General features: G+C 41.7%; 6 protein-coding genes, 1 long non-coding RNA gene and 1 pseudogene across 10 annotated transcripts; 5 read left to right on the top strand and 3 right to left on the bottom strand.

The window, feature by feature from the left end:
- Positions 1-6,823: 6,823 nt before the first annotated feature.
- Positions 6,824-29,261, bottom strand: SLC30A4 (solute carrier family 30 member 4). 2 transcript variants are annotated; one of them, XM_081964569.1, is made up of 9 exons: positions 29,151-29,261; positions 26,617-26,833; positions 24,950-25,499; positions 21,067-21,213; positions 17,513-17,666; positions 14,880-15,093; positions 12,119-12,224; positions 10,506-10,640; positions 6,824-7,908 (listed from the first exon to the last, which is right to left on the bottom strand). In XM_081964569.1, exons 3-9 carry the CDS (start codon positions 25,329-25,331, stop codon positions 7,760-7,762), a joined length of 1,287 nt encoding a protein of 428 aa, XP_081820695.1. In that variant the 5' UTR covers positions 25,332-25,499; positions 26,617-26,833; positions 29,151-29,261; the 3' UTR covers positions 6,824-7,759. The 2 variants fall into 2 exon arrangements, with proteins under 2 accessions (XP_081820695.1, XP_081820696.1); XM_081964570.1 differs by lacking the exons at positions 26,617-26,833; positions 29,151-29,261 and adding an exon at positions 26,874-27,267.
- Positions 29,262-33,577: 4,316 nt separating this feature from the next.
- Positions 33,578-38,704, top strand: BLOC1S6 (biogenesis of lysosomal organelles complex 1 subunit 6). Its single transcript, XM_081964581.1, has 5 exons — positions 33,578-33,941; positions 35,450-35,594; positions 36,509-36,596; positions 37,919-38,005; positions 38,347-38,704. The coding sequence occupies exons 1-5, from the start codon at positions 33,872-33,874 to the stop codon at positions 38,464-38,466; spliced, it is 510 nt and encodes a 169-aa protein (XP_081820707.1). The 5' UTR covers positions 33,578-33,871; the 3' UTR covers positions 38,467-38,704.
- A 3,621-nt stretch (positions 38,705-42,325) lies between these two features.
- Positions 42,326-61,406, top strand: SQOR (sulfide quinone oxidoreductase). Its single transcript, XM_081964592.1, has 10 exons — positions 42,326-42,504; positions 49,875-50,135; positions 53,431-53,601; positions 54,942-54,995; positions 56,535-56,729; positions 57,321-57,530; positions 58,848-59,031; positions 59,405-59,472; positions 59,923-60,101; positions 60,660-61,406. The coding sequence occupies exons 2-10, from the start codon at positions 49,902-49,904 to the stop codon at positions 60,715-60,717; spliced, it is 1,353 nt and encodes a 450-aa protein (XP_081820718.1). The 5' UTR covers positions 42,326-42,504; positions 49,875-49,901; the 3' UTR covers positions 60,718-61,406.
- A 150-nt stretch (positions 61,407-61,556) lies between these two features.
- On the bottom strand, positions 61,557-67,133 carry LOC309398077 (nicotinamide riboside kinase 2-like). Its single transcript, XM_081964593.1, has 8 exons — positions 66,884-67,133; positions 65,801-65,891; positions 64,658-64,703; positions 64,303-64,477; positions 63,347-63,418; positions 63,131-63,237; positions 62,652-62,743; positions 61,557-61,717 (listed from the first exon to the last, which is right to left on the bottom strand). Exons 1-8 carry the CDS (start codon positions 66,907-66,909, stop codon positions 61,712-61,714), a joined length of 615 nt encoding a protein of 204 aa, XP_081820719.1. The 5' UTR covers positions 66,910-67,133; the 3' UTR covers positions 61,557-61,711.
- Positions 67,134-69,278: 2,145 nt separating this feature from the next.
- Positions 69,279-70,690, top strand: LOC309397959. Its single transcript, XR_014176339.1, has 3 exons — positions 69,279-69,365; positions 69,968-70,057; positions 70,642-70,690. It is a non-coding gene; the product is annotated as an uncharacterized lncRNA (long non-coding RNA).
- A 2,524-nt stretch (positions 70,691-73,214) lies between these two features.
- Positions 73,215-97,084, top strand: SPPL2A (signal peptide peptidase like 2A). Of its 2 annotated transcripts, XM_081964795.1 has the most exons (16): positions 73,218-73,633; positions 76,741-76,860; positions 77,714-77,893; positions 78,590-78,673; positions 80,358-80,491; positions 81,436-81,584; positions 82,915-83,011; positions 84,400-84,501; positions 86,313-86,394; positions 87,277-87,351; positions 88,566-88,622; positions 89,037-89,090; positions 89,566-89,665; positions 90,859-90,936; positions 92,403-92,563; positions 96,786-97,084. In XM_081964795.1, exons 1-16 carry the CDS (start codon positions 73,580-73,582, stop codon positions 96,843-96,845), a joined length of 1,587 nt encoding a protein of 528 aa, XP_081820921.1. In that variant the 5' UTR covers positions 73,218-73,579; the 3' UTR covers positions 96,846-97,084. The 2 variants fall into 2 exon arrangements, with proteins under 2 accessions (XP_081820922.1, XP_081820921.1); XM_081964796.1 differs by lacking the exon at positions 89,037-89,090 and having other exon boundaries at positions 73,215-73,633.
- A 6,678-nt stretch (positions 97,085-103,762) lies between these two features.
- LOC309398063 (transient receptor potential cation channel subfamily M member 7-like) lies at positions 103,763-130,503 on the top strand (the record flags this gene model as incomplete). The annotated part of the gene is made up of 8 exons (XM_081964571.1): positions 103,763-103,899; positions 123,923-124,002; positions 124,798-124,836; positions 125,282-125,480; positions 127,469-127,682; positions 128,456-128,580; positions 128,834-129,005; positions 130,325-130,503. The coding sequence occupies exons 1-8, from the start codon at positions 103,897-103,899 to the stop codon at positions 130,501-130,503; spliced, it is 1,011 nt and encodes a 336-aa protein (XP_081820697.1). The 5' UTR covers positions 103,763-103,896.
- Positions 114,750-115,142, bottom strand: LOC309398013 (cx9C motif-containing protein 4-like; annotated as a pseudogene). The gene is made up of 2 exons: positions 114,959-115,142; positions 114,750-114,794 (listed from the first exon to the last, which is right to left on the bottom strand). The product of its transcript is annotated as a cx9C motif-containing protein 4-like (transcript).
- Positions 130,504-142,555: the final 12,052 nt, after the last annotated feature.

Raw genomic sequence — 142,555 nt, 5'->3', positions numbered from 1 at the left:
CCGTTAAACCAAACTGGCTCCTCCTTTTATCTTTTAAGCCATTTTTAATCATTATCCCTTTATCTTTTTAATATTTCTCTAGGCATTGTGTTGCCTGTAATGCTTTCTTTTACATTTTTGGATCGAAATAAAAGTATCTATTAATGCGGTAATGATCACCAAGGAATGAGGCCAGCCACACTTGGAAATGTTTTGGATTGGCACTTAATTTGGACATCCTTTCATGGCTAGAAGCAACTTAGAACTGAGAAATTTCCTGACAGTTAGAACAATTAATCAGTGGAACAGAAGTTGCCTCCAGAAGTTGTGAATGCCCCAACACTGGAAGTCTTTAAGAAGATGTTGGATAGCCATTTGTCTGAAATGGTATAGGGTTTCCTGCCTAGGCAGGGGGTTGGACTAGAAGACCTCCAAGGTCCCTTCCAACTCTACTATTGTATTATTGTATTGTATTGTATTGTATGCCTGAATCAAGATATAAAAGTGGATCAAATTGGCTGCCAAGTAGGGTGTGGATCCAACTCGAGCCAGGCTTAGAATAAACCTAATGAAAGGCATGGCTAAGACTACTGGATCAAGCCTTTTTAAGATTCTGAATTTTGAATCCTCTTTCCTGTGCATATTTTTTTGTCATACATCCTACATCAGTGCAGTATTTCCCCCCCCTCCCCAATTGCTCATTTGTGGGGGGGTTTTGTCCATTGCTCAAAAACCAGAAGTAGGTAGGAAAATGCATAATTCAGAAACACCTCTTGCTTAAATGATTAGTTCTCTTGCCTAGATTAAAAAGTATTGATCCAGTTGATCACGTCAAATGCTAAAATATACTTCGGAGCAGAGCAATTGCCCGTGAAGTCTCTCTCTTTTAAAAAGATTGTGCATTAGGTTTATTTTGAGAAAATACGGGTCATGCATAGATTTCCTGAACTAGCAGGGGACCAGCAACAAATCTTTTGCAGTTGGGGAAATACTGGAGGGAGGAAGCGAAGGGAAACCTCAAGCATGCTGTCAAACATCCGTTTCAAGAAAGAAGTGCAAATTGTGACTCTGGAACCATCCAAATAATTTTCCCAGTTTAGAAACCTGTCTAGAACTACTGACTGGCTTAGAAGACGACTTCTTGCCTCAGTGTATTATTTGCCATCTTATTTCTTGCAAAGAGAAATAGAAAAAGAAAGGGGGAAAAGATAACAAAACAATTATACCTACAAAAGCTTTATGTATACTGTATAACACTTCACACAAAGTTTTAATAAAGAATGCCCTATTTCCATTATCCATAAATAATCTTTATTGCATGCAAGGCAGGGTTGATAAGCTTTCTCAGGATGGGAAATTATTCAACCTGAATTGAACTTTTATCAACTTGAACTGAAAATGAAAGAGCAAGAATATTTGATTGGAAGAGGGTATTGTTTTAATACCAATGGTTAGTGGGACCTCTAGCGACCAACACTGGAAACATTTCTGGTTTTTGTTTTTGTTTAAACATCAATCATTTGACATTATTATGCCAACTCCTGCACAAATGTAAATAAATTTCAGGGCCACAAAATACATCTTTTGTTTTTATTAGTACAATATATGAACCCAGACAGTTCAGCTCGCGGTTACTTATACACCTAGCCACTATAGTTTAATAAATTATAGTTTAAACAAATCCTGGCTTAGCATAACAAACCCAGTTAATGAGTTAAATCTCCTACAGAAGACTAAATTGGAATAGATTCACTAGAGATCTCCCAATCAGCTCTCAAAGGGCAGGCTGAAGGTAAAAGAGTCATCTTTATTGTACGTATACAACAGTGGTGGGTTTCGGATGTGTGCGGCGCGCGCATGCGTTGTAGCTGCCAGCGACGCTTCCACAAGCCTCAGAGATGCTCCAGCTGTACCGCCACTGGTATACAAACCTGCAATAATCATTGCCTTTGGTATAATCTGTTCCTCCATCTACCACTACTTTACTAAAATTGCAAGTGCCTGAGGACATGCTCTATGAGAGGGGTGTCAAACTCAAGGCCCATGGGCCGGATCCACCCTACGGGGTGCTTAGATCTGGTCCACCCTGGAAACAGTGAAGGTCCGGCCCCAAGTGCCTCTGCCAGCAAAACCAGACTCCCAATCTCGGTTTTCAGCTGGGACAGCCTCCTGCAACCCTCTACAAATGAAAACAGAGTTCGGGAGGGCCGCAAGCTCCATTTTCATTGGCAGAGGATTGCAGAAGGTTGTCCCAGCCAAAAACGGAGATTGGAAGCCTGGTTTCGCCAGCAGAGCACTTGGGCCGCCACAGGCACCTCCGATACATGTGACGTCAAGCTGGCCATGCCTCCCCCAGCCCCCCCCCCCCTGAGGCCAAACTCAACCCTGATGCAGGCCTCAATGAAATCAAGTTTGACACCCCTGCTCTATGAAGATAGGCAGAAGTAATGTAGGGTATTCAGTTCAAAGAAAAGAGAGAGGATCATGTTCAGATACATAAAAGGAAGCTACAGGGACCTGAAGTTGCTACTAAGGATGTTGGATGGCCAAAGGTCGAAGTCATCTCTCTTCCTTCCTATATCCTACATTCACCCTTGTCGAAGCATTAAACTATAATGTGGCCGGTTTGGTTTTGATCTAGAACAGTGATTCTCAACCTTGAGAACTTTAAGCTGTGTGGACGTCAACTCCCAGAATCCCCCACCCAGCATCAATTACAGCTTCAGCTGTCATTCAGCTTCAGGGTGAAAGCCCCTTGGTCAACTGTTGGAGAACATCTTTCAGTGTTCTGACATTCACCTTGCAATAAACTCAACACACAACGCAGATTATGCCTGAACACCCTGCCTGAACCCCACTCATTGTGGCTTGTTCAGAAAAGTGTGGCTGTGCACAGAATCCGCATGCAATTCTACATTTCAGGTAAGCTAGTATGCACGTTGTCTACCTTTAGGCCTTGCAAAGGTTTAAGGTTCAATGCTGCACCTTGGAAACACGCAAGAATAAAACAAAAGCTCGGGCGATGGTTTTTGTTCGCCTGCCCATGCAGAAACTCCAATCGTATCGAGAAGCTGCTGCTAATTTATTGCTGTTGCTCAAACAAAAGCAATCACCTGTATTTGCATGCGTACACCTGGCCAGCCACCCATCTGTCACAGAGAAAACAGCTTCCTGGAACAATAAGGATTAACTTGAAAACAAGTCTGCTTGGCTGCCCTCAGCAGTTCCATTAAATAAGCTCCTACTGCAACAACCACAGATAGAGAAGTCGGTCTTTTATCCCTCTGCTATTGCAGCTTCATTATTATTACGCTCTTTTCTACGACAATGCAGATCGTCCTCGACTTACAGCCATAAAGGTAAAGGTAAAAGTTCCCTTCGCAAATATGTGCTAGTCGTTCCCGACTCTAGGGGGCGGTGCTCATCTCCATTTCTAAGCCAAAGAGCCAGCGCTGTCCGAAGACGTTCTCCGGGGTCATGTGGCCAGCATGATTAAACACCGAAGGCGCATGGAGCACTGTTACCTTCCCACCAAAGGTGGCTCCTATTTTTCTACTTGCATTTTTTATGTGCTTTCGAACTGCTAGGTTGGCAGAAGCTGGGACAAATAACGGGAGCTCACTCCGTTACGCGGCGCTAGGGATTCGAACCGCTGAACTGCCAAACTTTCTGATCGACAAGCTCAGTATCTTAGCCACTGAGCCACCACGTCCCTACAACTATAACTGAGCCCCAAATTTTCATTGCTAAGCGAGTCAGTCGTTCAATGAGTTTTGCATATACGAATGAAAATATAGCTCACTGCTTTTATCTGAGCAACATTTTGTTACTTTTCTTGCCACTGTCATTAAATGAACCACTGCAGTTTTTCAGTTAGTAACATGATCGTTCAGTGAATCTGGCTTCTCCGTCGGCTTTGCTTGTCAGAAGCTCACATAACCCTGGGAAAGGGCAACTGTTATAAATACGAGACAGTTGCCAATTTTGATCAGGTGACCCTGGGGATGCTGCAATAGTCGTAAGTATGAAAAACAGCTGCAAGTCATTTTTTTACCTATATGCACTCACAGCATTCAGATATTAACCTTTATTAAATCTGTCTATATAAAAGCCAAATACACTCACTCATAACAAACTTTCCAGAACCATAAAGCCTACAAACTTGAAATTTGGCACATACTGAATGTTCCTCTTGGCTTCTAGGTGCCCGTTAAGAAAGGATTTTTCGAAATGACTATCAGATCATTAGTAGTTCTTATACAGCAATTAACACAGTCTTGATTCTAAGGAGTTCTACTCCCCCTCCCCACCTGAAAAGAACTCTGTTCCAGCTGCCAGTTGCCTCACATTCCGTTACTTCTGTTCAAACTGGAAGACATTCCACTCCTTCACTCAGGAGCAGCCTGGGGCTTCTTACAGTACTAAACATCAGTACTATGCCTTCCACCTATGGAACTGCTTCCGGACAGGCTCAAGGCAGCGGGAGTGATATTTCCTTATGTGTTCCAATCACCGACCATCACTGAGCCAACGGATTGAACCGGAGTGAATCAGATTTCTCCTGCATTGCCCATAGTTTCGTCGCGAAACACGGGTATCCAGCTGGTTAAGCAGAATTACCTGTGTTCCCATCCCACAGCCTACCAAACCAACCACACTGCACCTTAACCATGTTAAGTTAAAACGATTCCCTCTCATGTCTCAAAAACCATCAGCTGAGATAACAGACTAGAATAAATGGCGATTCTGAACGTAGCATATCCCCTTCCTTTAAAACTATGCACGGGAGAGAAATTGGCTGAACTTGGTTACTTGCGTTTCGGTAATTACACAGAGATGGCACCGGATTGCTTACTTTTTTGCTTATCTCTGAAATGTGGTACATGCTGACATAAGCTTGGCTAAGCAGATTATATACACCACACAGTACTTATCTCTATTCAGTTAAAGTCCACAGCAAGCTCAGATGAAAGTCAAAAATCCAAATGTCACAAAAGAATAGTAGGAGTTGATGTATGTGGACAGTTTAATAACCCATGTAATAAAATAATCCACAGGAACGTTAACAGATTGGCATCATTTAAACAAATGTCTATTATATCATTACAGCTTTTTAAAAATACTCTAAATTACAATACAGATCTAACAAAACCCCAGTTCCTAACAAATTGGCACCGTGAAACCAAAACTTAATGGAAAGATGCCACTATAAATATTTTGGGTGTGCAGAAAGATCTGACTTTCGGAAAGGTCTTATAGAACAGGTATACTTTAAAAGGAAAGTGTGATATGGCTTTGTGTTACATCACAATGTAGCAACCCAGGATTCTACCATTGGTCTCTGAGTTAAGAGATAATGTTTGCTACTGCGGGATTTTTATTTTGTTTCTACATGTCTGTATCTATGTATGATTTGTATGTACCGTAGATACGTAATTTTCATTCACACAAAGTTTGCCTTGGGGTGGGTAGACATATTGAAAGTTCCAATTTCATGCAACGTCAGAAAACAAAAAAGAGAGAACTTTAAGATAGTTTAATCAAGTACATCAACTTTGTGTAGGTAATTCATTAGCCAGAAGATCTTAAAATTATTATACTCTTTTCCTGAAAAATATGATTTATTCTCCGTAGTTATATATTCTAAAGCATTATCCAATTGTATGAAACTGGCACCTAAAAAGTAACTTTCTCCATCAGAAGATAAATATTATTCCTAAAAACTACTAGGTCATTTAACAATTGATTTTCCACTATGCCACATTTCAATTAACCCATTCAAGTTTGCTGGCAGATTCTTATTTCAATCATGCTCAAAACCGACCCTCTTTTTCCATTTTTATTTTGCAGCAAACTATAAAAATGCATATTTTTATGGGTGGTTGCCTCAGATTTCAAAGCCAAAATCCAAAGCATCCCCTCTCAGCCATAGACTTTGCTATGTAACATCAAAATACTGATTTTAGTTTCTAGTTTTTTAGAAGAAATAAAGAGATACGAAGGCAAAGAAATTGTGACTTAGATCTAGTTTCCAATATCTTTTGCGATGACATATACCCACATCAAAGATAAGTGCCTTCCAGATGTTTTCAGTTTCATATTCTATCAGTCCCAATTGCCATTGAAAAGAAATGTATGAATGAAGGGAAATGTACAGGTTCCAGGTTAATCTTCCAGGATCCAATCTGGGTCGGTCGGTCACCGGGACTAGAGGTTTTGTCTTCTGAATTTTTGGACTCATGCTGGAGCCCATTCTCAAGGAACTTCTAACCAAAATGAAGATGGGCTCCAGCAAGAGTCCAAAACCTCAGAAGTCTAGACCTCTCGTCCTGGTGATTGAACCATATTAGATCCTGCAGAAATTTATAACGTGTTCCAACATTGGGGAAACAAGTATCTGCCCTCCATTTAATCCAGGTTTTATATGCCTAGGAACTGACAACAAGATCTCACGCATTGTTAGTTTCCCCTTATCCTAGTTTTCCTTTCTTCATGCTCATTATTCAGGACATCTCATCACCCACAAGTTTTGTACCTATGATGCAGCAGAGATGACAAAGGCTGGTTTTATACCAATAGTAAAACTCCCCCGTTGGATTGTACGTTGGGTTGTATCTTCCACAAGCACAAATGGGACATTATGAAAAAGCCACATATTTATCAGAAAGATACATCAAGGTGAAACGGAAACCAGATCCATATCATTTTAAACCTCTGGGAATTGCAAATCTTTGATTTCTTTTTCTCATCCATATCTACTCCTTATGTCTACTGATTTGATTTTCGGGTTTTTTGGAGTTTTCTATGAGCCCTTTCTCTTCCAGCAAAGCAAATCAGTCACAAAGAAGGTTCTACAGCACATTTATTTAGTAGAATTAAGATTCGGGTTAATCCAATAGCCTTTTGAAACAGGCGACACATTACTTGAGATACTCAGGACGACCGGTAGGAAGGCTTTCAAAATCAGTCACCTAAACTCGAAGGAATTAAATATACACTTCTACAATACAGGACCGATATCAAAGCATATGAAAGTTGAACAATTTTTTGTCCAAACACAGGTGGGTCCTGCCCCAAAGTCTTCAGTTAAACAAATGGTGGATCATCCTGGATAAAATCCTTCTACCACGGAAAGTACTACTTAAAGCTAAATGTCCAAAAACTGGTTACATGTAAAAGCCAATACCAATTCAAGTTTGTATTAAGAGACAACTTTTTGAGGGGGAAAAAATCTGTTATCCCTGCAGCATTTTTTTTAAAAGATAAGGAATTAAAACCTGGAAAAGGGGAAAAAATACATAAGGTAACCAATTCAGGGATCATTAACTTTACAAATTGTGAACATGATCGGGTTGTTGTTGTTGTTTTTTAAATTCTATTAAAAAATCAAGTAGATCAATTTCCTGAGGCTCCTTCTGGAGCGTCGGTCAGGACAGTGAAGAAAACGGCAATGCGGAAACTGCGTCCAGCGAGGAACCCCTCCCAACCATCAACGGATGCGTAAACAACTTCTTGGAAATATTATATTGGCGAGAAAAAAAAACCCGAGCAGAAATGAATGGTGGACAGAAGGATCAGAAGTTTGTCTTCGTGAAAATAGACGTGCCGAAGCGGACCCCGACAGCTCCCCTCGCTGACACTGCACCAAATGCAGATGTTACGGGTCGGAGCGCAAACCGCTCCGTCTCCCTTTTGTATCTTACGCTTATTGCTTTGTGGCCCTTTGGCTGCAAGATTAAAAAGGATAAGGCAGCGCGTCTTCCCGGAGGTTGGAAAAAAATTAGGCACTCTGACAATTCGCACAGGTTTTGTTCTCCTCTCGCCTGTAGCTTTGGAGCTGGATGGAGCATTGATAGACGCCAAAGGTAGTCATCAGCAATTTTCTAGCCTTGGATTGGACCTCCTCCCACTTGGGTGAGCTACCAGGAACTGAAAGACAAGAAAGCCACAAAACAAAAACAAAAATAACAACCGTTTGTCCATTTCTTCTTGACGCCTCTATGGAAGGTAGCTCTCCCGATAAACCACCAAAACTATCATATATATATATTTTAAAGATAGATTTTGACTTTAATCACCAATACGAGGACTATTTGAACATCACATCATCTCTTTCCCCAAGGATGACCAAGAAGAATTACTTCTTCTCCAAGCTGATCCAAGACCCCCAAATAAAGCATCTGTTGAAGGCAGTAAATCAGAAACTCCCAGCCCTAGAAGCAATGTATTGTGAGTTAGTCTGGATGCAGTCCTGATTCTATTTGGAGATCTAATTAGTAGATCATCACCCCGGGGGGTGTTAGGGGTGTCTTACCATCACAGTATTTGTTTCCAGAGAGTAAGTCATCTGTGTGCCCAGTTTGGTTGAAATTGCTCAGGGCGTTCCAGAGTTATGCTGGAACTTACACGTACACACAGCCATATAGGTAGGTAGGTAGGTAGGTAGGTAGGTAGGTAGGTAGGTAGGTAGATAAGATAGATAGATAGATAGGTAGGTAGGTAGGTAGGTAGGTAGGTAGGTAGGTAGATAAGATAGATAGATGATAGAGATATACAGTAGATATAGATATATAGATATAGATATGTATGCATGCCTTATATGCCTTAATAGCTCTGCCATTATCTTGACAAATGCTTGAGACTGAGGGAAGCAGCTTAAATGAGAATTGATTGTTGTTATAAGCAAACCTAAGGAGTCCCTGGTGGGCTGGTCTGTTGGGACTACACAAGCAAATTTCCAACAGTTTATTGATTTGTCCGGTAGGATTGTCTCGGCAGTTGATTTTAGGGTTTCTACCTTGAATTTCCTCTATTTAATGAACCCGTTGAAAAGCTTTTCATATACAGAATTAATGCTCTCCTATTGCTCTCTCTCCTGTTTTGAGAACAATGGGAAAAATGGAAATATTCTTGAAACATTTCTCCTGTATATGCCTTCTCTATGGGGCTGGTTGTGATATACTAGCAACTGGTAGCTTGAAGAACTTTCACAAAGCCAAAGATGGAAGGATCGTTTACAAAGAAGCTCCTTTTAGCTCTGCATTCTTACTAGAAGAGGACTTCCTTTCAACCTGTCAGTTCCATCAAGCGACCGAGAACTTGGGCAGGACCCAATCACTGTCAAGCCATCAATCACTGCCAATCAATGATCAATTGACAGGCCAACCTCCTACACAAGCAAACATCATCTTGTCCATGGATGTCACTCTGACCCATGATGGATTGATAAATCTTCATCTCAAAAACCTAGTGAGGGGCAAAAAATACAATTCAATCTAAATGTTTCTTTAAAAATTAATTTTTGACCTGGGATGATCAATTAATTTATCTCTTCCCATCTTTTGCCTGTTTTGTGATTTTTGATGGCGAGCTTTCGATTAAAGCAGTTTTCTCTTATTTTACTTTACAAATAGTATCTCATAACTAGGTACCGCCTGAAGCAAGTATTTTAGAAGCAATGAATCAACATATCTATATATATATAAAAGCAAAATACCATTCACGCATCATCACGAAATCTCCAGAACCTTAAAGCCTACAAACTTGAAATTTGGCATGTATTTTTCGAAATGACCATCAGATCATTATTATATTATTATATTATTGGAACTCTGTTCCAACTGCCACTTGGGTGTGGGCATGGCCAGCAAGTGACTCATCTGGCCTGCGGGCTGGGAGTTTAGACATTCTACTCCCCCTCCCCACCTGAAAAATGCTCTGATGCTAAGGAGTTAGATTGAGGGAGAGAAAGGGAAATGATAGGAGAGGCTTCTGTGGGGCAAGCCTGAGGGAGAGGAGAGGATGAGGAGAGGAGAGGAGAGGAGAGGAGAGGAGAGGAGAGGAGAGGAGAGGAGAGGAGAGGAGAGGCATCTGTGAGTGAGCCTGAGGGAAAGAAGAGGAGAGGAGAGGCTTCTGTGGGGCAAGCCTGAGAGAGAGAAAGGAAGAGGAGAGGATCAATGGGGCCAGCCTGAGGAAGAGAAGGGGGAGAGGAGAGGAGAGGCATCTGTGAGTGAGCCTGAGGGAAAGAAGAGGAGAGGAGAGGCTTCTGTGGGGCAAGCCTGAGGGAGAGAAGGGGATAGGAAAGGATCAATGGGGCCAGCGTGAGAGAGAGAAGGGGATAAGATAGGCGAGGGCTCTGTGGGGCCAGCCTGAGGGAGAGAAAGGAAGAGGAGAGGATCAATGGGGCCAGCCTGAGGGAGAGAAGGGGGAGAGGAGAGGAGAGGCATCTGTGAGTGAGCCTGAGGGAAAGAAGAGGAGAGGAGAGGCTTCTGTGGGGCAAGCCTGAGGGAGAGAAGGGGATAGGAAAGGATCAATGGGGCCAGCGTGAGAGAGAGGATAAGATAGGCGAGGGCTCTGTGGGGCCAGCCTGAGGGAGAGAAAGGGGATAGGAGAGGAGAGGCGTCTGTGGGTGAGCCTGAGGGAAAGAAGGGGAGAGGAGAGGCCGATTGTAACTACTCATTAATTTTCAAGTTGTAAGTGTCGATTTATGAAGCCCAATCACATAGTTTCATAGCAGCTAGTTTTACCTAATTGTAGATGGACAATAGCAATTGTTTTTCCTGATGTTAGAGACCAGACGTACAGCTTTTCCACTGAAAACACGTCTTCCATTTTCATCAACTCTTCTTTAATAAGGTCCACATTTAAATGTCTTGGAACTCCTGCAAACGAAACAAAGAACCAGGAACAGATTTTTTTGCATTCAGATTGAAAAAATATATGCCACACGTGAACAATCTGTAAAAACGCTAAAAATAATACAACAGTTGTTTTTGAGTATTTGCTCAAAACAGCGGAGTTTTGGAGTACTTGTCCTCGTAAACACTTGTTTCAGCCTTGCTTAATCCTGGAAAGTAATCATGGAAATTACGGTCTCAATTGTGATCGTACATCAAGGACTGCCGGTGTATTGTATGAAACAAATCAATCTATCTTTTCTATGTTGATAGTTCAACATAAAAATAAAAAAACAACAACTGCAACAGAGGGCAAGACGAGAAACAATGAATGAAAATTAATCAAGGAGAGAAGCAACCTGGAATTAAGGAGAACCTTCCTAACAGTGAGGACAATTAATCAATAGAAGGGGTTGCCTCCAGAAGCTGTAGGTACTGCATCACTGGAGGTTTTTAAGAAAAGCCTGGACAGCCATCAATCTGAAATGGTATAGGGTCTCCTGCTTGAGCAGAGGGTTAGACTAGAAGACCTTCAAGGTCCCTTCCAGCTCTATTCTGATTCTGATTCTAAGCTGAAATATTTGTATTAAATGTCACAACGCAACGGTATGATCAGGTCATTCACATGATGACATCATAAGATGTGCATTTTTTTTTTGCCAAAACCTTTTTTATTTATTTTTAATTTTCAAAACAAACATAAAAACCCTCCTTCTTTACATCCTGTAGAAAGTGTGTCAGTTGGTTACAAACGGCTTTTGTGCATCTCTCCTACCGTCATCCAGTATAATTCATAATTAACTCTAGTATCTTAACTCAAATACATATTACCATCATCGTACCTCCACTTTTATTTGACTATAATTGTTTAAACGTCCTTCATCATGAAATATAGCAAAATTTAATACATAACCACATACTGGCATTTCATTTACTTATTCATAAAATCCTCCATTAACATTAAATCCTTATATCCTATTCTAGCTAAAGATGTGCATTGTTATTCTGACACCATCGAGGCTTGTTCTGGAAGCTGCTGATGCCAAATAAAGTTAGGTTGAGAGTCAGCCATGATCACAGTCCTTTCAGGCGCAGAGTATTACGTTCTCACAGCCCTTTTTAAACCACTTGATAAGAGGTCGTCCTCGAATTATAGCAGTCCGTTTAGTGATCGTTCAAAGTTACAATGGCCCTGAAAAAACCTGACTCAAAAAACCTGAACAACCGTGGCAAGAAAAGTCGTAAAATGGGGCGAAACTCGCTTAGCAAGTGTCTCACTTAGTGACAGAAATGTGGGTCTCAATTGTGGTCATTAAATCCCTATACTCAGTTGGTAGCAAGTGTCCTTCTAATCTAAGCCATCAAGTTAAGGAGGAAAATTACTAAGCGTGCGTGTATCATTTTTTAAAAGCCCTCTGAATTCTCTCTCTTCCCGGTCGCCGGCTGTTTTTAACAGCTCTTACCTTCAAGTACAATTATTCCGGTGTCCCGTATAATCCGAAAGGTTGTAAAAGCCACAAGAACTGAAAATACGTAGGTACATATAGGATCAGCAATCTTGTATTCTGGCTGAAACGAAAAAGATTGAAACCTTATAACAAAAAGTCCCTGGCTATAAATATTTTGAAGGCTTAGAAATGGGTGTGTGGAAGAATTCCATCAGTCAATATTTTAAGAATGTAAGAATCGGGGCCAAATCAATACAACTGCCATAATTATTCGATTCCTATCCCGTCCATTCAATTTTTCACTAAATCGAGTGACTTTGTTGTTGTTGTTTTTACAACAGTTGAAAACACCCAGAGTTATTTTGGGGTAAATTTGGGGGATATATGTCAGAGTATTCATAAACTGGCAGGACATGGTAACAAGGTCAGCCAATGTACAGGCATGGCAACTGGGTCAGCCAATGGAAATCATTTGGTGACTGAGAGCCATGCCAGATGGCCCGGAGCCTGGGCGTGGCTTACCTATGTAGCTCTGAGTCTGTGCAAGAGAACTAATGTATTAAGCTCTGAACTCTGAACCGAAACCATTCTCTCTTCTTCCAATGAACCAGCTGTTGGTATTGTATGTTTACTTATGCATTATATTACATATAAAGAGAAGTTAATGAATCCTGCTGAATCAGTTACCTCTGTGTGCTTTCTGGATTTGATTTTTACAACCAACTCTGACAATATACAATATGTGTTTGCAAACTGCGGTTTTTCCACACAGCTTAGGTCAATAAGCTATACTTACAAGAACCAGCCTTGCGGAAGAGGGCTAATTCGTATGTGCTTTTTCTCACAGATAAGTAACACTTTCCTTGTTAAGAAGATACTGGCCAACTACATTTATTTACAACTGAACAACAGGGCCGAGTCTTCCCAAACTTTCCCATGAATAATATTCTTTAACGCAACTTCTTTGCAACTACAATTTGGACCACGAGCGATAAGAAAAAGAACATACAACTGTAGAACAAAGGCTGTTTTGTATGCAGGATATTAAACGCCTTGGGGGGTGGGTGGGGGCGTGGAATCAGCGACAGATGATCACTGAACTTTTCAGATTTTTTTAAAAAAATACTGATGTATTTAACTACCTGAATGAATCATGCTTGACTGCAGTGCTTGGATTGATAGGCGGTTTGAAACACAGTTAACCTTTGTGCTGTACTGAATGTTTTTGCAAACGGGGCGGAGTAAGCACAGTACGTCCTGGCAATACAGAAACACCCACATGGTAGAATGTGCAGAAATGAAGAGATTGACACTGGCTATCAAGGAGAAAGAACAAACTGATTATTATGGGAATTTGGGAATCATTTTACCGACGGTTAGAGAATAGACATAAGAATTAATAGTAAAAGAAGTGAAGTAAAATATAGAAAATGTATGTATTTATTTAGTTTGTCACTCATGTACAAGATAATAGGAAAGTTTAAACATGACTAAGAACACAGGAAATGGGTACAAATAAATGGGGACAGTAGGACAGGGACGGTAGACACACTGGTGTGCTTATGCACGCCCCCTTACAGACCTTTTAGGAATGGGGTGAGGTCAACTGTAGACAGTATAAAGTTGAAGTTGTGGGGGTTTGAGGATGTAACAACAGAGTTAGGTAGTGCATTCCAGGCATTCACCACTCTGTCGCTGAAGTAATATTTTCTGCAAATGAGTTTGGAGCAGTTTACTTTGAGTTTGTATCTCTTGTGTACTCGTGATATTATTGCGATTGATATACAATAGTTGATTATATTAATATAATTAATAGAGTTAAGTAAATCATGATGAGGATTGTTATAGTATCAGACATTTAAGGTATTGGAAAGTAAGCTAAGGATAGATTAAATCATGAATATGATTGCAAATTTTAATTGTTGGCACAAAATATTTGTACCCAGATGACATACTGTTATGCGGCGCTAGGAATTCGAACCACGTAATTGCCGGCCTTTCTGATCGACAAGCTCAGTGCCTTAGCCAAGGAGCCACCGTGTCCCTTCTAAGAAACCACTGGTTGCCCTCTAATACCACAGGATGAGATCGCCAGGTCTCGCTGCTTTAGCAGAGTAAGGAAGACACTCAGAGATGATTCACACCCTGGTCATTGTCTCTTTGCACTTCTACCATCGGGTAGAAGACATTGAAGTGTAGACAGCCGAACAAATAGATTTAAAAACAGTTTTTATCCTTGGGCTGTCAGATTTTTAAGCACAACCACAATCACTCCAAGCACACGCGGAAGCACACGACTAATTTTACTTGCATAGAGATTATTCTTTATACTATTTATGTTGTTTGTATTTTTTTGTCATGGATTGCACCAGGGAGGCTAAAACCAATTTCATTGTATACATGATGTACAATGACAATAAAGCACAGGGTGAAACCTAGCAGGTTCTGACAAGTTCTGGAGAACCGGTAGCGGAAATTTTGAGTAGTTCGGAGAACCAGCAAATACCATCTCTGGCTGGCCCCAGAGTGGGGAGGGAATGGGGATTTTGCAGTATCCTTCCCCTGCCACGCCCACCAAGCCACGCCCACAGAACCAGTAGTAAAAAAGAATGAATTTCACCACTGCAATAAAGGCTATACTATACTATTTCAATCCTGAGTCATTCTTCTCTATGGGTTGGACATTTTTACGTGAATAAACCCGTGTCAACATCCCAAGGCCGAACGACCCTAGATCAGAGAGACCCCCAGGTCTAAGCGAAGAAACCCTGCCCACCTTAAACCGAATGATGTACGCAGCGACAAGCACGCCAATACTCTGGACCAAGTCTCCCAGGGCATGGACGAAGGCCGCTCTCACAGCCAAGCTGCCGTGGCCGTGACTGTGAGAATGCCCAGGGCCTCCAGCGGAAGAGCCGGAGGGAGGAACTGATGAAGGCGCGTGCGAATGGGAGTGGAGGTGACCCGACTGGCTCAGCAAAAAGCCCATTCTGAAATGACAAGGAGAGAAGAGGAGAAAGTCCTTTAAAACAGGGAAAGGGCAGCTTTACTTTGGAAATGCCAATGAAATAAAATAAGTTATAGAATTTTGATGGCTTTTTTTTTTTTTAGTAAGGCTATACAGCGCATCACAATCAAAGCCAAAGTGGTATTTTGGTACCTAAAAGGTAACTTAACTAGTTCATAAGGTAACTATCCAGTTGTGTGTGATTCACCAACTGGTGGTCTGTGGACCACTGGTAGTCCCTGAGAAAATGTTGGTGGTCTGCGGAGAAATATTAGCATTTTTTATATTGCACTCAATCAGGGATCCTCAAACTACGGCCCCTGGGCCAGTTTTGATCGCCGAAGCAATTACTCCCGCTCGCTGAAAGGATGGGGTCCTTCAGGCATTTAGCTTGGCTACCTGTTTAATACCTCCGGCGGCCCTTCCCTCCCTCTCTCCCTGGGAGTCCAACTGCTTCAGTGAGCAGGGCATGAATCTTTGGCCGAGTTCCTTGAGAGAAGGAGCTTGCAGGGGGGCGATCTGGGATCCAGGCTGGCTACAAGACAAACATTCATTCTTGGCCGTATTTGAGATTCCTAGCTGCAATGGACAGCAAACCTGGGGTTAACTCCAGGCGCTTCCCTCCACTGACAGGAGGCCAAGCTAAGTGCCTGAAATCATTAGTTCATATTAGTGGTCTGCGGGATTTAAAATTATGAATTTAGTGGTTCCTGAGGTCCGAAAGGTTGGTGACTCATTTTCGTTTATTATCTGAGAAGCCAGAGTTGTCCAAAAATGCTTCTGTGGTCATGTGGCCAGAATGGCTATATACACCAACGTTGCACGGAACGCTGTTACTTTCCCACCAGAGTGGTACCTATTTATTTACTCGCATTTGCATGCTTTCAAACTGCTAGGTTGCCAGGAGTTCAGGCTAGAAGGGGAGCTCACCCCGTCACGCAGTACTTGGGTGTTGAACTGCCAACCTTTAGCTCAACGACTCCGGCTTCTTAATCACACAGCACAATTCTTCCTACAGTGGCTCTTTGAACCCCAGGAGAGTCACTGGATTTGTCGACAGGTGTGAGATTTGTGCCCCTACAAGGCTCTGACGCGGTGGCTCTGTGGCTAAGACGCTGAGCTTGTCGATCAGAAAGGTCGGCATTTTGGCGGTTCGAATCCCTAGCACCGCGTAATGGAGTGAGCTCCATTGACTTGTCCCAGCTTCTGCCAACCTACCAGTTTGAAAACATGTAAAAATGCAAGTAGAAAAATAGGGACCACCTTTGGTGGGAAGATAACAGCATTCAGTGCGCCTTCGGCATTTAGTCATGCCGACCACATGACCATGGAGATGTCTTCGAACAGCGCTGGCTCTTCGGCTTTGAAAAGGAGATAGCACCGCCCCCTAGAGTCGGGAACGACTAGCACATATGTGCGAGGGGAACCTTTACCTTAAGGCTCTGAAGCAATTTTTTAAAAATACAAAATAGATCCTAGTTTTCAGCCCAGAAGCCTGAAAAATAATCAGTTAATTGTTCGCGGGAACTAATGGGAATCAGCGGTGCTTTCTAATGTCGTTCTGCAAAGCCACTGTAAATATATATATATATATATATATATATGCTTACAGGTCAGCTGCTTGGCCAGACAGCCTATCTGAACATCGTTTCTCCAGAGTTCCTTTTGCTCTATTATATTTCACTCTTCCTGCTTATCTGCTCGGCCTGGCCTGCTGCCCATGTTCAAGGAGAAAAATAACTCCAGCCCTATGCTCGCCAAGAAGAATAGCGGGACAGAATTCCCCTCATCCTCCTTATGCCCCATTATTCAAGTATGCTTTGATCTAAACGAAGCAGCAAGAAAAAACAAAACAAAACTTTGTCCTATCCTTGGTAAAGCCTTCTGCTTTCCAAATCCTTTCTTTCTGCCTGGGCAGGAGGTTGGACTAGATGACCTACAAATTCCCTGTAAATTCAAGTAACTGAGTTTATTTAAATATTTTTATAACTTTGTATGACCGAGTTCTGTTATTCAATAAAGGAAATTAATCAATGGAAGGTCTTGTATCTTTTTTGAGGAATTCTTGGCTCGATCCATTTTGCTACTCAGATCCAATTGATTAGCCAGGCAAAATGCCTTGTTTAGGGTCTTCCTGCTTGGGCAGGGGGGTTGGACTAGATGACCTACAAGATCCCTTCCAACTATGTTAATCTGTAATCAGAATTTAGGATACAAAATCTTAGCCAACCCTACGGCTACGAGACGCCATCACGATCAACAGGCTTCCCTTTATTAAACACAATCCTGTCATCCCTTAATTCAGGTTAGATTCGCGGGCGACTGGATGGATCTGAGCGTTTACTGGCCAGATCAAGGTCAATAGACTCTCAATCTTAAATGGAAGGAAAACGATAACTTACATGAGGTTTACTGCGACTCCAACAGCTGCGGTGATGAGCATTACATCTCCATTAATCTCGTAGTCCATGTGGATTGTTCGCTGAACAGCCTCGTATAAGAGGAAAACCATCAGGATGTAAATCAACAGAACACTGAAGATGGCAGATAAAACCTCTGGGAGAAAAGAAGCAAAACACCAACGATTGAAAAAGGAAGCCCAAGTGCATCCTCCCAACCTACCGTATTTTTCAGAGTATAAGACGCACCGGAGTATAAGACGCACCAAGGTTTTGAAGAGGCAAATTGTTTTTTGCGAAAACAGGCCTGTTTTTTTTTTAAAAAGGGGGGGGGGGCATGAATAGCCCTTAGGAGGCTTGTAGGGTGTTTTTGCTCATTTCTGCCCTCCCCAGCCCCCAGGAGCATTCTGTAAGGCTCCTAAAGGCTCTGCACGGCCATTTCGGTGAAAGGGGGGCGGGGTTTCAGGAGGCAAAATATGCTGTATTCGGTGTATAAGACACACCCAGATTTTCAGCCTCTTTTTTGAGGGAAAAAGATGCGTCTTATACTCCGAAAAATATCGTAACTGTCAACTCTGAAGCTGGCCAGACTGAGGCCACCTTTGAAGCTTCAGTGTTGCCACAATGGAGATGAGGGTTACGGAGGCCGGGGAGTAGAGATAGCCTTGGGGGGGGGGGGCTTTAGCTCTGGGAACCAAGGACATTTGAACAGGTGGCTGGAGAGAGGAGGAGTGAAGTTACCAAGCAACCAGACAGCACTTTGATTGGACCACGTGACTGTTTGGAAAGAGGGGGGAAACTTTGACTTTTAATTAGGTGGAAAACCGCAGGAACTGTTAGAGTCGGTTTTCACCAGTCCGTGCCAACATGATGTATCCAAATAAAACTGTTCTTTAAGGCATCTACCTGACTCGGAGTTCTGTTTGCTGTGGGGATGTTATTAATCAGCATAACACACCTACTCTGGTGTGTGTCCCATTGTAACCACACTAGAACTCTGCCACATTGGTTACCCCGGACGGATTGAATAATCAACAAGTGTCATTATCGTAGCTTTTTGGATCGTTTCAAAGAATCAGGTCTGGGAGAGTTATTTAGAACTGTATACAACAGGAAACCCTCTGTAAAAACAAAATAGCATAATTCCAATTTTCACAGCGAGAAAAGGCATTGGAACGAAGGTAAGAGAAGAGGTACAAAGTCTGTTTTTAGCAGCGTCGCATTTCACAAACTCGGTCTGCCAAGTTTTCAACTCTACCATCGAGAGGTTTCCCTCCCCTACGATAACGTCCCCATCAATTCACGTATTAAAAGCCGTACTGTACTTTACTGTAGAACAGGAGGCCATCCTGGATCTCAGACAACACACAGCTTTGGCAGCGGGGCAACTTTTCTTTCAAGAGTTCTTAATTTTCTTGAATGAACATCCTTATGACTGAAACCCAAGCCCACCCGGAGCTAAAAGCTGTTTGCAAAAGCATGCGGATGTACACACCAGCACTTGACTTTCGTTACGCAGCTCCTACAGAGAGGGAGGATGCTGGAAAAAAAAATCTAATGACAGCTTTAGAAAACAGGATCCTTATAAACCAGTGATGGCGAACCTTTTCGGTGCAAAGTGCCCAACATGTATGTTCCTGTATGTGTACGCCTGAGCGTCAGAAACCTGAAGCCCAGCTAGCCGGTGTGCATGCACCCAAAGACCATTCGGGCTGTTTTCCGGCCGTTTTCGGACACTCTGAAAAACAGCCTGAAAAACGCCCGGAAAAACAGCTTGTTTTGGGGGACAATTTTGGCTGGTTTTTTTTTTCAGGCCATTTTCAGGCCATTTTCTGGCACTCCGGCACCTGCCAAGGCCAGCTGGCCGTTGCGTTATGTGCGTGCCCGAAACCAGAAGAGCAGCTGGCGATGGCACATGTGCACACAGAGAGGGCTCTGCGTGGCACTTCTGGCACGCATGCCATCATGGCTGCAAACAGTGGATTGAATCATGTGAGCGGAAACTCACCTAAGCAGAGGCCTGAAGGAGCAAAATCAAACCAGCACATCTAATTGAAAACATATCTCTCTTCTTTCTCTTTGGGGCAACGACTTCTCCTTCTAAGAGCTAGTGTGACTATATTTTTAGAAATGTCTTGTAAAGACCGGTGAGGTTTTTTTTCATAGGCGAACCGTAATCAAAGAACATCCCATCCGTTCATTCATCCCCTGGGACAAGGACGAAGAGATAGGGAGCGGGCATCCCAACACCGACAGCGCAGCAAGAGACGAGATCTTTTCCTTTCATGAGCTTCTGTTTCGTCGTTGGCAGGGAAACAGAAGCTCACGGAAGAAACGCCATGGAGATCTGACCTGGGGCGACGGCGCGCATCAGTGGTGGGTTTCAAAATTTTTTAGAACTTCTTCCGTAGGTGTGGCCTCCTTTGTGGGAGTGGCTTGCCGGCCATGTGACTGGGTGGGAGGGGTTTGCCAGCCATGTGGCCAGGTGGGAGTGGCTTGGCAGCCATGTGACTGGGTGGGCGTGGCCAACTTGTAAAATTTCAAACGTAAGGCTAGTTTTCCTTTCAATCAGATGCAATTTGGATCGGAATTGGAAGACCAATCAAAAATAAACAACAGAAACTCTCTGTATCTAAAATCATATTCTCCGAATTGGGAGGGAGGGACGGACTTTCAAATGAGACATACATATGATCCACAACATGAGACCTAAGGCACCATTAAACATTATGAGGATCTACATGTACTACATATCTCCAACATTTCAACATCACTTCTCTTGGTTCCTGGAAGGCTGATTCTTGGGTAAACGAATACCAAACTGCAGTAGCTACCAGCACTGAATCGTATCTCATGGTGAAAGATCTGCCTACAGAAACTGATGTCACAATAAATCTCTCTGGGCTGCAAACAGATACACCCAAGATGTTTACTTATGCTGAAGAGTTACCAGGAAGTACACAGAACAGGCATAAACGTACCAGAATCAGCGAATATGGTTACTTTTCCCCCCAGCCTGTACCGAATCCTTAAGTCAACAGCTCAAAAGGGATCTCGCAAATTACCATTTTTTAATAGAGATACAATATTGTATCTCGGTAGAGATACAATATTGTTAGCCTCGGTGACGCAGTGGTTAGAGTGCAGTACTGCAGGCTACTTCTGCCTGCAATTTGGCAGTTCGAATCTCGCCAGGCTTAAGGTTGACTCAGCTGTCCATCTTTCCGAAGTGGGTAAAATAGGACCCAGATTGTTGGAGGCAAGAGACTGACTCTGTAAAACCGCTTAGAGAGGGTTGTAAAGCACTGTAAAGGAGTATATAAGTCTAAGTGCTATTGCTATCCATCTACCCCTTTCTTACCAAAGTAAGCAGATGTCTTACCCTGGCACCTTGTTAGATCACTTTTTTTTGTCAACTCTGGAACAGCCACAGGGCAATTGGGAATTGAAGCTTGATACGGATGGAGGGCAACCCAGTCGGAGAAAATACACCGAAGAAACCCTCACTGCCAACTGGCTCAGGCAGAGGCAGCGGGATAATTGAAAAAGCCTCCTACCTAATCGATGGAATCCAAAGGTGAATTTTTTTGTGGGCGCTTTTGCAGAGAGCCACAAAGCGAGAAGGGTCAAAATAATGCTGCTGAGATCTGTTAACATGTGAAGCGCATCCGTCATGACAGCGAGACTGTTGGCAACGTATCCACCTTTAATGCAGAAGTTTAAAAGGAGGAAAGAAACGTTAGATATATTGACGTATTAATCCCCCCCCAAAAAAAAACCCAACAACCCATATATATTCAAGCAAGGAGTTGCATCAGCTTCCGTGCTTGAAGTGGAAAAGAATGAAACTTCGATTTTGGGTTTTACCGAGTAGATTGTATTTTACAATGTTTTCTAACTCAATAAAATGGTAAACTGGGGGGGGGAGGAATCACAGCTTCCCAAAACATCTGATGGTGATGATTGTTCTGACTTAGGCCTCCCGAGAGCATGAAGCAAACTCCTTGTCCCGACAAAAACCCCTTTTATTAATTGACTGCGAATTCTGCTCATTCACATCCAGCAAAGTCTTTCGAGGGAGGATTTATGGCCACAGACCTTATCTGGCTTGGAGAGCTGCCAGGCTGATATTTGCAAAACTTGGCGAGGAGTCTCGGAGATTCAGGAACCAATTAGGAGAACTAATTGTCTCCTGCAAACCCCACTCCCCTTTTCGCTCCTCTTTTATTTCCTCTGGGAGGGGCCATTCATTGTCCACCTGTGGCCTTACTCCCAAGTCGACCCCTGTTCTTTAGCTGTTCCCTTCTCCTGTCAACTCCGCGCATACGCACACTGGGAACAGGCTCCAGCTGTTCTTCTGCCTCACTGATGTACGATTCCAAAGGCAGCTGATAACTGGCATACGGCTCTGGCCCCCTCTGCCTCCGACACAGAGCCCTCATCAGAGCTTTTCCCCGACTACAGAACTGGCCCATGTCCCTCCCCAACCTCCTCACTATCCAAATCTGCTGCCAGTTTTGCTGATCCCTGGTGGGCCACAACAATGATGTTTTCCACTCAGTTGTATTCACATCTGGGCGATTCTATGGGTCAGGTCTCTCCACATATTCCAATCTTCCAACACATTACAGTTTATCGTACAGATTATATTATAACATACACATTGGAGAGTGAGGAATGGACAACGATCACAATAGCTCCAGTCAAATATATTTTGGGCTGTTATAAACCACATTTTAATATCCTCAGCAGGAAATCACCCTAGGTAGCAATCACCGTACGCTCAGTATATTTCATAACTTATTTCTGAAAAAGCACCAATGTCCCTCAAAGGACTCGATTCTTTAAACATTGAGAATTCAGAACCGGTCTTTAAAACTAGCAATTTCCAGAAGATTTATATCCTGTAATTAAATGGCTCTAGCTACAGGTTTTAATTCCTGGGCTCATTTCATTCGCAGGAAGGATTTTAAAAGAAACTTAGTCCCCCCCACCCACCTTTTTTTTTTCTTTTCAGTTTCAACTTACAAAAATATTTTTTTTTTAAAAAAAATAGTACTTTTAAGACACCGCCTCCACTTGGCAGACACGGGGGTCAGGAGACAGGGCCTCTTAACATTTTAGGAATTGCTCTAAAGTAAGCAAAGCGGTTCAGCCTGATCCACGAAGGGTGGAACTTCAGAGAACCTTTGATAAACTCAATGATTTATTTTCCTCAAAGCTCAACCTCTCACACCAGCCACGCAAGATGATGTGGTGTGTAGGATTGTTTAATAGGCAGGTCCTCTTTCTGTGATTAAAGGAGGCCTGAAACCAGGAAAGGTGAAGCAGAAGTTAACTGGGCATTTGCATTCTTGGGGCACAAGAGGAACACACCGATCTGCAGCGGTACAGATTCTGAAAACAACAACTCATAACCATCTGGCAGGTCTGAGATTCCGGTTTGTAGAAAGGCCTGCCTCACTGCTGCCTCTCTTAAAGAGCTCAAAAGAGGCTGGTGAATCTGTCCGTCTTGTCGCCGTCCCCCCTCAATAACAGGTTTGATGCCTCACAGCTGCCTTCAATGAACCATGAAGGACAAGAGTCCACTGTCATGGAAAGCAGACCTTCCGAAGAATCCGTGAGGAGGTTGGGGAGGAACCTGGGCCAGTCCTGGAGTCTGGGGAAGGCTCTGATGAGGGCTCTGTGTCGGAGGCAGAGATGGGACCAGGGCCGTATGCCAGTTATCAGCTGCCTTCGGAGTCAGACATCAGTGGGGCAGACGAACAGCTGGAACCTGTTCCCAGTGTGAGAATGTGCACAGTTGCCAGACAAGGGAACAGCTAAAGAACAGGGAACGACTTAGGAGTAAGGCCACAGGTAGATGATGAACGGCCCCTCCCAGAGGGAATAAAAGAGGAGCGAAAGGGGAGTGGCGTTTGCAGGAGACAATTAGTTTGCTTAATTGGTTTGTGACTCTCCCAGACTCCTTGCCAAGTTTTGCAGATGTCGACCTGGCAGCTCTCCAAGCCAGATAAGGCCTGTGACTGTAAATCCTCCCTTGAAAGACTTTGCTGAATGAGCAGAATTCACAGTATTCACAATAATGTTTGTCGGGACAAGGAGTTTGCTTCAGGCTCTTGGGAAGCCTCGGTCAGAACAAGAGAAAACGAACAGGGATTGGGAGGGGGGGGAGAAGCAAGGGGAGACACAGTTGTGGAGGTGAAGCAGCCCGAAATGGTTCTCAGAAAGTTCATCAAGTTAATCCAGGGGTGTCCAAACTTGAAGACTTGTGGACTTCAATTCCCAGAATTCCCCAGCCAGCCTGTCAATTCTGGGAGTTGAATGAAGTCCACAAGTCTTAAAGTTCTCAAGTTTGGACACCCCTGAGTTAATCCATCCTTGATTCCTTGCACTGGACCATTTTTACTGCACCGAACATACAAGAAGGCTTAAGTCTATTTTAGCTAACCTGGTTGCTGGACAACTTTCTTGACTGGAGGGATACGGTCAAATAAGGACATACTGCTCATGATAACCAGGGTGCAAGCTCCAGAAGCAATTTTTAATAGCAAGTGGAAAGTATCTGTCTGAAAGTCTATTTATTAATGATTTCTAATTTTTAAAAATGGATGGAATGAAATCAAATCCGGTCTATCCAGGTCTCGACCATCCCTTTTGGCCCTTTGTGAGGAGAACAGCTGTTAGCTTACAGTAGCAACAATCAGTATGAGCCGATAGCATCTTCTTCAACCAACAAGTTTTATTAAAGCCACAAGCTTCTCTTTTTTCTAAGGCTTTTTTTTTTATTAAGTGCTAATCAGAAAAGGCACCACAAAATTCCTCCTCTTTTTGGGCTGTAATTCCATCCACTGAAAGGCTAGATGCCAGAAACCTGGATCCTGGATTAGGTTCTCTCCTGTAGACTATATAATATTAGAAACTGCCTTTCTATTGTACTGAAACTAAATAATAAATGTGGCTTACTTGGCTCAACGTTTTTTTTTTTTTATGAGCCTCTGTTTTGTAACTCCAGCTGATTGCGGGGTTAGTTAGTAAATGAAAAACCAATCAGGAGTTAAGGTAAGATAGGAACACAACCTTGGGGCATCTAAGTTTGGAAACCGTCAAGACCAAGCTACGTACTGGGACTATACTGGATAGATCTGTGAACGTGGGTAGTCAAAGGCCACATTATTCAGCTGAACTACTCCACACAATGGCAGATCAAAAAAATTGGCACAGCTGCTCCTCTCTTTTGCTGCGGGCAGTTTTTGCTTACTTAAGACATTCTCTAAATCTACTGTCCTGTTGCAACGCCAGCTTGCCAATTTCACAGTGGCCCTTATCCTTCTGCCTGAGAAAATAATTAAACGGCTTTTCCGCGGAACCCCCCACCTTACAAAACAACCTCCTTCCACCCCCCCCCCACCCTGTCCCGTGCCTGCAGGGCACTCTTACCTACGAGCTCCCCCATCATAAAGAGAAGGTACAGAATGGCCGCTAAAGCCAGCCGCCTCTTGACCTTCTTCTGCTTTGACAGTTCCCTTCGCTGGGTGCAACGGTTGCAAGGGTCCGCCGGGGGTCCAACCGCAGCATTTCGCAATGCTATGTCCCTGTCCAGCAAGGACTCATCATCGGAGTGAGGCCCCACGTAGGCCCCGTTGGCAGCCGTGTCGGCGGCATCGTCCGAAACCACCACTTGAAGTTTCTTGAAGCGGGGAAAGTCTTCCTCCCCAATCTCGTCCGAAAAATCAAAGGCATTGCAGTCGTTCAGAAACAAGGAATCATTGTTCTTCCTCAGGACCGACTTGAGGCTGTTCCAGATGCTGAGGCCAGCCATTGCAGGCTGTCGGGTTCTGGAAACACAGCTGGATGCCCCTGGTACCGAGGGACGGGCTGTCTGCCTCGGGGCAACTATATCTCTGGCATGCCTTGGCTGTGTTCGCCCACCATTCGTCTCTTCTAGGCGGAAGCCTCCAACCAGGGCACTTTCATTGAGGAATTAAAACTGGGAAAGGCAAGGAGAGGCAAGTTAGGAAGTCAATGGGAAGTTTTGGCCCTCCACCCAAGCCCCAGCCACGCCAAGATGAGGATGGATGTCCCTTCCCAATCCGACACATCACAAAATCTAGAAAGGTACGTCAATACCCATGTGGGTGATAGATTAGCAATAGTCCTTAGACTTATATACCGCTTGACACTGCTTTACAGTGCCAAGCGGTCTCTAAGCGGTTTACAGAGTCAGCCTATTGGCCGCCGACAATCTGGGGCCTATTGCTGCCTGGCTCAGCAATAGCGATAGGCTTATATACCGCTTCCCAGCGCCCCCTCTAAGCCCTTCACAAAGGCAGCCCATCGCCCCCAACAACCTGGCTCCTCGGAAGGATGGAAGGCTTGAGCGATGCCCAGCAATGAACTTGCCCCAGCGCGTTTGACCCAAATGTTCCCCCGAGGGAGTTGTGGGGGGATAAAGCCGGCGGTCTCTCTGCTGCCGCTGGAAGGCAGGCAGCAGTAGATGTGGGGCAACCTGGACGAGTATCACACCTTGATTTTTCAACTCCAGGCATCCTAACCAGGCAGGTTGAACGACTCCCACCATCAAGCTCTCCAAGAATAACTCACCCAGGCGCGGAGCTCCAGAAAACGCCCCTCGACGAGCTCCCGTGGCTTGGAGAGAATCAAGTGGAAGTGGGAGTGGGAGCCCCTGGACATGCTACCAGGCAATCGGGTGGAAGTGTGAGTGGGAGTCCCTGGATGTGCTGGGGGGGGGGGGCTAGGGGACAATCGGGTAGAAGTGGGAGTCCCTCAACGAGCTCTGGGGGCTTGGGAAGAATCGTGTGGGAGTGGGAGTCCCTGGATGTGCTGAGGGGGGGGACTAGGGGACAATCGGGTGGGGGTGGGAGCCTATGGACGTGCTGGGGCGGGTGTTGGAGAGAATCGGGTGGGAGTGGGAGTCCCGACGTGCTGGGGAGGGCTAGGGGACAATCGGGTGGAAGTGGGAGACCCTCAACGAGCTCCCGGGGCTTGGAGAGAACCGGGTGGGAGCCCCTCGATGGGCTCCCAGGGTTTGGGAAGAGCCGGGAAGTGGGGGCGGGGAGGGGGGGAGCCCGCCGACCTTGCTCTACCTGCAAGCGGGGAAGGAGGCGCCCGCCGCGGGGAAGAGCTCCGTGCCTCCGGGGCCATCTCCTCCTCCTCCTCCTCCTCCTCCTCCTGCTGGAGCCGGCGGCGGGGAAGCGCAGGGCCAGGAATTCCTGCGCTTTCCTCCAGCGACGAGAAGCGACGAGTGGCGCTGGGGCAGTGCCAGGCTGCTGCCCGGAGATTAGCCAGAGAGGGTGTGGGCTGCTGGCGAAGAAGAGGCATGCCTGAATAGTCATTCACTCACGCGGTCCTTGTCCGCCGAGGGCTGCGGGGTCGCTCCATCCTAAGCCAGCCCCTGGGTGCAAGGCAAGACGCCCAAGGCTTCACGCTTGCTCGCCCACAAGCACGCGTGGATCGCTGCGCACCCCCCCTCCCCCCGAGAGACACAACCAGGCGAGGCCCGGGTGGAAGAGGTGGAGGGGGAAATATAAGGAATGAATCCTGCTTCTTCTGGCTGCTTCCTTTTAATGCCAGCCTGGCAGCCTCGCCTTCATTTTTTTTTGGGGGGGGGGGAGAGAAATGCCTCTCCGCCTCTTCCTTGGTTCCTTTGCAAAGGCGAAGCCTCTTCCTCCCCACCCGAAAAGATCCGCCCGGCCGTGCCCCCGCCGGCTCCGGGATGGGCCAGCTAGAGAGGAGGCAGCCCTCCCGTCCGCCGTTTTTTCAAGGGGGGGTGGAGGAGGAGGAGGAAGAGGGCCGCCCCTTCCCTCCCCCGCCTCTTCCCACGTGCGCCGATCCTCTGACATCGCGCCAGCCTCCCCCCCCCTCGGGAAGGAGCTGCAGGCAAGGGCGCCGAAAGGGTTAACCGTATATATATATATATATCCCTAAAAGGGAGGTTGGGTTATCTGCTCGCATTGAATGTTTGGATGCGTTGCGTTTTTTATAAATGGGAACGGCACATTGCTGGTGGTAGCCTGATACCAGGTTGTGCCATGCAAGTGGGGTTGGACTAGATGACCTAATAAGACCCCTTCCAACTCTGTTAAATCTGTTATAAGGGTAGTCCTCGTCTTACAATCTGTCACTTAGTGACTGTTTGGAGTTGCGACATCGTTCGGAATGGCATCTTGCTGGTGGTAACCTGATATCAGATTGTACCAGGCAAGTGGGGTTGGACTAGATGACCTAACAAGGCCTCTTCCAACTTTGTTAATCTGTTATACCGGTAGTCCTCGGTTTACAACTATTCGTTTAGTGGCTGTAGTAGTTACAACAGCAGTGGGAAAAAAGGGAATTACGACTGGCCTTCACACTTCTGAAAGTCACCAGTACTCTCTCACACACACCCATAGACACATGAACAAAATCTGGGCTCTTGGCAACTGGTCTATATTTACAACAGTGGCAGCATCCCAAGGTCATGTGATCCCCATCACAACCTTATCAGTTGGCTCCCAACAAGTGCTGTCTGGATCGAGCAATTGTGGTCTGTAACCATAACTTAAGAAGTGGGGGCGGGGAGTTGTGCAAATCCAATAGTTAGGAGTTGCAGGCAGGGTTTGAGGAGTGTCTGCTGGTCTTCCCCCCCCCCTCCCAAAAAAAATGTGATAGAAATGAGTCTCCCTTAGAAATTAAGGTTTGATTAACTCCCTGGTTAGCTGCGAAATGTTTGCAAAGGAAGGAGGATTGTGGGACCTGTGGAAATGTTTTAAATGTTAGATTTAACAAAACACCCAATACAGAAATTGCTCAAGAAAAGCAAAGTCAATAACCCTCTTGCAAATGCTGTAGCAACTTTCCCTTAGGTTTGTAACACTAGATAACCACGTTCTCTGAACACTTTTGCCTCTGTGTTCTCTTGCAGTTAGAAAAAAAAAGAACTTCCATGTGGTTTCTTTAAGCCATCAATGAAAGTGCAAATTTTGCAACCTTTTAGAGACAATTGGAAAACCGCAGCTCAAAAAGCAGATTAACCATTTATTTTGTTCCCTTATTGGTTTTTTAGTTTTTCTCTCCCCCCCCCCCTCTTCCTTTGATATGAAAGCAATGAAATAACTCCCTCAAACCTCTGTTGATGCAGCCTAAAACTGTGTTGGCTTTTTTGGCAGCTGCTGCATACAACTGGGCTCCTATTTAAAAGGTTGTCTACTAGGACTCCAAGATCCCTCTCACCGTTACTACTATTGAACAAGGTACCCACTATACTGTACATGTGCATTTTGGTTTTTCTTGCCTAAATGTAGAACCTTATTGCGGGTAAAATACCGTAGGTCACATTTCATCATGGGCTGATGGTCTGAGCTTGGCAGTTTGGCAGTCCGAGTTCAGCCTAACTAACTGCCCAACTACTTACATTCAAATACATTTCAACATTTCCACTCCCACCTGGTTGGTAAGACTCTGGATTTTTCAATGATTGCCTACAGGTCCCTTGGCTATCTGCTAAGTACAATACATCAAGAGCTTCCTGGTGACTACAGCTGCCCACTGTTATGGGAAAGAGAAAGATCCTTTTAACTTGCCTTCCCTGCCTTTTAAATATCTCAGCTTTAGTAACAATATTAATCAAAACTGCAAAAACCTGTTTGCCGTGTGCACTCCCGGTTCCTTTGAGCAGTGATTGGCATCTTCAACCTGCCATTGGCATTTCTGCTTTCATCTTGCCAGGAGGATCTTTAGATCCTGATCCAAGCTTCTGTCCAAGAAAAGAAGTGTCAGGAGAAAAGTATGAGAAGCAATGTGGCTTATTGCATAAATCACTGTTGGAAGAAACCACAGCTTGTATGAACCTGGTCTAACCTTGTACTAAAAGCCACCACTATCTTTCTTTTCACCTTGATCCTTTCTAGAGGAGACTGCAATCCTGAGTCCATTTTTTCAGTCGAAATGTATGTTTACTTTCAAGTTATCCAGCTAAGCTATTAAGCTTAGAGGTGTAGAAACATATAAGCCTACTGTATCATAAGACTACTTAAATTCTGTTCAATGCACAGGAATGTACTTCGGACTAAGCGTGCATAAGATTGGCCTTTTAATCCAGCAGATAACTGTCCATATCATGCTGTTAAGTCACCAGCGGTTTATAAATATTTTGAAAATGCTTTGTTTGTTTGCCACTTTTGATGAAATGTTTATTTCATCTGGATATTTATTTTGGCTGAACGGACATTGTAATCTCTCTTTCTCCTCCAGGTTTTGAACATTTGGTTTCTTGTATCAATGAATGCAAGGACACTCTCATCCTTTTTTTAAAAAAAGCCTTTTGAAATAGTCCATAGTTCACTGCAATCTATTCAGAGCATATATCATATATTTTAAAAGTTGTAGATCAAGTTATTGCAGATGAACTTGGGACTGGCTGCTATAGTTAAAGTAAAGGTTCCCCTTGCACGTATGTGCTAGTCCTTCCCAACTCTAGGGGGCGGTGCTCATCTCCGTTTCAAAGCTGAAGAGCCAGCGCTGTCCAAAGACGTCTCCGTGGTCATGTGGCCGGCATGACTAAACACCGAAGGCGCACGGAACGCTGTTACCTTCCCACCAAAGGTGGTTCCTATTTTTTCTACTTGCATTTTTTATGTGCTTTCGAACTGCTAGGTTGGCAGAAGCTGGGACAAGTAACGGGAGCTCGCTTCGTTACGCGGCGCTAGGGATTCAAACCGCTGAACTGCCGAACTTTCTGATCGACAAGCTCAGTGTCTCAGACACTGAACACTGAGTCTATTCGGAGGCATGTATCATATATTATAAAAGTGGTAGAAGAACTTCCTGCAGATAAACTTGAGACTGGCCGCTATGAATGGTCTCATTTTAGAACGGCAATTGCCTCTTGTTTTCTCATGCAAGGAAACGCTCATTTTCGGAGACATATTTTTTAAAAAGTGACTAATGAATTGGTCCTCACAATTATGTCCATTTCTCAAATTATTGGCCACCCATATTAGCACATCCCCACGGTTATGTGATCAACAGTCAGTCACTTGGCCAGTGGCATGTACAGGTAGTCCTCGACTTATGACCACAGCTGACCCCAACATTTATGTTGCTAAGTGAAACATTTGTTAAGTGAGTTTTGCCCCCATTGTACGACTTTTCTTGCCACCTTTGTTAAGCGAATCACGGCAATTGTTAAATTAGTAATATGGTTGAGTGAATCTGGTTTCCCCATTGATTTTGCTTGTCAGAAGGTCGCAAAAGGGGATCACATGACAACCCCCACGCAGCAATCTGTCATAAATATGAGCCAAGTGCCATGTATTCAAATGTAAATCACGTGGCCATGGGGATACTGCAATGGTCATAAGTGTGAAAAATGTCATAAATCACTTTATTCAGTGCCCTTGTAACGTCAAATGGTCACTGGGTGAATTGTTGTAAATTGAGGACTACCTGTATTTACAATGGCAGTAGGGTTGTGTGATAGCCATTTGTGACCGACCTTACCTGGTGGCTTACAATAAGCAAACTCACACGATTGCACGATCCACTTAACAAAGGCAGTGATTTGCTAAAAAGATTGCAAAATCAGATGTGATTCATTTAACAACTGCCTTGATTAGCAATCGAAATTCTGGTCTCAATTACGGTGGTGAGTCAAAAACTATCTATATGCAAATTATGTCAGTAATGATTTGTGTCATTTGTGTATGATGTCATTATCTATCTATCTATCTATATAAAAACAGCTGTGGGCATGTATGTTCTAGCATAACTCTGGAATGCCACGAGCAATTTCAACCAAACTTGGTACACGGATGACTTAATCTCTGGAAACAAATACTGTGGGGGTAAGACACCCCTAAAGCCCCTGTGTGTTCTGTTAAGATGCAGCCTGTTGTGCCTTTAAATGACTTCTACTGTACTGCCATAAAATGGCTTCTACTATGCAGTGCAGTGGAATGGCTTCACAGTACTCCACAAGGGGTCTTCCTCTGGCAAGAGGGAAAATCCAACATCACAAATTACGTTTGGCCAGACATTTTCCCTCTGCATTTTCCCCTTTGCACCTTTGCAAATTAGAATATATATATATTTTTTACCACTGCAGTTTCTCTTTCCCCAGACTGACAAAGCAGCATTCCCATTCTAACCACGGCTTTGTTTATATAAGACTGCAAGCCATGATTTGCTTAATTATGTTTTATTCAATAAGCCTCAAGTAACTAGACTCACACAACATGCTGATGCACAAGCCAAGGTTGACTAACCACAGTTGTTAGTTTTGCACTGTACACTAAGTCATAAGCAAACCACAGTATGGTTTTGCATCTTGTGTTAATCAGCCTACGCGACCCAGGGAGGTCTGTATCTAGAACAGTTGTTCTTGGAGGACAAAGCTGGATATAGAAAGTTTGAAGGCCCTCTTATTATTTTAAGCAGCTCCATTCAAGCTTGTAGTCCCTGTATTAAGGATAAATCTTTGTTCTGGTAGCTAAAGCAAACGTCTCCATCATCTACAATCACGCACAGGCAGTTTTTATTCTCTCTCACTTGTTAAATAATCACATACCTGGATACATTTGCCCTTGATCCAGTACGCAAATGCAGTTCCTGGGTATAAAGCATTTTCAAAGTGTTTTAAGTCCAAGTCCCCTGCAAACATGTTTTTTTAAGGATTTTGAGCTGAGCCAAGATTTATCCACTGCCAGAAAACAGGGAGTTGTAATATTCCATTGTAATTCTTAGGGTGGTGAAAAGCAAATTAACACACAAAGGTTGATCAAGCTGTAACACACAACTTGATGTTTTGATGGTGCTCAAAAATGGACAGAGACCAATAATGCAACATGGTTACTACTACACTCAAACATTGATATCCCCTAGATATTCACAAACTTAAGCCAGAAAGTTGCTGTACAATGCTGCCTAATTTAATAATTATATACATAATTATATATCTGAGGGGGAAATGGGCAACTATATCTTGTTCCTGCTAGCTGCTTTTCGCTGACCTCAATATATGAGCATCCTTCAAAACTTAAAAGGGTGGTGCACTGCATAGGATAATCTAACAGACGCCTCTTATCAGCCATGCAATTCTAAAAAATCAAATTCCAAACAAACTACCATAACTCAACCCTGGGAATTATTTTGAAAAACCTATTAACCACCCGCTGGGCACCCAGAATTAAGAGGGAGGCATAAGCAGCCCTTCAGATACTAACAGAGGGGCTGGAACTGACAAGAGCATCCCCCAAGGGCCTGGGAAGGGCCCAGGACTTTCTCTGAACAGCTGGTGTTGCTACGGCAACCCACCCACTCTGCCTAGCAACCAGGTACTTGCCCTCCCCCCCCAGCATTAAGGTTCTATTTAGAGATAGTGATAGGAAGTGGGGGGGAGAGTAGAGCAGCCAGCTGCAAAAATCTTGGGGTAAAAATAAAAGCACCTAAGGGAGACCTAATTTGCTTTTTGGGATGTGTGTGTATATTTGCACACTTATGTCACAGAAATCAGAAAGGTAGGTTTATATATTTACACAGCCAATGGATACAATTATGTAGATGTATGTCAAATGTTTGTTTCAAATTATCATATATTTGTGTGTGTTTGTGTAATATCTTTAACATTGTTCTCTCTCTATTACATATATGTATGTACGTAAAAATAGCAATGTTAAAACTATTAGATATTGATATATTAGATATAATAGCTTTAACATTGTTCTATGTATGTATGTATATATGTATGTATGTATGCGTAAAAATAGCAATTTTAAAGCTATTAGATATTGATATATTTTTCATGGGGAAACTATATTGTTAACAAATGGAAAAATAACGAGAAGAGCAAGTGTTTTAAAGTTTGGCGAACGGCTTTAATAGCTGACAAATAATCCCCCAGTTTTTTAAAGAAAGATGATCTAAAGGCACAATGTGATCCCTCTTTCCTCTAATCCGAATTCCCTTCGTCTCACTGATTTCCAAAGAGCAACTCACTTAAAAAAATCATTTAGAAATTATTTGGGGGGGGGGGGGGGATACAATTTGCATAATGAACCCGGAAGTCTCCTCTGTAGGTCGGGCGTCGTGGCTACTCTTCAATTTCGTATCTCTGCCTTCCCCCGGAAGGCCTACTGTCCTGCGAGGTTGAGGCCTGCCCCTCCCGTACTTTACAACCACCCACGTCCCCAGAGGGGGGGATCCCGGTGACTCGGGGGTCCGGAGAAGCCGCCTCGCGGGGCCTTTCCTTGACTCCGCCGCCTGGAAGAGCTTCGGCCGGGCTCGCTACGCCTCGCTCAGGCCGGGAGTGTTAAAGCGGCGGCTTTCCTGCGGGGTCAGTCCAGCCGCGGTCCTCGAGAGTGGGCGATGAGCTTGGCGGAGGCGCCGGAGGTGGAGGCGGGATGGCCGCCCGGAGCCTTGAACGATCCCGCCTTAGGTAGGTGGACTTGGAGCGCCAGGGAGGCCGAAGCCCGCTGGGAGTGATGGGACTTGAAGTCCAAGGAGGTCTCTCTCTCTCTCTCTCTCTCTCTCTCTCTCTCTCTCTCTCTCTCTCTCTCTCTCTCTCTCTCTCTCTCTCTCTCTCTCTCTCTCTCCCTCCCTCCCTCTCTCCCTCTCTCCCTCTCCCTCTCTCCCTCTCCCTCTCCCTCTCTCCCTCTCCCTCTCTCTCTCTGTAAAACTTTCCTGCTCTTACTTTCCTCCTTTATATATATTACATTACATAATAGAGGAAAGTAGAGGAGGAAGATTGTGTGTGTGTGTGTGTATCTATAGAGCGAGATAGCAGATATCTTCATACATGCTATACACACACACACACACACGTGTTCAGGTTAAAAAACAACTGTGCTAATATGTCCTCACCAAACGTAATTTGTAATGTTGGATTTTCCCTCTATATGTATATAGAGACACACAGACGCTGTCACACCCATACGCTTACTTATTTAGCCACCCGTCATGGAATGGGAATGGGAATTCTGGGAATGGCCAAGTGTGATTGGACACACAAGGAATTTGTCTTTGGTGCATAAGGTCTCAGTGTACATAAAAAGACAAGATACATTTCGTCAAGGTGCAACACTTAATGATAGTCGTAAGGTACAAATAAGCAATCAGGAAACAATCAAAGATCAATATAAATTGTAAGGATACAAGCAGCAAAGTTACAGTCCTGCAGTCATAAGTGGGAGGAGATGGGTGATAGGAATGATGAGAAGACTAATAGTAAGAGTAATGCAGCCTTAGTGAATAGTTTGACAGTGTTGAGGGAATTATCTGTTTAGCAAAGTGATGGTATTCAGGAAAAAAACTGTTTGGCAAAGCCAAAGAGCCAGCACTATCCGAAGACGTCTCCGTGGTCATGTGGCCAGCATGACTAAATGCCAAAGGCGCACGGAATGCAGTTACCTTCCCACCAAAGGTGGTTCCTATTTTTCTACTTGCAATTTTTACGTGCTTTCAAACTGCTAGGTTGGCAGAAGCTGAAACAAGAAACAGGAGCTCACTCCGTTACACAGCGCTAGGGATTCGAACTGCTGACCTTTCTGATTGACAAGCTCAGCATCTTAGTCTGTGAGCCACTGTGTCCCTTAAATAATTATACATTGACAATTAATCAAACATTAGGCACCATGCAGTTTTAGAGCTTTCATTTTTTAAGTCATTTTATCACTATGGTCAAGAAAAATGGCATTAGTTCAGTTCTTTTTACTAGCCTCAGTTATATATGTGGAACATTTAAAAGTTTCTTGTAACAGAGTTCTCCAAGTTTCTTTTTATCTAATCATTGTTTTCCATTTAAAGATATCACATTTTTAAGAGGCACTAATAGTATCAGGATCTCAGTAGGATGACTGAAGATTAAAAATGATGCAATAATTCTGAGAATTCTTGATTCAGAAATTTTCCATGACAGTTTTTTTTTAATCAACCCCTTTGTTTCAGATCTTAATGATAATTCCCCTGATGAAGCCCTGGTAGATGACTTTCCTATCATAGATAAGAAAGCAGTGGAACAGTTAACCGAAGGGCTGATCTCACACTACGTACCTGACCTACAACGATCAAAACTAGCCTTAAAAGAACTCACGTACGTAACCTAAAAAAAAATAGTCATTTAACTTTTTATGTATGGTACAAACCTAAAACCGATAGCTGCGTATTAGAATGAATGCTTCCACTTAACTGAGTTTCCTGTTGAAAGATCAAAATGATTTCTGTATTTATTACAGGGATATGTAGCACTGTTCGTGCTTCCCTGTCTACCATATTGGAGCTGAAGGTTTATAGAAATGGGTGCCATAATACATTTGGAAAGCTATTGGATCTTGAGGGGCAGATAGGAATCAGAATTTCTAAAATAGATTTTTTCATATCAGCGTATGGGGGTGTTCAGGGAGGGAGTAGCACCTCTGGTGTATGTGGTGTCCTTTTAGGGAAGCTCGTTTTAGGGCAGCTTTTGGGGCAGCTCGTCCACCTTTGATCCTCACCTGTCAGTCAGCTCTCACCTGTGGCTCTAGGAACTGCAGCGGCCACACCTTGGATAACAGTTTCGACAGGTTGGCCAAACCAGGTTGAGAGTAGCCGTTGGGTCGTTGACCTTCGGTGAGATAGGGTCTTGTCTATCCCGAGCATGTGAAGACAGATTCCGGGGGATTGAGCGGATAAAACCTACTAGAATAGGACGACGGTCATGAAGGCGGTCTCTGCAAGGGATGTGGGATGCTAAGAGCACGGCAAGACACGGAAGACGCCCTGGTCAACCCCTGCGCCCAGCCCATCTCCAACTGTCTCGACTCTTGTCCTGCTACTGGAGCAAGATGGAATCTGGGAAGAGAGAGTGAGGCTGACTCTGCGCACCTCTCCCTCACTCGAGTCCAATTCATGCGCAAGTCTCGATATCCCTGATGTCAAGGTCCTATTCGAATATAGTGGACAAACATCACTTTATTTTCGTAGCACTGATTTCAAAATGCATTTTCAATTACTCTATTTTTCTTTCAGACAGAACCAAGAAGTACTATTAGAAACTGTACAACAAGAAATTTCAAAGTTTAAAGAATGTAACTCAGTTCTTGATATCAACATGCTGGTAAGTGTGTTTTTATTAGTTTTGTCTTCATTGGAAGATATTTGCTGTTGAACTTTCCCTTTCTTGCAGAAAAACATGAAATGTTTTGTACATACAATGGTGTCTTGTACTAATTGTGTCCTCATCCAACAATGAGTGTATATGTTTTCATGTACTAAAACGGAAACCGTTCGATCACAAACTGATTTAGGCATGTGCAAGCAGTCTGATTGTGCATATGGTTCAGGAGATAATAGACTTTGCTTCTAACGATGGAAATTATCATTAATGGCAGGAGCTGAGTTCAGTAAGTGGTTGAAAAGTAAAAGACAGTTATGTGTACTGCTATTCTATAGCCTTTCAGAGTTTATAAAAGGATTCTGTATTTTATTTTTAGTGAACAATACCCCCGCTATAGTGACTTTAAATACTAGTATATTTTTCATGGGGATCTCACTATCCAAGTGACTCTGAGCAGTTTACAGATAGTAACTGTGAAAGGGATTTTGGAGTCCTAGTGGACAACCATTTAAATATGAGCCAGCTGTGTGCAGCAGCTGCCCAAAAAGCCAACACAGTTCTAGGCTGCATAAACAGAGGGATAGAATCAAGATCACGTGAAGTGTTAATACCAATTTATAATGCCTTGGTAAGGCCACACTTGGAATACTGCATCCAGTTTTGGTCGCCATGATGTAAAAAAGATGTTGAGGCTCTAGAAAGAGTGCAGAGAAGAGCAACAAAGCTGATTAGGGGACTGGAGGCTAAATCATACGAAGAACGGTTGCAAGAACTGGGTATGTCTAGTTTAATGAAAAGAAGGACTTTGGGTGACATGATAGCAATGCTCTGATATCTCAGGGGCTGCCACAAAGAAGAGGGAGTCAAGCTATTCTCCTAAGCATCTGAGGGTAGAACAAGAAGCAATGGATGGAAACTAATCAAGGAGAGAAGCAACTTAGAACTAAGGAGAAATTTCCTGACAGTGAGAACAATTAATCAGTGGAACAACTTGCCTCCAGAAGTTGTAAATGCTCCAACACTGGATGTTTTTAAGTAGATGTTGGACAACCATTTGTCTGAAGTGGTGTAGGGTTTCCTGCCTAAGTAGGGGGTTGGACTAGAAGACCTTCAAGGTCCCTTCCAACTCTGCTATTCTATTCTATTCTATTCTATTCAACCTCTTACTGCGATGTTGGGCTTCCTTGAAGGAATTAGAATATCTTTTTATGCATACTTTGATATCTTCAAGAAACAAGTCACTTGTTTTTTTAAAGTTATACAGATTTGTTTTAAGCACACTATAAGTTTCTCTCTCCAGTAAATGTTTTCTCCTTTTTAAGTTTTCAGAAGCGAAATACTATCACAATAAGTTGGTAAACATTAGGAAAGAGATGCTGTTACTGCATGAGAAAACGTCAAAGTTGAAAGTGAGTTTTATTTCACTCTTATAAATTCTTAGACTGTTTTAAAAGACTTTTTAAATCTGCTTCACGGTGCTTTGCAGCACTCTCTAAGCAGTTTTATTGCCCCCAACAAACATTATCGAAGGAATTGAACTCTTGGCAGTTGGCAGAGTGGAACAACTTGCCTCCAGAAGTTGTAAATGCTCCAACACTGGATGTTTTTAAGTAGATGTTGGATAACCATTTGTCTGAAGTGGTGTAGGGTTTCCTGCCTAAGTAGGGGGTTGGACTAATAGCAGAATAACAAGGCTGTGATACCCTTAGATATAATCCTTTGTTTTTTTTCTGACGCTTCCTCCTTTCAGAGAAGAGCGCTCAAACTCCAGCAAAAGCGACAGAAAGAAGAACTAGAACGAGAACAGCAACGGGAGAAGGAACTGGAAAGAGAAAAACAATTAACTGCCAAACCAGCAAAAAGGACATGAAAGCCCAAAGTGTTTTGGCTTGTTGTGCTAATTATAATAACCTTTGGACTTTTCTGGGGATATGACGATCCCCTTGCACTCTCCTGTTCTATTTTGCCAAGGAAAGTATTAGCACAGTCTTTATATTTCTACCTTGCTGTAAGCAAGGAGCTAAGGAACGGAAAGTGTACCACATTAGCTTACTCCTAATCACTTTTTGATTAATGCTTCTCTAATATTGCTGGGACAGATTTTTTTTTAAGAAATAGGACACACTTTATGGTAGGGTGTCTAACCTAGGCAACTTTAAGACCTGTGGACTTCAGAGAGCATGGCTGGCTGGGGAATTCTGGGAGTTGAAATCTTAAAAGTCGCCAAGGTTGGAAACCCCTGCTCTATGGCATTAATTCCAACATCTTACAAGGCCTCTCTTGGTGTGTGCATGTGTCCCAAACCCAGATATGTTCCTTAATGGTTAACTCTACCTCATTAAATTTACTCTACACCACACTTCAGGGTAGTTATCACCCATCTGTCCATATCCTTTTGCTGAGGGAGGGACCTTTGCAATTGCAGGAAGCATGGGCAGAAGTCCTTGTGGCAACTTTTCTAGTTCAGGTTCTCCAGAGACAGACTGGTGGAATAGAATTGTCAGGATCTCACTGCTTCTACAGGATTTTGCTGGGTTAGGAATTGACGGGACAACAGAAGAAACATCCATGGGAAAATATTGGTGCAACATACAGGCTTGACTTGCCCCAACACCTACTTTCAGGAAATGAACACATGCTTGCGAAACACCGGGAAAGTTTTTACAGCTTGCGCCCTCAGATCGATTTCGGCTTTGAAGGAGACAATTGGTTAACAAGAGTTCTAGAGGTACAGCCTCGGTATCAAACACACAGGTAAGTACCACAAGGAAAGAACGGTGTCAACACGGACTGCCCAGTTGAATGCTCTTGTGTTCTCAGCAGTTGTTGCTCCTAAGTCAATCACCACAAATATTTCTCTGTTTCAAGTCCAGGCTGATTTAATTACTGTAATTTTTTTTTTGGGGGGGGTGTTTCATCAAGCACGATCTGTAATAGTCATGCAGCCAGGTCTGCTTGCCTGGGGGGGGGGGGCGATGTGTGATTGTATCATTCTCAGCCAGCAAACAGAACTGAGGTGAGTGAAGATGTATGTATGTATTGTGTCACAACCCCTGGTATGCCCAAATATGGGAGGGAACACACTGCTTCCCCTTTCTGTCCTTCGGCTCACTCCAGGAGACCATCCAGGCAGAAAAGGTAAGGGTATGGCTAGCTGATGAGAGCTAAATAGCTTGAAATAGATCTATACTAATCTCCCTTTATTTATTTATCAGCACAAATACAACACATATATATATGTGTGTGTGTGTGTGTGTGTGTGCGCGCGCGCACACACACACAAAATATCTCTCACACATTATCACGAAATCTCCAGAATTGTAAAGCCTACAAACTTAAAATTCGACAAGTATGTTCCTCTTGGCTTTTAGGTGCTCAGTAAGAAAGAACTTTTCAAAATGACCATCTGTATTCCATATATTTGTGTGTGTGTGTATATGAATGTATATATATGTGTGTATGTATGTATATATACATACACACACATACTGTACATACATACAGTATTATATTAACACACATCGATGCTAAGGAGTTAGATGTTCTACTCCCCCTCCCTGTCCAAAAGGAACTCTGTTCCAACTGCCAGTTGCCTTATATGGGCGTGGCCAGCGCCTGACTCATCTGACTCATCACAACAAGGATCTTTAAATATCTTTCCTGCTTATAAGGACATTACTGCTCAAGGGTGATATATTATCAGTCTGTAACATGCGCTCATCAGTCGCTTTCTATGAGCGTCAGGAGTTTCCTCAAGCTTATCTCCGTGTCTCCGGAATCAACAAACCTCCTTTCGGAGTCAGACCTACAAATAGCAGCTACGTTTGATGCTGGGTGCAGATACCGCAAGGAGAAAAATTTACAAATGGCTTCCTTCCTGCCAGCAAGAACGTTGAGTAAACCTGAAAGGTTTCTGAGGCAGCTTTGTCAGGAATCCAAGTTGAGTTGTGGAGTGCCATAGTTTTCATCATGGTAATGTTTGCTATTGTGCAGTAGTTGGGAAGATGTTGGAACAGCACAAAGGAAGCCTTGGTTGAGGTCCACCTTCCACCATGAAAGGTCCTAGGGTGACTTTAGGTCAGACACTTTTTCAGCACAAAGAATGGCCATTGTGCAGAAAGAGGGCAAGAAGAGTCTTAAGTACACCACCTTGAGCTCCTGGAACACATCTTAGAGCTTCCAAGGTTGACCTCTGTGTCCTCAAGGAAAGGCAGATATCTCTAAGCAATTTGAGGAAAACCCCACCGAGATATGTGAGATTAGACCAATATCCTTTTTTGTCTCGGCAATCAGCCAGAATTTCTCCATAAATCCAAGTTCTTGGATCTCTTCCTAGCAAGGTGTAGCTAGAAAAAAAAAATCATGACAGCTAGCCCCAGGGATATGATCCAAACACTGCACAGGGTTTGTTTTTGTTTTTTTGCATGTCACTCTTCCAAAAAGGCAGAGGTTTAACTGCATCCTTGACTGATTTATTGACCTCTTGACCCTAAGAAGCACAGTTTAGTTCCTTCCATCAAATTAAGCAAAGCTAGGCTCCCTTACCTATTTAATTCAATTTGTCACCTTTCTGAAAGCCAAGCGCTATCCCAAATAATTTAAATTCTAAACCCAGGCTGCCATTGCTAAAGAGAAGTTGTATTCCAAACAGACAAGAGCTGTACCAATGAAGCACTGATGACATTACTAGTCTGGGTAATGAAACGTCTGCAAGAAAACAAGCTCAGAGAGCCCCCCCCCCCAAGGACCCCCTCAGACCAGGGCTGTGGATGATGGCCAATGCATCTGGAAGGCTCTGAATTGGGGGAAGAACCTACCAGGAACAGACATTCCCGAACCCCCTTTACCCCAGGCTCTGGGTGGACTACAATCCCCTCCCCCCCCCCATCCCTAGCCAATGCTACTCCTAAAAACGCCAAGCGCTCCAGACTGAGCAGCCGCCCTGGATTACGGCATAGCCCTTGGTGAGAAAAACTTGGCAAGGCGAAAGCACTTAACCAGGTATGTCTATGGAGATTCTCAGTCATCCAGGTTCATGGTTGTCCCACAGGTGCCTTTTGCAAGAGGCAACTGGACTTTCTGGTTTTTCTTTGAAGACCTTTCGCTTCTCATCCAAGAAGCTTCACAGAATACAATACAATAGTAGAGTTGGAAGGGACCTTGGAGGCCTTCTAGTCCAACCCCCTGCCTAGGCAGGAAACCCTATACCGTTTCAGACAAATGGCTATCCAACATCTTCTTAAAGACTTCCAGTGTTGGGGCATTCACAACTTCTGGAGGCAAGTCGTTCCACTGATTGATTGTTCTCACTGTCAGGAAATTTCTCCTTCGTTCTAAGTTACTTCTCTCCTTGATTAGTTTCCACCCATTGCTTCTTGCTCTTGGATGAGAACGAAACGTCTTGAAAGAAAACAAAACCCAGAAAGTCCAGTTTCGTCTTCAAAAAAGGACCTTTGGGATTTAATAAAGTAAGCCGTCTGCCCTCACCGCCGCGCCGCGGCTTTGCGGGGCAATGCGAATCCGAGTCGGACAGGTAAGAAACAAAGGTGCCGGGGGTTCAAACAGCTGATTCCCCCCCCCCCCCCCGACAGCTGCGCGGTGCGATTGCAACCGAGGCCGCCGCCTTTGCAAAACAGAACTGAGCTCTGCACAAGCTCAGGAACCCACGGCTTGTGCGCTCCGAGCCTGACCTCCGGATTGCTCCCTTCCCGCTCCGCGGCTCCTCCCTGTCCGGAGGCAGCTGCTGAAAAGAGCGGCTTTTATTTGTCTCTAGCGGCGGCCTCTCCCCGGGCGGGTCTGACGGGGCGTAGCGGGTTCTTGCGCAACGGACCGCGGCTTGGGCGCAGAGCAACAGGCGGGCGCAGAGGTTTCGGAAAAGCGAGCGGCGCTGGGCGGCTCTTCCTGGCAGGTGGGTTGAGAGTGGCCTTGGTTGAGGGGGAGGAAGAGGAGGATGGGGAGGAGGAGGAAGTTCAGGCGCAGAGGCCTTTCCCCGCACCCCGAACTGCCTTAGACTGGGTTCCCATCATCCTGGGCAGATGGAGCAGTCTCAGGAACTCCATCAAAACTTCTGCGAGTTCCGCCTTCATTGCAAAAAAAAGGGGGGAAAGGCGACTTGAAGCCGATTAGACTTTTAAACACTGATAAGGTGGCTCAGTGGCTAGGCCTGTCTTTCAGAAAGGTCGGCAGTTCGAATCCCTAGTACAGGTCTCCTGTTAGACTAGATGACCTCCAAGGCCCCTTCCAACTCTGCTACTGTTACCAGACTCGAATCGGAGCTAGGGATCCGAGTTTGGTTTCTGCTGTCAGAGGCAAGCTTCGTTTCCTGCCCCTGAAGCCTGTGGGAACTACTAACCTATGGATTACAGGGATCTGGGATTACTTCCTAAGAAAAATTATGGGAAGACAAAGATACTGTTTTATACAATACAAGTAGTTCAATGGGACATTTATTTGAGGGATGAGATTGTATCTTTTCTGAGACTAACTTTTCACCTTTCTGATGACTGTATCTCATCCCCCTTTGTGAAGTGTAACATTGATTTGATTAATTGGTATAAGAAACTCCTCGGATTCAGTTTAAAGGCCTGCTTAATCCAGCAATTAGTTACTATCAGGTGCTCCTGAAAGGTCCGTGAGTTGAGTAAGGTAGTTGGGGTACATGCTTCCAATTGTGATATTTGATGGTAGACTGCTCCTGAGCATAAAGGCTTCATGGATCCGAGGGGCACAAATCACATGTTGCTTATTGAAACCTTCCACCCTAAACATACAGGTAATCCTCAAGTTATGATCACAGTTGGGACTGGAATTTCCACCCCTAAGCAAAGTCATCATTCATTGAGTCATCTCCAGTTTTAGGACCCTCTTTGCCTCCGTTGTTAAATCCTTGTTAATTAAATCCAGCTTCCCCACTGACTTTGCTCGTCAGAAGTCGGCATGGAAGATGGCAAATGGTGATCATGTGACCTTGGGACGCCGCAACCTTCGTTTATTTGCCAGATTCGTTTTTAAGTGGAGATTTTAAAATCTCATACCCGATAGGAAAGGATTGAGGAAGAACAGAAAGCACAATCTGCATAGGCAAGGGGAAAAAAGGAACAAGAAGATAAATGGTCTCCTCTCCAAAACTTGCAAAGAGAAGGCGCTGAAGACCACTTCTTTGATTTGAATTTAGCAGCCAAATATTTGAATCCAGGGGCCACATGGTTCTGAGTTCTGGATTACAGGCTGTCTGCAAGAAATTAGCATTTAGAATGTGTGTGTTTGTGTGAGAGAAAGATGCAAGCAGAGAGAAAGGGGTAGTCGCCTTGTTCTGCATTGGCTTTTGGTCATTTTACTGCTTAACTTTGGTTTGGATAAAGTCTTTTGTGATGAACGAAGCTTTGGGGCCGTTTAATATTCCTTGAGCAAACACCCTTGCTACAAAGATGAGTTCAATTTGCTTTCCAAGCCATGTTTAGCTGAAGTTTGGCATCTCACAGTCATCATTTTTCTAACCTAAACAAATTACAGCCACCCCGGGAGAGGAAATCTCTCTCTGGGAATTTTCCAAATTTCATAACTCGCTTGGCAACATTAACTGTCTGTTCTTACAGTTACATTTATGGCTGGTTGCATCACAAACCTCCGGAGCCTGCCTGAACTTTTTATGCCTGTTTCAGGAGGGAGAAATCTTCACCTAGTAGGTAGGGCCACCAACTGGGCAAATAAATAAATCCCTGAAAAAAATGTGATCAGCAAAAGCAGATAATGTGCATAGGTTAAGTCAAATGAAAATATAATTGTAGGCAAAATGACATGATTGAAGTTTCAGGAAGCTGCCAAAACCGAGGAGATCCAAATGGTTATTTACTCTGGAACCTTATGCCTAGAGAATGCCCCTCCTCCCCAGTTTTACTTTACTTTACTTTTATTCATATTTATAGACCGCCCCCTCTCCCAAAAGGGACTCGGGGCGGTGTACAGTCAATACATAAAAGATACATAGATAGATCAATACTTAGATATTTAAATACATAAATAGTTAGATACTTAGACGGAGGAGGTTAAAAGAACTGTACATTAAAGTAAAGTATTTAAAATACAATCTTTAAAAAACCCCTAAAAAATACCCCAAAGAGTTAAATCAGTCAATGCCTTTGGTATTACTATTTTGGAGGACGCCTGGCTGTTTAGGAGGGCCCATGGTGAAGGAATGGAGGTTTAACTATTCTTCTGAACATCCGCTGTCATGGGAGTGAGGCTTCTTCTGAAATTATGGTATGATTTTAATTACTGAATTCAGGTTTAGTAAGCCACTTGGTTACAGATTGGAGCAGCATGAAGGTTAAGATAAGTAAACCTCTTGTAAGATTTCAGTGTCTTTGGAGAGAGACCCAGAAGAAAATAAGTTCCTGTACTATCCAGATTGTCTGATGGTGTTTGTAGTCTGAAAAAGCAATTGACACTGGTGGGGACAATCTGCAGATTAAAACCAGGAAGTTACTTAGAGACCAAGTTAAACCAGAACTGCCATTTTGGGCATCTATGGAAAGACAGGCTATCTTGAAATTCCTTACTCTGTTGACCCATTGTGTACCGTAGACTGTGAGTAGAAGTTAGATCTTTGTTCGGTGCTATTTTTTTCATTGGAAGGAAATGGCTGTTTAATCATTAAGCCATAATCCTTTGTCAAGTGGGAAGGTGATGGTTTCCAATGCAATTTTGATAACGGAAAAGCTATTTACAAGGCAGTAGTGATGATCTGAACAGGGATGGCATACAAATATCAGTGGCCTTTGTTCAGTTGGCAAACAGGTTGTCCTTCATTGTCTTTAAGATTAAGACAAGGTTGCATGAAACCCACCCTTGGTCTTCAAGCAACATATGGAGTCGTAAGGAGGATAGCATCAAATGCTGTTCATTTACTCTGCAAAAGGTAGACCTTTGCCATTATAAATAAAGGAGTGAATGTTTGCTTTCTGGGTTGAAAGCCACAGCAAGAAAACCTATTTATTCTACCTTAAATTAGTAGGTCAAAATGTACTTCCCCAAGTGCAGTGTGTAAAAAGTGGAAGATGGTTCACTTTGATATCTTGAACATACATAATTGTGCATTATGAAATATAAGTACACAGAGAGAGAGAGAGAGAGAACATCAGTCCAAGGAACATTGGACTGCCTTGTATTACTTATAAAGTAATAAAGGTGGGATAGAAATCTAATATAGAAGGAAAATAAATGTACATTAAGGTAAAAGATAAAGGTTCCCCTCGCACATATGTGCTAGTGATTCCTAACTCTAGGGGGCGGTGCTCATCTCTGTTTAAAAGCCGAAGAGCCAGCGCTGTCCAAAGACATCTCCGTGGTCATGTGGCCAGCATGACTAAATGCTGAAGACGCACGGAACGCTGTTACCTTCCCACCAAAGGTGGACCCTATTTTTCTACTTGCATTTTTTACATGCTTTTGAACTGCTAGGTTGGCAGAAGCTGGGACAAGAAACAGGAGCTCACTCTGTATACGGCACTAGGGATTCGAACCGCCGAACTGCCAACCTTTCTAATCGACAAGCTCAGCCCACTGACCAACCATATCCCTTAAATGTACATTACATTTGTATTTATATTTACTTACATTTATATCCCACCTTTCCTATACGGGAGTCCCATTTCACTTCATACCAATAATCCTGTATAGTAACTTGAGCAGAATATATTTTTTAAAAAACCTGACACCAAGACTTCCCATAGGCGATCCCAGACTTGAACTTTTGACTTCCCTATAAATTGTCCTACATCTGCTAATTCTAGCCTCTAACTCTCTGGATTAACCTCCTTCTACTCCTTGTCCGTTCATTATTTTTATCAGCAACAAGGAGGTGATTTTCTCTTGGAATGTGTGTGTATGCTTAATCTTCAGCCTACAGCTTTGTAGGTGTAAAGAATTATCCCAGAGCTATAATTGCACTCAACAATTAACTAAAGGTCCACCATCAGTGAGCATGATCTGTATGTGGATGCTTGGGTGGTCTGGGGGCGGGGAATTTCTAGTGATGGTGGGTGTTTGGGGATTGTCATGTGCGTTGGGCCTGGTCTCTGGGTGTTATGTGAATTTCGCTGTATGGGTTTACTGTGTATATACGTACAATGACAATAAATTATGATGATGATGATGATGTTAATCTTTGGTGAGATTCACAGCCTTTGGGGCTGGTTGGTAGCTCAACAGCTCGAGTCCTAACCGAGGACCTAGGAACTGTTAAGGTAACATTGGAGGATATAAGTTGTTCCAAGTAGGATGGTTTTTTTGTAGAGTCAGAATGTTCAAGTCAGGTAAATTTAGAATTTCCATTAAGTATTGCTCCAAGGGCTCCAATTACAATCGGGACCACACACTATTTCCACAGTCGCTCAACTTCAATTTGCAAGTCCCGGTACTTTGTGATTTTTTCTTGTTGCTTATCTTCAATTCGTGCATCACCAGGTATTGCAATGTCAATGAACCAAACTTTTTTCTTTTCAACTATTGTTATGTCAGGTGTGTTGTAGGCCAAGTGCCTGTCAGTTTGAATTCTGAAGTCCCACAAGATCTTGACTTTTTCATTCTCTGGAACCTTCTCAACCTGATGTTCCCAGTGGTTTTTGCTGTACTCAAATCCAAACTTCTGGCACAGTTTCCAGTGAATAATCTTAGCAACGCGGTCATGGCGTTGCAGGTAGTCAGTTTGTGAAATGTTGCTGCACCCGCTGATCAAGTGGTTTCATTCTCTAGAACCTTCTCAACCTGATGTTCCCAGTGGTTTTTATTGTTGTTGTTATTATTATTGTAGGTGTAAAGTGTCAAGTATTTATCTCCCATTCAAGTCCTGCTTTGCTTCCAATCAAAGACTTTCCTCACCAAACTTTGGACCTCAGGGATCACTAAATTCATAATTTTAAATCCCACGGACCACTGATATGAATTTTCTAAAAAGATAAATAGTATTTAGTGCAATATAAAAATGCAAATAATTTTTCTGCAGACAACCAAAATTTTCTCATGGACCACTGGTTGGTGACCACTGCTCCAGGCCCTCTTACCAAATGAGATTTTTTAGGTATGTTAAACTCTAGATGTACTGTACCAAAGCTGATTGCCAGGATTTTATTCTTGCCCTCAAAAGGCAAAGATTTTTCAGAAGGTGTCCTCGCCCAGGAAGGGAAATAGCTCAATCTTCCTTAAGCTGGAACTCCTCAGTCCAGTTCTTAAATTAATTGTATCCTACAAACTCCACCCTTGCCAACATATAGGAGTTGCTTTCCACTTCTCCTAAACCAATTCCCCAAAAGGAATGACCGGTAGCTTCCCTTCCCACTTCTTTGGCCAGTTGTTCAGGAGCTAAAATAAATTAAGCTGAATGTGTGGGAGGAAGAATATTTCTCAACCTCCTTTCTCAAAGTCTGGGTTGGGAAACGGGCACCACAAATCTTGTAGAAGAAAAGTGTCATAATATTGTTGCTGTTAGTTGCGAAGTCGTGTCCGACCCATTGCGATCCGATGGACAAGGTTCCTCCAGGCCTTCCTGTCCTCTACCATCCTCTGGAGTCCATTTAAGCTCACGCTTAGTGCTTCAGTGACTCCATCCAGCCACCTCATTCTCTGCTGTCCCCTTCATATTTTGCCCTCAATCGTTCCCAGCATTAGGCTCTTCTCCAGGGAGTCCTTCCTTTTCATTAGGTGGCCAAAGTATTTGAGTTTTCTCTTCAAAAGAGTGGCCTTCTAAAGAGCAGTCAGGGTTGATCTCCTCTAGGACTGACCGGTTTCATCGCCTTGCAGTCCAAGGGACTCACAGGAGTCTTCTCCAGCACCAGAGTTCAAAGGCCTCAATTCTTTGGCACTCAAGAGTTTCTTATGGTCCAATTTTCACAGCCACCCATTGCAACTGGGAAAACCATAGCCTTGACTATACGCACTTTTGTTGGCAGGGTGATGTCTCTGCAGTTTAGGATGCTGTCTAGATTTGCCATAGCTTTCCTCCCTGGGAACAAGCGTCTTTTAATTTCTTGGCTACAGTCCCCATCTGTGTCATAATATATTTGGTTGCATACCATCTGCATCTTCTGCATTGGGAGACGGAACAGCCTGACAAAATTTGAATTTCCGCCTTATAATTGCTCTGCCTACGCTTCAGCCTTTATTGGAGGGTAATATAGCAAACTGTTGTTTCTTTTTTAAAAAATTGCGACACGGATCAGATCTGCAAAACAAACATGCTTCAGTACTTGTGGTCAGAATTAGCACTTCACTCCCAAGCTTGACCTCATGAGGATTTTCTCAAGGGTCATGTGATTGTCAAGCCAGTGTCCATTTTAAAAACCTTGCTAGCTGTTTAAATGCCAGTATGAGTAATATGAATATTTTTTTATTATTATTCGTTCTGCACACCTCCACAGTCACATTTTGGGGACGGATAAATCCATTTTAAAGAGCAGCTCGTTTATAATGCAATCCTGCAAACATTTTCACTGGGAACGTGTGAACATCTATGATTCTTTAATAGAAAGCCCGGTTATCAGTTGATGTCTTTAGTTTTTCAATGTTAAAAAAAATCCATTTGTGTCAGTTAAAATTAGCATAAGTTTCAAGTAGGGAAAAAAAAGCGGGAAGGTTAAAACTCAATTGCTGGAGAGTAGAATTAAAAAAAATTAAAGCATCTTTCATGGGACAAAACACGGTGGAATTTGACATAGTGCAGAATCTGCATGAGCTTAATAAACAATACCCTGAGAGACAATCTTATTACCCTTTAAAAAAAAAAAGTAGGAACATTTGTAGTTTGCCAAAAGCAGCAAACATACCCACATTCTTTTACAGCTGCTGAAAACATTAAAAGCTGCATTCCCCGACCAGATTAATGTTGTTTGTCAGCAACGAAATGCAGATGGAACAAAAATAATTTCTTTAGAATGAGTGTCAAAGCATAGTTTTTAAATCATTTTAATAACATATCTGGTATTGGAATAACACAGTAAAATTTCTGATTGCTGCCTGTCAACATAAAAACGGCCTTTTCCATCTAAATTTAAACTACTATGATTATCAGAGGAAGAATGATGAAAAGAAAATAACAACAAATGACTGAGTCACAGTTTGAAACCAAAATATTGCTGTCACATATTGAACGTTAAAACCGTATCTTTGGGGATCTTCTTTCAGCTTCTTTATTCAGCTCTTTAGTAGAATAAGATAAAGAATGAAAATGACATTTGGAGGGGGGGGGGGGAAATCACCTTTTTGATGTTCCACCTCTTTCTCTAGAACTTTGCAAGTTGATGCTCTCCAAAGATGGCCACTGTTGGGTTGATGTCCTCCTGCGCATGTGCTCGTTCCCTGGTACCTTTACTTAGGTTGGGGATCCCCAAAACATGTTCGTCCCAGTTACACACAACAGCCACGTCCGCTTCAAAAGATTACTACGAGGTGCTGGTGCTTGGTGGAGGCTCCGGGGGTATCACGATGAGTGCCCGGATGAAACGGAAAGTAGGAGCTGAAAATGTGGCCGTGGTGGAACCCCAGGAGGTAAATCCTGAATTCTAGAATTCTGAAATGTTGGGATTTTGGAGGCATTATGCAAAAGATATAAAGTATAGTATTATAAATTGTTAAAGTAGAATGGTCATGTCCCACATGTGAAGAAAGGGCACCTTTTCTGATTCCTTTTTTTAAATCTGGACTTTTTGAAGGACCTTCTCTCAATTTAAAAAATTAACAATGAATTTGTGTCTGTTCTCTTATGAATTCTGATACAGAGGGGGGGGGAAATCAAACTTATTAATGAGCAAGTACTAAGTGTGACTCGTGTCACAGTTGTGATCAAAGCTACAGGCACTGACGTTTCACTTGGAACAAAAAATCCTGAAGTTTTGGCATCTACTGTTAAAGAGTGGGATTGTACAGTTGTTCTCCCACACGTGGAAGTAGTCCACATTATTCTTTGTTCTGTTCTATTATACATCTTTCACCTTAATCTGTACTTCAAAAGATCTGGAAAAGAATCCAGATTGAGTAAAGCAGCACTAGACCAAATAGAGACATTGAGAAGGAAATTCCCACTACAAGAGATGAAGAGGAAACGAAAGGACACACCTGAAAGGACCATTTCTTCATGGAATGAAACGATGTAATTTGTATGTAGCAGTTAGCAAGAAAAAAAAAATAGTGGTTGGTTGTATCTCAGAAGGAATATGGACATCCTGCCAAGTGCATTATAATCTAGAACCACTCCACTGAGATCCCTTTGTCATAAAAATAAGAAAGAGTTGTAAGGTCTAGAACAGCGGCCCCCAATCTTTTGGGTACCAGGGACAGTTCCGTGGAGAAAGGTTTTCCTGCAGACCAGAGTGAGTGTGGTTTTGTGAGTTGCCCACATCCCATAGATGGGGCTTCACCTATTCGTGCATCCCAGTTGCTGGCATGGCCTGGACCAGTGCCGGTCTACAGACCAAGGGTTGGGAACCCAATGATCTAGAACAGTGTTCTCGAACCTCAACAATTTTAACATGCATGGCCTTCAACTCCCAGAATTCGATTGAATTGTCTTTGCAAAATCTTTAGGATAGATCTTAAGATGCTTTCTGCATTTCTTCCTTGACAACCGTGTGTGTCAAATTCTTCCCCACAAGGGAAAAAAATATTATATATTCATTGCACAACACCATTCCACAATCTATCAGTTTTTGGAGGCTTCATATTTTTTGTGGTTCATGCAATATGCTTAGACATTTGTCATAGTTTATAAAGTATAGCTTGATTTGCACATTGTGCTTAACTTAAATTGAGGAGCCACATTATATCTTAGCGTGGCATTTTAATCTATCGGTTCTTCCTCTAGGTCAGCTTTCTCTAATCTGTGCCTTCCAGATGTGCTGAAATTACAACTCTTCAAATTTCTAGTCAAGGCAGAAAGATAATTTGAACATTTGTGGGACGCTAGCCAGTTTAATTATACGGTTGCAAATATATCTATCTATCTATCTATCTATCTATCTATCTATCTATCTATCTATCTATCTATCTATCATCTATCTATCTATCTATCTATCTATCTATCTATCTATCTATCTATCTATATTCGCTAAATAATTCACACACACACACACACACACACTGAGCTTGTCAGTCAAAAAGGTCAGCAGTTCAGCAGTTCAAATCCCTAGTGCCGCATAACGGAGTGAGCTCCCGTTACTTGTCCCAGCTTCTGCCAACCTAGTAGTTCAAAAGCATGTAAAAATGCAAGTAGAAAAAAAAATAAGAACCACCTTTGGTGGGAAGGTTCATGCACTTTCAGCATTTAGTCATGCCAGCCACATGACCACGGAGACGTCTTTGGACAGTGCTGGCTCTACGGCTTTGAAACAGGAGATGAGCATTGCCCCCTAGAGTCGGGAACAACTAGCACATATGTGCAAGAGGAAACTTTACCTTTCACTATATATTGTTTTGAGCTCTGGAAACTAGTTATTTTCTAATGTGTTAAAACTAAAAGGTGAAATATAAGTTTGTTTAACTAAAACCAGCTAACAAGAGATAAATTATTTAATTAAATTAATGAAAACTTTCCCCCATATCTATACATGTAACTTAAGGGTAAACCTTTTCCCAGATCTGTGCAACTAAAATGGACTTAGAACTTTATTTGTCAATCAACAATAAAACACACCTTTTTTTAAAGGAAGGAACATGTAAAAAGCAGTTTGTGAGACTTGTTATTTTCACGTACAAGGGTAATGACCCACTGGAAATATGAAAAGTAATAAACATGGGCGTGAGTACCATATGGAGATATCAAAGTACTTTTAGAGCATATGTGCGGCTTCTCCATTCAGGATTCATGATTGCATAATTGTAGACTACAATTTTTACCACTGATGATCAGAATGCTAATGAGGATAATGGTGGAAGGAAGGATTTATACTTTATTTATTCTCCGCTATCCTATCAGAGCTGAAGAAGCTTCTTGGATGAGAAGCGAAATGTTTTTTTAAAAAAACAACAAGTAAATCCAAGTTGCCTCCTGAAAAAAAGCAACTTTGGGAAAACTATGACCTGGATGACTGAGAATCTCTACAGACTTTTAACAGTTTGATATCTTGGGCAAAACCAAGCGCTCTAAAAAAAATAACCACAGAATTCGTTTGTAAAACCCATTGCTAGAAAAATCAGGTGAAGGCCACTCAAGTTATATAAGGAAGTAGGCAATATTCTAAAGCAATAATTCTCAATCTTTTCTTTACCATGAACCCCCTTTAAGTATCTTCTGTGGCCATGAACCATGGCCACGCACCGCCAAGACTTAACACCAAGACTTAGGCGTTCCGTGTAAGGTGTACGGAACGCTGTTACCTTCCCACCAAAGGTGGTCCCTATTTTTCTACTTGCATTTTTTACGTGCTTTCGAACTGCTAGGTTGGCAGAAGCTGGGCAAGTAACGGGAGCTCACTCTGCTACGCGGCGCTAGGGATTCGTACCACTGAACAGCCAACCTTTCTGATCGACAAGCTCAGCGTCTTAGCCATGGAGCCACCACGTCCCTAAATCATAACATTCCCTCAAATCTTCTTACGTGCTGTCAGGGGTCTGTGGATCACAGGTTATGAAGCACTGTTCTTTGGCAGATTTTTCCCAGCATAGAAATGGTCCAGATATATTGAATATATGTCTTTCAAAAATCTCATTTAATATAATCAAGGGAAGTTCTTGTATCTGATTGGCCAAATCTCTCTAGAAAAGTGTCAGCTGTCTGATTTCGCATGTTCATTTCTCTTCTTCTTATGCTTTGCTGGCAGTTTTTATTCCCCCCAATTATTTCTTTCAGAAACACTATTATCAACCTATTTGGACTTTAGTTGGAGCTGGGGCGAAACAGTTAGCCACTTCAGGACGTGCAACAGCAAGTGTTATTCCTTCAGGGGTAAAGTGGATCCAGTCCAAGGTGGAAAAGTTGGATCCAGACAACAACTGTGTCTATTTGGGGAATAATCAAAAGGTAGGTCGCCCATTGGAACTTGCTGATTTATCTGCTTGATTAAATCTTACTTGCATTGACAATTGATAAGAGCTTGAATACATGAGATTTAGTCTTTCGTTTGAATGGGTTGCTCATCTATATGAGAAATATTTAATACATAAATTGAATAGTTCTGTCATCTCTTCTCATGTTTTTTTGAACTTCTAAAAAAACCTACATGATGCTATTTATTTACTTTGGCATTATTCTTGCCTGCAATATTCCATGAGGATAGGAGAGACTGATAGAAACAGCATTTTGAGACCAACTGTCTGTTTGAATAAACCTTGGATCCTGTTTACGATAATTGTTGTTAGTTGCGAAGTCATGTCCGACCCATTGCGACGCCATGGACAACATTCCTCCAGGCCTTCCTATCCCCTACCATGCCCCGGAGTCCATTTAAGCTCACGCCTACTGCTTCGGTGACTCCATCCAGTCATCTCATTCTCTGTCGTCCCCTTCATCTTTTGCCCTCAATCCTTCCCAGCATTAGACTCTTCTCCAGGGAGTCCTTCCTTCTCATTAGGTGGCCAAAGTATTTGAGTTTCCTCTTCAGGATGTGGCCTTCTAAAGAGCAGTCAGGGTTGATCTCCTCTAGGACTGACCGGTTGGATCACCTTGCAGTCCAAGGGACTTGCAGGAGTCTTCTCCAGCACCAGAGTACAAAGGCCTCCATTCTTTGGCGCTCAGCCTTCCTCATGGTCCAACTTTCACAGCCATCCATTGCAACTGGGAAAACCATCACCTTGACTATACACACTTTTGTTGGCAGGGTGATGTCTCTGCTGTTTAGTATGCTGTCTATTATTTCCCATAGCTTTCCTCCCCAGGAGCAAGCGTCTTTTGTTTTTGTTTGTTTTGTTTTTATTGGATTTATATGCTGCCCTTCTCCCAAATGACTCAGGGCGGCGTACAACATTAAAAAACACACATCCCGAAAAGTTAAAAAGAAATTAAATATATATCCAAAAAAACAAATTGAATTTATAGAACAATACATTTAAAAAATAAGTTAAAATTAACTTTTAATTTCTTGGCTGCAGTCCCCATCTGCGGTGATCTTGGAGCCCAGGAAAATAAAATCTGTCACTACCTTCATATCTTCCCCATCTATTTGCCAGGAATTGAGAGGGTCAGATGCCGTAATCTTAGTTTTCTTAATGTTGAGTTTCAAGCCAACTTTTGCACCCTCCTCCTTCACCTGCATCAAGAGGCTCTTTAGTTCCTCTTCACTTTCTGCCATTAGAGTGGTATCATCTGCATGTCTGAGGCTGTTGATAACGTTTAAGATAATAGTTTTCTTCTTTCTTTTACAGGTATCTTACAAGTATTTGATTGTTGCTCTCGGGCTGCAGCTAAATTATGAAAAGGTATTTTATTTAAGATCTGATTGCCTGAACAGCTCTGTTAGCGTTTTCTTAGACGTTTTCTCTACCAATAGGAAGCAAGGTCCAGGGACTTGCATGTTCCTTGCATGAAAGGCCCCAAATTCTGAGCACAAATGTGAGAAATAGCATTGCGTCTTTCCAACAAGGAAGCACTCTGTGGATATTGTGCAACGGAGATTGTGCAACAGTAGAAGAAATCCTTTAGAGACCTCTAGTGCTTTATCAGGAAACTGAATGCATCCAGGGACACGTACCATGTTGTTTTGAAATGAGCTTGTTTTAATGGTGGACACACAAAGTAAACACAAAGATAATCACTACTTGGTAAATTTGGGAGGCTGTGTTTGTATACCCCGTTTCCCCAAAAATAAGCCCTCCTCGGATAATAAGTCCAATTGGGTTTTTGAGTGCATGTGCTAAAATAAGCCCTCCCTTAAAATATTTAAATGCATGCACAGCCAGTCCCCGCCATTTCCTGGAGGAAGGAGGGGGGAACATGCCCCAGCACCCCACACGCACCTGCCATCCACGCAGAATGGCCTCGCGGAGGCCACTCCCGCAAATCCTACCTACAGCGCCCCTTCTATTAGTGGCGGCCGCAAAAAGACCTGCAGGCCCAGTGACGCTATGGCTGGCAAGAGTGTGCCAGAAACAGAGACAGAAGCTCCAGCTCTGGATCAACTGATCCGCGGGCCGAGGTTAAGGGGGCCTCCTGCACCTCAAAAATAATAAGACCACCCCGAAAATAAGGCCAAGTGCTTATTTCGGGGGTGGAAAGAAAATAAGACCTTGTCCTATTTTCGGGGAAACACGATATCAAGATTATTTTTCTTCTTTAAGGATGCTAGGTTATAATTCAGCGCTGGAAAAGAGTTTATTGATCTTTATTCTGGGTTCATCTACTAAAATAAAAAAGATAGAGAGAAGATGGATGAAGAAGATGAAACCCAAAGCCAAACTTTTTAAATTCATGTATTTATCCAAATCATGCTTCCTTCTAAATTGGAATACATGATAACTAGGTGAACTTCTTAATCTTAGTCATACATCTCTCCTATTAATTCAGCCAACCGTTTTACACTAAATGTAAGCCAATGCCAGTTTTACCCTTTATCTAATAAGAGATGTGATGATTTCATCTGAGTATTTTGCAAATATTTACACATCAAGATAATATCCACAAATCAAATTCAGTGTGAATGGAGTATCTCTGGGATATGATTTTGTCTATAGGGGAGTCAGAGCAGATATATGACATCACAATATGCTAAACTTCAATTTAAGCTTACTCAGGATGTAGTATGTTGTGTGAACTCTGCTGTTGTGGTTTGTAGATGTTGTGCGTGTTGCGTGAACTGAACCCACAGGTGGCTTACTCAACAAAGCACTGCTAAAGGAACTATGGCTAAGATGATTAGTGAGGACAGGATGGTATGCTTGGAATTAAATAGATTCCTGAATGTAACAGCCAGCATGTTTAATCCAGTGAAATATTATCCTGCTAATTTTGTCTTATTACAGATCAAAGGCTTGCCTGAGGGTTTTAAGTTTCCTAAAATTGGTTCCAATTATTCCATTCACACAGTGGAGAAAACATGGAAAGCTCTGCAGGATTTCCAGGAAGGAAATGCCATTTTCACCTTTCCAAACACTCCGGTGAAATGTGCAGGGGCGCCACAAAAAATCATGTATCTGACAGAGGCGTACTTGAGAAAGGTACGTGTCAACCACTGCACAACTAGCGTGGCAACAAAAAGTTATTGAAAGTGCTAATTTAAACTGCAGCTAGAATATAAGCTTAAAGTATGGGTAGTTTTAAAATGCTCCTCCAATTGAAGACATACAAGCAATTTTGTTAAATCGACAGGACCAACTAGTTAAATTGACATAAATTTGCACATATAATTAAAATTATAGCATTAAGCATATCCAATGTATTGATACAGACATCAAAAGTCTTTGGATTCAGTTTAGTTATGTATGTATCATGAATCCTGTTACTGCAAGTGTAAACTGTGTTTTATTAGGTGCTAATCACCTAAAAAGTTGGGTGCATCATTTACTGTATGTTTCTTCAAAAGCTGTTAGCTTAAATCTTTTGGGGCAAGCTATATAAACCCAGTTATGGTTAATCAACAATAGATAAGGATTCTTCCTTTGGGCAGCGGGTTGGTCTAGGCTAGGGGTCCCCCAAGGTCCCTTCTAGCCCTATGATTCTATGATTACAGTACAAACAAGAACAAGAAATTGTGTTGTTTTTTCCAAGTATTTCAAGAATACTTCACTTTTTCTTCTCATTTTCCCTAGACTGGAAAACGGTCCAAAGCCAAGATCATATTCAATACATCTCTTGGAGCGATATTTGGTGTTAAGAAGTATGCTGATGCTCTGCTAAAGATTATCAAAGAAAGAGATATTACAGTGAACTACAAATGGAACCTTGTGGAAGTCCGAGCAGATAAGCAGGAAGCCGTATTTGAGAACTTGGACAAAGCTGGGGAAACGCAAGTTTATCGGGTGAGCAAATGGAATTTTTCAGTGAATTTTCCAACTATTAATTTCCCGTTCATGGTTTAGGATGCTTGTCTGTTTAGAACTGGCAGGGGGAGTGTGTATGGAGAATAGAATGAGCCTTTTTAAAGCATACCCACGCAGCACTATCCATCCTTACGCGATAAAGAATTTAAAGAGGCAGGAAGTTTACCGATAGTTCTTGGTGAATGGTTTTAATTCAAGGCAGCCATTCGATGAAACATCACACAACTTCATCACTTAGCAATAGCAGTTTCTGCAATCCCTTTGCAGCGTTCAGGACAACACTCTCCTGTCCTCTCTCACCTTTTAACTTCCACCACCTACCTGTCTTCTCATTTTTGCCCAACCTGCTGCTTTGCTGCCCCCAACTGACCTCTGCCATTATTTTTCCTTCCATTGCTAACCACTCATGCTCGGTCTGGCCCTATACAAGGCAGCTGCTGGCTGCTTATGGCCTTCTCTCTGCAGTTAGGATGCCAAGAGCTCTAACTGATCACTTCAAGGAGCCAATGGCAAGGACCCAGATTGTTGGAGGCAATGTGCTAACTCTGTAAACCGCTTAGAGAGGGCTGTAAAGCACTGTGAAGCGGCATATAGGTCTAAGTGCTATTGCTATACAATGGTAAATATCATTCATTCAGTGCTGCTTTTAAGTTCAAATAATTGCTGAACAAATGGCTGTTAAGCAACAAGCACCTGTAAGCTAGTGTAGAAGAAAGGACCAAATCTGGAAGAGACAGTTCCACAGTTGTTTAATTAAGGAATCTCAGTTGGGAAATGTGGCTGCATCCGATCTGAGATTGCAGATCAAGCTCATTGGTTCCTTATTGCTCCCCAGGTTTGGTGGTTTTCTTGCAGACGTTTCATTACCAAACTAGGTAATATCAGGCACTTGTGACTTTTTATTATTATTATTATTATTATTATTATTATTATTATTATTATTATTATTATTATTATTATTATTATTATTAATTAGACTTGTTAGCCGCTCCCTCTCCACGAAGGGACTTGGGGCGGCGTACAATAAATAAATCACATATTACACAATTAGACATTACACGGAGGAGGTATAAAAATCACTACAACAATTGTTACAATACATACAACAATAATAATAATAAGATTAAAAATTAAAATACCCCAATTTAAAATTTAAAGTTTAAAATTGCCAGGTAATTACTTGGTAATGAGACGTCTGCAAGAAAACCTTGGAGAGCACCAAGGCCTCTTCAGTTCAGCCCCGAGCTTCAAATATTGTCTTCTAACTGAATCTCGTTTTTTTTCTCTGCTCTCCAGTATGAAATGCTTCATGTCACTCCACCCATGGGTCCCCCTGACGTCCTGTTAAACAGTCCAGTTTCTGATGTCGCTGGATGGGTGGATGTAAACAAGGAGACACTGCAACATGTGAAATACCCAAATGTTTTTGGGATTGGAGACTGCACCAACCTCCCTACGTCCAAGACTGCTGCAGCTGTAGGTGAGATTAATTTTTAGGTACCGTACTTGCATTTTGGTCTCCTTGTTGCAAGACCAAAAGCCAGTTTTAAATGTTGGATCGCATCTCCTTATGCCTGAAAATATTTGATTGATATGGTCATCATAGAGATCCCAATTAGGATTCAATACAAGGTATTTTTCTATGGAATAGTGGGGAAAGAGAGGGCCTCAAAGCCCACTTACCAATGTCAGCAGCTCATGTAAATGTCTGTTATTAGTGGTTATCCACAATTTGAATACTCTTGGGAACATTCTCAACATGCCCCAACCTCAAAGAGTTAAGCCACCTTAAAAAATTATAACTTTTTCAGCAGAAAAACGAGACAAAATAAAACATTTTATCTCTTCCACAGCTGGCCAGTGTGGTGTACTTGATAAAACAATTTCATGTATCATGAAAGGCAAAACTCCCACTAAGAAGGTAACTTTTCCTGAAAAGGAACAATGTATTTTCTTTTCATTGAGAAATGGGTTTATTATTATGTTGTGGAAATATTTGTATTTGCAATGCAACACACTAAAATTTTTAACTCATTTATATGGCTCCGAGGACTGAAGTTTTATATACATCTCCAACCAGCATTATAAAGCTGACAGCAAAATAATATCAGAAATTTCTTTCCGGGGCTTCTAATTTTGGAAACTGGGTTCACCCAATGACAATGAATTATGAGATTAAAAAGAGAAAAATAATTTCTTCAGACAGTACATTAAACTCTGTGATCCCTTAAATTTAAGAAGGGTTACCAGTTTGAATGACTTTTAAAAGGGGGTTAGACAAATTCACGGAGCATGAAGCTCCTTAAAGCATAATATGTAATATCCTGAATGTTTTTCCTCTCCTAAAAGGCATATTTTTAATGTTTTATAGTATGATGGATATACTTCCTGTCCTCTGATAACCAACTATAACCGAGCAATCCTGGCTGAGTTTGATTACAATGCTCAGCCTTTAGAAACATTTCCATTCGACCAGAGCAAAGAGAGGCTGATAAGTTTTCATATGAAGGCTAATATGATGCCCTATCTGTATTGGTATGGACTTCTGAAGTAAGTATCCTACATTCATACTATGTAGGGGCTAAGGGGAACCGGCTCCCAGAAAAGTACATTGAATTCTGCATTTATTAATTGCATCGATAGGTAGGCTTAATTTGAGCAGTGCCATTCATTTAAAAAAAATATGCATAAGAGTAAAGAAAATATTAATGCTACGAGATAGATTGAACCATAGTCAGTCAGTCTTATATGTCTATCCATCCAGTGCAAGCTTTAACTGTTAATGTCCTATCTCTTCCTGTGCCTATTTTAACTTTGGCCACTTCCTGCAAGAATAAACAACGGTCCCCTAATTTTTCATACGTAAACATCAACTGAATTTCCAGAAGTTATTGTCTTTGTTCCACCAAAATAGTTTGCAGCATTTCCTTATTTCAGTGTGGGAAATCTTATTGTAATGTTTAATTTCCATGCTTCCTTTGATTCTATTGTAATGAGCAGCAATGTTTATTCTTGACATAGTGCTACATTTTAATTTCAGGAAATATTTCACAAGTCTAAATTCCCTGTGAAGGTATAAATCTTTTTTCCCCCCTTCCTTTCCCACAGGGGATATTGGGGTGGCCCAGGTCCATTGAGGAAAATATTTCATCTTGGGTTGAAGTAATCGTTGAAATCATCTTCTGCCAGCTACAAACCATGTAACACTTTTAATAATAATAAAAAAGCAGTCAGAGATCCTCCACAGAAATTAATAAAATAACTTCTCTGTAGGAATGCAGCCTTCAGAGTCCTCTGAACCTTAAAACACAGGTACAGTTTTTCCTTATTTCTGCACTTACAAGTAGCAAATATTGCCCAATAAGCACACAGCCAGCTGCTATATTTTTAGCAATGCCAAGTTGACAGAATTAGCTTCTGTAAGCTTCAGTATCTGCTGCTGTGGATGTGTAACCTAAAATGACCTTAATTAACTTATCTTGCCTTGTTCATGAACTTTACATGGTTTTTAAAAAAAAATAATCTGTTGACTGAGTGTTTTAAGTACAAAATATGTTGCTAACCGACACATCAAGAGCCCCTTGCTTTGTTTTAAACAGAAGGCACGCGAAACACTCTGACCGTCCCCAATTGAATACCACAATGGTTATTCTGTTGTGAGAATGAATGGAAGGATTTGCATTACTAAATTAGCTTTTCACATTGTTTTAGTCAAGGTTTCCTATGCAAGACCTTTTTCGACTATGATGTCTCTGCTCAATTTATAGCACTGTTTCTCAATGGTTGGTGAAGTGTCATAGATAAGAACTTTGCAAAGAGAAGGGACTGCTGCTTCAGTATCCAACAGAATAGCTTTGAAAAAGTCAGGCAGCTGGAGACTTCAGAAAATTCTCTTTTCCTGACTTGGTAGGGGGTCCTATCCAGATGAATTAAAGGATGCCTCTCTTGTTATAATGCAGCTTTCTGAAAACTGCATTAAGCAAAAAAGCACAATTCCCACAAAGATACAATAAAAAAGTAATAGTTGTGTTTTAATCAAGGCCAGATTTTAGATCTTTACAATCAGGATTGATACAAAATCATCTTTTAAGTCAGCATACACATACGTTAAAACACGGTTACTGAAGAAATATCTTCTCAGGAGTGTCCTACCCATTTGTTTATTGCTGTCAGAAGGGGGGAAAAAAGAGTACGGTGAATGGGCATTGCACATTTTTGTAAATACAGCAAAACCATCATCCTAGTCTCATAGATCCAGAAGTTCCATTGAAGTCAATAGCACTGTGTTCCAGTAAAGTTTAGGAATTCATGGTAAAGAGAACATTATTAGAAGTGTAACTTCAAATGGTCCCTAAATGACGGTTTGGTAAACGAGGACTACCTTCATCATAACTTTTTCATAATGTCTTTTTAAGGAGTACGTACAAACCAGAAAATATATTTTCAAAATCTGAACAAGCCACTGTACTTTTGAAGTTCTGTGGAACCATTTCAAATTAGCGTGGTAAAACAAAAACCCAAAGTATTTTAAGTGCCGTGGGTTTCAAATGAAACAAAAGCAGAGGGATCCAAAAGTGATTTTATGGAATGAGCAAGGAGACTGCTGTCACCTTCTGTACAATTCTCCTCCCCAGCAGTTTGCAAACATAATATATCCTATAAGCTAAGGTTTCCCAACCCACCACCAATGTCCCAGTATTGCCCATTCCACCAGCTCCCCAGTGCCATCCCTTCTGCGTCTCTTCTAGGATGCAACTACTGAAAATACCAGTTCTCTTATTGTATACTTAACGGTTTCATGAGTAGGCAGCAAGTGCAACCTATTCTGTTCCCCAATCCTATTACTTTCCCTTCCCTCCCCAGTCACTAATGGCCTTGATCTTTTCCAAATTCTGTATCAAACTACTGTTTTGGAACAACCACTTTTTGATCTATGTCCAAAACGATTTCTTCTTTATCAGCAAGCCTTTGAATAGTACAGCAAGGGTTAAATTTTTACATTTGTAATCAATGCTCAAAAAAAAAAAAAGTTGCTAGGATTTTGTGGTATGTAATAATATGCTTATGATTTTCTCCCAAGCTTTTAAGTAAAATACATACCTGCATATGAATCAGTTCTTCTAAATTGTTCTGGATGTGATGGTAAACAGTGTCAAAAAGTTTCTCCCTTGATTTTGTCCCATCCAAATGAACTGGAATATAAGCAGCACCATTTGAAAATAAGAACAATTTTGCTGAGCTCGGTATTATTTTTCATTAGGTGAAATAAAGGTACATATTGCAGCTTGTTATTTACAAGTTTAGTAAATGACAGCTTGTTCATTTAAAATCATGGCTATTAATAAAGCTACTAACTTTCACTAAATAAAACAGTAGAATTGCAAAGTAAACCATAAACAAAAATATGAACTGTTACGGTTTAAATGAAAAAAAAAATTTTTTGTAGCGGCAACTTGTTACATTTGCAAACAACTCTGGGAATGTTATTGAAAGACCTACGTTTTGAAACACAATTGTCCAACTTAGTGATACAAGAAAATCAAATTCAAAAGGGGCTTCCAAAATCCAGTTGAACTTACCAACATCGATATTAAGGTTTTCCATCACCTTCTTATGTTTGATGTACATGGGCCAGACATGGCCATCAAATAATCCAGGTGGATCTGGGACGGTGTAATTTCTTGAACTAGAGAAAAAATCCATTTGAATTTGGGTTGTTTATGTAGATCTTTTAAAGCCATCCAGTCCCTCCAGATATCCACCTCTAAACACAGCTTTTCATGTCATGGACTTACCTTCTCCTCCTCTTACATTCTTCATAAGGAATAGAAAGAAAATACCGGACATCAAAAATATCGATCAGGGGTCTGAAAAGTAGGAAAATCTCTCTCAAGTTTTGTTACATAACAAAACACAAGGCTAGGCAAAGTCCCATCTTGTACATTATCATATTTTTAACCATATCTGTAAGCTTCTGGGAAAATACCCACCAGAAAATAAAGCCTTCCCCATAGGGGAGACATATTGACTCTGGTATAGCTCAAACTGTTTACATATCCATTCTCTTACAAATCACTAAATGCTTTTTAGAAAACCATATTAAGTCAGTGTCCAGTATCGATCACAACTGCACTTACATACCAAGTCAAACCATTAGTTGTTTTTGCATGCTGGCTAGGGAATTCTGGGAATTGAAGTCCACACATCCTAAAGTCGCCAAGTTTGAGAAACAGTACCCTATCTTCTCTCTAAATAATTGTGGATATTTTAGGTTGCACCTATATTATTTCAGACATATCTCATTTGCTTGTGGTTTTTTTTTGGCTTCTTCATTCAGTACAAATAAGCTTCTAGGGATTTCTTACTTATCTAAGCCTCTTCTTCCTAGTTTATGCCCTGTAATACGGCAGTTATCAGCTATGGGTAAATGAAACCAAACCAAACATTCCCTCAAGAAAGTGCTCCTCCTTCATGCTTTTTTTCTATATATAATCTGAGAGCACTGGAACAAGTAAAATTTATCTAATCGCCACCTGCTCTCATGTATATTGTACAATCAAAACGGTTCACACCACGCCTGTTGCATTATCTGTCAAATACTTGCTAAGAATAAACCAAGTGTTAGCAGGTACTTGATTAGATACAGAAAGCTGGGACAGCCCTCAAGATATTTGAAACTTTTTATTTGCCAGCAAAAATATGACAGAAATACCAGGACCTATAGAACATTCTACTATTGGACTTCAGTTACCTATAAGTGTAAAGTAAAAATCCTTCCACAATCAGAATATGAATGGTGTCGTCATTTTCCTCTATGGTGCTGGTATCAAGTGTATTAATGCCATGGGATCGTTCAAACTTGATTGGATTTTTCCTCCAGGCTCTGATGGTATTCATCATTGCATCCATATCCAAAGCACTAATAACTTAAGGCAAAAGAACAGAAATGTTAGCTCCAAAGGGAGAGACCAACAATTATGAAATATCCTGATCTCAGCTGGTGATCAAACTTGCATTCTTATTTTTTCTTCTATTCACGGACTAGTTCTGTGACAGAACTAAAGGGTTTTTTAAATAGTTACTACATTGATATAAATAGAACTTACCATCGTACTGTTTAAATCCATCTTCAACCGGTATCTCATCTTGGGGCTGAAACAGAAAAGAAAACTGTCTGCAGAGCTAGTCACAGATTTCCTGAGGCTACTTTTAAGAGGAGCAAGATGAATAAAACCATTTTTAAACTGACTCCCTGGTAATTCAACACTCATATTAAAAGATGATAGCTGGACTTTCAATAACTTATATAAAACAGGGTCACAAGGCAATAAGTGACAACCCTTTATCTCATCACTAACAAATACACACCTATCCTACTTTCAAAACAGTACAGTCATGCCAACCGTATATTAGGATCTTATCCTGTAACTACAGAAAACCTTTATGTCCCAACCCTCCAGAAGTAAACTGATATATGACAAAAACACATTAAAGGGAAGACCATTACTTAAGACTTAACAGAACACTAGAACTCCATGTAATTCATAAAGTGGAAAAACAAAAGATGTAAAATGTGAGACAGAGTTCCATTAATCGTGATTCTGCAAACATGTGGAATTCAGAGTATTGATACAATGAAAAAGGATTGGAGAAAAGTATGAAAAGATTGAGACAATCTGCAAAGATGGACAAAAACCTCGTCTGAAGATGTTCAGCCGGAGGCAAATTATACTTCACTATGCATCTAAAAAACATCCTAACATCCAAGGAGGGTTTAGTACAAAGTAAGCAAAAAGGGGGATTTCTTAATGTGCCATCTGGTCATTTTCTCTGTTGTCTAAGCTAAGTGTATGCATTTGAAAGGAGTTATGAGCAAGCAATCTGAATCCTTAGTCTTTTGCTGTTAAAAATGGATTTATTGCCTCTATATCAGTTTATTCAGTAGATACTGTAAAAGGGGCAGGAACAATTCTGCCTTAAATTATCCTGAGGAGTTATCCAAGCTCAGCTCTGTCTGTTGCAAATGTCATAGCAGTTCCCCATCAATTACATCGGCAGAATGTTAGACTTTAATTGTACTGAGACCGTCACAAAGAATAAAAGTTCACATGCTAACAATCAGCACATTCCCAAAGATATCCTTTATCCACACATTCCAATCACGAAGAGGAAATGCTATCATGGCCTTTGGGGTGCCTGACAAAAATCAAAGGGGAGGAAAAGCAAACAAACTAATTTTCCCAACCCACCTTAAAGAAGTCATCTTGATGTACCACACTGCAGTTGGGCAGCGATTGCGTGAGCTTGTTGGTCAAGGTGGTCTTGCCCCCATTCGTGATCCTGTAACAGGAATTTCAGTCATGATGGATGTTATCAGCAAACGCAGGGAATCAAAACATTTGTAGATTACAAACTCTATTTAGGATGGAGAAATTTGAAGATGGGTGGAAATGAGAGGGATTGGCCCCATCAAAACGGTTTCCAGGATTGAAGGTACATCAGATTCAAATCTCCCCACTCAGCCCTGGGCTCTCTCATACCATCTCTCTAATCCTTTTCCTTGGGGAGGAAGATCAAACGAAGCCAAAGAATAACTGGTTGTGCACCCTCCTTTTTTCCAAATGTCTAGAATGGCATCAGGCAGAGGTCCCCAAACTTGGCAACTTTTAAGACTTGTGGACTTCAACTCCCAGAAGTTGGAAGTCCACAAGTCTTAAAAGTTGCCAAGTTTGAAGGCCTCTGGCATAGGGGCTGCTGCTTGAGTAGGGGGTTGGTCTAGAAGACCTCTAAGGTCCCTTCGAACTCGGCTATTCTGTGAAACCTGCCAACCCACCACCTCTCAAAAACGAAACGCGAGGTGGCTGCACCATCTGCTTATCGATTGCATTAGATCATCCACGGGAAAAAAGGGAAGGAAACGCAGAAAAAACCCTCCCATTGAAAATGAATGCATTTTTAAGCGCCAGTTGAGAGTTAATACATTTTTTTTCTTAAAAAGGGAAAGTAAGAAAGGAAAGTAAGAAAGGAAGGAAAGTATGGAAGGAAAGGAAAGGGAGAGAGAATGAGAGAAAGAAAAAGAAAGAGAAGGAAGGAAGGAAAGAAAGAAAGAAAGAGCAAGTAGTAGTGCAGATTAGAGGCGGGGGAGAGGACAACCAAAGGCACCCAGGAATATCGCGGCGCCTGTCAGGAAAAAAGGAGCAGCAGCTGCGGCGCCGGCACCAACAGCTGCAAAGCGCAGAAGGGGAGCCACGCACGTGGACGTCCTCCCCAATGCGCAGGCGCGAGAGCACCCCGAGCCCAACCCCCCCTTCCCCCCTCGTCCTTCTCCTCACCCGCCGATGCCGAGGATGACTTTCATGGTGCCGCGAGCGCGCTGGCCTCACAGAGGGTCCCGCGGGAGAGCCCGGCGATGGAAGAGGAGGAGAAGAAGAAGAACCGGGAGTGGGGGGAAAAAAGAAAGAGCCACGAGCGTCAACTGCCGAGGTGAGCCATAGCGGCGAGGACAACGGCGACGAGGGAGGGAAGCCGACCGCGCTCCCGCCAAGCCCTCAGACGAAAGAAGGGGCTGCAGTCGCCGCGCGGGTCCTTTCCCCCGCCCACTGCCCGCCTTCTGGCGCGCTTGAGCGCCCGCTCATTGGTGGTGGGCGCCGTCAATCGACGGGCCTCAAAGCGCCGGCTTTTTCCCCTCCCCGCGCCTCTTCCCCCTCCCCTCAAGTGTTGGCATCCAATGACTGGAAACGGGGGGGGTAGTCTCGCTCCGATTGGTCGGTTTGGCTGTTGGCCCCACCTGCCTCCCTCTCTCTCGTACCCGCGTGTGGATTTGTTCTGTGTCTTCTTTAGAACTCTATAGTACTTATTGAACTATTTTATTTGTAAACTATAAATGTGCTTGAATAAACATGAACCAAAATATACCTGCAGTAAGTTGGATATTAATGTATTTATCGGTCTACTAGGTTTTCACGGATCAGGGTCAGTTTACAGCACAACAGTCTTTGGTATTCTTGCTGCTGCAAATTAACAAAGAGACTTGGAAATTAAAGTAGCTCAATCCAAATTACGTTGTGATTTATGTTAGATCAGGGCTGTCCAAACTTCAACTGGGAGTTGAAGTCCACAAGTCTTAAAGTTCCCAAGTTTGGACACCCCTGTGTTAGATGAATTTACCGATTCCTCCTTCATAGAAAAGACACTTTTAAATGAATATTCTGACCAAGGTTACGATGGTTATGATACTGGTACCAAAGAGGCAGCTGCAAATAACCTGAAAGAAACAAAACAAGAAAAAAAATAGATGTAATAAAACAGGGTAGCCGGCTGCAATGTATATCGGGCCTGCATAGATGATTACAAATTCAGTGATTGGAACACGTGGATTTGCTGAGTTCTGACTTGCAGCTAGCTATTAAAAGCAAAATGAAACTCAATCAGTCTTTTAAGAGTGGAAAATATTTCTGTGTTTATGTATTTTCAAAACGGATGATATTAGGTAGGCTGTAGGAAGGATTCACCAGAAACAGTGATGTCCAAATGCAAGGGTAGGAATAACCAGCTGTGAAAATGGCTCCACCCAGAGAGCAATTGTGTTAAAGGGTGTAAGCGTGGTAATTGGATAATTTGGGGGCTTGTATAAGAGCAGGGATTGCTTGGTAGCCTTCGTTTTAAGAAAGTTAATGTGGAGAGAAGGGGTACACTTTTAAGTGGTGTGAGTTCTTAATCTCCCATTGTGTGTGTTGCAATATATGTTATTTGTATTATGTAACAGGTTCTAATAGGCTCGGTATATAAAATGTGGATGTGTCTTTCTTTGGAATTAATAGTACAAAAACAGGTTTTGAAAGAAAAGTTACAACTTTGTTTTTTATGTTATGCTTAACTGTTACAACTCTGGCGTAGTAGAACTTGGTTGAAAAGACTTGCAGTATTGTTTTGAAATAATGTTACTAGAATCAGATTTGGACTTTATCCAAGATAGACTTTAATAGCTACATATTTCTGTCAGCATAAAATAACTTATATCTTTTTTGAATAACAGTGCAAAGAATAATTATTTTAACAATAGAATATTCTAAGTTACTATGAAACATGACTATAGAATTCTGAGGTATAGTTTGCTTTATGTTTGCATGAATAAATTATGATATGCTAGTTCATCTGCTTAACCATAGTTCATGGCTTATCTACAAAGGTTGACTTTGTTAGTAGTCTAAGCCACTAATTATATTAATACGGTTGCACAAACTAGTATGGTCACTAGCTTTGGTATGAATCCATAGAAATGACCTACTGATTTTGCTAAATTCAGTAGATGGTGATTAGACTATAGTCATGAAATTTAAAAAATATTCAGGTTTTGCTTTGTGTCTTCAGAAAACAAGTTTTATCCTACCTTCATATACCTGCATATAGTTGATACTATTTATAGTTACTTTTTTATAGTTACTTTTTTTTACCTGTGGCATGTAAAATGAACATTGTCTTAAATACTGTAGCTGTTGCAGCTGCATTTTTCTTTCATTTGTTCAGGCACACAGAGGTAGGAAAGAATGAATGAATGAAAGGGCATAGTTAACATTTCTGGCAAAATTAAGTATGATAGGGGGTTTGTTTTGTATAAGTCAGTGGGATAAGAAGTAACAAGATTCAACCATTCTAAGGTGTATTAAAATAACTTATTGCAAAAAAAATATCAATAGCATGCTCCCTAACTATGGCAATTGCTTTAATTTTTAATTCTAGAAACTATTACTGTGTGCTATAATGACAGAGTTCCTGGTTTGTTTTAACTGTTGCATTGGAGACCAGCCTCAAACAGTGAGTTTCACTTAGAAATGTATATGCTGTATTTCAGAGAGCAATCCAAGGCCGCATACTCAAATCATCATATAGGATACAGATTTCAATAAAAATGCAATTTAAAATTTAAATATCTTAAAACACAACTAGAAGACTGGCTAGTTAAGCTGCAGCCATTGTATATTGGTATTAATTTCAAGACCTATTTTATGGCAGACTTTACAACACAGAACTTGGCTATAGAGGGGGAGGAGAATATCGAATAAGAAAAATAAAATTCTACTATAAAAATCAGAGACCAGGTATATTTTCCCTCTCTAGTCAGACATCACTGGCTTTTGTGGTCATTGTTACGAGGAACCTAAAGTTTTCCTGTGTTATGAGGGAAAAAAACTATAAGCTTAACTGTGGAAAGGTCAGGGCAACGTATTAAATATGTTATCCAGCTAGTCATACTTTTTAATTTTATTTACCATTAAATTTATATTGCCACCTATTCGCCCATGGTGACTTAAGTCATGAAGTTACTATGGGCGACTAATTGTAACAGAATAATTATGTCTTAAACTATAAAATATCTAGCAAAGATTGACTTTATGTCTCTCTGTTCTCTAAAGAAGAGACTGGACCGAAAAATGATAGGAGAACCAATGAACTTTGTTCACATCACTCATTTTGGAACAAAAGAGATGAACAGCAACCCCCCACCAGTAAGTACATCGGGGAGGGAAGCAACAAAGTGTTACATTTGGTTTCTTTATCAATGTTTAGGGATAACTATCAAGATATAGTAAACCTATGAAATGTACGTTACTTTATTACAGCTTCAGCCTTTTACTTATATCCAAAAGATGGAAACATTAAAAGACCACTGAATATATGAGAATAAGTGATATTAGAGGGAAGGGAACAGAAAGGAAGACAATTTTTCTTACACTAACCTCTCTAAATATTTGTCTGATGCATCCATGTTTTGTAAAATCTCATTTGGCACATTTTTTTTACGGAGTTACCCTTTGAATACATTCCTGCTAATAATTTTTCTAATTATAATTTTCTAATAAATATGCATTAAAGGAAATGCATGGTTGTCCTAAACCATTATTCATGACTAAAATAGGTAATGAAACTTACATCTGAGACTTTAGACTTGGAGAAAATTAAGGAAAACTTAATGTTAGACCCAGGTTAGACTAATGACCAAAAAACATGGTGAAATTATTTTAAGGTGCAAAATAAACCATATAATGTTAGTAGCAGTAATCAGCCTTTCATAATCTTATGCTTTTCCCAGGTTGGGCATATTCAGGAACGGATGAATTCCAAAGGAGGCTACAGCAGCAATTCTCTGAATACACAGATTTAGAAGACGTTCAAATTAAGGGTCCAAGTAATTAATCTCTTCAGATAGAAAGCTTCATATTTAAGTTTATTCATTACTGTTTGTACACTGGTTGTAAATGGTTAAAATAACACCATTTTAGTCTGTGACAGTCTGTACAAACTGGGGATCTGATTACAAAACTATAAAGCTGTGTTAATGTTAATGGGCAGTGCCATGTTTGAAATATGTGCTAAATATAGTATTTAAAGTACTACATGTACTGTAACTGCAGATTTAATTCATGGCTCTTTCCCAATTTCAAATCTTGGGGGTTTTAAATTCCGTGAAGATGATGAAGAAGCAAAATTAATATTCTGTTCAGTTCTGACTTCTATAAAATTAACATCTAAAGAGAATTCTACCTATCTTCTACCTATTTTAGTCTGATTTTAGGCAAGAATTATTTAATCTGGTGTAATTCTTCTGGAAAAAAAATACCGAAGAAGACATTTCAATACTTTAAAGCTTATTTTTTTACTTTTAAGATTGCATATCTTTTTGCTAAGAATAAAAGGTTTGCTCTGTTTGGTTAATATATTTTTTGGGCTATGAATGGGAGCCCATATCATGCCTTAAGCTCTACTTTGCTATGACAAAAACTGAATATCTGAAACAGGTTTTGCATCACAGCCATACTAGATGCCCTGAAAAGCTTTGTGAATGTGTTGTCAGATAAAAGGATTAGGCGAAGAAGAAGAATGTAAAAATTGACAATATTATTGGTGGGCTTTTGAAGTAGGACTGTGAAGTAGATTCTTGCTACTAGTGGGAACTCCAGAATATGTAAGGTGTGATGAAAATTTTTTAACAGTGGTTGCTTCTGTTATAAAATTCAAGACTTGTTTTATATACAGTGCTGCTCAGCTATATTTTCTCTTCTACTGTTGGAAGATGGATGCGCTCTCTGAATTTACTGAGTTCTGACCCAAATGAATCCAGAAACATTTGTCTGAATTAAATTCAATCAATTTCTTGTACTATCAATTCTTGCCTGAAACTGTATTCTGGTATCTGTGGACTATAATTTAAATTGTAGTGGTCAAATTTTAGTTCATGAGACAAAAGGTACTTGTAGAAGAGAACTGAAGCATTCTACTGATGTGCCCAAATGTGTTATATATGCTATCAACTTCATTTCAGCTTCATGAAGTGAAAGCAGAAGGCTGAAGTCCTAGATTGAATGGATCTTCTATTATTGGAAAATAAATTTGCTTTAAATAGATGGTGGTCATTGATTTTACTGCAGAGTGCTTCAGGTTTTGAAATACCGGTAGGCATTTTTAACAAGTGGGCCTGTGTACAATTGTAAGTAACTCGCTCTTACTAAAACGTTTGTGTGAATATTATTCAGAATAGCATTTCTTCCGCAGAAGGCGCCTGTCCTCTTATAAAAACAGATCAAGTATTTGACAATCCTTGTGTTCATCCTTGTCCTTGACTATTACCTCAAACTATAGGTACTGTATCAGTGAATGTAATACAAATGGAATTAAATAATATAGATCAGGTACTAGAGATGGATTAAATATTTTTGAAAGCTGTTTGGCCTTGAATTTTGAAAGGCTGCTTTAAAGTCAGCCACAGCGCAAGTGCTGTTCCTTTGTTATTTACCAAATGTCTCAATATTGTTTCCTATAAAGGATTCAATGTTATTGACTGAATTGCAAAACAAAGCTGAAACTGGCAGTGCGCTCTCTTTAGGGGAGAGAATAGGACAAAAGGACAGCTTTAGGTTTTATTAGAATATGCCAAAACCACTGGTAACTTTCTTAGAAACTTTGCCCAAAGAAGAAAGAAATTAAGCTGTTTAAATAGTTCAAAAGCTACTCCATAGTGGCTTAATCATTTGACCTGCACTTTGTTAATGCTCTCCAGCTATCACAAGTCCCATTGATTCCACTTGTGTCTGAATGTTACCTAACACATCTGAATGGCTGCCTTAAATGTCATACTTTAGTCTACATTTCAGGAACAAGGCTGGTCATGTGCTCACTTCCTACAGCTGACAATTTCTCTCCTACCAAAAATAAATCGGCTGGAGGATCCTCCCTGTAGCAGGGAGCGGGGCTTGTTGGGCAACGAGTCAGGTCTTGCACAAAAGGAGAGCTGTTGTAATTGCCTGTTAAGAGAGGGCAGTGTATTTAACAGCCTCCCAGTGTGTCAACAAGCCAGAATAGCAGGCAGCCAAGCCAGCCCTTCATAGTTCAAAAGGCAGAGATTTTAATTGCTGCCACGGGCTGCCTTTGCCATGGCTGGCAGGGTTGGGGAAAAGGCCAATGAAATCATCTCTGTAGGGGAAATTAATATCATAGACTTGTGATGGCGAACCTATGGCACATGTGGATGGATGGATTGGGGGGCTTCCTGTCCTGCAAGAGATTGGATGGATGGATTGGGGGGCTTCCTGTCCTGCAAGGGATTTGACTGATTGATTGGGGGGCTTCCTGTCCTGCAAGAGATTTGATTGATGGATGGATTGATTGGAGGCTTCCCCCTCGTGATCAGGACCATCCCTCGGGGTGGATAGGAATCCCCTGGAACCGGTGTGGGTCGTTTGCTCCGAGGGAGCGCCCTTGGCCGCCGCCGCCGCTGCTTCCTCCTCCTCTTCCTCCCCTCCTCCGGGCCGGCTTTTTCCGCCGGCGTCTGTGCCGCCTCTGCCCCGGAGGAAAGCCCGCCCAGAAGAGGAGGCGAAATCCTGGCCGTGCCGAGCGCCGGCAGCCGCCCCGGAAAGAAGACGTGCTCGGTGCCGGCGGCAGCAGCAGCAGCGTAATAGGAACCGCGGGGGGAGAACGGTTGGCTGCGGGCCATCGAGCCTCCGCGGGGGCGGCGTGGAAGCCAGGCACGGGGCATGGGGGCCGCCCGGTTGCTGCGGGCCGTGCTCTGGGCCCTGCTCCTGCCGCTGGTAAGGGCTCTGGGGAGGCAGGCGCTCGGAAGGGGAGGGGGACACGTCGCGGGACCCCCTGGCCGGGCAGGGAAGGGGGAATTCCGGGCTAGACCCCCGCCCCAGCTGAGGCTCTCGGGGGCTTTCCAGCGGTGGAAGCGAAACCTCCGCGGGCGCCACGAGTCGGGCTTTCCCCCCAACGCGGGAACCCCCCCCCCCGGGTGGGCTTTTCCCCCAAGCCCCTTAGCCTAGAACTCCCACGCACCTGGCCTCTGAGCATAGGAAGAGGGCAAGGGGCAGCAGAGCAGAGAGCGCCCTCCTCGGCGCCTCCCTCCCCCGGGGACTTCGGTGCCCCTCTAAGGGAACGTGGGAACGGGGCTTCCCGTGCATCCCAGTTCACGGGTCCGTCTGAACCCCTGTGAAAACCCCAGCCAGGTGGGCTTCTCCGTTTGTTTGTTTGTTTGCGCATGCGCGCTCGGTCTCAGCCATGACACGGGGGCTTGCTGGAGAGAAAGGGAACAAGCGGCGCTTTTGAGTTTTGGGGACGAGGAGAGAGGCGGGTCCTGGAAATTGACAGCGTTGGTTGCTGGACTTCGACTTTGCTCCTGCTGGCTTCGGCAACTGCTGCTTTGCGTAGGCCATTGTTTACCTTCCCAGGTGCTGCAATAGCACTTAGGCTTTATATGCCGCTTCACAGTGCTTTTACAGCCCGCTCTAAACGGTTTACAGAGTCAGCCTCTCGCCCCACGACAATCTGGGTTCCTCGTTTTAGCGACCACGGAAGGATGGAAGGCTGAGTCAACCTTGAGCCTGGTGAGGTTTGAGCTGCTAACTTGCAGTCAGCAGAAGTGGCCTGCAGTACTGCATGCTAAGCACTGTGCCACCAGGAAGGAGAATGAGAAAGGGAATAAGGAAGGAAGGACTAGTATTATTATTATTCATGCTTCTAGTAATAGCACTAGCACTTAAACTTATATACCATTTTACAGCCGGCTCTAAGCAGTTTACAGAGTCAGCCAATTGCCCCCAACAATCTTGGGTGTGCAGTTGTTGGGGCCTGTAATAGTGCTGTGGGTATAGATGTGGGAGCAAAATAGACTCTGCTGTAGATCCTGTAGATGGGCCTACTCATGCCTGTGGCTCCCTTGCGGCTTATGAAAATAGAATGCAATAGAATAGAATTGTTTATTGACCAAGTGTGATTGGGCACGCAAGAAATTTGTCTTCGGTGCGTAAGCTCTCCGTGTACATAAAAGCTATAACCAATAAATCAGATCATAGTCATCCTAAAATACATTCATCATAAATCGTAAGATGCAACAGCGATAGGCCTAGGATGCAAAATAAGCAATCCACATAAATCATACTAGGAAACTCAAAAAAATCTGCTTCAAGTCCCAAGAATTTTTTTTCTACGTAGTTGTGGGTGCCTGAGAAAGTGTAACGCAGATTGTCTAGTGTCGGTTGTAGCTTTGTTGGAGTGACGAGCTGTGAGCTGTCTGGATGACAACTGGCGGTGTTTCTATTGTTGTGGTCTGTCTTTTAATAGGTCTGCCTTTGAAACCGATCGGACTCTGTTGATGTATAAGTTAGTTTTGTTGGTGGGTATTTTAGACTTCCAAATGCCTGGCTTAATTCCATCAATGGAGCAGTTTGGTCTAGTATAGGGGTTTCAATCTCAAGCTGCATCCAGCCTGCTGGGTGACTTTGGACCTCACAGGGTTGTTGTTATGGAGAAAATAAGAGGAGGAAGGTGTGTTGGATACGTTTTTGCCGCCTTCCATTATTTGTAAAAATAATAAAGCTGGGATGCGAATAACATAAATAAATGACTTACAACAAATGCAGTTGTAGCTAGCATAGATTGGTGATATTTTTTTAGGTAGCATGAAACTTAATAATTGTCACACGTATCTAAATGTTTTCAGTTACTATTCACATCGCACCAAACCTTCGCAGTTCCTGTTTTTGGTTTAAAAAAGAGCCAAATTGGCAGACACAGATTTGCCAAAAACATTTTTCTAGCGGATTAATAGCTGCTTACTCAATACTGTGGCCGTGAGTAAGTGTCTAGTCCTTAAACAACACATGATCAGGACAGGAGAACAAAATTCACACACAGTGTTTCATCAATCAGCTTTGATGCCAGGAAAAAAAAGGGAATTAGAACACAGAGTGTTGCAAACTGAATAAACAAAACTCCAGCCGTCATTTCATAGGGAAGTCATTAAGTTTTCGTGACTTGCTTGAATATCTTTTCCCTTAACACAATGTTTAAAACCATGTATAAGAATCTCATCTTAAATAGGTTACAGCTTTTGTGACTGTGCCCATGAGATCATCATCGTAAGTCAAACTCAGTTTTAAGGATGGACAGGGAAAAAAACAAAACAGGATGGCATGTGGTTAAATCCCTCCTGAACCATAATCTGAGTCACTCTGTGGAATCTGATGATTCAGCCAATCAGCATCTAACATCTTGAAGAACGTTTTTGATTACATATTTCCAAGGCCTTAAACGAGAGCAACAGATGAACAAAACAAACATGACATTATTGGTAAACAGTGATGTTTACACAACTGCAAACATTCTTCTAGGTGAAGAAAGATCCCACTTAATGTTAAATCAAATCTTTTGCCACCTACGAAATGTTTTTGCTTAATCTAAACTTAGTTAGGGGAACCACATCATGTGAAAATGTCCAGCAGTTCAATCTACAAACTTCCTGAATTCTTAGAATGAAAATGTTTGAATAATTGATTGAAAGATACATTTTTTTTTCTTGGCAGTTTTAATTTTGTCCGAGAAAGGGTTTGAGAAACTCAAAAGCTTAAATCTGTTGCTAAGTTTTGCTTGGCTTAACAAAGAACGACTTCTATGGAACTTTGATTTAAAAAGAAAGGGGAATCAAATGACTAATTGAGTTCATTGCATACATCAGTTTTGAAACTGGGGTGGTCTTACTGAAGTCAGCTTTCTTAGCTCAAGCTTGACTTTAAACAATATTCAATTTTTTAAACTGTCAGATGTATATATGGCCTCATGTGATTCTTGTTCATTCCTAATAATTAAAAAAAATAACAGTAGTTCTTAAATAATCTGTTTCTTTTTCTTTTTCTAATAATAGATAAGTGCCCAAGGAGGAATTCTGCATGTAGTTCAAATTGACAAACCCTATTTAACAAAGAATTATTGCATCTTTTACAATTCCATCTGGACTTCCCTTCCTGATAGCTTATCTAGCATTGTAAGTATTTATACATAATTATTAAGAACTGAATGAATTTCAGTTTGGGGACATTGACAAGTTTCACAACTTTGGCTAACCAATAAAGCTATATTTTACTCATGTTACCCAAGCTATGTAGGGGTTTAAAGGTGATAACCAGAATCTCGAATTACGATAAGCATAAGCCATCAAATCAGTTAGTATAGTGTGAGAACATAGAAGCAATTGGCATCCCTACGGGAAATATCACGGGCCAAGCTATAGTGCGGTATAGTACAATTGTAAGGAAGCAGGGCAGCTAAGTCGGGATTCACACATGTAGTAGAAAGACGTGGGAGTGGAATATTTGAAAATGATAAGATTGGGCTGGGTGGAGGAACGCTGGGAATACCATCCTTGTTAAGTTTCTGTAAGCAGAAAGCTAGCACGGTAGGGAAATGTTGCATTTCAGGTTTGCTTGGCAGAAAGATTTCAGATTCAAAGGCAGAAAGTTGGTTCAGGAAACGGGGGCGGCCAGACGGGACTTGCCTGCAGCTCCTTAAAGCAGCTGCATCTTTCCCCAGAAACAGCTGCAGACATGAGAGGCAGCTTTAAGCGACCTTGTGTGCTTTAAGGAATTGAAAAGTTGGCTTCTGGAACCGCTGTTGGCCTCTAACAGAAAGATAGAGACCTTTAACATAGGGTGTCATCCTTGCATTCTCACAAAAGGCAGTTGCTACCCTGTGTTAAGGATTTTAACTCTGGTTCCTGTAAATAATAGGAAGGGACAAACAGGACCTGTTGCAATTACCTTGTAGAAGTCTCTTGCGTGCTTGCTCTTTAATTTTTGGGTTAGGTTTTTTTTTAATGACTTATTTTTATGATCCTTTAGGACTATGCAAAGCTGGAGTTCCTGACCCCTAAGCTGCTCTGCAGCCGATCCGACATTACCAAAGACATCAAGAACAAAGCCATCGTAGTGAAGAGGGGAAATTGCACTTTTCTAGAAAAGGCAGAGATTGCTCAGCATTTGGGTGCTAAATTGTTGCTGGTGGCCAGCGAAACTTCCATAGTAAGGTCCTGTTTTTGACCAATCGATTGATTTCTGTCAGCCTTTTGATGTATGGAGAATAATTTGTCCATTTTTCAAATGTTACTGTATGTTTCGCAGGATAAGACGCACCAAGGTTTTGAAGAGGCAAATAAAAAAAAAGTTTTTGCACTCTGCAAACCTGCCAAAAATGGCCCATTTTTTGTGAAAACGGGCCCGTTTTTTCTCCTCGAAAAGGCATGAATAGCCTTTAGAGAGCTTGCAGAGTGTTTGGGGGGGGGGGGAACCAAGCAAAAATAGTCAGTTTTTCGCAAACACGGGCCCGTTTTTCATTTTAAAAAAGAGCATGGATAGCCTTTAGGAAGCTTATAGAGTGCTCCCGGGCTCCTGAGCTCTGTTTTCGGCTGCAACCCTCTGTCACCAAAAATGGAGCTCAGGAGAGCTGCGTGCGGCCCTCCCAAGCTCCGTTTTTGCTGGCAGAGACATTGCAGGCTAGTCCTTCACTTTCCAGGACGGCCCCGTGGGCCACATCTAAGCACCCGCGGGCCACGTCTGGCCCCCAGGCCTTGAGTTTGACACATAATAGCGTGGAATGGGGGTGGTCCGTGTTGAAAGACAGATGGGAGGAATTGAGAGCCCCTTTCTTGAGAAATGTCTGTGATTTAATCCAGCCTCGGCTCAGGTAACCAGACTCAAAAGTTATTTCCATTTGTCTAGAGTTCTCCTGGAGGGAACAAGACCGACAATCTCACCATTCCCATTGCGCTCGTTAAAGACTCAGATATAAAGGATTTGGAACAGGTAAACATCCTTTTCACGGTGGCTTTTTTGTGCGGATGAATGAGAAAAACAAACGGCTTCTGTTGGAAATTCATAGATTTTTTTGGGGTACGCACAGAGGCTTTTTTTCTTTGGTCTGCTTCCCTATTTTAATATTTACTGACACCCACTGCTGGCGCTATCTTTACAGTTATTTTGAGTTTCCGATTCCTAATTGGGATTGAAGATTATTTAACCTTGTTTTGAGAGGATGGGCTTTGCCAAGAAATCCTTTCTTTTGCTGATTTAGGGAAAGTTTGGTATTTTTCACCCCCTCCGTGGGTTCCTTAAAGTGGCACCGAATAAAGCAATAACCCTTCCTTCCTGAAACAAGCATTACGCAAATCACTTAACTGAGATTTTTTGCAGTATTTGCTTGTATGACATCCTCTGGTTTCTTCTTTCATTTCCTTTTTTTGCCTTTTTCTCTTCGCTTCTCCTTCTACGCGGTTGTTCCTCCTCAGAATCCTAGAGACGATCTTAGAGGCCATCTAGACTTAACCCTTGCTTATTGCAGGATCCTCTTAGCATTTTTAAAATGTTTGGACTTCAGCATCCAGAATAGCTGAGAACACTTCACTAAGAACATCCTGCTTCATTTCTTTGAAGTCTTTCGGCAGAGGAGAACGTTCTTCTAAACTTTTCTTTTTCTTTTTTTAATGTTTTTTAAATTTTATTTGAATATAAATAATCCTTTTTCTATTAAACAGTGTGTCGTAAAAATGTTTTGGGCCAACAATTAAAACTTACAGTCATATTCATTATTTAATCTATTCTTAGCTTAATTTCCAATACCTTAAACGTCTAATACAATAACAATCCTCTTCACGATTTATTTAACTATTAATTATATTAGCTATTAATACATTTTCTATATTTTACACAATTTCTTTTACTACTAATTCTTATATCTATTCTCTAACCATCAGTGAAATGATTCCCAAATTATATCATAATCAGTGTGTTCTTTCTCTTTAATAGCCAGTGTCAGTCCATTCATTTCTGCCTATTCTAGTATTTTCCTAATCACATTCTCCTTTGTAGGGGTCTCTTCACTTTCCCAATTTTGTGCAAATACAATCCTAGCTGCTCTTATAACATGGATAATCAAGTATACATTTTCTTTACTATAGTTTTCTGGTTAAATCCCCAACAAAAATATTTCAGGTTTTAAGTCAATGTGTTGTTGTATCATCTTTTCCAGCCACGTATGTATTTTAGTCCAATATTTTCTTGCTTCTATGCATGTCCACCACATATGATAATATGAGCCAGGCGTCTGATGACATGTCCAACATTTAGCTGATTTGTCTTTAAACATCTTCGCCAGTCTTGCCGGTGGCAAGGCCCATTTATAAACTTCTAAACTTTTACTTTCAAACTTTTCTATGTATATTATTAAAGAGACAACATTTTATTTGTAGCTGAGAACCATCTTATATTTAGCCCTTTTCTTTCCACTGCTTTTTTCACGACTTCTTCGTAAAGCTTGCAGAGTTAATTTTTTTTTAAATCATAGCTGTCCACTGGATTCGCTGATTCTAAATGGCCATAAACTGATTGCCCAACAAAAGTAAAGTGGCTATGAATGGGTTATTCATATGGGGGGGGGAATAATGTCTAAGATTCAACCAACATGTCTAACTGATGTGTTTCTCATTTTTAGACTCTTGGAAGAAATGTTAATGTGGGATTATATACACCCCCTGAACCGCTCTTTGACTACAGTGTGGTGATCATTTTCCTAATTGCGATGTTCTGTGTGTCTGTTGGAGGCTACTGGAGTGGCAGGGCAGAGCTGTGAGTTTGATTTTTTTTACCGTAATATAAAAAAAACATTTCTAAAGCTGACGGTTAGCATAGAGTTGCATTTGTTGGGTTGCCATTCGCTGTGCAAATTCCTTGCACGCTGCTTCAGTTCTTCAAGTAAATGGAACAATGGAAGTAAAGGTATCGCCCAGAGTGGTTTCAATATGAGATGGTGTTCCCCCTCCAACAGCCAAATCAGAGGAGGAGGAGGTGGCGTGAAAATCAGGGTCAGCATTAGTGCAACCTGGGAGCTTTGAGGGAGAAGAAGGAATGGAGCTGTCAGAGAGAGACAGAGGCAGAACCTGGGCCGTCCGTCAGCCCTTAGATAGAGAGTTAAGAGCCCCCAGGTCTGGAGGTGGTTGATGAGGAAAAGGAGGAACAGCTGGGTCCAGTGCCGGATGCGCAGAGGAGAGGAGAGCAATAGAAATCTATAGGCCGGTCCTTGGGAAGGAAGAGCCACCACTGCTAGCGAAGCCCCACCCTAGCTCTGGGGATAAAAGGCAGGGGGCAGAGATGAATAGATGTGGCAGATAACTATTCATCTTCCGGGTGGAGGAACTTGTTAGCCTGCGAGAAAAACGTTTTGCCGGGGCTGCCACGCTCCTAATAAAGGAATCTTTTGAGTCCGCACTCAAAAGTGTGAGCCGGGTCAAAACAGATGGGCAGCAAATAAATATAATAAATAAATCTGCTACGAGAGGTCCCAAAAGCTAGATGTTGGAAGACAACACACACAATCCCTTGAGTATCTCTGCACTGTACACACTCTGCTTACACACCCGCAAGAAGTAAAGGTCAAAAAATGTGTCTTTGAAGAACTGGGAGGTTGCATTTTTTTTTGTCAAGAATTATAGGACCACCGGGGCAAACTTGCCCAGATAAAGAAGTCCTCATCTGGGGCAATTTCCTAAGTGCTTCTTTTTTTGTCCACCCAGTGAGAAGCTGAAACGAGGCCCCAACCCCGGAAGCAATGAGTCATTATCGGATGAAGAAAGTGTTACTTTAACCCCTCTGTCTGTGGTCATCTTTGTGTCCTTCTGTTGCATTATGCTGGTCTTGATGTATTTCTTCTACAAATGGCTCGGTAAAAAAAAAAAGAGCGTTTATTGAGCCTGGGATTGGAAGGGGAAACTTGTTACTGGATTGAATGCCTTTGATAGTTTAAAATAAGTGTTGCGGAAATGGATTTTGGTTTGTTACTTCCTGAGACAGCTTGGCCTGCCCAAACTGTTATGGACCTTCAAGAAAGCAAATCTTCCTGCTGCAATTTAAGACAGATTTTTCATGACCCCGCAAAGTGATTTTACAAGTACTTTTTAGGCATTTGTAGCCTTGTGTGGTGGTAATTATTATGCTTCCCCTATTGTAGGCTGGCCATAAGCCACGGAGAGAGAAATATGTGGTTTGCTTAAATGTTGTGTCTGAATGTTATACGGGGCATTTCCTCAAGAAAATGGATAAAAAGCAAGAAGAAGAATATATACCTCTGCAATAGGTAGTCCTTATTTAGTGACTGCCTTGGAAAACTGTTCTCAGTTAACGGTGGTGATGAAAAATTAACTTTGCGAACAATCCTCAAATTTACGATCTTCGCTGATCTGCAAAGAAAAGGAGAGCTGAAGTAACAGGCGTCCTTTTACTTAGCAAATGCTTCGCTTAATGACTTGAGTTGTTCCAGTGGTGGTTGCTAAATGAGGATTACCTGTATCCATTTTTATGTGAATCTCTCTTCCCCGTTAACTGAAAGATTGATAGTCGGTTGGTTCTAGCCAATTTGCTTGTAACTGTTCTGACCCAGGCTTCCCAAAAGCAGGAAGCCAACTCCTCGTTCCGATAAAACCTCTTTTATTTAGTTTAAAGTGAATTCCTCTCCAGCAAAGTCCTGGCCAAAAGTTTTTCAAGAGATTTCACAACTACAGACTTTTATCAGGCTTGGAGAACTGCCAGGCCGATATCTTCCAAACGCCACGCTGTAGCAGATAATACTTGGCAAGAAGTTAGGAACAGATCTTCACCCTAATGAATTGAACTAATTGCAAACTCCCCTCCCCTTTTGCTCCTCTTTATTCCCTATGGGAGGGGCCATTCACCGTCCACCTGTGGCTTTACTCCTGAGTCAACCCTTGTTCCTTAGCTGTTCCCTTCTCCTGTCAACTCCGCGCATGCGCACACTGGGAACAGGCTCCAGCTGTTCTTCTGCCCCATTGATGTCCAACTCCAAAGGCAGCTGATAACTGTCAGACAGCGCTGGCCCCATCTCTGCCTCCGACGCAGAGCCCTTGTCAGAGCCTTCCCAAGACTCCAGGACTGGCCCATGTCCCTCCCCAACCTCCTCACTATCTGAGTCTGCCACCGGCTCCGTTGGGGCCACAACACTAACCCTCTCCTCCTCCTTGTTCTCTCTTCTTGTCTAGTGTATGTGGTCATTAGCATATTCTGCATAGCATCTGTTTCCAGCATGTACTCCTGTCTCTCTGCCCTACTGAAAACTATACCTTATGGACAATGCAGGTAAGGTGCTCTACTATATATGACTTTTTAAAAAGAGATAAGAATAATAATTTTTGCAGATGCAAGTTAAGTCCCAGTGAAATCTCAATTTGGCCTCCAATTGATCAGATGTTGGATGCCCGCAGGCCAGTTATTTAGTGATGGATATGGAAAGTGTATCAGTTGGCACCTTGTGGTTTTCAAATCACTTCCAGGTCCACAAGAGATTAACCCGTGAACTCTGTGGGCCAATTAAAATGACATGTTCCAGGGATCTTATGGATCCAGAAGGAACCTGATTGAGGAATATCTGGTAGGCAGGTCCACTGATTGCCTGCTTAACAACTGGCAACCAGCGACGTGGGCTTTTGACCTAATAACTCCTGTGTGGCTAATCCTGGTTTTCTCCTTAACTTGCCAATAGAAGAGAATATTTGTAGCTCAGGGTTGAATGGTGAGGTCCTTAATGCTCTCTGAGCATTGGTTGTTTTCTTGCAGTCGTTTCATTGCCAACCGGATGAACCTTCTAGCATTGATCATGTTACCTAGTTGGGTAATGAAACATCTGCAAGAAAACAACCAAGCTCAGAGAGCACCAAGGATCTCTTTAATTCATGGAGGAACTTCAAGAGATTGAGAAAAACATCTCCTGGCTGAGAAAGACTAGATCTGAATCTGTTCGAGCCCAAGTAGGAACTCAAGGGATCAGAAAGCTGGGGGTGATGGTGGTGGTGGAAGAAAATAAATAAATGTTAAGAATGTATTTTGCAAAGATAGGTGGTGTCAAGTATTGGTTTATAGAAAGGCGTGAAAAGAATGACTCAGAATTAATCAAGGAGCAGCCTGTGGATCACAGGTGTCTGCAGGTATTTGTTTGTTGATTTGTTTGTTAGATATATAGAAGTCACATGATTCCAGAATTTATTTAGACAGCTCACCCTTAACACGAGGAAACAATAATGAAAATTGTCCGGACAAATAAAACAACAAGCAGCCCACTCAAGGCTCTGTAACTTCTCTACCACAAGACCTGAGAGAGCAGCCAGTGTTTTTTTTATTTATTTAAACTTATATATAATAAAATAAGTACGGATGCTAAATGGACACCTGGGAAATCTCCATATGCATAATGACAAGGAAATAGTGACGTGTAAACTGTGATCTCGCAATGCAAAGCCGGTCTCTTCATTTTCATTTCTTGAATTTGTACGCCCAGCCATCTTACAACTGAAGCGAGTATATGCTGATATTCTTTGCTTCCTTCCAACTTATATCTTAGATAGAAGCGGGGGTGGGGGAAAAACCCACGTGAAATTTGCTGAGTGTGATACTGAAATTGTTACTGGAAAATGTACCCTGCTTCCTGTATTTGCAATGCTGATGTGTTGTTGTTAACTGTATTGTTTTAGGTTTCCGTGGTGGAATCGGGCTCTTGAAGTGAGGCTTGTTTTCCTCTTTCTGTTTTGCGTAGCGCTGTCCGTTACCTGGGCCGTGTTTCGGAACGACGATAGGTAAGGGAAGAAAAAGAGCCAGTTTGGTTTAGTGGTTTAAAGCAGCGGTCACCAACTGGTGGTCCGTGGACCACTGGTGGTCCGCGAGAAAAGTTTGGTGGTCCGCAGAAAAATTATTTGCATTTTTTTATATTGCATTAAATCAGGGGGTCCTCAAACTACGCCCCCTGGGCCGGATACGTGCAATGGATGCTTGTGATGCTGCAGAGAGTCTCCCCCTTTGGGGGTCTTTTTGTGCGGGTCGGAGAAGGGGAGACATTCTGACTTGGGGTCTGCTTCAGCCTCCTGATGTGGGGCTTTGGGTGAAGGCTGGAGGGAAGCGCCACAGGTGGCAAAGAGCCGGGGGGCCTTGTTCCAGTGGGATTGCATCATGGCCGGGAACTGGCTGACTATCTCAGCCCGCTGAGCCTCCAGTTACCTCTACCCGGCCTTGCACTCCTGCAGGTCTTCCCTCTGCTTGGAAAGCCTATGTCCCTAGTCCTCAGTGAGGTGCTTCTACTGAGCCTCCTTCTCGGTCAGACCCAATTTGAACTGAGCTGTTTTGCCAACTCTTTCTCCTGGGGGCTGCTTAGGTCCAACAACTGCTTCCGAAGGAGCCCGGGTGGGGAGGCAAGGAGTGGCTGGGAGGGGAGGGGCGAGTAGAGGCTGGTGAGGCGCCCCTCTGCATGAGTGACATCGAGTTGGCCACACCCACCCAGCTTCAGACAACTTCAGACACTTTAATAAACCCTGATTTTTTTAGATAGTGCCCAATATCTTGGATTCCCCCCCACTCCCTGTGGATATCTCTTCCAGGATAGCTCTTCCTCTCCCCTTTCCAAAATCTTGCGCACTTTGGTGTCTGTGTCTATATTTTAAATTTTCAGAGAGCTGAAGAGGGTTGTTTTTTTTTTAATGCCAGGAGCTCAAGCCCACAAAATTGGCTGTTAATTCATCTGTCTTATCGAAGCAGGGCTGAGTCACCAGTGAAAAGGATCAAGTTTTCTCTTTTCAATAACATAGTTTTAGATAAGTGGCACCCAACCTTTTGGGAGCCAGGGACCATGGAGAAAGCTTTTGCCATGGACTGGTAGGAACATGGGTTTGCATGCTACCTTCATCTCACAGACGGGACTTCTCTTTTTTGCCTAATCCGGTTGCTGGCATGCCTGGCCCAGTGCCGCTCGTGCAGGGACTGGGGGGGGGACACCCCTGTTTTAAATGACAGTGGGTTCTTCACTTGTCCAAACCTTCTGTGTGTGTATTTATTCAGAAACCTGTGATGTTATGCTCAGAGGAACATTATCTTTTATTCATTACTAGCCGATAACCCTACATTGTCTGGGTATTTATTTATCCCAACCCCCCTTCCATGAACGTTGCCGCAATTTCTAATGTTGGATTTCCCCCCTTACCAGAGGGAGCCAACTTGTGGAGTACAGTGAAGCTGTTACCGTAGCAACTCCACAGCGCTGTACAGTAGAAACCATTCTAAGGCAGTACGGTAGAAGCCATTTTAAGGCACAACAAGCTGTATCTTAGCAGAACACACACCCCGAGGAGTGTTAGGGATGTCTTACCCTCACAGTATTCGTTTCCAGAAAGTAAGTAATCTGCGTAACAAATTTGGTTGAAATTGCTTGAGGCGTTCCAGAGTTATGCTGGAACATACACACACACAGCCATTTTTATTTATTTATTTATTTGTGTGTGTTTGTGTGTATGTGTATGTATATATGTTTGTTTGTTGAGGATCATATCTGAAGTTTGAACAAGTATATGAATGATTCTTATTCCTGTGTTTAACACATAACCTTTTTTTAAAATTTTAGATGGGCTTGGATTTTACAAAACATCCTTGGAATTTCGTTCTGTGTGAACTTTATCAAAACACTCAAAATGCCTAACTTCAAGGTACAGTAACTTATTTAGCTAAACATATACAGACACAGTAAATTAGAGAGTGAAGGAAAGAGAGTATTTTAATCTGCCACTCAGCTGTAGTCTTAAATTTTGTTTCAGAGCGGCTCGGAAAGATTTTTCCCGTTGCAGTTAACTTTCTTTGACAAAATACGTTACAGAGGTGCTAACACAGGCAGTAAGGCTGAGGAAAGAAATGTGTTTTCAGCCAATGTTAACAGATATCGAACAGAGAGGCATACAATCATTGGGTTATAGTGAAATAATATAGCACAGGGGTGTCCAAACTTGGGAACTTTAAGACTTGTGGACGGGAATTCTGGGAGTTGAAGTCCACAAGTCTTAAAGTTCCCAAGTTTGGACACCCCTGATATAGCACTTATAAGGGAATTTATAAGAGCAAAAACAAAATTTCTACTGTTGATTTGAAGATCTGAACATACAGTTGAAAGTGATAGTAGGGCTCGGGGGTTTAAAAAAATAGTATATATACATATATGATTACAATTTCTTTTTCTAAAAATCAACTGGCTATCTAATTTGTTTTCTGATTGTTTTTTTTTTTTACTGAATCACAATCTTTGGGCTACATCTACCCTGTTTCCCTGAAAATAAGACCTTCCCGGAGTAGAGTAAATTGTACTTAAAGTTAACTCATTCAATGCCCTGAACAAGATACCATTGGTTGTAGTCTGTTTATTCTATGACCAAAGAATTTGTATGTATGCAGCTGTTTATGGCCATTCCTAGAAAGAACCAGAGAATTAGGAAAAGCGTCCCAAATGTGGAATGAATGTCTTTTAAGTTTGAAAGGTTTTTGCATACATTTTGTTTTGCTTTGTTTAAAAAAATAAACATCTCTTCTTTGTTCTCTAGTCATGTGTGATTCTTCTAGGTCTCCTTCTTTTATATGATGTGTTTTTTGTCTTCATCACACCTTACATTACAAAAGTAAGTATGCAGGTTTTATAACTATTCTTTTCATCATGCAGAGGGGGTTCCATTTTCGGTGTTTTGATGAAAAATATGCCCTCAATACAGTGAAAGTTTCAAGTGTACAAGTCCAACTTTTTTATTTGATCCATACCTGGTGTAGAAGTATAAAGACTAAGCGGGTAGTCGCTTGAAAATATTCATATAACAACCATTTGGAGTTGACTTACAACAGGTCCTCTCACTTATCACCATCACAACATCTCCACAACCACATGATCAGAAATCAGGGCACTTGACAACCGGCATGTATTTATCATGGTTGAAGCATCCCAGGATCTTGTGATCACCGGTTGTGAACTTTCCAGCCCACATCTGGCAAGAAATGTCAGTGGGCAAACCTGGGTTTGTTAATGACCACATGATTCACTTAACAAGCGCAGTAACTTGCTTAACAGCCGGGGGAGGGGGGGAATGGTCACAATTTTTTTGTGTGATTTGCTTAACAACCTCTGTGCTTAGAAACAGAAATCCTGGACTCAAATCAAGGACTAGCTGTAGAACATTGGCTGTTGTTCAATGCCATCAGTTGCCTTTGTGTGGCACTGTGATTCCATTAAATTAGAATAAGGTCTAGATAAAGTGAACCATGTAAGAGCCCAGACTCTTAATTCTAGGACTTTTAGATATTCCAGACCATTTATTTCAGGACCAATAGTCCAGTTCTCAAAACAGGGAGACTAAAATGCCATTATTTATTTCATTTATTATATAACAATTCGCATATCTACTCTTTTTTATCTTCCGTTTATTTTATTTTGAAATATGTGCTTAGGCTTCAGGTGCTTTTCAGTGTTATGTTTATGTGTTTTAAGTTTCCTGACCTGATAGAAATGGCATTAAATCCGCCCAGTTGGATGCTTGTTGTTTCTAATAAATTTGTGAAATATACTTGTAGCTGGCATTTCCTGTAAATCACATAGAACCAGCTGGGTTATCAAGTTTGCTCTGATTTTGCTTTTTTCTTTAGTGTCATCTCATGTTTATCTTTATAGGATTATGAGCCATCCTGGTTCCTAATTCATTCCGTTTGATAGGACTTTTGCCAGGGAGTGTCCTGGCCAAACATGTCCTGGAAAAAAAAATGCATTGACTTTTAAATGCCTGACATTTTAAATATTTCCAGAATGACTGCTTCAGCATCAATATTCTTTTTTTTTTCAAACTTTCAGAGTGGAGAAAGTATTATGGTTGAAGTGGCGGTTGGACCGCTTGACAGCAGTGAAAAGGTAGGCATATTAAATCTTTTGGGGAAAAAAGTAGCTTCTGTTTGCACAGGTTGAGTTACCTTATAAATATTGCACTTGTTTTACATAAATATGCTAAAAGCATCTTAGAGACTTCTTAAAGCAGGGTTTTTCAACCTTGGCCACCTGAAAATGCGCGGACTTCAACTTCCAGAATTTCTGGGAGTTGAAGTCCACCCATCTTCCAAGTTGCCACGGTTGAGAAACATTGCCTTAAACTTTTTTTGGGGGGAGAGAAAGCGAATGCAGGATTAGTCTTTTTCCTCCTCAGTGTAAAAAGTATGCTGGGCGATTGCCCTGAATATCCCAATATAAACTGCTTACAAAATGTAGCCATTTTTAAAAATCTTTTTTCTTCCAAGTATTAAATGCTTGTTGACTTGGGTTTGATCCTAGAGTGATGGAAACTTGATGGAAGCCTCTGCTGAACAGTCAGCTCCTCATGAGAAAGTAAGGATTGTGTTTCAGATACATTCCATGGATTTTCAATGGCCTACTTTCCCCAAAAATAAAAAAATAAAAATCAATCAATATTCTTTTGGGGCAGGGGGAAAAAAACCCACACCTGATTCTCTGTCTTCTCCACTTTCTTCAAGATTGAGATCTTAAGTGTTGCCCAATCAATTCTGATCAGGCTAAAAGTCGTCTTTTCCTCATTTCCCGGGGTTCTTCATTTTATCCAATCATTTGTCAGTGGTGTCTGTCTGCTAAATACAGATGTTTGCTGTGTGGCGTTTGTGTTTGATCATACTTTTTTCTGCACTCTTGCTTCTTGGTTGCTGTTTTCTGAACGTTAACCCTTTTTCTGTGTAAGCTAGATGAGGAGATGATTCTGATTAAATTCTTATTTTTCGTGAAACATGCTTTGGATTGGCCTTAGAGGGTTGCTGTTGTTTTTTTTTTAAAAAAAACATCTGTTTTTCAGTTGCCCGTGGTCTTCAAGGTGCCCAGGTTGGAATTGTCACCAACAGTGTTGTGTTTGAGGCCATTTTCATTACTTGGATTTGGTGATATTGTTATTCCAGGTAAGATTCTCTTTCAGCTGTGGGTTGACTCTGCCTTCCATCCTTCCGAGGTAGTAAAATGAGGACCCAGATTGTTGGGGGACTCTGTAAACGGCTTAGAGAGGGCTGTAAAAGTACTGTGAAGCGGTATATAAGACCAAGTGCTATTGCTAACCTAACATGGTGCTTTAGACAACACAGGGAAAGAATTCTTCATATAATGACCGGGTGGGATATTTTAGGTCCATATAGAGCAAGTTTCAGGGACGCTCAGTGGCTAAGACGCTGAGCTTGTCGATCAGAAAGATCAGCAGTTCGGCAGTTCGAATCCCTAGCGCCGCGTAACGGAGTGAGCTCCTGTTACTTGTCCCAGCTTCTGCCAACCTAGCAGTTCAAAAGCATGTAAAAATGCAAGTAGAAAAAATAGGGACCACCTTTGGTGGGAAGGGAACAGCGTTCCGTGCGCCTTCGGTGTTGAGTCATGCCGGCCACATGACCACAGAGATGTTTTTGGACAGCGCTGGCTCTTTGGCTTTGAAACGGAGATGAGCACCGCCCCCTAGAGTCGGAAATGACTGGCACATATGTACTTTACCTTTACCTATAGCACGTTTCCTGGTTTCTAAGCCGTTTTGTTCGCACAAACACACCTTATACATGTATATTGCACAGAAAAGAGAGTCCGAGTTTACTCTTCTGGTTTGACTGTTTTTTCCTCATCGAGTATAAAAATTATTGTACCAGAGAATCTGCAGAGTAAATTCTAATATAGCTAAATGCAACCCATAGAATTCTGTGGGCCCCACTGCCAGAACAATAATTTGCAGTCAGATCTCCAAGTATAAGTTGATATATTTATTTTCTTACCAAAGGCAGAAAAGGCAAAAAAAGCAGGGGAAAACTGAAAAAAAAAGTTATTGCTTAGTCCAAGGTTATTTATAAGCACTTATAGACCCCAGGTTAAAATTATGAGAGGGAAAGAAGTTAAGAGTGGATAATGAAACTTACAGCTCTCCTAAACCTCCGTGATTCACTTAACAAATGTAGCAAAAAAGGTGTAAAAATGGGGAAAAACTCAACAAATTTCTCATTTAACAACAACAGTTTTGGGCTCAGTTGTGGTCTTAATTTCACGAGTGTGGTCATTTTCTTTCTGACAAAAATCTCTCTGACCCGTCTTTCATTTTGGGTGTTTTTGTGTTTTTTTTTTTAAGGTCTCCTGGTCGCGTACTGCAACAGGTTTGATGTGCAAACCACCTCCTCCTCCGTGTATTTCATTGTCTGCACCATAGGTAATCTATCCCAATAGTTATTTTGAAAAACGGTATTGGGAATGCCCCTTGAGGTGAGATCCGACCCGGGCCTCTTGGCCTTTTAGGAGATGGTCTTCAAAACTGACTCTGCCATTTGGCCTGGGGTCCTGATGGAGGCATTAGTGGATTAAGAGATTATTTCACCTCCACCCCGCTGTAGGTTGCTCCTTTCCTAGCTATCCTTGTTAGTTTGAATGATGTCGGAGAGCAACCATCTCTGCTGGGAGGGCTGAAGCACAGAAGACACCTAGACTCTCTTATGTCAGGGATGGGGAACCTTTTCGGCACCGAGTTCCCAAACTGGAACGGGTGTGCATGTATGTGTGACGGAGCTCCGGAAACCTCAAGACCAGCTGGCGGGTGCGCACATGCCTATATTTTGGCTGTTTTCCAGGCAATTTTCTGGACCATTTTTAGGCTATTTTCCGGGCCATTTTTGAAAAACAGCCTGAAAAACGGCCTGTTTTTTTTTGGGGACGTTTTCTGGGCCGTTTTCCAGGCTATTTTCCAGGCTGTTTGGGGGGCCATTTTTCAGCTGTTTTCTGGCCTATTTTTGGCCTGGCTGGTTTTTTTTTTTTTAAAAACGGCCTGAAAACAGCTTGAAAAACAGCCTGATATTTTGGACATTTTCCAGGCCATTTTCAGGCTATTTTCCAAGCTGTTTTTTGGGGTCATTTTCCAGCTGTTTTTTGGCCTGTTTTTGGCCTGGCTGTTTATTTTGAAAAACCAGCCGAAAAACCGCCCTGAAAACGGCCTGGGTTTTGGCCATTTTCAGGCCGTTTTCCGGTGCTCCGACGCCTATGAAGACTAGCTGACTGGTGCGCATGTGTGTGCCGGAAACCAGAAGAGCAGCTGGCAATGGCGCGCATGCCCACAGAGAGGGCTGTACGTGCCACCTCTGGCACATCTGTCATAGGTTCGCCATCACAGCGCTATGTGGTCTTAATTTAATTAACAAGACAGCTAGGTCTGACCTGCTCTGAATGCTTAGGGCAGTGTTTCTCAACCTTGGCGACTTTAAGTCCTGTGGACTTCATCTTCCAGGCTGGGGGATTCTGGGAGTTGAAGTCCACAGGACTTAAAGTCGCCAAGGTTGAGAAACACTGGCTGAGGGCCTTATCTAGTAGTTTCCATATGAAACTGTGAGTCTGGGGAAATTCCTGTATAAGAGGCAGAGAACAATGAAGTAGTCATCTTGAACCTTATATATATATATATGGATCTGGTTGTTTGCACCTGATAGTAACTCTCACTCTTTGAATGTTTTAATATTGCCATTTTGGCTTCTTGTGTAAGCCGCCTAGAACTGCCTGATGGTGAATTGGGCAGCCATACAAATTTAATAAATAAAAAGAAATCACCATGCTCAGCCCTAAACCAAGGAGCCGAAAAATCTGCGATATTTGGTGATGTGTTTTTTTGTTAATGTTTACCTTGTTCTGCAGCTTATGGTGTCGGCATGGTGCTCACCTTCGTCTCTCTAATACTGATGAGGAAGGCTCAGCCAGCTCTTCTCTATTTAGTGCCTTGCACACTCATCCCTTGTGTCCTGGTGGCTTTGTACCGCAAGGAGATGAAAAAATTCTGGAACGGTAACAGCTATCAGGTGAGGAAAGACTACTCGGGGGTCCTGTGAGTAGATACTGCTTGTTCTTCTTCACACAGGGGGCAGGGCTTGTTGAGATCCAGAGATGACCATAGCGGTTGGGTTAGGAGGGTGAAAATGGCCTCTACAGGCTCCAGAGGCGCTCTGGACGCCAGAAATGACCCCGTTTCTGGCTTTCCCGAACTTTCGGTAGACCCGTTTTTTGCCCACCCCGAGCCTCTGCGCACGCCCTGCACTTACCTGCATCCAAAACAGGCCGTGTGGGTACTCCTGAGAGGTGCAGGGTGGACGGGGCCAGCCAGGAGTGGGGATTTGAGGGTTCTCCGAACTGCACAAAATCTTAGCTAGAGGTTTTCTTGAACCCCTGCGAACCCCCAGCAGCCCCACCCCCGGTTGTGAGCGTAGACATAATATTTGGAAGCAGAGATGCTACATGTGCTGCCTTGAGCTCTGGAGAAAAAAAAAAGAGAGAGAATCCGTCCGAAAGTGTGTGGGCTTTCAAGTCACCCTTGACTCCTTCGGATTGCCTGGAAAAGCCCCTGCGGTTCGCTTGGCAACATTTTGGGAAGTGTTTTGCCGTTGCCGTCTTCCTGGGCCGAGAGAGAATGACTGGCTCTAAGTCGTCCAGCTGGTTTCGTGCCTAAGGGAGAATTAAAGTTCACAGTCTCTCTGTTTTTAGCCTGGTGTGCCTTAATCCGCTATACCAAGCCAGCTCTCCATAATCTTAAGAGCAAATAAAGTAAACCTTCACCAAATACCTTGCCGAAAGGGAATGTTTTTTTTTTTGAAGGAGACCAGGAGGGCAGAAAAAGTAGATCTGAGAGGGTCAGAGCCAGTTTGAAATGCCCTTTGTCCCCTTCCTTTGGCCACTTACAAGATCCATTTCCTGCTGTATTCCCTGCTTGTCTTCCAGTTTATTTTTCGCCATGCCTACACTGCTTTTCCATGTATCTGTTTTGAGCTGTCAGCAGAGTCGGACAGTGAGGAGGTTGGGGAGGAGCATGGGCCAGTCCTGGAGGCTGGGGAAGGCTCGGATGAGGGCTCTGTGTTGGAGGCAGGGATGGGGCTGAAGCTGTCTGGCAGTGATCAGGTGCCTACGGAGCTAGGCAGCAGTGAGGCAGAGGAACAGCGGGAGCCTGTTCCCAGTGTGCGCATGCACAAGAGTTGCCAGAAGAAAAGAAAAACGCAGAAATCAGATATCAGAAAGTTTGGTATCTGCCTAAAACAGCAAACCATTCTTTTCTATGCACAGTTTTGGCCCCCTTAAAAAGAGATTGATTGAAATGGGCAGGAGGAAGTGACAAGAATTTCACTTACGGAACCAGTTCTAAAGCCAATAAATCCCCCAAATTAACAAGAGCGAGAGCCTTCTTTATTTTCCTTTGAGCCTCTTTCCTGTGAACTCACAGGCCTGTCGGCAGATAATGGAGGATTGTGCAGCTGGATGTTTACACAGAGGCCTTCTGAACCTTTTATCAATTGAGGAGGCAATCATTGCTGTAGGAACCAGAGCAGCGTAGCTAAGTTCAATATGTACTTTGTGGCTCTTTTCAAATCTCACAACGGGCTCAGCTTCCCGAGCCGTGTTTAAAAGCTGAGGCTGGGAAATAAACAGAAAGAAAAAAATATGCAAAGTAATTCAGAATGAACATGTTTCTAACAGGAATAACGGTGGCTCAGTGGCTGAGACGCTGAGCTTGTCGCTCGGAAAGGTCGGCAGTTCAGCAGTTCGAATCCCTAGCGCCGCGTAATGGAGTGAGCTCCCGTTACTTGTCCCAGCTTCTGCCAAGCTAGCAGTTCAAAAGCACGTAAAAATGCAAGTAGAAAAATAGGGACCACCTTTAGTGGGAAGGTAACAGCGTTCCGTGCGTCTTCGGCGTTTAGTCATGGCGGCCACTTGACCATGGAGACATCTTCGGACAGCGCTGTCTCTTCGGCTTAGAAACGGAGATGAGCACCGTCCCTTAAAGTCGGGAATGACTAACATATGTGCGAGGGGAACCTTTTCATTTACCTAATGGGAGTCCCCCGGCCTTACTACTTCCGTCCCACTTCCAAACTAACAACCAAGTACTCGTATCTCAAGTGGCAAATTTCATTATTTAGAAGTACTTAATGTTGCCATAGCAATAGTTTCATATGCTTTCCTCGGCAAGGAAGGATTTCAGTTGCTTTGAACTTTGGATCTTTGTGTCAGCAGGACTTAGTCTGGAATGAAAATCCTAACTCGCAGCAGGAGAATTTGAAGGCAGTTCAAGCAGGATTCAGTTCAACGAGACCTTTAATCTAGTAGTCTAAATTCTCAGCGGCAAGAAATCTTTTCGTTCTACTTTCCTATGTATCTTGCACTTTTTAAAAGCAAAAGTCCACATGCTTTATTTCTTGCAAGTTCAGGCTATTAACATTCAGCCCCAAGTGGTGGAATCTTTTAAAGTTAAGAACAGGGAGAAAAGTCAACAGAATCGATTAACTGTCAGGTATTACGTCCAAATTTGCTGAGTGGGAAAACCTGGAGTCTTTTTTTTAGAGGCAGTTACACTTCCAAGTTCAAAGGGACACGGTTGCTGAGTAGCTAAGACGCTGAGCTTGTCAATCAGAAAGGTTGGCATTTCGACGGTTCGAATCCCTAGCGCCGCATAACGGAGTGAGCTCCCGTTACTTGTCCCAGCTTCTGCCAACCTAGCAGTTCGAAAGCATGTAAAAAATGTAGAAAAATAGGGACCACCTTTGGTGGGAAGGTAACAGTGCTCCGTGCGCCTTCGCTGTTGAGTCATGCCGGCCACATGACCATGGAGACAGCGCTGGCTCTTCGGCTTTGAAACGGAGATGAGCACCGCCCCCTAGAGTCGGGAACGACTAGCACATATGTGCGAGGGAAACCTTTACCTTTGCACTTCAAAGTTACCTGAACTCAAATTGCCGCTTGTTTGCCAGAGGAGCCTTTTAAAAAGAATTGCTCCCTGGGGAAAACACCCTTGTTTTGTTCTCATTGTATTTGAGACGCAAACAAGCCTTAGCTTCAAAGTGTCGCGAGTGATCTTGCAATGCAGTTTCTGAACAAATTTCCCGGCCAACCAGGTTTTCTTTTACAAAAACACCCGATGTGTTTGCTAAGCAGCGATTGGATGCATATTTTTGGAAATCTTGAAAGGGCACAGATCTTGATACCCGAGCCAATATACTCCTGCCTTTTCATTGTTGCATTCTCATGGCCCATAAATTATAGTGGCACAAAGAGTGATGCTATTTGGAGCTTGCTGTTTGGTTCCATTTCTAGTTAGCCATGTGGATAAATGTAAATAGATTTTTTTCTGGGGTTTCCTGGCATCTGCTTTTAGATCTTTGGAACCCGTTGGACAGTTAAAGCTTAATAATCACCATGATTTTTTGTCCACTTGTGTTTTTCCATCCGGCCCTTTTAGTCTAACCTAGCAAGGATTCTGAATCGGCCAAAGAACCCGTGTGATAGCTTAGAAAATGATATAAAAATAATCTGCATATTTTTATGGGCTTGATGCTTAAATGGAAGTAGGTACGCCAGATATTTTTCTCTCCCTCTAGAAAGTTACGTTCAACTCTGCATCACAATAAATTGTGCAGCTTTCATGCTTGCACGCTGCCTTAAGTACACCTGGGGTAGAAAGGCAGGGGATAAATGGGAAGGAATCAGGATAGTTTGCCTTTATTTTATTTCTGCAGGTCATAGAAAAAGATAGAGAAATGCTCGGTTTATTTTCCAGGGTTTCCTGAAAAGAAGAAACAGTCATTTTTAATTTCTCATGCAAGTCATTCTACTCACACTTTACAAATATATGAATTTGTAAACCAATAGTAAAACTTTAGTGTTTGTTTTGTTGCTTGGGAATGAAGGCTCCGGTTATTCACTTAGACCAGTGGTTCTCAACTTTCCCAATGCCGCGACCCTTTAACGCAGTTCCTCATGTTGTGGTGACCCCCAACCATAAAATTGGTGTCTCAGTTCCTACAACCATCGAAAATATGTGTTTTCCTACGGTCTTAGGCGACCCCTGTGAAAGGGCCGTTCGAGACCCAAAGGCGTCCCGACCCACAGGTTGAGAACCACTGACTTACACAAACCGCTTTTATCTTTGGTCCTGGCTAAATACCATCCTATTTTATTATATTACTATCCTTGTAATTGCCTAACGAAAATATAAAGCCAGTGATCTGATTACTAACATACCATTTCTTTTATACCCAGGTGATGAATTCCGCTTCTAATGAAGAAAATGCCACACAAGCCACCGAACATCATGAGTGACAATAACGCATCACCAAAAATAATGTACTATGATTTTTCTACTCGAATAATAAGAGACTGGTTTAATTTTTAAACTGGAATATTTCATACACTTTATTATGAAAAGAATCGCCTTTTTTTTACACTTGCACATATATTTTTGTGAAAAGTTTACTATTGATATTCTCAGAATTGTTAGAACCTATTATCTCTCGAGGTACCAAACCTTATTCAATAAACCTGTGCCTTGTTCGATTCAATTCAAGTTTGTGGCCTATGAGATGGATAGCATTGCTAATCAATGGTCCAATTTGCTCCTGAATCTCAGGCTTTCCACCTAAGTCTTTATTTGAAGCATTTAGGAACAGAATAATGCAGACCAGAAGTGTCTTGTCAGAGGTTCAGCTAGCAGGAAACATCACGGGTTACTATGCAAACACGAGAAAGTAACGATGGGCAACTAAAGTTACATGCAACCATGCGATCCCATGAGTGCAGTTCCCAGAAGTCCAGCTTGATGCCAATGTTCTGCAGCAAAATATAGATTTGATTGCATCCAATGATTGTTCCCCAAAAGAGAAAAACCGCGGCATTGAGGCCTCAACATTCCCATTTTTTTAAACCTTATCAAACCCTAAAAAACTCCAAAACCTAAAATGTTCAGCCCGGCCCTTTCCATTTTGTCACTGTCACAAATCTTTCGATATACAACCTGTGGCCTCAAAAAATGGTTCTCGCCTATATAATACAAGTTATAATGTATAATGTAGAGAGGTGGTGAAATTATAAAATGAGTAAGATGGACAAAGAATCAGCTGAGATGAGCCCATTCACTCATTATTGTTATAATACTTAAGCCATTGTGAGCTAATGAATATTTTTTTTTAAATACTTAAGATAAAAATTGGAAGAAATATACAAAAACCAGAAACTTAGTTTTCCTCTTTACACATTAGCACAATTAATAAAAGTCTTAAGTTTCAAAATCAGAGGCTCATTTTTTTAGTTCTCCCTAACTCACCTTTTATTGTCCTCACTTAACACATCCGTCATTTGAATTTTTATTTCAGCCTACGCCTTAGTGCAAAGCTTCTATAACAGTTGTCATACTAATAATTAAATTCAGCTCTAGCATTTTGATTTGAAAGAGATTTCCCACTTTTAACATCTCTTGGAAGTGTTGATGAACAGAATTTAGTAACTTTGAGCACCAACATAGATTTAAACCAAAGATACTTGGAGGAATGTGTAAAAGAAAAAGAAAAAAAAGGGGGGGGGGAGACTTGGCAATGCTTTATTTCAGATGTAATATAACAACAACAGTGTAACATAAACTTCCTCATTTGGTGTCTTCCACATATCATATGGAGCTACAGAATATTGTTAAGAATTCTGGGAATTGTATTCTACACATGTTTAAAACCCATCAAGTTAGGAAAAGCTGGAATAATTGGGTAACATAGATCTTGTAGATCAACTGAAGAGGCCGGAAGCTTTTGAAATAGCTATTTTTTATGATGTTTTCACTCAGGAGAAATAGGCTTCGTTTAAATGAAACTTCATTTAAGCTAATGAGAACAAGTATAAAAAGCAATTTAAAAGCACTTGCTATTCTTTTAACTGGTTGCATCTTTGTAGTCATCTCCACAAGGGAAAGCAGATTCCTAAAAGCAAGAATTTTTGTAGACTGTCTTATAGCAATTTAAAATATTGATTTTGTGTGGGCTTTTGATTTGAGGTGACGCACCCATGAAGAAGTCTGTCTTCATGAGAACTTCCCTTTCATGCCCTAAGGCTGTGATGGCAAACCTATGGCATGCGTGCCCAAATTGGCACACGGAGCCATATTGCCTGACACGGGCACGTCACCTGTTCCTCTTCTGGGTTTCTGGTGCGCATGCGCAGGCAACAATCATCTGCCCTTTGTACGTGCGGCAATGCCGGAAACTGGAAAAGCTGGCCTTCCGTTTTCCAGTATGAGCATGCGTGCTGGCCAGCTGATCACCGCTCATGCACCTGCCAAAAACTGGAAGCTCATTTTCCGGTGCGCGCATGCCCCCTGGGCAGCTCCCCTTCTTGGCTGCGGCCCAGATGAGCACGTGCACTCCCTTTTCAGCACTCAGTGCCGAAAAGGTTCGCCATCACTACTCTTAAGGTGTAGGTATTGAATAGATTGTACCGTAGCTACAATTCCTTAATCCATACAACAGTTAATAGGTTCAGGGACTTTCCTGGACCATTTGATGGAAGAATTTCCATTCATTGTTGACCAGAATACAGAAATGAAAAAAATGGCCTACATTTTCTTGATATATCATTGGGGTCTTCTGTATACATTTTCTTATAAGGGAAAAGGAGGCATACGGCTGGGATATTTCCTGTTTTCAATCATAATTGATGAACCTTTATTGAATTTTTACCGGAGTCCTTTCTGTCAAAAGGGTTACTAATCATATGAGACACATTAAAAACAATCAAGGCTGCAGAGCAGGGATCCAGTTGGTGACCGACCATCAAGTTTACAGACCTAAGAAACTTGAAACGATAAATACCAAGGTTTCTTATCCTGTCCCCAACATGATCCATCTTTTCTTTATTCTTTTAAACAAGTCTTTAGTCAACAGATTAACCCCAAACAGATATTTCCCCCAAACAGATATCTCATTTGAACACCGGTTGTATTAAATCAAGGGAACCTGAAACTTATATTTGCATGATGGACAGAAAAGAGATCATTTTCTCTTAAAATGTCTTTTGACGAGAGACAAGCTTAAATTGTAGATAAAAGGTTAGTTTTAGTTTTAATTTTGCTGAGTTTGAGAGAGTAAAAGACAGCCAGAAATGAATAAGACTTTTTGAACTGATTTTGTCTATTTTTTTACATTATATTGTTTGCTACTTTGGAAATTTTTTAAAAAGTTCAATAAATTTAATTCATAAGAGAAAGGTCAAATTTAATCTTGTTTAATGTCTGTTCACTGAATTACATTTGTAAGGAATAGAATTGACAAATTATATAAAATTGTCCACTGAACATGCATTTGCTTTTTTGAGATAGAGAGTAGAATAAATATGATTCAAAATATGACAAATGTTCCAAACTTCTCATTTTGAAATGTCAAATTAACAGTGTCTGTATGGACTATTTAACAATATTCTTTAAAATTGGGTGCTTTAACCGTTGGCTACTGAATAGCATGCTAGGGGCCACATTGGACATTTTCTAAAAGTGCTTAAAAGTTCAGTTGTCCATTTTCATTTTAACAGCCTTAGTAATAAGTATAACATTAATCATAGTACTGCTAGAGCAATAATCCAGTCTGATAATCACCTCCTTTGCTGCTTTATTTCTGAAACATTGTATATTTTTGTTTTCTAAGATTATTATAATTTGGAAAAACATTTTGTATCAAATAAACTTTCAGCAATAATTTAAGCATTGTTTTATTTCCTGTCTGGTTTACACATTAAAGTATAGCCTTGTTTGGCATCAATATGGATGATAATCATTACCCTTTGCTTTCCGGGGAAGAAAACTTTTTTAAAAAAAGTTTATGCCTTTTTATATTTTAAAGATGTTTGAAGACGCTGGTGGAAGCTTTTATCTTTTTTTTTTTTTTGTCTGTTTGAATTTGCCCTTCAAGATTTGGTTTTGATATACTTAGTAATTAGTAATTTTAATCCACTGTATCTTTTTATCTTCTATATTGGAAGCTGCCTTGAATTTTCAGTGTTCCTTGTTCCATATGAAACATCCTTCCTGTTTCTGGCTAAACTGCCCCTTGTACCTGTAGCATATTTACATTTCTTTGAAAGCCTCTTTGCCATTTGTGGTAATTTTATTGCGACAAGAACAAGTTCAGGCTGGTTTGGTGAGCTATCAAGCCACAAGATAAGAGGTAGTCAGCCTTAGGGCCCCTTGGCTGAGACCCAAATGATCCTTTATACCGTATTGTTTTTGCAGCAGTGGCACTGAAAAAAAGTGACATGACCATTTACCCACACTTGCGACATCCTTGTGGTCATGTGATCAAAATATGGGGTGGCCTTATTTACCAGAATGTTGGCAATCCCAAGCTATGCAATAATTCTGAAACCAAGAATACACTAATAGTATATTTATACACTGGCATTATTTTTTTCGCCAATACCTAACCTTTGTTTGTGCACTTGTTAAAACAGCAACCAAATCTAATGTGTTTTTGCACAGAAAACTACAAAATTCTCTCAATTTCCAAGTTTATAGGATCGTAGTTTACAAGCTTCAGGATCAACTTGTACAGAAATCTATCTATAGATAAATGGTGCTGTGTATGTATATTCCAGCATACTTCTGGAATGCCTTGAACAATTTCAACCAAACTTGGTACACAGATGACTTAGTCTCTGGAAAAAAATATTGTGGGGGTAAGACATCCCTAAAACCCCTCGGGTGTGTTCTGTTAAGATACAGCCTGTTGTGCCTTAAAATGGATTCTACTGTATTGCCGTAAAATGGCTTCAACTGTACAGCGCAGTGGAGTTGCCATAGTAATGACTTCACAGTACTCCACAAAGGGGCTCCCTCTGGTAAGGAAGAAAATCCAACATTACAAATTACATTAGGTCCAGACATCCCCCCCCCCCCCAATAAATACCCAGGCAATGCTGGGTTATTGGCTAGTCAATAATAAAACTTTGAAAAGCAAACAAAATGATATGCAGATGACAGCATGCTATAGACAGTACAGGCAAAGGTGACGTTAAAACAGTGGCGTTTTATGATAATTGTATTTACAAAAGTGATATGCCAAACTGATAGTAATTATAACAGTTGAGAGGATAAGTAAAATGTTAGACTTAGCCTTATATCTTGGGGTCACACTGACATTTCTTGCTGGTTGTATGAAGAGCAGAGGAAGAAAGATTGAGACGCACGTGTCTGGTGTGTGTGTTTCTGTGGGAACACAGATGCGTGAGCGTGTGCCTGTCACACCCGCCTTGACCCTCCACATATATAAAGCAACGCAATACCACCACACACATATGGCTAGTCTAGTGAAGAGAAGGACCAGGGGAGACATGAGAGCAGTCTTCCAATATCTGAGAGGCTGCCACAAAGAGGAAGGGGTCAAGCTATTTTCCAAAGCACCTGAAGGCCAGACGAGGAATCATGAATGGAAACTGAACAAGGACAGATTCAACCTGGAAATAAGGAAAAAGTTTCTGACAGTGAGAACAATCCACCCGTGGAACAGAAGCTTCATCACTCGAGGCTTTCAAGAAGACTGCCATCTGTCAGAAATGGTGTAGGGTCTCCTGCTTGGATTGGGGGTTGGATAGATGACCTACAAGGTCCCTTCCAACTCTGTTAATCTGAATCTAAGATGATCAAAGGTCTGGGGGCTGGCACATACGATGGATGAACGGTGGCAGGAACTGGGCATGGCTGGTCTAGTGAAGAGAAGGACCAGGGGAGACATGATGGCAGTGTCCCAACATTTGAGGGGTTGCCACAGAGAGGAGGGTGAGTCAAGCTCTTTTCCAAAGCACTTGAAGGCCAGAAAAGGAATAATGGATGGAAACTGATCAAGGAGAGATTCAACCTGGAAATAAGGAGAAACTTTCTGACAGTGAGAACCATCAGCCCATGGAACAGAAGTTGCCTTCGGAAGTTGTGGGAGCTTCATCACTGGAGGCTTTCAAGAAGAGACTGGACTGCCTGCCATCTGTCAGAAATGATGTAGAGTCTCCTGCTTGGATTGGGGGTTGGATAGATTACCTACAAGGTCCCTTCTAACTCTGTTAAGATGATGAAAGGTCTGGGGGCTGGCACATACGATGGATGAAAGGTGGCAGGAACTGGGCATGGCTGGTCTAGTGAAGAGAACGACCAGGGGAGACATGATGGCAGTGTCCCAACATTTAAGGGGGTTCCATAGAGAGGTGGGGGGATCAATCTATTTTCCAAAGCACCCAAAGGCCAGACAAGGAATAGTGGATAGAAACTGAACAAAGAGAAATTCAACCTAGAAATAAGTAGAAATTTTCTGACAGTGAGAAGAATCAACCCATGGAACAGAAGTTGCCTTCGGAAGTTGAGGGAGCTTCATCATTGGAGGCTTTCAAGAAGAGACTGGACTGCCTGCCATCTGTCAGAAATGATGTAGAGTCTCCTGCTTGGATTGGGGGTTGGATAGATGACCTTCAAGGTCCCTTCCAACTCTGGTAATCTGAATCTATCTAAGATGATCAAAGGCCTGGGGGCTGGCACATACGATGGATGAACGGCGGCAGGAACTGGGCATGGCTGGTCTAGCGAAGAGAAGGACCAGGGGAGACATGATGGCAGTGTCCCAACATTTAAGGGGGTTCCACAGAGAGGAGGGGGGTCAACCTACTTTCCAAAGCACCCGAAGGCCAGACGAGGAATAATGGATGGAAACTGAACAAGAAGAGAAACAAGGAGAAATTTTCTGTCAGAAAGGGTGGGTCTCCTGCCTGAGGGGGGGTGGCGGTTAGACTAGATGACCTTACAAGGCCCCTTCCAACGCTGCTAACCTCTTAAATACCACCACCGCCACCGCCGCCGCCGCTTCACAACAGCCGCGCAAACACACCTCAGCCGGGGCTCCCCTCAGCGGCGGAGGGCGGGCGGGAGGGCGGCGCGAGCTGACGCGCCAGGCCGCGGCGCTGTTGCTGCCGCCGCCGCCGCCGGCCCAGTCGCACAATTATGAGAAGGAGCCACCAGGCCGCTCCTGCCCTCGCCGCTGCCGCCGCCGCTCTGGAGCCCCAGCCGAAGCCTGCCGCGAGCCGTGCCCGCTGCCTCGGCGGCCGCAAACTCCGCAGCCTCCCGCCACGGCGGCGGCCTTCTGGCGGGGAGACGCCGCCGCCGCCGCTTTGCCCGGCCGCCTCAGCTTCTTCGCCCGGCCGCCTCGGCCTCGCGCCGCTGCCGGGCTCGGCGCCCATAGATGGAGACAGGCCCCGGAGCCGCCGGAGCCGAACCCCGAGCCGGAGCCGCCCGGCGTAAGCAGCAGAGCCGGAGCCGCCGGCTGCCAGACAGCCCCGCCGCCGGCCGCTGCCCCTGAGGAGGATGGTGAGGCCTGGCCTGAGGCCTCCAGCCCGGCCTCGATCCGCAGCAGCAGCAGCAACCGGGCAGTGGGTTGGGGTGAAGTTGCGGAGACTCGTGTTTGTGTGGGGAGAACGTGGGAAGGGCGCCTCGCGTGTACGCCGCCGCGGTTGCTTAGTTTGCCTCCCCTCCTCCCCTCCCGTGGATTGGGCGCCCCATGGGAACTGTAGTCCCAACCCCTCCAGGAAGGGAGAGGTTGGAATGGCTGGGGGGAATGGGATAACAGATTAACAGAGTTGGAAGGGACCTTATGGGTCATCTAGTCCAACCTCCACCCGCTTAGGCAGGAGACCCTACCCTTAAGGCGTCCCTAATTAGAAAAAAAAGAAGAGGAAGAATCTCTTCCTAAACTAATGCACCAATAAATAACAAATCTGTTAAGGTTGCTCCTTGGAAATGGAGCTATGGAAGAGGCAGGGGGGAAATGGTCAGCAGCCCCCTTTTCCCCAAGGCATAAAATCTCCCCTTCCTCTTTTTTAAACTGGCCACGTGCTTGAATTTGGGCTTGGCAGGCTGGGCCAACCTTGAAAATGGGGTTCCCTGAATAAAATAGGGTTTGATTCGATAGTCCTGGATGCCACCTGGTTATCTGGAAAGAAACAAGATTACTAAAGGCAAGAAAAGACATTTGGGGTTCATTTTCTGAACCCACCTTCTCTATTATTAATCTATGTTGGTATTTGCAAATATCGATGCATTGTAAAATGCATTAGAAATTGTACTTAATGTGTAATATATATCACGAATGGGCAGAGAGGCCGATGGGGAGCTTCTGGGTGCCTATCATGTTAAATTAGGTAGACCTAAATATAATCTAATATGTTATAATTGTATAATATAATATAATATAATCTAAGTATAATGGTCTAGTAGTATATCCAGTTTTTTCTGACGTCGACAATTCAGAAACCCCCCTTATTATTATTTTTTAAACAGAACATTCCCAATGCAAAACGTAACTTCTTTGATCTAATCCTGCCCCTTGTGTCATCTGAGCCCTGGGCTACGCTTAAGTTTTATTTTACGATAAGGAATGACTCTTAAGATAAACCTGGAAGTCTGTTCCTCTTTCTGTAAGGCAGGTTTGGCAGAGGTTTGACCTTATTGAGATAGATTTATGTACAGTTTCGTTGAAACAGAGAAAGCTTTTTATGTGGCAAGGCTGGGAGCTGAGTTTTAGCATGCGTTCAGAGCATTGGTTGGGATTGCGTATTATGGTCGGTGAAAGTTTGCTTATCCTGTCATTTTGTGGAATAATTTACAATAAGCTGGATTCACACGCTGTTTGGTATGAAACATTTATCCACCTTCTAGACTTAACCCCCCCCCCCAATCTGACTATGCGGTGGGTCTATTTAAAGAAATTATGGTGATGCCTTGAAGTCTTCTCACTTTGGGCCAGGTGAGGCAGAATTCTCTCACTTAGTTCTTTGCACATAAGTAATAATTCTAACTAGGAAGTTAGCAAAAGGAGTGCAGATAGTCTTCCCTGCCATCCCCACAAATAAAAGTGTACTTTTTCGTCAAGGACTGTTCCCTCTCCCCGTGGAAAGGGGGTGGTGGTTAAAGAATCACAGGCGACAGGGTAAAAAGGGGGAAAATTTGTTTGTATAAAACTTTTTCAATTTTTTTTAAAAAAAGAATCAGAGGCGACATCCCAGAAAAGATGCTAAATAGGTTTCCTGCTACCAAGTTCTTGAGGAACTGTCCAGCTTTGGACTGGCATATTGGAAAGCATGAGTTTCATCAGGTGACAGGTAACCCGCTCCATGTTCTCATTGGCAGACTAGGCTGGTTGATTGTAGACTGTTAGCTGACCTGCCCTTTCAAATATGTTCAAACTAAGGTCATTTTCTAGCTGACGCTGCTTTCAAAATTGTCTCGTTTTCAGCTTCCTGCTTAAGGGAGCTTCAAAGGCATGGCTTAGTATGGCTGGGAGTGGGATGTGATTGGTCAAATGTATTTGCTGTGTGTATTTTTCAACTATTGTTACAGCAGCCAACACCCACATCTTGCCCATTTAAATCAAATAAACTTGAAACTTGAAACTTGATAGCTACAACTTCTCATAAGCAAACGTTCCCACATTAAGTAAATAATCTATCGTAAGGGATAGCTTTCCTATTTCGTACAATTTCCCATATTTGAAGTAAGCTAACCTTGCCTCTGTGTATTCTATTGACTTTATAGTGGAGAGATTCATTTAAAAAAAGACAACAACTCTGGCAGTATTTCTTATCCCTACAGAATACCTTGAATGTTTTGTTCGGAAGAAATGGAAAGCAATCAGATTTAATTGCTATATGCCTATACCAGTTCCAAAATAAATGACTAGTAGGGATTATAGGAATCATTAGATCCTCCTAGTTTCTAAACAGCAAATACGCAATTCTAGAATTCACCTCAAAAGGAGATCTTTGGGAGATCTGTAAGCATCGCAAAGTTGTACATTCCAAACGTAGAAAAGGACAATTGTAAAACTTTGAGACCTTGTAGCATCCCAGTAAACCGTCAGATTTCCCTCAAACTTTCCCGTACAAGAGAGGTGCTATAGAGAAAAAAAATGCATCAACTCCATTGCTGCATCCCTACTTCACACAGTTTAAGACATACAGCACAATAGTGGAGATATATTTATTTCAGTTCTGGTAGCTCCGCAATCCTTTAAAAAAGGTACACAACATTTAATTTTGAAAGGTCTTAAGGAACTATATTCTTAAAAATATGTGAAAACTCCACATGTCGTTTAGGCTTCTGTGCCATGCTAAGTCATAATGAAGTTTAATTTTGTTTACCTTAAATTTTTTTGTGTGAGATTAATAGAATAGAATAGAATTCTTTATTGGCCGTGTGATTGGACACACAAGGAATTTGTCTTTGGTGCATATGCTCTCAGTGTACATAAAAAGAAAAGATACATACGTCACGAATCATAAGGTACAACACTTAATGATAGTCATAGGGTACAAATAAGCAATCAAATTGTATTAGGAAACAATCAATATAAATTGCAAGGAAACAAGCAACAAAGTTACAGTCATACAGTCTTAAGTGGGAGGAGATGAGTGATAGGAATGATGAGAAGATTTATAGCAATAGTAATGCAGACTTAGTAAATAGTTTGACAGTGTTGAGGGAATTATTTGTTAAGCAGAGTGATGGCATTCCGGAAAAAACTGTCCTTGTGTCTAGTTGTTCTGGTGTGCAGTGCTCTATCACGTCAGTTGAAACAATTTATGTCCAGAATGTGAGGGGTCTGTAAATACTTTCATAGCTCTCTTTTTTGACTCGTGCAGTATGCTGGTCCACAATGGAAGGCAAGTTGGTAGTAATTGTTTTTTCTGCAGTTGTAACTATCCGTTGAAGTCTGTCTCTGTCTTGTTGGGTTGCAGAGCCAAAGCAGACAGTTATGGAGGTGCAGATGACAGACTCATTGATTCCTCTGTAGAACTGTATCAGCAGCTCCTTGGACAGTTTGAGCTTTCTGAGTTGGCACGGAAAGAACATTCTTCGCTGTGCTTTGTTGTGCTTAACTGTTGTGATAGGTAAACTGTGGTTTAAGGTTGATGGTGCAAAACCAACCAGTAGTGGTTTGTTCAGCAACCTCTGGTTTGCCAAATGGGGCGAAATAGGCAAGTGGAAATATAAACAGGTAGTTTACTGTCTTAATGTGATCTGAACAAATTTTACTGGCCCACCATTATTCTTTTTTCCCTGGAGGTTTTTAAAATAAACATGCTTAACAACAGACTACGCTGACTGCAGATATGACCCTTTATATTCCAAGGGGAAACAAGAGTGCTTAAGGTGAGCTTAAAGATAATTTTGGAAATAATTACTTTTGGCTAACTATAGTTCTCTTTATATCTGTCAGTGCCTTGTTTTCCAGAGTTAGAAAGAGGTGGCTGTGTTCCCTTGACCAAAAACCAGAACTGATTTGCCATTCTCTTTCTTCAGTTTCTTTTTACTTTCCTGTTTATCCTACATCCTGATATTCCCTAGAGATTTTCCCTGGAGGGATTAACCAGTTAGATTTTGAGTTGAAGCACGGTGGGTCGAATGCTGTCACTTCATCAGATATGTGAACAAGTCCTCCAGCTATTACCCTTCTTAATTCAAATTGCTCCTGAAGCCCTTTTGTTTCCCTGATGTTAAGATGAGTTTATGAATATGTTCCACACAATTGTGTTATAAAATATACCTTTGGGCTATGTAAATATTCAGTATCTTTATGCTACAGTTTAAGACATTAGCAAATTTCCAGTATGCTATTTTATCTACTCATTTTTTAATTGGTAATTCATCAGTAAGAAGCTTTGCAAATTGAAAAAAATATATGCTTAAGAACTAACATCTGGGGATTCAGAAAGATTCAGACATTAGGGTTGTGTTAAGCAGAATGCTACCACTCTTATTATTTTGAATAATGAAAGAATTAAAAGAGAAGTATAGAAATCTGGTTTCTTGACTATATCCTTAAATCTTAGTAAAGAAAAATCAGAGATTGCCAATCAAGTACAATTACATATAAGTGAGTTCTACCCTAAGAACCATGATCTCATTACATCACTGCAGCTATTCCATAAATGAAGCTGCATCTGTAGAACTATGACTAATGCATCAGTTGCTTAGATGATCAGAGCAACATCAAAGTTGCTTTGTAAATATCAAATATTAGCAGGTCTTTTTTTCATTGTTTCGTAACTACCCTTTTGTGTAGAATAGTTGCTGTTGGGCTTCAAATAGCCAATTGCTTTAGCTTCAGGACTTAACAGTTTACACTGGGTTAGCTCATTACAGTTTTTCTTTTGTTTAGCAGTGAGTCATAACGCTTAGGTGTAGAAAAAAGTAATTACAAGGTATGTAGATTTTTAAAACAACCAGCCAAAGAAAGAGTTAACTAGATACATTCTGAAGTGTAACATTCTTACACTTTTGGTGATTGTTAATGGTTTCTAAATGTTTCCACTAAAAGATGCCAATAGATTTGCCAACTGCAATATGACTCAAAAGTGCTTTCCCCCCCTTTTTTTTTGGGGGGGGGGGCTACAGAGCACTAGTTGGTTGGATACCTGTGCGTCTTGTGCTTTGTGATCAGGCTTGATAAATTGACAGTTAAACCTTGATCGTTAATGAGTAGTTAAGATCTGCTCTCCTCTCCCCTTCTCTCCCTCAGGATTGCTCCACAGAAGCTTCTCCTCTCCTATTCCCCTTCTCTCCCTCAGGCTTCTGAAGCTTCTCCTATATTATCCCCTTCTCTCCCTATCAGGTGGGGAGAGGAAGTAGAATGTCTAATTCTTAGCATCAAAGCGTTTTTCAGATAGGGAGGGGGAATAGAATGTCTAAACTCCCAGCCCACAGGCCGGATGAGTTACACACTGGCCACGCCCATGCCCAAGTGGCAGTTGGAACAGAGTTCTTTTCAGGTGGGGAGGAGGAGTAGAACGTCTAACAGCATCAGAGCGTGCTAATAATACTATAAGAAATGCTAATGATCTGATGGTTATTTCAAAAAACCCTTTTTTAGTAAGCACCTAAAAGCCAAGCGGAACATACGTGACAAATTTCAAGCTTGTAGGCTTTACAGTTCTGGATTTTCATGATGATGCGTGCGTGGTATTTCACTTTTATATATATATAGAGAGAGATTATTATTTTGTATAGGCTTCAGAGTAGGCTATTTAACATTTCCAAACAATGTGTGCCTTCCTTTGACTGGTTATGAGTGTTTAATTGGATTTACCTTAAGTGAGAATTGAAGTCACATTTTGCAGTTAGTTTACAAATAGTTATTTTTGACAAGCCAAACTGAAGTGACTTGTTTCACTGTATCCTTAATGCTGTTCTGTTAGGTGCCATGAGTATTTGGATTCAGCAGTATGCCTATTCAATGCGTACGTAATACAGTTATAAGACACAAGGTAAAAAGTGGGTGTCTCTGTGCTCTAATCAAATAGATCCAAGCAGAATAAGAACTTTTTTTTTGAGAATTTTACATACAGCCCTTTGAACCTATTTCTGTCTGTTTTGTTTGCTATTTATCTATCTCCCAAACCAAACAAATCTGAATATGTTGTAATTTTGTAATTTCTAATTACTTTGGCTGTTGAGTAAGAACTTCATTTTTCTTTCATAATCACATTTTTAATCTATTAGTCAGATGCAAAGATTTAATAATGGAAGCTGGCGGTGAAATTGGGTTTTACATTTTTCCCAGAACTGGCTGTTGTCTTTCAGATCAAATATCCTTGTTGAGCAACTCCTTTTGCAAGAGAGTTGGGCGAAGAGGAACATTTGATCAAAAATGTAAGAAACACACTCCAAGCAGTACAATTTTAAGAATTTCCAGACTAGCTAGCAGTCTCTAATATGTAGTGTTAAGCAAAGAAGCTCTTTGTGTGTTGCATATCTATACTACGAGGGACACGGTGGCTCAGTGGCTAAAACGCTGAGCTTGTCGATCAGAAAGGTCGGAAGTTCGGCGATTCAAATCCCTAGTGCCACATAACGGAGTGAGCTCCCGTTACTTGTCCCAGCTTCTGCCAACCTAGCAGTTTGAAAGCATGTAAAAATGCAAACAGAAAAATAGGAGCCACCTTTGATGGGAAGGTAACAGCGTTCTGTGTGCCTTCGGCTTTTAGTCATGCCGGCCACATGAGCACGGAGACGTCTTCGGACAGCGCTGACTCTTCGGCTTTGAAACGGAGATGAGCGCCACCCCCTAGAGTCAGGAACAACTACCTTTATGTATACTACAGGGGAAAAATTTGCCCTGGCACAATTTTCATCATGAAACCATCCTCTTCCAATTTCTGTTTTCCTTTACAGGGAATCCTTGACTTATGACCACAATTGCGCCCCAAATTTCTGTTGGTAAGCGAGACAGTTGTTAAATGAGTTTTGCCCCATTTTATGACCTTTCCTGCCACTGTTGTTAAGTGAATCACTGCCGTTGTTAAGTTAGTAGCACGGTTGCTAAATGAATCTGGCTTCCCCATTTACTTTACTTGTCAGAAGGGGTTTAACATGATACTGTGACTGTCATGAATACGAGTCAGTTGGCCATGTTTTTGAATTTTGATCTCATGACCATGGGGATGCGGAAATGGTCGTAAGTGTGAAAAATGGTCATCATAAGTCACTTTTGTCAGTGCTGTTGTAACTTTGAACATTCACTAAATGAACTGTTGTAAATCAAGGACTACCCGTGTTTTCTCTTCCCAATTTTTTTTTACCCCCCAAAAGATCTTGAATAAAATGCACACGTTGAGGCAAGAAGGACAGTTATTTAGAAAGATGTACTTTATCTAATTATACATGTACTAACTGTGGCGCGCATAACTTATGCGCATTATTGGAAAAAAGAAAATACACCATCAGAGCTAGATATAATCAGAAAAGTGTTGGCCTGTGTGGAAGCAGATAGGCTCACTCTTGAACTTAAAAATAAAGGGGAATCAGAATATTTTGAAGTCTGGAACAGATTTTATGATTGGTGTAGGACAAGGTGACAAGACTGGAACAAACTGTAAATACTGTGATTGGACAGAAGGATAGATAATGTATTAAGTAGGCTAATAGTGGATGAGACTAATTGTACATAATGTGATTGGATGGTCACTTCGACTTCGTGGTACTGCTTTGTTTTAAATGTAAAAACAATACAAATATATTTAAAAAAAAAGAATTTAGCAGCCTGTCCCCCACCCCCACTCTCTCACTCCCTCTTCTTCTGTGTCTCTCTCTTTCTGTGTCTTTCTTTGTGTGTGTCTCTCTCCCCCCCCCCTCTCTCTCTTTCCTTTGTTTTCTAAATCTTGTATTTGTTGTAATTTTGAACAGTCACTAAACGAAGCCTGGTAAGCAAGGACTTCCCGCAATCCAAAATTCAACGCTAGCAACCCAGTTCCACACTCTAGTTTTCCGATGCCTTGAGTCACTAAAACATCTTTCTCAATGGGCAGCTAAGGAAGAGTTTCTAGGCAGTGTGCATACCCAGAGATAAATGAACGATAAGTATGAAGTAATCCGAGATGCATGTTCAAAATATGCATCTCGCTGTGCTCTGATCTGATAGTTCAGGCAAGGTAATAAAAGGGGGGAAAAATAAAAAATAAAAACCTTGGCAATCAGAAGTGTAAATTTGGTCTCCAACCCCATAATCTCTCCTTAACGGTTTCACCTTTTGCCTTGTCTAAAATCTGGGGAATTCAAAAAAACTCCCCCAGCCGAATTACCTTGATTGTAAATTTGTATATTCCGTTGTTGCCTGTGAGCATTTCCTGGAAGGCAGCGCATCTTGAGACTTGCATAGCTTTTGAATATGATTCAAATGCACGCCCGTTCCTCCAAATAAGATACAGGGACGTTTTGGAAATACGTACAATATTCAGTTAGTCATCCCAAGACAGCTCACCACCTGCATTGGTTAAAAAAAAAATGGGAGTAACAGTTGGAAGATAGAAACGTCAGCCAATCTGGCTTCTACTGGCCAACTGCAACCAATATACAGGCCAACTGGCTCCTCTAGGGCACATTAAGCCTAAGAAGACAGGGCAGTAGGTATGAGCAAGAGATGATACCATGAGAATTAATAACAACTGTATAAGGTTGTGTTATAACTACTGTATAGGGGCTGTTACGTCAACTATAAGTAGTTATTCTTGTTTCTCTGATGAATCACAGGAAACAATAAAATTAGATGTCATTGGATGCTTTTTTTACGCATTCATTACAGTTGAAGGAGAGTTTCATATTCCATTCGCATCAGTTCCCATCTTTTTATTTGTTTAAAAACTCAGAGGCTACTGTACTTGGCATTGTGATGCCTTTTCATTATTTAATCATAAAAACAATGCCACTTGCGCTGTGTTAACAATCTGGCATTTTTGTCTAGTATCTTGTCAAAGTCTGAAATGTGAGATAAGTCTTTTCTTGATCTTTATGGAGATTGGTAAATAAGGAAGCGTTTTTTTAAAAAAAATTAAAAGAATCAGCCCTAATTAAGTTGATCACTCATCGTTCTGCTTGTATTTGGCCAATTGTGACAATTAAAACCAAGTTTAAAAATTAGTACTTTTTTCAATATATGCTAATTTACTTGCGTTTGCTTCCAATAACAGAGTTCACAATTGTACAGCTTTTATTGTAGCAACTTATACACTTTTAAAGGTAAAGGTTCCCCTTGCACATATGTGCTAGTTGTTCCTGACTCTAGGGGGCAGTGCTCATCTCCATTTCAAAGCCGAAGAGCCAGCGCTGTCCGAAGACGTCTCCGTGATCATTTGACCGGCCTGTCTCACAGCTGAAGGCACACGGAACGCTGTTACCTTTCCACCAAAGGTGGTTCCTATTTTTCTACTTGCGTTTTTATGTGCTTTCGAACTGCTAGGTTGGCAGAAGCTGGGACAAGTAACGGGAGCTCACTCCGTTACGCGGCACTAAAGATTCGAACCGCCAAACTGCCGACCTTTCTGATCAACAAGCTCAGCGTCTTAGCCACTGAGCCACCCTCAATACACTTTTAGTTCCTTCTATTTTTAGTTTTTGTGCTTCATTAAAATTAAATTCATGGAATAAATTAAAATGCTTATTTCAGGGCAGTAATTAATTCTGCTATTTATTTAATCCTGATAAAATCTTATAAAAGGTATCAGGTTAAGAGATAATTGTCATCTAAGAGATCAGGATTTCAACTCACTGAACTGAGTCTGATTGTGTTTGGGTAATAAAATGTAATTCTTCCATTCAGTTAGTAATGTTGTCTAATTTGTTTTTGTAGGTGAGAGTTTAGCATGCAACAGTTTAACTACCCAGGGAGATGGAAAAGGAATATATTTTATCTCTGCTAATGTTGTTTCTTCCAAGCTGAGATTAAGTGTAATGTCCCTGATAATTTAGAGATATGCGGAACTATTGAAAGATTCCATTGCTATTCGTTTTATTTTCGCACAGATAGCAGATGCTTTTACAGTTTTCATCACAACCAGAATTCAGACGAGTTTCCCAATAGTAGGTCCTCGAACTACAATCACAATTGAGCCCAAAATTTGTGTTGCCAAGTGAGACATTTGTTAAGTGAGTTTTGCCCCATTTTACGACTTTCCTTGTCACGTTTGTTAAGTGAATCACCGCAGTTGTTAAATTAGTAACACGGTTGTTAAGTGAAGCTGGTTTCCCCATTGACTTTGCTTGTCAGAAGGTTGCAAAAGGGGATTACGTGACCCCGGGGCGCTGCAGCTGTCATAAACAGGGATCAGTTGTCAAGCATCCAAATGTAAATCACGTGACCACAGAGATGCCGCAGTGGTCACAAGTGTGAAAAAAATGGTCATAAGTCACTTTTTTCAGTGCCGTTGTAACTTCGAACAATCAGTAAATTGAGGACTACCTATATTTGATTCAGTGTAACGCTACTAGCTTCTGCCAACCTAGCAGTCCGAAAGCACGTAAAAATGCGAGTAGAAAAACAGGAACCACCTTTGGTGGGAAGGTAACAGCGTTCCGTGCGCCTTTAGCATTTAGCCATACCAGCCACATGACTACGGAGACGTCTTCGGACAGCGCTGGCTCTTCGGCTTTGAAACAGAGATGAGCACCGCCCCCTAGAGTCAGGAACGACTAGCACATATGCGTGAGGGGAACCTTTACCTTTAACATTACTAGACGAAAATGATTGAAAGGACCAAAGCAAAGAATGACGCAGTTTTTAAACCTGTTGAGTTTATAAGCCCAGAGATATATTTTTTCCCCTACTCCAATCTACTTTACAATAAGGCTACAGCAGTAACATCGTTTCGACAACAAAAGTGCTAGGGGCTCTACTCTTCGGCCGACAACGGGCTGTTGTTGTCTTCCGTCAGGGTCTGGAGAAAGAGGAGCCGGCTTGCGTTGTGGGAGTAGCCCTCCCATGCAAGAGATTGAGGTATAGCGCGGTAGCTACGTTGATGGTATGTAAGGCTGCTCAGCCCTCCCAGGGAACGGGCTTCCCTCAGGGCTTCGGAATGAGGGGTTGATTGGAATCTGGTACCTGCTTCTCTCCCTCTTTTTCCTCCCCTTGAAAGCCTGAACAAGAGAGGGATACGCCCTAAGGATACTGGCCACAACACCGTCTCATCTCCTGGAAGACCACATTTAGATTCTAAGTAGTGGTTTGCTTGCAAACATTTCTGGATTTCACAGGCATGTTTCTTACAGGGGTCTTTGGGGGCCATAACTAAGGAACACAACACACCTTCCCTTCCTGGCTGAAGGGCAAGCTAAGCAGGTTGGGCAGCCCACGGGAGACCCCCGCCGCCTCCTGAAGTCCGGAGATTTCTAAATAGTGCTTCTGGTTTGGGAAAACAATTTATGTTATTGGAGATCATAAATCATCTTACAAAGATTGTTACATTCTCATAGTAGTTGCAAGGGGGGGGGGGGACACGTTTAAAAGCAGCCCCAGTGAGGATCATTCCATTTGAAAAGAAATTATAGTGGGTAAAGTCTAGAGTGAAAAGATTAAAACTGATTATTTTCTTTTAATTGTGCTTACATATATTGTATCTCCTCAACAATGAGCACCATTCTTTTACAAACCAAAATATTTGTTAGGCAATGGATATTTTTGGTAAGCAGCAAAGTTTTTGTATTATCTGTTTTTGAAGATGGATACAATAGAGAGAGACCTCTGTATTTACTTATTTATTCGTCTGCAAATGTTACCTTCCCAAGTTCTAGAAGAGAGAATTTTTACTCCTTCGGTAATGTGTATCTTTGGCTGTTTGGCTGGTGGAATGCTGATTCATGCAATTTCACCAACTTGTGCAAATAACATATACTAACATTTTAGAACATTTCAGTCAATGATGTTGGAAGAGATCAATTGTCGTTACACTATCAAATCAGCCTCTATATTTAAGTTCATGGTTTTTTTTAGCATACCACTTACTAGGCCAGGATGAACTCCTTGTTCTGCTGCCAGAAAAGTGAGGAAAACTGATCATGTACTCCTCTCTCTTTGTAGCAGGGGTGTCAAACTCAAGGCCCGGGGGCCGGATCCAGCCTGCAGGGTGCTTAGATCTGGCCCCCGGGCCATCCTGAGCTCTGTTTTCGCTGGCAGACGGTTGCAGGAGGCTGTTGCAGCCGAAATCGGAGCTGACCGCTCGCCACTACAGTTGACCCCGACATGAGTGACATCGAGCTGGCCGTGCCCTCCCAGTCCTGTCCCCCTGCCCCCCCTCCCCGGAGGTCAAACACACTACCGATGCTGCCCTCAATAAAATCGAGTTTGACACCCCTGCTTTATAGAGATTCATGGCCGAATGCAAAGACTCCCTCTTCCATGGTTATCATCAAGATTGAATTCTAAAAAAAAATGTGTTTCAGGGTTTATGCATGTGCTTTTTAATGCCTCATCATAATAAATGATAACGGCTTCTGAGCAGTAAGCATAGCTTTCTGTCTTAAGTGGTAAGCATGTTAAGGAGCGGCCGGTTTTAAACACTTCCTTATTTAGGTTTTGAATTATAGAGATTTGCAGTCAGGGACACCTTGGGTACCTCAGAAGGAAGCCTTTTCATTTTCTCTGTTTTGAAAACGTGGGTATTTTGGCTGCTTGCACATCTTAAAAGGCCTGTAACAAATGAAAGCACGGAGAAATGTATGTTCTAGACTGGAAGCAATCTGGCCTTACTTAATGCAGGTAGTCCTCGACTTACTACGACCACAACGGAGCCCAACATTTCTGTTGGTAATTAAGTGGACGGTTGTTAATTGATTTTTGCCCCATTTTATGACCTTTCTTGCCACAGTTGTCATGTGACTGCAGTTGTTAAGATAATGACGAAGTTGTTCAAGTAAATCTGGCTTCCCCATTGACTTTACTTGTCGTCAGGTGATCCCATGACCACGGGACAGTGCAACCGTCATAAATAGGAGTCAGTTCCAAGAGTCAGAATTTTTATTCAGGTGACCACAGGAATGCTGCCACCGTTGTAAGTATGAAAAACAGTCACAAGTCACCCACAGGTTGAGAACTGCTGCTGTAGAGGAACAAACCAAAAATCCTAACTTGGATATAATGCTAAAAAATTGTATGAAAGTTCCTAAGTTATTTGATTATTCTTACTTCTGAAACAAGCCAGATTAGAGCAGTTGCTTCAGGTTATGCTTGACATAAAATTCATTTTTATTTCCTAACTTCTCTCTTCTTTAGATTTCATGATTAATAAGAATTCTTAATAAGATCCGTGGTGGCGCAGTGGTTAGAATGGAGTACTGCAGGCTACTTCTGTTGACTGCCAGCAGTTCGGCAGTTCGATCCTGACTGGCTCAAGGTAGACTCAGCCTTCCATCCTTCCGAGGTCGGTAAAATGACCCAGTTTTTGGAGGGCATGATGCTGACTCTGTAAACCGCTTAGAAGGGAATGTAAAGCACTGCAAAGCTGTATATAAGTCTAAGTGCTATTGCTATTGCTTCTCTTGAAATTGTGTATCCGACAGTGCAAATCATATTTTACTAACTTCTTGAATCTTGCTTTTTGGAAGATAGCTTTAAATATAGCTTGGTATAGGAGCTAGCTAGCTGGTACTTCTTTGTCTTGCTTAAGACTTAGTAATTATAGGAATAGATAACCTTACATTTGCAATGACAGCAAGGGAGTGAGGCGTCTGTTGGGGTTTGTTGGAGCCTAGATGCTTAAACAACCGTAGGAAATACATAACTTGATGTTTATCCTTTTGCTATTTTCTGTGGTCCCAAACGAAACAAAATTGTTTTCAAAATTCAGCCGATTTGGAAGATGTATATATTTAAAGTACAGCTGATTTTGGAATCTGTGTATTTTTTTAAAAAAATACAAGTGATTTGGAATCTCTATATTTTAAAAAATGTTTGAGATGTTAGGGTATTAAAAAAAAATCAGGCTTTCTTAGATTATTTCTAAATGCATAAGCAACTGAGGATACTTTTTTACATGCATTGTTCCTTGGGGTAGCACCTTAAAAAGGTTTTCCTAATTAAAAGGGATCTCAGAAAAGTGAGACTCTGCATCACAAAATAATCAAGCGTCCTTTTTCCTTTGAACCATTGGATGCTAAATTCTTACAATAAAAACCATTCATTGCAAGATAGTATTAAATGTTACCATTCAGGCATTCTAATAGCAGAACAAACAATTTAATAGGAGTAGGAGAAAGGTAAGGGAAGAAGGAAGGGGAAGGAGAGGAGGAAGGAAGAAAGTAGAAAAGGGAGGGAGAAAAGAAAGGGAAAACAAGGTGGTGTTACAAAAGGAGGAAGAGATGGTAAATAAAGCAACCCAAACTGTATATTACAACCTATTAAATGAAACAATAAATGCGTAAGAATGATAAATGTAAAGAAGAATAACAATCATGTGAATGTATACTTAAAATGGTATGTAAGGGAATGAATAAAATAAAAAATTCTTTGGAAAAAACAATTTAATATTAATTTAATTAATATCTTTAGTTTTTATAAATGGAAAGGAGAAGTGTACTAAATCATTTGACTTCCAATTGTCCTATTCTAGTATGGAAAGGGCTGTTCCAGCCTCCTGAGAAATCTTCCTTCCTTGCCAAAATTGAAATGAGCTGGACACTGATCGCCATTGGGCAATTAGCAGGGTCTGTTTCTACACCAGATGGCTTCTGACATGGCTGTTCCAACATGTGAGCATTCTGATAAGATTGGAACAAGATGTTTTGGGGTCAGGACATTTCAGCCTTGAAACCTTTTCTAAAGCACTTTGACGGGATGAAGGATAAATATCTGACTTTGGGTAACTTCCTTCTCTTCCTGCATATTTCCTTGCAGCAAAAATAAAAATCCCCCTCCACGCTATCCTGGATGAGTCCACAAAACCTTATATCAGTTAGGATTAAGTTGCGTTACAAAGTTAGATGATTCTGTTCAGTATATTATTATTCATACTTTAAGCCAGTGAGAGATGGTTAGTTTAGCACAGGCGTCGGCAACCCGCGACTCTGAAGCTGCATGTGGCTCTTTCATCCCTCCGCTGCGGCTCCCTGTCGCCAGTCAGCTCCACAGTTGGTAGGGCTTTCGGTTAGGATGCCACGCTAGGAGGAGACTCTATGGTGGGGGAACTAGATTTCCCGTTGGCTCCAGAATTGAACGGGGGGGCTTCCGGTTAGGACCTTTGTGGCTCTTTGATTGTTTAAGGTTGCCGACCCCTGGTTTAGCATAACACCCTCAAAAAGTATAAAGATGACAGATGTCTATAGAGATTCTCAGTCATCCAGGTCATGGTTGTCCCAAAGGTGCTTTTTCAAGAGGCAATTGGACTTTCTGGTTCCTCAAAAGTCCAGTTGCCTCTTGAAAAAGCACCTTTGGGACTATAAAGATGACGACAACCTTTTCAACAAAATACCATTGCTAGGTGAGGTTACAATGGGTATTACAGACAACCACCATGCCTGGTAGTTAGCACATTGCAAAAGGCTAGACTTCCATGAGTATTTAGAGTTTTCACCCACTAAATTAAGCTAGGGTTGATTGTACGTGTGTGAAGCCATGGTGAGACTACTTGAAGTAGGAATATGGAAAATTTTGCATTGCTAATGTATACCGTTTGAGTATTCCCAAGAAAGTGTCTTTTTTTAAATAATTTTTTTAAAATTTATTTTTCTTTGAAAAAATAAGACAACACATACAGAACAAAAGCAAGGAGAAAAAACAACTTTCCTCAATTTCATCAAGCATGTCGTTTGGTTGCAAGTTTTTGTTCAACAGTTTTTACAATTAAAAATAAAATCACTGGTTATCCATTAAACCTAACTAAATATTTCATTGAGCATTATGTGTTCAGATTACCATTAATATTCTTTCATTTGTGACGGCCCTTATTTCCTTGAATCCATAATTACCTATTAGGTAACAGTAAGTCTTTATAGAATTATAATATCGCCTATCTCTAGAGAGGGAAAGCAAAGATTAAAACAAAAGATTCCCATTAATTCATATTGTACATTTATACCTTCAATTAAAAGTGTCATTTTGAAACAAGAGTTTTTTATTGCAAGGAAAATATCTCTTTATTAAGAGCATAATACAGTTCTGGGGCATTTCTGGATAAAATGTAACTCCCTGGATATAACACAGGTATCCTTGGGAAGAAATGCCTTGCAAAATACCAAGTGTACATTATTTTAAAATGATGTGTAACCTCAGCTAAATTGTTCTGTTTGGACTATTGAGCAAGGAAGAAACGCCGCTAACCAGCTACTTTATATGTGTGAACTCACTGTGTTTCAGCAAAGTCCAGGTGCTCTGTGTGTAAATGAGATTCAGGATGATGGGAAAACAGAAGTCTGGAATGTTTGCCTTGCAGCTATTGCTCTGGAAGCCTCTTGTAAAATGAGGTGTTACAATCAACTAGCTACGGGTCACAGCTTTGTCCCATGATCGCCATGTGTTTGGTTAATCAAGTATTTCTGTTCAGTTGGGCCTTTTGCAAAATTGGGGAAATTAGTGGTTTCGTAAATGTGTCCTTGTTTACCGTCTGAATTGGGGCAATCATTTTCCAAGGTAACTTCTGTGCTGTGCGTTTACATAAACCGTTGCAACAAAATGCACTGTTTGTCGTATATATATGTTTTCTTGACTGAAAAATTTAATGTCAGGTTATCTCACTGAAGAATTTTGCAATTAAAATTTATGCTTTTTTCCCCTGCTTAAAGTTTGAACAAAAGTAGTTTTGTCCAAAACAATTTGTATGGATATCATAGATGGGTAAAACAAGTTTTTAACAGACCGGGAATGTATATTGAAAAAATATTGATGTATTTACAGTATTTGATGACTCTCCCAGTTGTATAACTCTGATGTACAACAGAAAGGGAAAAACAATTTTTGTACAAGCAGAATAGAATAGAATGAAAAGACTTTGCAAATTGCAAGAGTATTATTACACATTTCTCCAAGGGGAGTTTTCACATATAAGGGGTTTCCTCCTTCAAATTGAGAAGGAAAGTTGATGTGGTGACAGAAAAATATTGTACGTGTGATTGTAAGGGTTCTTGAATCTTAATTGTGTTTGAGGAGTTTGTCTTACAGGCACAGAAAAGAAAATCAGGCTATGCAGAGACCTGTGAAGTTAGAAAGTAGCATCTCAATTGTCCCAGCTTTACTTCTGTAGTGAGAAAGGGATTTTAGATCACATTGTGATTTGTTTGTTATCTGTGACTTTTTTCTGTCTGAAATACGCCACGTCCATTAATAGGTTAGACTGCAGGGGTCCCCAAACTTGGCAACTTTAAGACTTGTGGACTTCAACTCCCAGAATTCTGGGAGTTGAAGTCCGCAAGTCTTAAAGTTGCCAAGTTTGAAGACCTCTGAGTTAGAGACACAAACATCCCCACTTATAATACAATACAATACAATAGTAGAGTTGGAAGGGACCTTGGAGGTCTTCTAGTCCAACCCCCTGCCTAGGCAGGAAACCCTATACCGTTACTTGATTTGTAAGTTCCTGTTGACAGTACAATTTCATGCGTGCTTTTTTGAGGATAAGCTCTAAAAAAATTCTGACATTTCTGAGTGAACATGTCTACAGCTCCATTTAATTCAGACAGAGGGAATATTTTATCCAATATTGCCTTTTGCACTTTCTCCCGATTTGAACATTGCCTCTTGGTTTGAGTTTGTTTCTGTTACTGATCTGACCTCTGCTTTTCTAGATAGATGAAGTGATCCACTGATGAATGGCGGTAGCTTGTCATAAATATCTTGTAGTGCTTGTAAAGGTGCTTGCTATTACATACTCCATTACCCTTAATGTAGGTTTGAATAACTGCCCAATACAAGAAAACAATCTCTTTACTTATTCATAAAACAATTTGCATAGCGTCAAATGCTGCAGTAATTAATATAACTGAACAAATTGCCACATGAAGGATTTGTCTTTTGAATAGGCTCAGTCCTGACAGACAGGTAAATGGATGATAGAACAGCAATATGTGTCTGGATTTGCTGAGAACCATAAGTCTTAACTTTTTCCAATGTTCATCTATTTTCTCCTGCTGTTCAAATATAGCTGATCTTTGGACAATTCCATTTATGACTTGCTTCTTGTATCATATGAACTAGGAACTTAGATCTAATACTGTTTCTGAATCTTGTGAACAATGCACAACCATCTTCCTAAACGAATAAATGAGAATTCCTGCTTTCTGTTCCATATAAATAGAACTCATTGTTACAGATCATAGTTGGATTATAAACATGTACTATAGTCTAATTATCTCAGAACTCTGGATCAAACATCTGTTATATTTCAGAGTTTATTCCTTGGTGCCTTACAACATTGGTGAGCTCAAATAGATTTGTTGAATTTATTTTTAATTTCAATTCTTGGAAGTCAACCAGTGCTCAGTTTTTTGTATAACAAAGCTTAAAGCATCAATCACGAAAAACACAACTTTAATGTAGTACGGCAGAACCTTTGTGTTAATTCTGACGTTTTATGACCAATCCATCCTCTTATCCCATGGACTTTAATTTCAGGAGTTATAGTTAAATAATAGAGTACTTTTTAAAGAGAAAACCCCTCAAAATATTTGCTCCATTTAAATGCAATGATAGAATGGTCCCTATAATGTAATGTTAAATTATTTTAAGGTCTGATCTCATCCTGCATTTGAGGCAGCGGTGTGTTGTTATAACCTGTCATCTCTAAAACCTTAAATTAGAGTAAACTTTCGTGGTATAAGATTGATCCTCAAAGCAGTCTGTTAGTAGTTGTTGACTATGGATTTCTGCAAAGAAAATATGAGGTGGACCTTGTATCTTGATCAGGTATTTCTTTAAAAAACACTTTTGCTAGCTTCATGATTTAACCTGTCTCCTTTTAATATTATGCAGATACCCAGGATACCTAGAATAATAACGATATTAACAGAGTTTTATAGGTTCTTAAACGTTCTTCTTATGTTTAGAGATGAGAGGTTTTAACAGCACGCTGGTGAATGTTGGCGCAGACTGATTTGCTTAAAACCAACTTTTGCCTCTCTCCTCAAGGAAATACATTAGCTAAGTAAATGTAAACTTGTTGGTATGTTTTCACTTGAATGCTTGGGGTAAAACATTTAAGTTTTAGTTAATCAATTTCTAGAGAGTTGGGCCAGCAGTCGGTTTCTTGCTTGCAATCCTGCCTTAAACATCCTATTTTTGTTTGATATAATGGGTTGTTTGTGAGATTTTAGCCTATTTCAGCCTTTTTTCAACAAATGAGCTGTTGATAAGAGGTGGTTAAATGCCTTACAGAGATAAAGAGATAATATAACAGGCATTTTGGAGGGCATTTGAAAGCAGAGTGATTTTTCTTCTCTGTTCAGTGTAATTGTGTTAATGGTAAAATAGTAATGTTTACGCAAAATTGTAAGCCGTTTACCAGATGGATGTCTTGTGTTTCTCTTGGCCTAATAAGCATACTGTGAAAGGTTTAATTTGAAAAGTCAGATGAAATGCAGATGGAATAATCTCAAAGACGTTTATAAAGCACATTTATTGGAAAACTACAATTGTGTTTTCCACAATATCCCGGTGGCGAGGATTTTAGAATTAATCTCTGATAAGAATTAAATATTCTTATTAAAACAAGTCTCAAAATATCTGTTGCAAATTTAACATTATAGGAGAACAACAGATGAAAGCCCCCTTAAACTTGATTTTTAAAAACTTCAGTTCGTATTGCTTAATAAGAAATTAATCAGTTAATCAATCCTCAGTTTTTACTTTAAGTTTAATCAGATATTTTACACAACAACTGATTTGGCAGGCTTAATCTATTTCAAGTGAAGAAGGCATAAATAGTAGAACTATCTAACGGTCTGAATTACATCTGCTTGAACACTGACGGAAGAGAGGCATAGATATTAAATTACTCAGAAATACGGGTGATTGATCCCATGAAAAACAACTCTCTAAAAACACACTATTGCCTTGGTCTGATTTTTAAAATACTTTATTTTACAGTCCCAGAAATCTTGGATAGAAAATACTTTCACCAAACGAGAATGTGTCTACATAATACCAAGTTCAAAGGATCCTCACAGGTAAATGAAAAGAGTTACAGAAATATTGCAGCCTTTGGTATCCTCCTCCAAATTAAGGTTTAAGCATTCTCCCGAGAGATGTGAGAAAGGGTTTCTGCAGTAGCAATTTGGATTCAAAAAAAGTGGAAGGGGAAATCTTGTGATGTGAAATGGGGGTGCTTTAAGAATTGGAGGGGAATATTGAGAATAAAGGACAAAGAGAAATCAGTGTACTACAGGACATGGGGGCGATTTTAGGAGTGGCTTGAAAAAAGATATAAATAGAAAGAAAAAGGAACAAACCATGAAATAAGTATCTCAGACGACCCATGATTAAAATAGGGGGAGGGGAAATAAGAAAATATCAAAATGTAAATACACAGGTGGAAAAATGATACGAATTGACATACGTTAAATAACAATTATAAGAATGTATATCTAAGAATTGAATTTGAAAGGACAAAAAAAAAACTTTTTACAAAAAAAAAAAAATTGGAAGGGAATTGGAAGTAAGAAGAGAGTTTTTTTCCCCAGAGGTTGGGATCTAAGTGAGAAGAAGGAATTACGGTTTTCCCCTTAATTTGTGCTATATTGGATATATCCCATAGCTGGAGACAATAGCAGCTTTTGTTTTGCTTATATCATCTTTGCTGTGTTACTCTTTTTTCCTTTTGTCCTGTAGTGAACCCGTGCACAAAAAAATAAGTGTTTTAAAAAAAATTAAGAAAAGTCCTATAATATTTTGTGTAGTGGGTTTTTTTTTTTTTTTTTGAAACTGTGACCGTTTTTAGACCGTTTTTATCTTTTTAATTTTAGATGCCTTCCAGGATGTCAGATTTGTCAGCAACTTGTCAGGTAAGCAGTTTTGCATGAAATAAAATATTTTTTAAAACTAGGTTAAATGATACAAGTGAGCACTATAGGCCGTTTCCAAAGTCTCTGGAAGCAGAAATAAGTCGAAATGCAGACAAGGTTAAATGAAAGAAGATGTTTACACGAAGAGCATAGAGAAGGTAAGCCGGTACTAAAGCGAGCAGTAAACATATTTATCCCTGCTATCATGGCACTCAAGCCCTTAGATATTATCTCTCTTTCTAATATCATCATCGATCTTCATTATACTGCAGTTTGATTTCTTTAATGAAATGGGAGCTTCTTCCTTCAAAACATGGGGTTGTGGTTTTTCAGAGACAGCGACTGGATTAAATTTGGTGGAAGTTAACAGGTAGCGACTGCGAAGTGCAGTGAACCTATCGCAATGTGCCTGTCCAATTTCCTGAAGCAAGGTTTTTGTCCTTAGGTGCTGTTGCGGCCGCTTGGTACGGCAGCATGCCTGCTTCACCGCAAGCCTTGCCATGAAATACTCCGATGTGAAACTAGGTGAAAATTTTAACCAGGAACTTGAGGAATGGTCTGTAGAAAAACACACAGAGCAGTGTTCAACGGATGCTTACGGTGTCATTAATTTTCAAGGAGGCTCTCATTCCTACCGAGCGAAGGTTTGTAGCCACAGTTCTATTTGTCTTCTAAAGGCGGAGTTGAGGAGCGCCTCTGGAATCACCTTCAAATGCAATATCCAAAGTGAAGATTAAAATAGCTGCATTGGTCTTCAATACCATTCAATACAAGGGGACGTGGTGGCTCAGTGGCTAAGATGTTGAGCTTGTTGATCAAAAGGTCGGCAGTTCGGTAGTTTGAATCCCTAGTGCCGCATAATGGAATGAGCTCCCGTTACTTGTCCCAGCTTCTGCCAACCTAGCAGTTTGAAAGCATGTAAAAATGCAAGTAGAAACTTAGGGACCACCTTTGGTGGGAAGGGAACAGCATTCCGTGCGCCTTCAGCATTGAGTCACGCCGGCTAAATGACCACGGAGATGTCTTCGGACAGCGCTGGCTCTTCGGCTTTGAAACGGAGATGAGCACCGCCCCCTAGAGTCGGGAACGAGGGGAACCTTTACCTTTACCTATTGGTCTTCAAACCCAGAAGCGATAGGGTGGAAATAGATGGGATTTGAGTCAAGTTCTCATGTGACTGAATTGCCCTTCAGTTTATAATATAATGGAGTTTATTATCTAAACTCTTTTTGTGATAAGTTTCCATGAATGGTGCTAACTATTATTTGTATTTCACTTTTCGAAGTGGATTTTCTATCCGTCTCAATGGCTGTTCATTTATCCATTAATATGGATGTTAAATCTATTCATTTATTTAATTCAACCTTTCAGATTTTCTTTGCCTTTTCCTGATTCTGATAATGCAATAAAATAAAGGTATTGTTAAAGCACTTCACAATTCCATTTGTTTCTTCTTCTAACTCCTGGTAGGAAGTACATGTACCTATATGCCCCCACACACATTTGCATTAGTCATTGGGTTGTGGACATTTATTTCTTAGTCACTGTGTTGAACCTCTTGAATTTTAAACACATTTAAAACAATTAATGCAGAAACAATCCCACGGTAAGCTTGTTTTGCAATACATTTTTTTATTATTTTGTGATAAAAGAAAGCTTCTCTGTTAGTCGTGTCTTTAAACTGAAGTTTTCGATAACAGTGTGTCATCCCCAAGAAAACACTTCCTTCTTCCTCTGTTTTTCTATATCGCACCTACAACATACAGACAGTCAGTGGTGCTTCCTCAGATGCAAGAATTCCAGCTGTTGAGAAGTCATCACATTTACCTTGAATTCACATCAAATATATTGTGGAAACCAGAGTAATTCTGGTTAAAATTGGTATTGTTAAAGGGATATTTAGAAGAGCAATTTAGATTATACTTCTACTTTAAGTTTTAAACACATTTGTGTGTTGTGCTGTGCTATATTTTATTTTAACCATGGTTTGTTAACTTAAACCTTTATGGCAAGTTTTGCATGATTAAATTATGAACCAAGCGGTAGAAATTAGAATGGCTGTATTTGTAAGGTAAAGGTTCCCCTCGCACATATGTGCTAGTCATTCCCGACTTTAGGGGGCAGTGCTCATCTCCGTTTCAAAGCCGAAGAGCCAGCGCTGTCTGAAGACATCTCCATGACCATGTGGCCGGCATGACTAAACACTAAAGGCGCACAGAATGCTGTTCCCTTCCCAACAAAGGTGGTTCCTATTTTTCTACTTGCATTTTTTACATGCTTTCAAACTGCTAGGTTGGCAAGAAGCTGGGAAAAGTAACGGGAGCTCGCTCCGTTATGCGGCGCTAGGGATTCAAACCGCTGAACTGCCGGCCTTTCTGATCGACAAGCTCAGCATCTTAGCCACACTGAGCCACCGCGTCCCTTGGCTGTATTTGTAGAACACTGCTAAACCAAAATCGAACAAAACATTTTATGAATCCAAATATACAGGCAGGTTTAATCTTATAAAACATTCATGAGGAATTTTGAATCAGCCCTTCAGCTGTGATATTTGTGTGTCACAGGCACGGATTATTTTATATGTTGCTTGTTTTGTTGTTAAGGGTTATTGACATTTTCCTTCTTTTGATAGTATGTACGATTGTCATATGACACCAGATCTGAAGCCATCCTACAACTGATGCTCAAAGAATGGCAGCTGGAACTGCCAAAACTTGTTGTTTCTGTACACGGAGGGATGCAAAAATTTGAGCTTCACCCACGGATCAAACAGTTGCTTGGTAAAGGCCTTATTAAAGCTGCAGTAACAACAGGAGCCTGGATTATAACTGGAGGGGTGAACACAGGTGATGCCTTGACTTGAAACATACATTCGATGTACTTTTACAAAACAATTGGTGCTGAGCTGTATTATTGTTGGGATGTCATAATGACTCAGAACTTGTTTTAAAGGTCCCCTGGAGGTAGCATATTTGGAATCCTGGGATGACACCGAGTGGGATAGATAACATAGGTAGTTCTAGACTTAACGACCGCACCTGAGGCCAAAATTTATCTTGCGAAATGAGACAGTTGTTAAGTGAGTTTCACCCATTTCAAGACCTTTCTTGCCATCGTCATTACATGAATCGCTGTAATTGTTTCAGATTAGTAGCATGGTTATTAAGTGAATCTGGCTTCCCCCTCGTCAGAAAGTCACAAAAGGGAATCACATGACCCCCGGGGACACTGCAACCGTCATAAATATGAGTCAGTAGCCAAGTGTCTGCATTTTGATCACGTGGCCATGGAACTATTGCAATGATCCTAAGACTGAAAGATCATCTTAAGTCACATTTTTCAGTGCCATTGTGAGCTTAGTCACTAAAATGAAAGTTTGTAAATTGAGGACTATCTATATATACATCGTCATGATTAGAAGATGGTGAAACTAATGAATTAGAATATGGGAGAGGATGAAAGAGACTAATAATAGGACGACGGTGAAATGCTTCCGGTGGGGGGTAACCTCTTACTTTTTTTAATTGACAAAGCATTAATTGGTTGTGATGTATGAACCAAACTACTGAGTTTTGTGGAGATTTATTATCAACGCACATATACTTTTTTCCGTGCACAGGAGTTGCAAAGCACGTTGGCGATGCCCTGAAGGAGCATGCCTCCCGATCATCTCGAAAGATTTGCACTATTGGAATAGCTCCTTGGGGAGTGATTGAAAACAGAAACGATCTTGTTGGCAAAGATGTAAGTCCATCAAACTATTGTACGTGCGAAAAATATTCCTATTTTTCTACTTGCATTTTTATACGCTTTCAAACTGCTAGGTCGGCAGAAGCTGGAACAAGTAACTGGAGCTCACTCCGTTATGTGGCGCTAGGGATTCGAACTGCCAAACTGCCCGCCTTTCTGATCGGCAAGCTCAGCGTCTTAGCCGCTGAGCCACCATGTCCCTCTTGATTTATTACACAGGAACATATTACTTTTGTTTTATGTTTAGGTTGTTGCTCCCTATCAAACTCTGCTAAATCCTTTAAGCAAATTAAACGTCCTGAATAATCTTCATTCCCATTTCGTACTGGTGGATGATGGCACAGTTGGGAAATACGGAGCAGAAGTGAAATTGCGGCGAGAACTGGAAAAAACAATCAGTCAGCAACGAATTCATGCAAGTACGTGCGGCATATGATTATAATGATGGAATTGACTATTTATTTTAATGTACATGAAATGACATGACTTTCAGACTAGACAATGGATGATTAAGTGGTAAAGATTTTGTTTAATTGGTAGGAGGCCAATTTTTTATTTTTTTTTTGTTTTAGTTCATGTATGTTTATTGGTAAAATGTGCATTACATCTATTCCAAATAGGTTATGGCAAAGCTTTGATAGCGCAATATTTTGTAACCATAAAAAAAATTGCTGTGAAAAACGATTGCGTGTTTACAGTGTTTTAAGTTGCATTTATGCTGACTTAGCTGACTGTGGTAAAACCACACTTTAGACCTTGTGCATGATTACCTGTATTTAAAATGTGCGCTGATCAACTTTCGACTTGTTTGTGCAATGAAAGACAAACGTTGAGTCTAGTCTGTTTCAATTCTATGGGAGTCCTGGATTTTGGACATATTCTACAACTTAGTATCAGAGATTCTCCGTTGTCCAGGTCATTGGTGCTTTTTCAAGAGGCAACTGCATTTCCTTTTTTTCTTTGAAGATTTTTTGCTTCTTATCCCAGAAGCTTCTTCAGCTCTTGACTGGATGGTAGAGAATGGAAGGATTTATATTCCTTGCAGACAGCTGGTCATTTGCATCCTTTTAGAGAGTCATTGAGGCCACTTGGAGGTTTATCTATGTCCTCGGTATCACCTGAGTAGTGCAAAGCCTTCTTGGAACTGCTGAAAGAACTGTTGTAGATTGGAGATAGATGAACAGTCCTCTCTCAACAGAGGGGGAGGGATACGACATCATCTATCTCAGAGGTCGGCAATCTTAAACACTCAGAGAGCCACCAAGATCCTAACTGGAAGCCCCCCGTTCAATTCTGGAGCCGACCGGAAATATTCATTCTACTTTTTAATCCCTGCTCATTGTTCTTTGTCTTTGTCTATTCATAACATTCTTTGAAATATCTCAGTCAATGCAGTTAAATAATAGCACTCGTCCCTCATTGATTAATAGCAGGGACATTAATTTAGCCAACTAAGAGAAACTCCAAAGTCAATTTAACAAAACCACAAAATTTGCTTAATGTGTAGAGCAGGGGGTCCCCAAATTTGGCAACTTTAAGACTTTAATTACCAGAATTCTGGGAGTTGAAGTCCACAAGTCTTAAAGTTGCCAAGTTGGAACACCTCTGGTGTAGAGGATGCATATTCAGTTTTTTTATATTGTAAAGTTGGAGCTTTAAGATTTAATTAAAAAGAAAAAGAAACCTGTTTTGAGTGATTAAAGCATTTTTATATTTTCTTTAAAACCTCTTAACCTAGGAATTGGCCAGGGTGTTCCTGTGGTGGCACTTATCTTTGAAGGTGGTCCCAATGTTGTCCTTACTGTTTTGGAGTATCTTCAGGAGAGCCCTCCTGTTCCAGTCGTGGTCTGCGAGGGGACCGGCAGAGCTGCAGATATCCTGGCTTATGTTTATAAGCAAACAGAAGAGGGCGGGTAAGTCTTTTTAAGCATCGGCCACCTACAGTGGAGCTGATCTCCATCAAGATGGCTTGTTCGTCCCTCTTGCTCAATCTTTTCTAGATGTCTTCCATATTTGTAGATTAGAATCTGTTTCAACCTTGCTGTCAACTTGTAAAGCGTTTCCATGAGTACTATCAAGTTGACATAGAAAAAGGGAGGAGAATTCCATGCATACCTTTGGCCAGAGTCAGGTCTCATACTCGTACAGCTGGTGTGTGAAATGCGCATGTTCATAGCCTGCCTAGCACCTTGTTGGTGGATGTGATTTATGACACAGACAGAAGGTAGGGGATACAGGGGATAAAGTTCAAACGCAATTAAGCAGCAATCAGTTTCGGCTCCACAGAAGAACATGCCAAAATGTTGATCCTAATAAATGACTGGATTTCTTTTGAACTTTGTCTCGAGGCTCGTAAATTAATTAGGTCATCTTTTGGAAACTTCACAGTTTTGAATAACATATCTGAGATGTTGTTGTGGCCTGTTGGCCACTGGTGCCTCCAACGGCCGAATCAGAGGAGGAGACATGGGAGTCAGGGTTAGCATCAGGGCAACCTGGGAGCTCAGAGGGAGAAGAGGGACTGGAGTTGTCAGAGCAAGAGACAGAGGCAGATGGAGAGTCAACAGCGCCCAGGTCTGGAGATGGTTGATGAAGAAGAAGAGGAACAGCTGGCTTCAGTGCCTGACGCACGGATGCGCAGAAGGCAGAGGAGAGGAGAGCTGTGGAAATCTATGGGCCGGTCCTTGGGATGGAAGAGCCACCACTGCTAGCGAAGCTCCACCCTAACATTGGATATAAAAGGCAGGGGGCGGAGATAAATAGGTGTGGCAAACAACTATTCATCTTCAGGATGGACTGACTTGTTAGCCTCTGGGAGAAACTTTTTGCCGGGGCTGTAAGCACTCCTAATTAAAGGAATCTTTGAGTTCACTTCTGAGGGTTTGTAGTGTTTGGGGAGCTGGGTCAGAATAGATGTGTTCAAGTACAGGCTGACTTTCTTTGTGCAAAACTACTATGTATGCTCAACCACTGAGCTATATAACACATCCCTACGATGAGAGCATTTTTTCTGCAGTTGATTTTTCAACCTAAGTGCAGAGTTTTTAACCTAAGTGCCTGAGAAACAGTTGATTAGAACCTAGTTCTGTAACGGTCCCAATTTTCTTCTCCTGTAGCTCTGAACTTAAAAAAACATATGCTTTGCATATGATAATTATGCAGAAATTTTGATATTTTTTTTCCCCTTTAACCTCAGAAGCATCCCTGATGGAGCTGAACCAGAAATCATTTCAACAATCAAAAAGACATTTAATTTTGGTCAGAGCGAAGCGGTTCATTTATTCCAAACACTGCTGGAATGCATGAAAAAAAGGGAACTGGTAAGTAAATCTCCGCACCGCTACAAGGATTTGCTTAATAAACATTTCACTCTGGGAAGAGTGGAAAATATATATTCTAATAAATCCAGATCATTTGTCTCCTTTGTGAATATTAGTGAAGTTAGAATTCCCATTTCAAACATGATATAATCTGGGTACCCTGTTTCCCTGAAAAGATCATCTCCCCGGATAATAAGCCCAATCGGGCTTCTGAGCGCATGCGCTAAAATAAGCCCTCCCCTAAAAATAAACCCTCCCCAAAAATATAGCAACACAGCAACAGCCATGAGGTGGCCACACACGCCTTTTACTGCACCTCAAAAATAATAAGGCCGAAAATAAGGCCAAACACTTTATTTCAGGTGTCAAAAGAAAATAAGACTTATTTTCATGGAAACACGGTACATGAGAGGCGGTGCGCACACCTAAAAAACTTGCTTTCTTCCTCCGTCTAATTTTCAAAACAGATTACAGTGTTCCACATTGGGTCTGATGAACATCAGGATATTGATGTTGCAATCCTTACAGCTCTGCTAAAAGGTACGTTTTTTCTTTCTTTCAACATGATATTGTTTATCTTAGAAGTTAGTACTTTTTGGTAGGACCAGGGATGAATATCTATTCCTTTCGTTGCCTATCTTGTTTCTGATTGGGAAACTGTTTTGGGAATCCCCTTTAGGAAAGGAGAAAAAAAACATTCATCTTTTTGCTGTTTATTTGATTGACTTTTTCGGATACCGATTTCATCATCTCTTTGTAATGGTGTGACAATTACATAAAACGGTCTGAATACTGGCTCATTCTTTGCTTAATTCTGAATAAAGTTGCTATTTCTTCTATGGTAGCCTCCAGCATATTGATGGGATGGTCAGATATAAACACCATTCACTGATCTGTTAATTTCAGGCACATTTTATTCTGTTGGATCTCTGGTGCTCTCTGAGCTTGGTTGTTTTCCTACAGACATTTTGTTGCCAAACTAAATAACGTCATCAGTGCACTGGGGTATCATCTGCAAGAAAACAACCAAGCTCATAGAGCAGGGCTATCAAAACTCCCGGCCTGTGGGCCGAATGTGTCATGCTCTGTCCACGCCCACACTCAGTTTAGCGAAGGGGGAAAAAGTCCCAGTACGTCACGTGACACCACTGTGATGATGAGAGTTTGCCACCCCTGTTCATAGAGTATCAAGGACCCCACAGTTCAACCTGAGCTACAGATATTCTCTTCTATCGGTACACTTCATTCTGTGGCCCTTTAAAAGCATTTTAAAGACCTTTCTCAGCTTTAAAGACTTTCCTCCAATCCACAGGTCCTATATCCCCTTAAGCAAAATATTAAAATCAGTTTGTTTTTAACGTACAGTTGTATTGGATCTGGATACTTTTGAAATTAGGCTTTTGTGGCAAGCAGGTTAAATTTAAAAACTTTTTTGTTTGTTTGTTTACATTTGCTTTTAGGGACAAATGCTTCTGCATTTGACCAGCTTATTCTTACCCTTGCTTGGGATCGAGTTGACATTGCCAAAAATCATGTTTTTGTTTATGGACAACAGTGGCTGGTAAGTCAAGCCGGGCAGTTGGAATAAGGACAATATAAACAAGATTGCTGATAACTAGATCGAGCAGATGTAATGCTGGGCTACCTCATCTCCATAATCCCCTTGGGAAATCAAACAACATTAATTTTTACTTAAGCAGATTCTTAACATATCAGTTTAAAATAAACTCTGGTTTACATAGTACTCTTATTATACTCTCACATGAGCCGAAGTGGCGCAGCGGTTAGAGTGCAGTACTGCAGGTTACTTCTGCTGACTGCTGGCTGCAGTTTGGCAGTTCGAGTCTCACCAGGCTCAAGGTTGACTCAGCCTTCCATCCTTCCGAGGTCGGTAAAATGAGGATATATAGGTTTAAGTGCTATTGGGAAGGAAGGAAGGCAGGAAGGAAAAAGGAAGGAAGCTGTAGTGGGGCAATGGTTAGAGTGTAGTACTGCAGGCTACTTCTGCTATCCACTGGCTGCAGTTCAGCAGTTCAAGTCTCACCAGGCTCGAGGTTGACTCAGCCTTCCATCCTTCCGAGGTGGATAAAATGAGGACCCAGATTGTTTTAAAACCGCTTAGAGAGGGATGTAAAGCACTGTGAAGTAGTATATAAGTCTAAGCGCTATTGTTGTATTTGGGCAATTTTGTATTTCTATCTATTGTTCAATTTAAGCATGATCCTCTTACAATGTCATTCAGGTTGGCTCTTTAGAGCAGGCTATGTTGGATGCTCTTGTGATGGACAGAGTTGCCTTTGTGAAACTTCTTATTGAAAATGGAGTAAGCATGCACAAATTTCTGACAATTCCCAGACTGGAAGAACTTTACAACACTGTAAGTTGAAGACCATCCATTGCAAAATCTCCATCTACTGTTTTTAAAATCTCTGTCATGGAGCTAGGTTTACATATTCAGCTAGAAACCAAGCAAAATGTATTGATGGGTTTGAGGGAAATTACAAATTTGCAAAGTGTTTTAGTTTTAAATATTGCAAATATATAGCTATTTTGCTTGTTAAACCAAAGTAAGTAAACAGTCAGCATTTAGTCATTCTTTTCTGATTTGTTGCTTGCCTGAAATTATCTAAAAGTCTTCATTTTTCCCTTTCTTCATCAAGAAACAAGGCCCAACAAATCCAGCATTGTTTCACCTCGTTCGAGATGTCAAACAGGTAAAGATTTCAGTTGCTAAAATGACTTCACATCCCTTAGAACCTCGTAAACCATATTCACCTCCTCCCTTCTCTCAGTTTAGTATAATTTTGTTTCAGACTTGATGGTGGGAATTACAGTTCCAAACTATCTGAGGGGCAGGAGGCAGGGGTAGGCGTCAAAATTTCCAGCAATGGGTTCGCTGCACCATTGCTGGGTGGGCGTGGCCATGGTGGGCGTGGCCTTCTTGGCCTCCTGCACCACGGTGGGGGGTGTTTTTTGCCCTCTCCAGGCTCTAGAGGCTTCCCTCGAGCCTCCGGGAAAGCGAAAACTGCTTCCCTGGGCTCCGGAGGCTGGAAACGGCTCGTTTCTGTACTTCCAGAACTTCCGGTAGGCCCATTTTTTGCTCTTCCCAGGCTCTGGAGGCTTTTGTTGAGCCTCCGGGAGGGTGAAAACTGCTTCCCCTGGGCTCCGGAGGTCAGAAACAGGCCCATTTCCAGACTTCTGGAACCTCCGGTAGCCCCGTTTTTCGCCGTATCCTAGCCTCCACGCGGGCCCTGCACTTACCTTGCATGATTGGAGACTCCTGGTGTAGAGTGGAGGGGTGGGGTGGGGTGGGCAGAGCCAGCTAGGGGTGGCATTTGGGGGTTTGCCGAACTGGGCAGAATCGTAGCTAGAGGCTTGCCCGAACCCGTGCGAACCCCCAGCAGCCCACCCCTGGAAGGGGGTTAATCAAAGGTAGGGCGGCTATTTTATTTAGCCGATCCTTTTTTTTAAAAAAAATGACACCAAAACGTTTTGAATCTCAGCTCTAAATTTGTATTTTTCGTCTATAGGGAAACCTTCCTCCAGGGTACAAACTCACTCTGATTGACGTTGGTCTTGTGATCGAATACTTAATGGGAGGAACCTATCGGTGCACGTACACAAGAAAACGCTTCCGAGTGATCTACAACAGCCTCAGTGGCAGCAACAGGGTACGCGATGTGTCCTTTTTAATGTGAAAAAAATGAAAACGCATTTCCCAACACGTACGTCAAATTGGCTTCTTGCGAATCAGCCTTTCTCCCTTGTGGCTCTGCTTGTCCGCTAAGATCTTGTGCCGATACTCCAATTGTAGTCTTTAATCCTAGGCAAACCTGGCTCTCTTAGTTGGCCATCTCCATCAGATTTTAGTTGACGTGCAGGTACATCAGGGAGGAGCCCCCCCTCCCCCCCCCCATTCAGATAATCAAGGCTAAGATGTATAAAAGCTCAGCAGGACATTGCAAGCATCCCGGTAGAAACCTAGTAAGCCCATGCAATGCTTTCAGAGCAGAAGTGATAGGTTCATGGTAAGTGGCCTCCCTCTGGATTCTTAGATTAGGTCCAGAGCATTTCACGTGCATTTTCTAAGGGAACAGAAATATTATTTCTACTGAATACTCCAATAGACTTTTAAGATGGGTGAGTTTTGGCTATTCAAGTAGCCTTTTAAGATATCCCAGTTTTTCAGACAGAAGCTGGATGAGAGGGTCCCCCTTCCCCAGTGCGTTCATAACCAACTTGCAATTAATCTGTGATGTTCCCATTCTCTCACCTCTGTGGTTATATTAGGCTGTATCACTTATTTAAAATCCATCTGGGTTTTATAATTTTAGGTTTCTATTGTCTCGTACAAGTTTGGCAACGTATTGGAATAACCATCTTTTTCATTTGTTCTTAACCTTTTAAAATATTTCTGTGTGTGTTTGTGTATATGTAGCGGTCCGGGCGAAATGCTTCAGGCAGCACTCCTCAGTTACGTAAAAGCCACGAACCTTTTGGGAACAGGGTGGATAAGAAAGAAAAAATGCGGCACAATCACTTCATCAAAACTGCACAGCCTTACAAACCAAAGGTAAGCAACCAGCGGCTGTTCCCTTGGCATGAACATTAATGCTACCTACATAATACATTCTGCTTCTTGTCCACTGTTCTATTTTTTGTTTCAATATATTAAAACAGAGAGCAAAGGAAACCACACAAAAACAAATCCTTAAACCTTGGTAACAGAAATTATTATTCACCCATTTTCAATACAATACAATACAATACAATAGTAGAGTTGGAAGGGACCTTGGAGGCCTTCTAGTCCAACCCCCTGCCTAGGCAGGAAACCCTATACCACTTCAGACAAATGGCTATCCAACATCTTCTTAAAGACTTCCAGTGTTGGGGCATTCACAACTTCTGGAGGCAAGCTTTTCCCATTACTCTACGTTGGGAAAAGGCTCACAAACAGAATGTGAGCAAAATATCTCTAATCCAAGATTGTAAATCTGTGGAAGTTCTGTTTCTTTGATCTGGAAGAGTGTTGTACTTCAGTACTAAAGAAATCCATAAGATTTCATAGTGGTAAATTTGGGATATACCGTATTTTTCGGAGTATAAGACAGAGACGCACCAAGATTTTGAAGGGGCAAATTAGTGCAAAAAAGTTTTTGCACTCTGCAGACCTCCCAAAACCGGCCCGTTTTTTTTGCGAAAACAGGCTCTTCTTTTGCAAAAACAGACCCGTTTTTCGCTCATTTGTGCCCTCCCCAGTCCCCAGGAGCACTCTGGAAGCCTCCTAAAGGCTATGCACAGCCATTTCTGCAAAGAAGGCGGAGTTTCAGAAGGCCAAAAATGCTGTATTTGGTGTATAAGATGCATCCAGATTTTCACCCTCTTTTTTGGGGGGGAAGGGTGCGTCTTATACTCTGAAAAATACGGTGAAAAACGCACACATCCCAAAATTATAATCATCTTTGAATCATCTTATCTAGCATTTTGTGAATATCAAATTAAGACAGGACAAGTCCATATCACAAAAGTTAATGTCCCTTTATGTGGTCAACACGTGCAATGTAAAATTACCTTTTAATTGAGGTTCTCTAGGCTTAGGTAAGGAAGCTATACTGAAGTAGGGACCAAATGTTTTGCAGATATTTTTGCTGCGTTCCAGCTACCATTGTTTGTTTAGATCCGTGGGAGCTAGCAAAAGGAAGTTCAGGTTAAAAAAAATAGCCATATTACCCCCTCAAATTTTCCTCACTGCATTCTTTGACAGGAAAGATGATTGGGAATGTTGCCCAGGGTTCCTGTATACCCCTCCCTTGTGCACCCCGTTTTCTGGCCATCCTATAATCTAGATACGAGCTGCTCTTTAGGGACTGGAAATAATTCCAGAAAGCCAATGCTAATTGTACGGTATTGTTCCTTTTTTCCTCGTTCAAAGTTGTGCCGGATACTATTGAAGGTTTTGCCCTAAAAGGCAAAATATTTTTTTGCATTTTTTTTAAAAAATTACGAGTTCAATTATAGATTCTTGGTTTTTTCCCTCCCCCCTTTTTGAAAGGCTGAAACTGCCACAGATGAAGGAAAAAAGAAAAAAACCAAAGATGACATTGTCGATATTGATGATCCGGAAACCAGGCGCTTTCCGTACCCTCTTAATGAGCTGTTACTTTGGGCGGTGCTAATGAAGAGGCAGAAAATGGCGCTCTTTTTCTGGCAGCATGGCGAAGAGTCCATGGCAAAAGCCTTAGTGGCCTGCAAGCTTTACCGTTCCATGGCCTACGAATCGAAACAGAACGACCTGGTCGACGATACCTCAGAAGAACTAAAAGAATACTCCAGGTGAGAGCTTCAGCGTCTTTTGCCTATCGCGTAATACCTTGTTCGACAAAATTATACTTTGTAAAAGGACAACAGTCCCACCGTTAGAATCAATGGTCTCTTTCGTTCTACTGGCTGGCTATTTCCTTTTATTTTCTTCAAAAGGACCAGTAAATCGCTTGTGTTAGTTTCTCTCCTTTCATTTGGTGAGATTTCATTTGTTTTCGGAAATTCAACAACGGTACCAGGAACATTGGGAATCAATGAAGCGTTTTCCTGAATCAGATACTGGTTCTCCTTAGGAAGAAAAATAACAGGACTTGAGTTAAAATAAAAGCTGGTATTATATTTTAGGGGTGGGTGGGTGGAATCTTCCATTTTATATCTTTCTATCTCTTAAACGTATAAAACCTTTTTGGCACCAAGTGCCAAAACGGGAGCGTGCGCATGTGCACGCATGCGTGCCAGAAACCAGAAAAGCATCTGCTCACCGCGCATGTGTGTGCTGGGATGCTGCTCATCCGGTTTCCAGCACATGTATGCACACAGACCACCTGGTCTTCTGGTTTCTGATGCGCACGCAAAGACCAGCTCGGCAGTGCGCATGGACGTGCTAGAAACCCGAAGACTAGGTGGCCGGTATGCATGCGTGGGCTGGAGAAACTGGAAGAGCAGCAATCTGCAGTTGCTCCGCGCACATGAAGACCAAGCTGACCAGCGCATAGGAACCTGGAAGAGCAACAAGCAATGGCTCACGTGCCTGAGAGATGGCTCTGCACATCACTTCTGGCACGCCTGCCATAGGTTTACCATCACGGGTATAGAATTTAAAAATCGGTTCGTTCTGTCAGTCTAGGCAAGTCAGGTTGATGATTGGCGAACTTGTTTGGGTGCCTATTGTTCATATGAATCTTCAAATGCATTTTGTTTTCTCTCTCCTTTTTCCTCAGTGATTTTGGAGAGCTGGCCGTTGAGTTATTAGAGCAGTCCTTTCGGCAAGATGAAACAATGGCGATGAAGTTACTAACCTACGAGCTAAAAAACTGGAGTAATGCCACCTGCCTTAAGCTAGCCGTGTCTTCACGCCTCCGTCCTTTTGTAGCACACACTTGCACCCAGATGTTACTCTCGGATATGTGGATGGGAAGGCTGAACATGAGGAAAAATTCATGGTACAAGGTAGGCGCCCTTCGGGGTTTGATTTCAGCGGATGCCTTGAGTGTTATTGCAGTTGCATTGTACAAAAACAGGGAATAACTAAGCGTGTAGTTCTATAGTCTCTGTCAGTGTCATCGTTATTTAGGGATGTGTAAAAAATCAAAGCTGGAGGTGGTGTTGGAATGCACAGTAATTTTTCTTTTGACGCTGTATTATCTTTTTTGAAAAAGGTACAGACCTATAGAAGGCCGAATCCAGGCAAGTAGCCCTTAAATAGAGATGGATCTCTAGTTCATCATGAGAACTAATCTACTACTAAAAAAACGTAGTGGTGACCCATTAACAGACTCAACCCCCATGTAAAACCGAACTGCAATTAAGCTTCCTACAGGTAGTAAAGTAAAATGCGATGTAGAAAGTCTTCAGATTTATGCTTCATTTTAGTAGCATGAGCTGAGCAAGCGAGAGCTTCCTCACAATTCAGACAAAGCCTCAGGGTACGAATGGGGTAAGTTTTCAGAATGGTACAAGACAAGTAAGCCATATAGACTAGATTAACACCAGGAGCCTCCATTTCTCTCCAGATAACCAGGCTGAAAATTTACCCCACTGTGTTCGAATGAAAGAAGACACTTCAATTAAAAAACAAACCCAGAGCCTTTCAGTCCTTTTACAGAAAACTCCTGAAGTCTCCTTTTTAAAATAGAGTGTGTGATTACCGTATTTTTGGGGGTATAAGAGACACTCCCCCCCTCCCCTAAAAGAGGGTGAAAATTTGGGTGCGTCTTATACACCAAATGTATCCAAACATGCGAAGCACGGAGGAGGCGTTCGTCTGTGACAATCCCTGCAGCCTGGAACAGTTGATTGGGGGTATTCCGGGAGGCTGATCCACCCGCCAATCAGCTGCTCATGCCGAATCAGGCTGCAATGATGTGCTGAAGTTGACCTGGCTGTTTGCTATTTGCTGCAAGGAGGTGTCGGAGTTTGCAGCAGCAATCACATTCAGAAAGCACACACAAGTAACTGATTCAGCAGGATTCAATAGCTTCTCTTTATACATAATATAACACATTAAGTAAATATACAATACCAATAGCAGGTTTTCCAACGTGGTAGTTCAGCAGAGAAGTTTCACTTTCAGTTTTAGTTTCAGATATCAGCACAGCATGCAGCTTTAGTACAGAACAAGCCACGCCCAGGCTCCTCGCTGTCTCCTTCCTTGTTGCTCACACAGCAAACACTGCTTGTTTCCAAACAGCCCTCAACTCTCTCACACACTGACAGGATGCTAGCCAGATAAATACCATGGATGCTGGTGGGCAGAGGCAGGAATTCCCCCCCCCCTTATTTTCCTCCCCCAAATCTAAGGTGCTCCATAGTGTCTTCTACTCCGAAAAATACGGTAGTCTTGTCTTGGGTTTGGTTTGCGGCCCCTTGCTTGCTTTGCTCTTCAGCAAAGAACCCTTTGAAGTGGCCTCATGCTTCATTTCTTCAAAGATACAGGAAAGAAAAGAAAGGATTGACAAAGATTGAGTCAGTTAAAACCTGGCTGCGGAAATCAATATACATTATGGGGGGAGGAGTGGGAAGATACGACAAACCCATTTGGTTGGATGATAATTTAGACAGGGTTAGTTTTTTCCCCTCTTGGGGAAATTGTCTGGGTGTATTTGTAAGCTGCTCGGTGTAAGCATTCTTCTACATCTTTTACTTGCTACCTGACAGATTTTGCTGGAATAAGGTGGGGTGGGGTGGGGGAGAAAGCAGGAATCTGTGTGCTGGATGGTGTTTTTGTTTTTTGCTTTGCTTTCTTTTCTTTTGTTTCTAAGTACTCCTGCGTGGAAATAATCCTTTAAATTGTCCGATGTTAACATTTCACAGGTAATCCTGAGCATCCTTCTCCCCCCTACTATATTAATGCTGGAATACAAAACCAAGGCCGAAATGTCTCACATTCCTCAGTCCCAAGATGCACATCAGATGACGATGGAAGACAGTGAAAACAATTTTCAGAACATAGCAGAAGAAATACCAATGGTAAGTCTTCACATCCATTCCGAGGACTCGGTTATACTTGCCCCTGTTAAAGTCAGTCAAACAAATTAGACACTTTTTGCACTCATGCCAGTAGCACCAAGGCCCAGTTTGAAAGGGGTTAGATGTCACTGGGGAGACCCAGTTGGGGGCTCCTTACAGGAATGGAATGGAATGGAATGGAATAGAATAAAATAAAATGGAATGGAATGGAATAGAATAAACAGAGTTGGAAGGGATATTGAAGGTCTACTAGTCAACGGCCTGCTTAGGCAGGAAATCCTATATCATTTCAGACAAATCGTTATTCAATCTCTTCTTAAAGACTTCCAGTGTTGGGGCATTCACAACTTCTGGAGGCAACTTCTGTTCCACTGATTAATTGTTCTAACTGTCAGGAAATTTCTCCTTAGTTCTAAGTTGCTTCTCTCCTTGATTAGTTTCCACCCGTTGCTTCTTGTTCTACCCTCGGGTGGTTTGGAGAATAGCTTGACTCCCTCTTCGTTGTGGCAGTCCCTGAGATATTGGAACATTGCTATCATGTCTCCCCTGGTCCTTCTTTTCATCAAACTAGACATACCCAGTTGCAGCAACCGTTCTTCATATGTTTTAGCCTCCAGTCCCCTAATCATCTTCGTTGCTCTTCTCTGCACTCCTTTTAGAGTCTCAACATCTTTTTTACATTGTGGATGCAAAACTGAATGCATTATTCCAAGTGTGGCCTTACCAAGGCATTATAAAGTGGTATTAACATATCACGCGATCTTGATTCTATCCCTCTGTTTTTATGCAGCCTGGAACTGTTGGCTTTTTTGGCAGCTGCTGCACACTGCTGGCTCATATTTAAATGATAGGAACTCGAGTGATGGATAATAGCTCAATCCCGCCCTACTGCACCTCTCGGGTCTCATATACGGCTTGCTAACATCCTGCCCAGTATTCCAACTACTCAAGCCACCATGCTCCTAGGAACTTGCTATAGACCAGGATCGATCACTCATTTATTTAGCTTAGTATTGCTGACCCTCAAGAAAGCAGCTCTCGGGAGCTTCAGTAGATGTTTCTTCAGTCCTGTTTATACATCCTGAGAGCTGAATTGGGACTTTTGTTCCAGGAGAGAATTGTATTGCCATTCTATCACT

Source organism: Natrix helvetica, assembly GCF_964273705.1.
Source record: "Natrix helvetica genome assembly, chromosome: 12".
NCBI classification, from domain to species: Eukaryota; Metazoa; Chordata; class Lepidosauria; order Squamata; family Natricidae; genus Natrix; species Natrix helvetica.
The sequence above is the reverse complement of the archived record's forward strand: the minus strand, read 5'-3'. Positions and strand labels throughout refer to the sequence as shown.

Excerpts from the sequence above, each read along its gene's own strand:
- SLC30A4 (XM_081964569.1), bottom strand. The coding sequence starts at position 25,331 with ATGGCTGGCCTCAGCATCTGGAACAGCCTCAAGTCGGTCCTGAGGAAG. Across the intron at positions 12,225-14,879 it reads CGTACATCATTCGGTTTAAG|CCAGAATACAAGATTGCTGA; the intron begins GTGGGCAGGGTT and ends TTTTCGTTTCAG. Across the intron at positions 7,909-10,505 it reads TATTGTCCATCTACAATTAG|TTCCTGGTAGCTCACCCAAG; the intron begins GTAAAACTAGCT and ends CTTGTCTTTCAG.
- BLOC1S6 (XM_081964581.1), top strand. The coding sequence starts at position 33,872 with ATGAGCTTGGCGGAGGCGCCGGAGGTGGAGGCGGGATGGCCGCCCGGA. Across the intron at positions 33,942-35,449 it reads CTTGAACGATCCCGCCTTAG|ATCTTAATGATAATTCCCCT; the intron begins GTAGGTGGACTT and ends CCTTTGTTTCAG. Across the intron at positions 35,595-36,508 it reads CTAGCCTTAAAAGAACTCAC|ACAGAACCAAGAAGTACTAT; the intron begins GTACGTAACCTA and ends TTTTTCTTTCAG.
- SQOR (XM_081964592.1), top strand. The coding sequence starts at position 49,902 with ATGGCCACTGTTGGGTTGATGTCCTCCTGCGCATGTGCTCGTTCCCTG. Across the intron at positions 56,730-57,320 it reads CAGAGGCGTACTTGAGAAAG|ACTGGAAAACGGTCCAAAGC; the intron begins GTACGTGTCAAC and ends CATTTTCCCTAG. Across the intron at positions 57,531-58,847 it reads GGGAAACGCAAGTTTATCGG|TATGAAATGCTTCATGTCAC; the intron begins GTGAGCAAATGG and ends TCTGCTCTCCAG.
- LOC309398077 (XM_081964593.1), bottom strand. The coding sequence starts at position 66,909 with ATGAAAGTCATCCTCGGCATCGGCGG. Across the intron at positions 65,892-66,883 it reads GTCATCCTCGGCATCGGCGG|GATCACGAATGGGGGCAAGA; the intron begins GTGAGGAGAAGG and ends TTCCTGTTACAG. Across the intron at positions 63,419-64,302 it reads TTTTTACTTTACACTTATAG|ACCCCTGATCGATATTTTTG; the intron begins GTAACTGAAGTC and ends CCTACTTTTCAG.
- SPPL2A (XM_081964795.1), top strand. The coding sequence starts at position 73,580 with ATGGGGGCCGCCCGGTTGCTGCGGGCCGTGCTCTGGGCCCTGCTCCTG. Across the intron at positions 86,395-87,276 it reads TCAAAATGCCTAACTTCAAG|TCATGTGTGATTCTTCTAGG; the intron begins GTACAGTAACTT and ends TTTGTTCTCTAG. Across the intron at positions 88,623-89,036 it reads CGCTTGACAGCAGTGAAAAG|AGTGATGGAAACTTGATGGA; the intron begins GTAGGCATATTA and ends GTTTGATCCTAG.